The 144,179-nt window shown below is 39.1% G+C and overlaps 1 protein-coding gene and 1 pseudogene across 1 annotated transcript; both read right to left on the bottom strand.

The window, feature by feature from the left end:
• Positions 1 to 33,754: 33,754 nt before the first annotated feature.
• Positions 33,755 to 141,533, bottom strand: CD109 (CD109 molecule). Its single transcript, XM_054569631.1, has 34 exons — positions 141,460 to 141,533; positions 141,108 to 141,311; positions 139,766 to 139,938; positions 118,827 to 118,855; positions 114,141 to 114,371; positions 108,583 to 108,708; positions 89,592 to 89,631; positions 86,610 to 86,694; positions 79,553 to 79,649; positions 79,145 to 79,286; positions 78,377 to 78,486; positions 76,589 to 76,813; positions 75,653 to 75,754; positions 75,504 to 75,566; positions 73,638 to 73,814; positions 72,471 to 72,623; positions 68,528 to 68,602; positions 67,975 to 68,035; positions 64,106 to 64,247; positions 63,121 to 63,238; positions 61,198 to 61,311; positions 59,550 to 59,768; positions 58,628 to 58,772; positions 55,991 to 56,167; positions 48,994 to 49,075; positions 46,957 to 47,185; positions 45,797 to 45,962; positions 44,003 to 44,193; positions 43,395 to 43,550; positions 42,290 to 42,355; positions 39,799 to 39,941; positions 37,971 to 38,118; positions 36,183 to 36,285; positions 33,755 to 33,930 (listed from the first exon to the last, which is right to left on the bottom strand). Exons 2-34 carry the CDS (start codon positions 141,179 to 141,181, stop codon positions 33,755 to 33,757), a joined length of 4,338 nt encoding a protein of 1,445 aa, XP_054425606.1. The 5' UTR covers positions 141,182 to 141,311; positions 141,460 to 141,533.
• LOC129067560 (rRNA N6-adenosine-methyltransferase METTL5-like) lies at positions 120,947 to 139,617 on the bottom strand (annotated as a pseudogene).
• Positions 141,534 to 144,179: the final 2,646 nt, after the last annotated feature.

Raw genomic sequence — 144,179 nt, 5'->3', positions numbered from 1 at the left:
AAGAGAAAAGGAGAGAGTTACTTACAAACAAGTTCCCATAATACTATCAGGTGATTTCTTAAAAGAAACCTTATAGGCAAGAAGGGGCTGGAAAGAATTATTCAAAGTCATGAAAGGCAAGGACCTACAACCAAGATTACTCTATCCAGCAAAGCCAAATCATCATTTAGAATGGAAGGGCAGATAAAGTGCTCCCAAGATAAGGTCAAGTTAAAGGAGTTCATCAGCACCAAGCCCTTATTATATGAAATATTATAGGGACTTACCTAAGAAAAAGATTTTAAAAAATAGGAAGATTAAAATGACAACAAACTCAGAACTATCAACAACTGAACCTAAAAGACAGAAATAAAAACAAACTAAGCAAACAACTAGAACAAGAACAGAATCACAGAAATGGAGATGACATTAAGAGTTATCCATTGCGGGTGGGGAAGAGGGATGGGGGAAAAGGTACAGGGAATAAGAAGCATAATTGGTAGGTACAAGATAGATAGGGGGATGTTAAGAATAGTATAGGAAATGGAGAAGCCAAAGAACTTCTACATATGACCCATGGACATGAACTTAGGAGTTGGGGAACGCTGGAGGGAGGGAGGAATGCAGGGAAGAGGGGGATAAAGTGGAGGAAAATTGGGACAATTGTAATAGCATAATCAATAAAATATACTTGAAAATAAAAAAAATTGTATCAATATTTCCTAAAACATTTTTTTACAAAATAGAAAGCAAGGACTGAAAAAGATATTTATATACCCATGTTCATAGCAGCATCATTCACAATAGCCAAAATGCGAGAGTAATTCAAGTGTTTATCAATAAATAAATGAATAAACCAAGTGTGATCTACACATTCAGGGAAATATAATTGAGCCTTTAAAGTGAAAGGAATCCTGACATATGCTACAACATGGATAAATCTTGAAGACATTATACTAGGTGAAATAAGCAAGTCACAAAAGGACAAAGACTGTTGATTGCACTTATATGAGTTATCTTGAGTAGTCAAATTCATAGAAAAAGAGTAGTGGTTGCCAGAAGCCAGGGGGAAAGAAGAATGGGGAGCTATTGTTTAATGGGTAGAGTCCCTGCTTAGAAACATGAAAAAAGTTGGGGAAGTGGATGATGATGATGGCAACACTACAAGGTAGGTAAACTTAATGCCACTGAACTGTTCGCTTTAAAAAGGGTTAAAATGGTAAATTTTGTGTTATACATATTTACCACAATAAAAAGTGAGTAGTTAAAAATAAGAAGTTCAATAAATTAAGCAAAAAGGCAGAGGGATCTGAAACTACCAAGGGCAGAGTTACAAATGGTTCTAGAAAATGGATTAGAAAATGCAGTGACTGGTACAATGGAAAGAACTAAGAATCTCTATTTCTCATCTCTGCCGCTCTCTAGCATCTGCCTCATTCTTCTCTCTCAGTGAAGTCCTGGTTTATATCTCCTCAGTTTGGGAGAAGAGCCAACTGTCTAGAATCCAATGGTCTCAGAGATTTTAGAGGAACCTATTGGCCCATATTTGCCCAGTCGGCTGTAAAGGCAAAGACATGTTGTAGGAACTTGGCTGCTCCCACTGCAACTACTGGGAAGTGCAGAGCAAGGACAAGGGATGGAAGGTTACACAGGGGAAATACTGTGTGCTGGACAAGATGTTGACTGTAAGTCCAAACACATATTTAGCTTTTCCCACTTTTTCAAATTTCTATTTTTCTCTCCCTACCCTTTGCTCCTACTACCATCCTCTTTATTCAAAATTCTTATACCATCCAACTCACCAGCCCATTCATACATGCCTACAGTAAATGCTCTGTATTGGTGATGAATTCACCTGTCCTGAAAAACCTTTCACCAAGGTTTTTGCCCCACTCTCTACAACTTGAAGCAACTCATTTGGTAATACTGCACTCAAGTTAATATACGGTCCTCGTGGGATGACCCTATTTGCATTTTCAGAACACTGTCTGGATATAATACTTTACTTCTCTGTGCCATTAATGAGTACTTTAAGGCAGGCACTTTTCTACACCCTTCAAATCATGGTATGCAAGAAAAAGTAACATTGGCAAGTGAGTTTGGATCAGTTGTGTTTCACAAACAACTCATAAGGATAATTATGGAGCCAAAATTTTATAAATTTAAAATTATATATGCATATATACTTTTTAATAAAAAAATCATAGTGCTTATAAATTCCATTACCATAGTGAAAGAATAAGACTTAAAGTAGTAAAACATATATTATTAAATTAACTACAAAAAAATGGTTTCCATAGAAAAAGAAACTCAAACAATACAAATAGCATAGAGGAAAGAGTTTGAGCAAATCAAAGCCAGATGATAAAAGTTGAATACCAAGGAAATAAAGAATGGTACACAGATGGTTGAAGAACATAATAGAATCAGCAAAACAAAATTCAGGAACACAGAGACCAAATTTTTACAGCTCACAATTTTTCAGGAAACCAACTAATTAAAAAGATATCTGTCCTAAACTATAAAATGGCCAACTAGGATACTGATATATATAACTCAGTGGTTAAGGATGTGAACATTGGAGTCATAGCATTGGGTTCAAATAAACACTTACCCCATTTGGCTGCTTGGTGTACTGAGAGATTATACATATGAAACACTCCCATTCATTTAGTTAAGTACTATGTCAGCAAATAGTAGCTGCATATTCGAAAGTAATATTAATGAGTCAAATAGAGGGAATGACATCCTACATCACATTATTCTTGAGTTAATGCCAGAGTGATTTTACTGTCAAACTCCAGTTTTTACTCTGGATTGCCGTCCCCATACTAGAGTAACTCCCATGAATGTGATCACACTAGAACCTAATGAATTGTAGATAAAATCTGCAAGATTTAACCTAAGTCCATAGGATTCTATGGAAGTCAGGTCAATGTTAACAGGTGGTAGGATAGAGGAGTAATTAGGAGCACACACTTAGGAACCAGACTGCTAGGATTTGAGTCCAGACTCTCTACTAACCATTATGTAATATATATTCTTAACTTCATTTCATCAGCATATTCATCAGTAATATTACACCTATCTTATAGGCATTTGGAACAGTTACCCAGCATAAAAGATGTAAACAATTTGCAACAATGCTGGACACATAGGAGCCAACCAATCAACATTAACTGTTTCCACAAAAGATACATGCAGCCACAGAGAGAGGGCTGGATGGATTTTATGAAAGAGCCACTGGCGATGCAATACAATGATTTTCTTTTTATACAGAAACACATGGAGTCAATAACCTGTGATCATTAAGTAATTGTCATCAGCATCTTGGCATTCCTTTTCCACGAGATAAATTGCACTGAGGAGGAGAAAATGGAAAGACTGCTCAATGGCCCTTTGTTTGGAACTGAGATGGCTTGTTTCTTTCATATCTAACTAATAATAGAAAGGACTTTGCCCTTTGGTGTTCTGGCTAAGGGAAGAGGGTAATATCCTATGTTCCCTGGCCCACCATTTCCTTCCCCAAGAAGCAATAAAAGGAGTCTCTCTCTCTCTCTCTCTCTCTCTCTCACACACACACACACACACACTCCACTGAAGCACGCATCTTGTCACACCCGCAGGGCTTAGCTGTGGTGTGCAAGAGACACTTTTTGTGTCTACCCCTTTAACCAGTGAGCCACACATTTAAGGTCTCAGTGTCCTTGAAAGAATTTCCCCTTCAACACAGGCCTGAAGACTACACAATTAATACCTAATATTGTTTAGCACTGTCTTGGTGGAAAATAGGGAGAGCAAAAGTGAGGGGGAGGAGACTCTGTCCCGCAGAGCCACTTTGGGTCACCACAGATAAGGAAATAAAATAAGTCATTCCAGACACTTTTCAGTCTTCCAGGGAAAGGGGGGTGGCGATTCCCCCTAGTGGAGAATGCCCCAAGCCCCTGTGTCCAATGGCTTTTATTGGAAGGGTTATCAATGGGTGCTAGGTAGTAGAAATGTACAGGTAATCTCATTATATCAGTATATTAATGTTTACAGAGAATAGGTGATGACTGAGGAAGACAAAGGGCAGGAACACATCGATTTGCTTGGGTCTGAGACAAGTAAACATAAGAGCTCCAAATGGTTTTGGGTCAGGGTCTGTGAATAATGTAAATTTCCTTCCCAGCATGAGCTGGTTATCATAACTTTGAGGGAAAAACAAAACATGCTTCAAGGAAAGTAATTTACTTCTAGGCCTCATTTCCCCCAGGAACCACCTGATCCAGTTTAGGGCTGCCTCTAGTATTGTTTCAATCCTGAACCAAGCAGGTGGAGCAGAGCAGCCAAAAGTTAAGGAGATTTCTTTCAGATAGAATGAGGACTCCAGCCATATCAAAGTTGAGGGGTGAGAGTCTTTTGCCCCTCCTTCATGCCCCCCAAGTCCTTCCCATGATGCCTATGCGACTGTGCCTGTCTTAGGTTGCCCCTATCATTGAGGGGTCTTACCCATCATTGACTAACCAGCCATCCTCCAGGGCCAAGCAGGGTGATGTGAGGTCAGCAGGAGCTGCACCCCTGCCAGGGAGACAGGTTTTGTCTCCTCAGTGGCCTATTTTCCAAAGGCCTCCTTGCTTAGCTCCAGCCTTGGTGCCCTCTTGCCTGTCGGGGAGGCTGCGGTCCCTGAAACCAGGCAGGATGGTTCCCAACACAAAAGCTTATGTCCTGGCAGCACAGGTAAATATGGCTGATCTCCTTGCACAACCACATCAAAATTACAACTAAACTGTACAAAAACCATTGTTCAGGACAACCAGAAATTGAGCTAAATAGAAGTCCTACAACTACAGAATTAAAGGTGAAATCATACTGAGACTGGTAGGAGGAGCAGATTCATGGATCAGGCTGGTCCCACACTTGTGTGTAGTGGATAAAAATCAGGAGAGAGCTCTCAGGAGTGAGGGGTCCCAGTCCCACACTAGGCTTCCCAGCCCAGAGTTTCAGTGCAGGAAGATAAATTCCCATTACTTCTGGTTGTAAAAACCAGTGGGGATTGAGGCTGTGAAATACGGAAACTGCTGGAGTCTCAGACAGTTCTTCTTAAAGGGCCTATGCATAGACTTACTTGGACTCACTCCGTCTGAACTCCAGCCTGGGGGCAGCAGATTGAAAGGCATCAGAGACATGTGGAACAGAACTAAATTGTCTGGCAGCAAGGAAAGAGCTAGGGGGCAGCTTTCTCCCAGATAAAAGTGCTAGAAGAGGCCATTGTCCTCCCCCTAACAGAGCCATAGAGCCGGCAGGCAGGGACCACATCTGAGACTCAACTGACCTGGCTCACACTGTTTGTCCCAACCTGGTGATTCCTTGAAGCCCTGCCCAAGCTGACTTTTGGGCCCACCCAAGCTGTTTCCAGTGGCTTTTCCATATGAAAGGCTTGTCTTAGCCCATGCTTCGGATTCCTAAATTCTTTCAACAACGCAGCATCTGGCTTCAGAAAGCCCCATACTTGTCGCTAAGTGGCCTCAAGCCCAGCACTAGCAGCAGTCAGCCTTGGTTCACAGCTTGGCCTATCCTGGGCACCTCCAAGCCTAGCACAAGTGGTAGCTCTCTGCTGATTGCTTTGAAGTTTATGCTATGTGACCCCACGAGAACATAGTGGCTGACTTTGGGGTGCCAACAGCAATCAAGTCTCAACTACAACAGGGGGGTATACACATCCCACACAGGGATGCACATTGAGTACATGGCTTGGGTCATAAGGGAGGCTCTGCCACTGGATCCTACAGGATACCTACTACATTAGGCCACTATATCAAGCCTTGGAGACAGTAGCTCTACCTAATACATAGAAACAAACACAGGGAGGCTGCCAAAATAAGGATACAAAGACACATGGCCCAAATGAAATGACAGATCAAAAGTCCAGAAAAAGAACTAAACAAAAGAGAGATAAGCAATCTGTCAGATGCAGAGTTCAAACCTCTGGTTATTGTAGCCGGGGAGCTGTGAGTGGCATCCCCCGATCAAGGGACTGTAGTCTCTCACAAGCTGGGGCCTGGGAGAGGAACCATAAGACTTGGCCAGAACACTGGTAATGCAGTTGATACGCAGGACCCAATAATAACTCCGAGAGCCCCCAGGGGAAATCAGGCCTAGAAGCAAATTACAGTCCTTGAAGCATGCTTTGTTTCTCCCTCAGGCTCTGTTAATCTTATACCAGATAACCAGCTCAAGGCTGGGAAAGAAATTTACAAAATTCCTGGACCCCGACCTGAATCCCACCTGGCACCATAACATTTGCTCATCTCGGACCCAAGCAATTCTATGTGTTCCTGCCATTGTCTTCTTTAAACGTCACCTATTTTCTGTAAACTTAAGTTACTGATATAATTAGAGTACCTATACAGTCCTGCTATCTATCCCCTGCTTGTAACCCTCTCAATAAAAGCCATTGAGCACAGGGTCTTGGGCATTCTCCATGAGAGAGAATCACATTTCCCTTTCCTTGACAAGCAAACGGTGTCTGGAACGCCTCTTTCTTCCATCTGCAGCAAATCGGGGAACTTTGCGGGCCAGAGTCCCCCACAGGTTATAAGGGTGCTCAAGGAACTTAGTGAGGACCTCAACAGCATAGAAAAGATCCAGTCAGAAATGAAGAATACTATAATCAAAATAAAGAACAATTTCCAGGGAATCAACGGAGGAATGGATGAAGCTGAGAATCAAATCAGCAATTTGGAATATAAGGAAGCAAAAGACAACTAACCAGAACAGCAAGAAGAAAAAAAGAGTTCCAAAAAATGAGGACTAGGTAAGGATCCTCTGGGACAACTTCAAGCATACCAACATTTATATCATGGGGGTGCCAGAAGGAGAAGAGGAAGAGCAAGAAATTAGAAATCTATTTTTAAAAATGACAGAAAACTTCACTAATTTGGTGAATGAAATAGACATAGAAGTCCAGGAAGCACAGAGAGTTCAAAACAAGATGAACCCAAAGACCCTCACCCTAAGACATCATAATTAAAATAACAAACATTAAAGACAAAGAGAGAATCTTAAAAGCAGGAAGAGAAAAGCAGTGAGCTAATTACAAAGGAGGTCCCATAAGACTGTCAGCTGATTTCTCAAAGAAACTTTTCAGGCTAAAGGATTGGCAAGAAATACTCAAAGTGATGAAAAGAAAGGACCTACAACTAGGATTACTATACCCAGCAAAGATATCATTTAATACCAAAAGACAGATAAAAAGCTTCACAGATAAGAAAAAGCTAAAGAAGTTCATCACCACCAAACCAGTATTACATGAAATGTTAAAGGGTCCTCCTTAAGAAGAAGATCAAAAATATGAACAATAAAATGGTGATAAATACAAACCTATCAACAATTGATTCTAAAAAAACAAAATAAACAAACAAGCAGAACAGAGACTAAATCATAGATACAGAGAACATTGTGTTGTGGACAGAAGGGAGGGGGATTAGGGGAATGAGGAAAAATGGTGAAGTGATTAAGAAGTACAAATTGGCAGTTAAAGAATAGTCATGGGGGTGTGAAGTACAGCATAGGTCATAGAATATCCGAAGAACACATATGCATGACCCATGGAGATGGGCAAAGGTGTGGGGATTGCCTAAGGGAGTGGGGAGGACTGGGTAGAGGGAGGCAAATGGGGAAAAACTGGGACAACTGAAAAAGCATAAACAGTAAAACAGTTTTTAAAAAAGAAAAAGAAAATAAACAACTAGCAAAAACCTTTTTTCTCATTTTTAATTGAATTTATTGGGGTAACATTGGTTCATAAAATTATATAGGTTTCAGGTATACAATTCTGTAATACCTCATCTGTACGTTATATTGTATGTTCACCACTGCAAATCACGTCTTCTTCCAACACCATTTACCTACATCCTCCCTTTGCCCTCTTCCACATTCCTGCACCCTTTTTTCCCTCCAGTAATCACCATGCTATTGCCTGTGTCTATGAGCTGGGTTTGTTTGTTTGTTTGTGTTGTTTGTTTGCTTGTTTTTACTTAATCCTTTTAACTTTTTTACCCAGCCCCGCAGTCCTCTCCCCTCTAACAGCTGTCAGTCTGTTCTCTCTATGTATTTTGTTTGTTAGTTTATTTTGTTCACTAGATTTTACATACAAGTGAATTTATATGGTACTGATCTTTCTCTGACTGTCTTATTTCACTTAGCATAAAAATCTCCAGGTCCATCCATGCTGTCACAAAAGGTAAGATTTCCTTCCTTTTTGGCCAAGTACTATTCCATTGTGTGAATGTACCACAGCTTTTTTATCTGCATCAAACTAAAAAGTTTTTGCCCAGCAAAGAAATTAACAACAAAATGAAAAGACAACTCACTGAATGGGAGAACATAGTTGTCAATGATATTATCTGATAAGGAGTTAGTATCCAAAATTTATAAAGAACTTATACATCTCAATACCAAACAAACAATCCAATTAAAAATAGACAAAGGACTTGAATAGACACTTTTTCAAAGAGGACATACAGATGGCCAATAGACATATGAAAAGATGCTCAGTGTCACTAATCATCAGAGAAATGCAAATTAAAACCACAATGAGATATCACCTCAAACCTGTCAGCATGGCTGTCATCAATAAATCAACAAACAATGAGTGCTGGTGAGGATGTGGAGAAAGGGGAACTCTTTTGTACTGTTAGTGGCAATGCAGACTGGTGCACCCACTGTGGAAAGCAGTGTGGAGATATCTCAGAAAATTAAAAATGGATCTGTCTTTTGAGCCAGCGATCCCACTGCTGGGAATATATCTGAATGACCCAAAATATGTAATTTGAAAGAATATAAGCACCCCTAAGTTCATTGCAGCGTCAGTTACAGTCAAAGATATGGAAGCAGCCCAAGTGCCCATCAGTATATGAGTGGATAGGAATCCTTTTTTGACTGGCCTCTGTCTCTCGGTATCCAGAAACTCCTATCTTATTGCAGAGTAAGATCTTGATCAAGAGCATCACTATTTGAGGAAGTATCAAACAACCTGGACACAGGAAACCTGAGTTTTATAGCTTCTCATGCCAACTTTAACCCTGTGACTTTGGGAAAGTCATTTAAGCTCTCAGAACTAGTTTTTGGTTTCTGCAGTTGAAAACAGTTGGGTAAGGGAGTCAAGTCTATTGATAGTAAATATAGATAAGTCACTCATTTAATCCTCTCATCTTAGTAATGTATATATTTAAAAGGGCCTTGTCAAAGGAAAAGCTTAGAGGGCAGCCTCTGTAGCATTTTGTGGGGGAAGAAACCCCTACCCTGCCTCTTTCCACATGTCCTAGTCTGGGTGTCTGAGAGGGCTCCATCCCCCTTCAAGGCAGCAACGAAGGAGAGCTCTCATGGAAAGGGAGGGCAAGCCCTTGTGACTCTGACATTCAAATTCCTGCTTTCAATGTCCCCTCTACCAAAGCCACCACTTTCACACTGGCCTCACAGGGCAGCATGGTTCTCACCTAATAATTTCAACTCTTCTTGAAATTCCCTTCTGCAAAACTGAAAAGTACCAAAACACTTAGAAATCACTAACATCTAAGAGGTAAGAGAAAGAGAATAAGTGGGCAACTAGATGATCAATTGATGTGGTGCAATTCACTGATCTCAGGCTCCTCCCTCTCTCCCAGCCTTCCTCAGTAATGTCTAAATACCCCAGAGTCCAGACACACAAGAAACCAAGTAGAAAAAGAGAAGAGTTCCCTCTCCCACCTCCTGATTTCCATTTTCCTTTCTAAGTACCCACAATTTCCCCCAGATTATCCGCCCCCCCTTCCAGAATCACTGCTACCTTCAGTGAAATGCAACCCCCATCTGAGGATCTCCCTCACCAGCAAAGCTGTACCACAAACAGGCATTCACTTTAGGGAAGAGAAGAAGAGAGCAGGAGGGCCCCATGAGGGTCAGTTCCCTTTCGTAATGGTATCAAATGCAATACTGTATTTGTCCATTAGGAACTTTCTAGACAGTCCTTCCATATGAGGGGGGTCTCCTGCATTCTCAAAAAACATTTTTCATTCAAATGACCTAGTTCATGATAAAAAGAACAAGGGTGAGGCTGGTGTTGTGAAGACAGTGAAGACAGCCTCTGAGGAGCTCACCAGGCAACCAAAGCACTAACAAGTACATTTTGCTACCTTTTCAGTTATATTTGTTCTTTTCAAGCTGTAATTATAAATTAAAAAATAAAAGCATTAGGAGGAAAGAAAGTACTTCAAGCACAAAACAAATGTGGGGAGGGGGGAAGGTGGTAATAAATGCATGTTAGAGGATTTATGGAGACTCTTTGATTCCATTAGGAGATTAAAATTCCACAAATTCTAGGTCAAACTTCACTTGCCTTAACTTATTCCGTAACCAAAACTGGCTAGAGAATGTCAGTAGAACATGTAGCAGAATCACTTTACAAACTGTAAAAAGGCTAACAATCTCTTAGGTTTTGAAAATCAGGATTTACTTTTATAAAATTAAAAAGCAGCTCCCACTCTGGATATGTTTTCTACTCTAAAAATAACAAATCAATATACATAAATTACATGGTGAAGATAAAAGTGCATACTAAAGAGTGTATGGTAATAGGGGTAGGCAGAATATTGTAACAACCTTATTATCTGTTTTCACAGAAAGGAGAAAAAGCCCTCAGATCTGATTTCATTTTTAGTACACAACAAGATTTTTAAAATTAGGCAATAATTTATGGGAAGTTTTCTTTGCTCTAATCCTCTTCTGCCCCCTAGTGGCAGATAGTTTTATGTGATTTTTCCCGCAGATTTACTGAAGTATTGACAAATAAAAATTGCATATATTTAAGGTTTATAATGTTATAATTTGACATAGGTATATATTATGAAATGATTACCACAACCAAGTAAATATATCTATCACTTCACATAGTCACCTTTCTTTTTTGGAGATGGCGAGAACACAGGATTTACTCTTTTAGCAAATTTCAAGTACACAGCATTATCTATAGTCACCATGATGCCCAGAACTTACTTACCTTGTAACTGAAAGGTTGCACACTTTGATCAACATTTCCCCATTTCCCCCACCTCCAGTCCCTGATAATCCCCATCCTACTCTGGTTCTATGCATTTGACTTTTTTGCTATTAGGAATAGTTGGTTGTTTCATTTCCATCATAGTGTAACTATTATATTTTATGCCTACTATAAACCTTAAAATCAACTTAATAAACAATTGACTGTGTTATAAAATTTAACATTGTCTATTAATATACAATAGCTTTACCCAAAATGTTCTCCTTGGAAAACTCCCAGAGAGAAATATTCTGAGAAAAGAACATGAATGTATGAATGTGCTGGGCTAAGGATTTGTAAAGCAAAGAATATTATATTCTCTTAAAACTCAAAATATACATTACCATACTTAAGATAAATCCTCTAGCAGTGATACTTTTGGTTGTGATAGTGGTTATTCTAATCTCTGTGTTTCAGTCAATTTGAACTACTCTAACAAAACAACATAGATTGGGTGGCTTAGCAACAACAGACGTTTACTTTCCACAGTTCGGGAAGCTGGAAGGTCCGCACAGAGGTCTGGTGAGGGCCTGCTTCCTGGTTGGCAGGGCGGCATTGTTGCTCTGTGACTTCATATGGTGAAAGAGGAAGAGGGAGCTCTCTAGAGCCTCTTTGGTAAGAGCACTGATCCCATTCGTAAGGGTTTTGCCCTCATGATCTAATCACTTCCCAAAGACCCCAACTTTCTGACATCTTAGGGGTTAGGTTTTAACATGTGAATTGAGGTGGGGTGGGGCACATTCAGACTGTAGCACTGTGAGAAAATACCCTAGAAGTATACACAAAGACACCAAAAAAATGAATGCACGTAAAAAGATCATGAGAACGAAGTAAGGTCTGTAGTCTAGTGAATTGCATAGTACCGATCAAGGTCTTAGCTCCGGCAGTGCACTATAGTTATTTAAGATGTCCCCACTGAGGAAGCTGGTTGAAACCTCTGTTTGCTATTTTACTACTTATTATGAGTCTATAAATATTACAAAATAAAAAGTTTTTAAAAACCAAATCCTAAGGTCAACACCAATGATTTTTTTAATATAAATGCCTCTGGACTTTTCTAAATTCCTCTAGATTGTTAAATAAATGTATAGATAGATAGATAAATAAATAAATAAATAAATAAATAAATAAATATAGAGCATTGGATAGGAATAATTAGGTAATATATTTCTGGCATTAGCACATTACTCGAGGGTCGTAACTATATGCTGTTCTTCACAAGGAATGAAATGAGGTAAAATGACCCAAATGGAATCCCTATTAAACACACACACACACACAAACACACATTTCGTCTTTCTCCAGTCTTTCCTCTTCATCTCAATAAATGTCTCTCCCCCTTCACCTAGTTGCTAAGGCCAGACTTTTTGACTCTTCTTTTCCTCAGTTTCTACATCTGATCTATTTTGCAGTCTTCCTGATTAATACTTCCAAAGGACCCCAAGTCTGCATTTTAAACATATATGAAGGGAAATGAGAATTCAAAGGAGATTTGAGACAATACATCTGACAGATGGGCAAAGGAAAAAGAAGATTTAGGAAAGAGAAAAGTCAACAGTGTTAAAGGCTACTAAAATGTCAAGAAAGGAAGGAAGGAAACTGCCCTTGGGATGCAGAAGAAAAGAGAGCTGATCACTTTTCTTAGAGTATCTTTTATAAAGTAAGTTCAGGCGTCAGTGGTCTAAAGAATAGATGAGAAGTGAAAAGGTATGGATAATAAAGACAGAAAACCTTATCAAAACGTTTGGCTGTGAAAGGAGAAGAGGTAGCCATAACTGACAGGAAATCGGTTTTTAATATACGAAAAAGATTTTAAAAAGTCTCATATTAAGTAGCCATATTACTATTCTTTCATGATGTCACTTATTTTATAATTAATTTAATACTCCAAAAGCACATTCAGTAACCAAAAGTATATTTATTACCAAAATTAGTTAAAACTGAGAAAAATCAAAATCTTCTTTCTCCTGTAGACTTGGGCAAAGGCACCAAGAAATTAGAAAATGTGGTAACACAGACCACGGCGTTAACTTATAACTCTATGAATTAAGATTAATTTTTTATTTAGCTCTTAAAATACATGGCTTAAATATGTATAGTGTTTTCAAATCAGCTGAAATTCTCCAAATCCCCATAACTGAAATTTAATAAGTCACATAATAGTTATGCTTGGAACTACTCCATATTTCTTTATCTTCCACATTTTTTTTCTTTCCAACCTTTTCGCCCTTACTCTATTTCTAGTCATGTATTTTTAAATTTATTCATGTGGAAAAGTTCTTAACTGCAAGTACTTTAAAGTCTATTATTCAGTTAAGTATTTCTGAATATCTATAGTGTTAAAAGTACTGTTAGGTGCTGTGAATGATTAATCATGCGTGTGATATTATACTGTCCCTTGTAATTAATATTTGCAATATTGTCATTTATAAGAAAACATATATATTTGGTCATTCAGATAACCAAAATGTACTTCTTTTATACTTGGTCTTCATCTATGGTTCTGAGTTCACAGCCCCCAAAACCCTTGGTATTTCCTAAGTGATGAGAGCAATAAAGATGTCTTTTGTTATGCTGCTGAGGTGACATTTGGAAAGCACAGAAAGCAGGGAGGTGGAAGCTGGTTGCTAGTGGAGCCAACACTGTGATTATAGGGTTGGAAGTTAGAATCCCACTGAAAAGAGGGACTGGAGATGGCGTCCAACCGCCAGTAGTCAATGATTTAATCAGTCATGCCTATGTAATGAAGCCTCCATCAAAACCCAAAAAGAGAGGGTTCAGAGAGCTTCCGGGTTGGTGACTCCATGGAGGTGCAGAAATAGCTCACCTGGAGAGGGCATGAAAGCTCCACACATGTTCCGCATGTCTTGACCTATAACTCCCTTACATCTGACTGTTTCTGAGTTATTTCCTTTACTAATAGACCGGTAATCTTTAGTTTCCTGAGGTCTGTGAGCTGCTCTAGCAAACTGATCTAACCCAAGAAGGGGTCTTGGGAACCTTTGATGTATAGCCAGTCGGTCAGAAGTAATAGGTAACAGCCTGGGCTCCTGATTAGGGTCTGAAGTGGGATGGAAGTGGGGGCAAAGGGGCCGTCCTGTAGGACCGAACCTTTACCCTGTGGGATCTGACGCCATCTCCAGGTAGACTGTACCAAAACTGAATTGCGCTGTAGACATACAGCTGGTATTCGAGATTTGCTAAGTGGTAGAGAACCCCCAACACATTTTGAAATTGGTGAACAGAACATTTAGCATCTAAGTAAATTAAGTGAAGTTCTGAAGAGAACCCAGCAATTGGCCTAAAAAATAAATATTCCTTTCATTCCAAAAAAGATTTAATTTGGGGGGGCTCCAGGTCAAGGTGCGACTCGGACAACGGGGCTGCTATGCAACTGGCAGGCCTCAGCAAGCAGCGGGGTCATGAGGGCGAGCCCAGAACACGGCAGCCGAGACAGCCAGGAAGAGCTCCATCCCAGAAGATCCTGAGAGTGCGGGGCAGCAGCCAGGAAGCACAGGGGAGCCAGGCCCTCCCCCAAGGAGCATGTCCCAGGGATGACCTGGCCCATAGTGTGGCAGCACCTTCAGAATGTGAACTCTGAAACAGGTGAGAAGATGGAGGCATAGGTGAACACTCTTCGCTTCCTCACACAGCTATAGCAAAAATTACAATTAGACTACAAAATAAATATCACCCACATTCAGCAGAAAATCGAGATGTGTGGAAGTCCAACAACCAAGAATTTAAAGAAGCTACATTCATCCAAGTGGGTAGGAAGGGTGGAGAAGCAGAGAGGCACAGAGAGGCATGGAGACACGGAGTGGCATGGAGAGGCAGCGGAATAGGTGGTCTCACATTCATATGTGGTGGACAAAAATTGGGAGGGATACCATAGGAGCGAGAGATCCCAAGCCCAGGGTTCGAGTGCCAGGAAGATAAGTCCCCATAACTTCTGCTATAAAAACCAGTGGGAGTTGGAGTACCAGAAGAAACTGTAAGATTCTCAGGAGTCTCCTCTTAGAGGACCTGTCAAGGTCTCAGGCCTTACACAGACTCACTCCCTCTGGGATTCAGCACAAGGGCAACAACTGGTAGAGTACAAGTGGCATACAGAGAGAAAGTGAAGTGACTGGCAACAGGGCAAGTGGCCAGAACAGCTTCCTCCCGGGCAAATCTTCAGAGGCCAGGCGCCAACATTTTCCCATCTCCCACCTATCCCCCACACAGAGCCACAAAGCAGTAAAACATGTTGCCCTGCCCTGGACCTTACCTAAGGCTCTGCCCCACACAATTTACAGGTGCACTTTGCTACAATAGGCTATGCTACTAAGTCAGGGAGTCAAAGCAGCCCTACCTAATACACAGAAACAAACACAAGGAGGCTGCCAAATTGAGGAGGCAAAGAAATGTGGCCCAAATGAAAGAATAAGACAAAAACTCCAGGAAAAGAACTAAATGAAATGAAGATAAGCAACCTATCAGAGGCAGAGTTCAAAACACTGGTTATCAGGATGCTCAAAGAAATTATTGGGTACTGCAACAGCATGAAAAAGACCCAGGCATAAATGAAGTTTGCATTAAGTGAAATAAAGAAAAACCTATAGGGAAACAACAGTGGAGGAGATGAAGCAGAGAATCAAATCAATGATTTAGAACATAAGTAAGAAAAAAGCATTGTATCAGAACAGCAAGAAGAAAAAAGAATTTTAAAAAAATGAGTTTAGACTAAGGAGCCTCTGGGACATCTCCAAACAGACCATCATCCAAATCATAGGGATGCTAGAAGGAGAAGAGGAAGAGTAAGAAATTGAAAACTTATTTGAAAAAATAATGAAAGGAAACTTCCCTCATTTGGTGAAGGAAATAGACATACAAGTCCAAGAAGCACAGAGAGTCTCAAACAAGTTGGACCCAAAGAGGAACACACCAAGATACATCATAATTGAAATGCAAAAGGTTAAAGATAAAGAGAGAATCTTAAAAGCAGCAAGAGAAAAGTAGAGAGTTACCTGCAAAGGAATTCCCACAAGACTGTCTGTAGATTTCGCAAAAGAAACTTTGCAGGTTAGAAGGGATTGGCAAGAAGTATTCAAAGTGATGGAAAGCGACTGGAGAAAAAGATGGCGGAGGAGTGAAAGGGAGTCACGCTGACCTCCTCCCAAAACCAAACTGGAATCGCAACTAAATAATGGAGTAATCACCTGGAAAGCAGTGGAGCGATAGTGGGAAAGGAGCCTTGGTGCCGCGGACAGCGGATTCGACTCTCACACATCCCAACGGGTGAGAATTGCGGTGGAGGCTCGAGAGGGTGGGCTGGGTGCGCACGGGCACTGGCACCAGAGGGACATTGAAACGGCCAGTTAGCGTCACCCCGGGAAGAACGGGGTCTGAATCATAAACAGGAACCCCTAAACTACAGCCGCTAAAGCCGAGAAAATACAGACAAAACACAACCCCAAAAAGCTTAGGGGCACTCTCTGCCAGAGACAAGTGGCTGGGGATGCAAAAAGACATTTAAAGGGCAAACGCAAAAGTTGCAGCGGCAGCCACCCTCCTTGATCGCTGGGTACAGGCGGCAGCAGGGTGGGCTGGTGCCTGGGAAAAGACTGGTGAGGAAAACTTTGTGAAGAGAACTGACTCTGCGGCCGGTGGAGCCCGGGTGATAACGCACTTCCCACTCTGCAGCTACCATCTCGCTCAGGCATAAGGGAATCAATTAACCTGCCTTTTGTGCGCTCCTCACACAGCTTGTGCGCGTGTGACCTGCGGGGCTGAGTGCAGACTGTCTGGGAGAGCCTTGAGGAGAGACTGGAGACAGTGGCGTTGGGGAAAGAACGGGAGGAGGAACCGGGGAGTCCCGACTCCCTCCCCGTTCGGTAGTCTCCATTGTGGGCTGGAAAGGCGCGACCCCAAAGAGGCAGAAGCGGGGTGCGCATACCAGACTGCCTGCGATTGAAAGGCAGTCCGCACAGGGGTTGGATCCTCAGCCAAAGGGGTCACAGAACTGCCCAGAGGCCCCTGAGGGGAGACTAGAAACGGAGGCATTGGGGAAAGAACGGGAGGAGGAACCAGGGAGTCCTGACTCCTTCTCCTTGCCGAAGTCTCCATTGCTCGGGAAGAGGCCACACCCCCAAAGAGCCAAAAGCCGAAAAGCAAACATAGACACCCCCAAAACACCCAGAGCAGGCGCGCACACTTGCGCCGAGTGACTGGCGAGGGTTGGCGAGCGTGTGTGTGACCCACGCGGGCTGGCGAACGCTTGCACCTGCCGGCAAGGCCTCACACAGACTGGCACCCATACGGCCTGCGAGGGAGTGCACAGAGGGGCAAGGGCAGGCATAAATTGACCTACCCGCCGCGATTGCGGAGCAGCCCACAAAATAAGTAGAGCTGCCCAGAGTCCCTGGAGGAGAGACCAGAAACAGGATTAACCGGAGAGCTGATTTCCTCCCATTTCCGTAGTCCCCATTTGGCGAGGGCAAGCAACGCACCCAAAGAGCCAAAAGCGGGGAAAACACACAATAGAAGACTCTAAACTGACCAGTGCCGCGAAGCTCGCGTGCCAGGGAGGTCAGATGAGCACAGGAGGTCGCGAATAAGGCCCCTGGTCTGGGGCAAACACATGCGAGCCCAGGCAGGTGGGGGACCCTGCCCCGCTGGGAACGCGCTCAAGGAACTCTCGTGAGAGCGCAGAGAGATCCCAAAAAATAGCCCAGCCCTGACCGAAGGGGTCACAGAGCTGCTCCAAGCAGGAGTCAGACACAGGCATTAGACTCCTGAAAGGCTCAAACAAACAACCCAAGGCCCTATAGGGTCAACAACGGACATCATCAGAGGCAAGCCCAGAAAGAAAAGTAAAGGACAAAAATACTTAACAGACTCTCACAAAAATGGGAAGAAAAAGAAGTTCTCCCCAAATGAGTGGAAAAGGGGACTCCCCACAGAGAGAGCTCAATGAAATAGAGGCAAGGGAACTCTCAGATATGGAATTTAAAACAATGGTTCTAAGGAAGCTCAATGAGCTCAGCCAGCTCAAAGATAACTATGAGAAACTGCAGAGAAACTATCAGGATCTTACAGCAAACTATATCAGCCTGGAAAAGAACATAGAAACTATCAAGAAGACACAAGAGGATATGAAGAATACCATTTCTGAATTGAAGAACACAGTAGAAGGAATCCAAAGCAGGCTGGATGAAGCTGAGGATCGAATCAGTGAGATGGAGGACAAGGTAGAAAAAAGCTCCCAGAAAGAACAAGAAATGGAAAAACGGCTCAAAAAGAATGAAGAAGCATTTAGGGAAATGCAGGACAACCTGAAACGCAATAATATCCGTATAATAGGGATACCAGAAGGAGAAGAAGAGGAGCAAGGGATAGAGAACCTCCTCGAAAAAGTAATGATGGAAAATTTCCCTAATTTGAGGAGAGAAAGGCTCTCATGGATCCAGGAGGCACAGAGGACCCCACTCAAGAAGGACCCAAGGAGGTCCACTCCAAGACACATCATCATTAAAATGGCAAATGTCAAAGACAAAGAGAGAATCCTCAAGGCAGCAAGGGAGAAGGAGAAAGTAACATACAAGGGGGCCCCGATACGCCTAGCAGCTGACTTCTCAACAGAAACACTCCAAGCCAGAAGGGAATGGCAACAAATATTCCAAGCCATGAAAGGCAAGGGCCTACAGCCAAGGCTGCTCTACCCAGCTAGGCTCTCCATTAAAATAGAAGGAGAAATACGGAGTTTCCCAGACAAAAGAAAGCTAAAAGAATACATCTCTACCAAACCAGCACTCCAAGATATGCTAAGGGGACTGGTTTAAGCAGATGAAGGAAAAGAATGAGACAGAGAGGAACACAAGTACAAAGAGAAAAGATGAGTAAGTTTCTATCAGTAATATCTCTCAATGTGAATGGACTAAATGCCCCAATCAAAAGACACAGGGTAGCTGAATGGATAGAAAACATGACCCACACATATGCTGCCTACAAGAGATCCACCTCAGAGCAAAAGACCTACACAGATTGAAAGTAAAGGGATGGAAAACAATATTCCAAGCAAATGAAGATGAGAAAAAGGCTGACGTTGCCATACTTGTATCAGACAAAGTCGATTTCAAAGCAAAGGCCATAAAGAGAGACCCAGAGGGGCACTTTATCATACTTAAAGGAAGAATCTATCAAGAAGACATCAACATTGTAAACTTATATGCTCCCAATATAGGAGCCCCCAAGTTTATAAGGAAATTGTTGGATGACTTCAAAAAAGATATAGATAGCAACACACTGATAGTAGGGGATTTCAACACCCCACTGTCCAAAATGGACAGATCTTCCAAACAAAACATTAATAAACATATCGTGGCGCTGAATGAAACACTGAATCAAAGAGACTTAACTGACATATATAGAATCTTACATCCCAAAGAAGAAAAATACACATTCTTTTCAAATGCTCACGGCAGTTTTTCAAAGATAGACCACATGATAGGACACAAAGCAAGCCTCAGTAAATTCAGGAAAATTGAAATAATACCAAACTTTTTCTCAGACCACAAGGCCTTGAAACTCGAAATCAAACTCAAAGAGAAACTTCAAAAACTTGGAAACTCATGGAGACTGAACAGTACACTTTTAAACAATGAATGGGTCAATAATGAGATAAGAGAAGAAATAAAAAAATTTCTGGAAACAAATGAAAATGAACAGACAACTGTCCAAAACCTATGGGACACAGCAAAGGCGGTCCTGAGAGGGAAGTTCATAGCAATACAGGCTTACCTTAAAAAGATAGAAACATTTCAAATAAAAGACCTAACACTACAACTTGAAGAACTGGAGAAACAACAACAAATAAATCCCAGAGCAAGTAGAAGGAAGGAAATAGTCAAGATTAGAGCAGAACTGAATGACATAGAGACAAAAAGAACAATTCAGAGGATCAACCAATCCAGAAGCTGGTTCTTTGAAAAGATTCATGAAGTGGACAAACCTTTGAGCAGACTCATCAAGAAAAAAAGGGAGAGGACCCAAATTAATAATATCAGAAATGAAAGAGGAGAAATAACAACTGATACCACAGAAATACAAATGATCATCAGAAACTATTATGAACAATTATATGCCAAGAAATTTGAAAATCTGGATGAAATGGACAAATTTTTAGAAAAGTATAATCTTCCAACACTGAAGGAGGAAGAAACAGAAAGCTTGAACAGACCGATAACAGTTGGGGAAATTGAAGCAGTAATCAAGAAACTCCCAGCACACAAAAGTCCAGGGCCAGACGGTTTCCCAGGAGAATTTTACAAAACATTTAAGGAAGAGCTAACCCCTGTCCTTCTCAGACTATTCCAAAAAATCCAAGAGGAGGGAAGACTGCCAGACTCCTTCTATGAGGCCAGCATCACCCTGATCCCAAAGCCAGATAAAGACCCTACAAAGAAAGAAAACTACAGGCCAATTTCGCTGATGAACATAGATGCTAAAATCCTCAACAAAATATTGGCAAACCGCATCCAGCAATACATTCAAAAGATTATCCATCACGATCAAGTGGGATTCATCCCAGGGATGCAGGGATGGTTCAATATACGCAAATCAGTAAACGTGATACACCACATAAATCAAAGAAAAGACAAAAACCACATGATCATCTCGATAGATGCAGAAAAAGCATTTGACAAGGTACAGCACCCATTTATGATCAAAACACTCAGCAAAATGGGAATAAATGGAGCATTCCTCAACGTAATAAAGGCCATATATGAAAAACCTACAGCCAATATCATACTCAACGGGCAAAAACTGAAAGCTTTCCCACTAAGATCGGGAACACGACAAGGATGTCCGCTCTCACCGCTTCTTTTCAACATCGTATTGGAAGTCCTAGCCACAGCGGTCAGACAAGAGAAAGAGATAAAAGGCATCCAAATAGGAAAGGAGGAAGTAAAACTATCATTGTTTGCAGATGACATGATAGTGTACATAGAGAACCCTGTAGACTCTACCAAAAAACTCCTCAACCTAATAAGTGAATTTGGCAAAACAGCAGGATACAAAGTCAACATTCAGAAATCAAAGGCGTTTTTGTACACCAGCAATGCAATAGAAGAAGAAGAAATCAGGAAAAATATACCATTCGATATAGCACGAAAAAAGATAAAGTACCTAGGCATAAATTTAACCAAAGACACAAAAGACCTGTATGCAGAAAACTATACAACATTGAAAAAAGAAATTAAGGAAGACACAAATAAATGGAAGCATATACCGTGCACATGGATTGGAAGAATTAATATCCTTAAAGTGTCCATACTACCAAAAGCAATTTATAGATTCAACGCAATCCCTATTAAGATACCAATGACGTATTTCACAGAAATAGAACAGACATTTCAAAAATTTATATGGAACCATAAACGACCTCGAATAGCTGCAGCAATTTTGAGAAAGAAACACAAAGTAGGAGGGATCACAATACCGGACATCAAACTCTACTACAAAGCCACCATACTCAAAACAATCTGGTACTGGCACAAGAACAGACCCATAGACCAGTGGAACAGAATAGAAAGCCCAGAAATAAGCCCAGGTCTCTATGGACATCTAATATTTGACAAAGGGGGCAGAAGCATAAAATGGAGCAATAACAGCCTCTTCAACAAATGGTGTTGGGAGAGCTGGATGGCTACATGCAAAAAATTGAAATTGGATCATGAGCTGACACCATACACAAAAATAAACTCAAGATGGATAAAAGACTTAAATATAAGTCGCAACACCATCAAAGTCCTAGAGGAGAACATTGGCAGGAAACTCTCAGATATCCCACGCAGCAATTTTTTCACTGATATGTCTCCTAAAGCAAGGGACATAAAGGAAAGAATAAACAAGTGGGACCTCATCAAAATAAGAAGCTTCTGCACGGCTAAAGAAAACATCAGCAAAATGAAAAGGGAGCCAACCATTTGGGAAAATATATTTGCTAATGATACATCAGATAGAGGTTTGATCTCCAAGATATACAAAGAACTCACTCGACTTGACTCCAAGAAGACAAACGATCCAATCAAAAAATGGGCAAAGGACCTGGGCAGATGCTTTTCTAAGGAGGAGATACAGAGGGGCCAGAGGCATTTGAAAGGATGCTCTGCATCACTAGCCATTAGAGAAATGCAGATCAAAACCACCATGAGGTACCACCTCACACTGGTCAGAATGGCCATCATAAACAGATCCACAAACAACAGGTGCTGGTGAGGCTGTGGAGAAAAGGGAACTCTAGTCCACTGTTGGTGGGAATGCAGACTGGTGCAGCCACTATGGAAAGCAGTGTGGAATTTCCTCAGAAAGCTGAAAATGGAACTGCCTTTTGATCCAGCGATTCCCCTGCTGGGACTATACCCTGAGAACACCAAAACGCCAATACAAAAGAACCTATGCACCCCAATGTTCATAGCAGCACAATTTACAATAGCCAAGTCTTGGAAGCAACCTAAATGCCCATCAGTAGATGATTGGATCCAAAAGTAATGGTACATATACACAATGGAATACTACGCAGCAGAAAGAAAAAAAGAAGTACTAAACTTCGCAACAGCATGGATGGAACTGGAGAGCATCATGCTAAGCGAAATAAGCCAGGGGGCGAAAGACAAATACCATATGATCTCACCTATAAGCGGAACCTAACCAACAATGCAAAGAAGCAAGGCAAATATGACCAGCAACACTGAAAGGAAAAGAAATCAACAGAGACAAGAGGGAAGGGGGGGGGCAGGGAAAGGGAAGGGAAGGGGAAAGTCAAGGAACATATAGCAAGGACTCATGGACAAAACCAAAGGGGAAGAGCTGAGGGAGGGAAGGTGGGAGGGGGCAAGGGAAAGAGGGGGGGGAAGGCAGAGACAAATGTATTTAAAAAGTAAATAAATTAATTAAAAAAAAATAACATTACTGAACTTAGAAATGGCTAACAGGGAGGTGAAGGAAGTGAGAAGCACAGATTGGAAGTTACAAAGTAGTCATGAGTATGTAAAGTACAGCATAGGAAATGTAGTCAATAATATTGTAATAATTATGGTGCCCGCTGGGTACTGGAAATGCCAGGAGAACAGTTTGCAAAGTATATGATTGGTTAACCACTATGCTATACAACCAAAGCTAATACAAAATCATATCAGATGTAAATTGTAATTTTAAAATGTTTTAAAATAAAAATATTTTTTAAGAAAAAAAAAAAAAAAAGTGATGGAAAGCAAGGATCTACAACCTAGATTACTCTATCCAGCAAAGCTATTATTTAGAATGGAAGGGCAGATAAAGTGCTTCCCAGACAAAGTAAAACTAAAGTTAATCATCACCAAAGTATTATTATATGAAATGTTAAGTGGAACTATATAAGAAAAAGACGATCAAAACTATGAACATTAAAATGGCAAAAAATTCACAACTATCAACAACAAAGCAAACAAGCAGATCAGGAAGAGAATCATAGATCTGATGATCATTTGGAGTATTATCACCTGGGAGAAGGAAGGGGGAGAATGGGAGAAAAGGTGCAGGGATTCAGGAGTACAAACTAGTAGGTACAAAGTAGACAGGGGGTTGTTAAGAACAGTATAGGAAATGGAGTAGCCAAAGAACTCACATGCATGACCCATGGATGTGAACTAAGGATGGGGTTATTGCTGGATAGAATGAGGGTATCAGGTGGAGAGGGGCAATGGGGGAAAAATTGGGACAGCTATAACAGTATAATCAATAAAATATATATATTTAAAATTTTAATTTTTTCAAATCTACCAGATTGAGTATCTACTCTACGTCAAACTCTATAGATACTGAAAATGTAAAACTAAGGTATAGAATCTGCCCTTCAGGAACCTGCTCCTCATTGCTTCTGATAAACAGAGTAGAGAAAAAATAAAGGAAAGGCACAATATTAGAAGTGAGCATAGGACTCTCAGGAGCTAATGAGAAAAATGATGCAAATCTAGTCTGAATTTCCCAAGAATAGAGAAAATATCCTTTCCAACATGTTTCTTTAAAATGAAAGAGAAAAATAAAAACCTTCAAAACATGAGCTTTTACTTACCAATTTACCAAATTATCTTATATACCTTAATAATTTCTCCTGTTCCTTAGTATCTTTTAATCAGTTCCTAAGAAAACAAAATGTGTGGTTACTTACAGAGGAGGAAAGAAAAACCTGAAACTGGAAAATCAAACCCTTTAAGAAAAAAAGTTGTTTTCACTTGTTTGGACTGCCGGGACACTTAATGCACAAATTTATTGTTGTTATTATTATTATTATATTTCATTGTGTATAAGTATACAGTTCAGAGCCTACACAATACACTAGGTACATTAGTCAGAGAGCATTTATCATAAATGTGGAGATAGAGATAGATAAATAAATGATAAGGATAGATGACAGATAGACAAATATCAAATATAAAGAAAGAGAGCCTATGGTATAAGGCAGAAAATTTCATAACTGTAGGCTTGCAATATGGTAAGTGAATCAGGACCAACAACAATAAAAGCAATTAGTTCATAATGCAAGCTAATATAATAAAATACTAAATTGTGTATGGCAGACTCTAGGTCAGAAATGGCAAATTCCCAGCTTAAGTGTGACCACGTGGCCCTGCCTAACCCATGCAGATATTCAAAGCTGGTTCCAGCTTTGTTCCCACTGGGTTCAAAAAGTGGCCTCAAAATCTGTGGCAGAGTCCCTTTAGGCAGTCATTCATTGTCAGATGATCTCAAGAGGTATGCAAGAGGAACTCTATTTGCCATCACTGCCCTAACAGGGATTATTTTAAAACACACACACACTCACACACGCGTGCGCGTGCACGCACGCACTGAGTAAATTAGCCTGCGATGGATGGCAGTTCCAGTCCTCCCCGCTGGAGTGGAGTTCTGGAGGCAGGAGAGCTGAGAGTACAGGGGGAATGTTGGGCCCTAGCACTAGCACCAGGTCCACAGGACAGGAAGCAGGAGCTGGGAAAGCCATCAACATGCTAGGATTCAAACTCCAGGTAAAGCAGTGAATTTATCCATTCCACAATGTTTATTGTGTGCCTGCTACCCACCAGGCAGAAGTTTCAATTTTGCTCATAAGAAGTTGTGGAGGGTAAAAAACATTGTGCGAGGCACTTCATGTCTCTGGGTCTTGGCAACATTGGAGAGGTGCATTAGCTTCTTAAGACTGCCATAACAAAGTACCACAAACTGGGTAGCTTAAAACTACAGAAATTCCTTATCTCGCAGTTCTGAAGCCTACGAGTCTGAAATCAAGGTTTCATCGCTCACCTCTGAAACCTGCAGAAGACTCCTTCCTTCCTCTTTCCAGCTTCCAGTGGTTTGCTGGTGATCTTTGGCATTCCTTGGCTTGCAGCTGCCTAAATCCAGTCTCTACCTTTGTTGTCACATGGTACTCTCCCTATGCATCTCTGTCTTCACATGGACATTTTATAATCTTACAAGGAAGCCATTCTTACTGGATTAGCATCCCACCCTACTCTAGCATGGTCTCATTTAACTAATTACACCTGCAACAACCTTATTTCCAAATAGGGACTCATTCAGAGGTGTCGAGGGTTGGTAGGACTTCAACAATCAAATCTGTAACAGAAGGTAACGTAGAAAACATTTTACCTCTACCATTTGTAACATTCAGTACAAAAAAAAGTAATGGATAAGATACCAATTCAAAAAGTGTCAGCCCTTAGTGATCATCAGCCTCTGCTAAATAAGTCTTAAGGACCGACCATGTAGTCGTCAGCTTCTGAAATAGGAATGTTCTACTTGATCCCTCCTAATAGAGTACCCAAACGTCCCACTTTGTAATGATTCTGCAATGTGAGCTTGCAGGTGGTGGCCTTTTGGATATTTGAAGAAAAATGTTAAGAGTCCATTGATTCACCAGCTGAACATCCCCACCTCCTTTCATCCTTCATCCTAACACCAATGTGGCCTTGCTGCCTCAAAGGGACTCCAGTTGGTCTACCTTCTTAAATTGTGACATTAGTCACCAAGCATAGCACCCTGAAACATGCAGGCTCTGCTAGAACTAATCCTCCTCTGTTCAGGAACTAGGGGTATTTGCTCTTTTGTCACTGATTCATATTTTGTTAAACCATGAAGTTTTTTCATGTATTTTACCATTTAATGTCTCCCCATCCCGAACTCATGTGGTTTTCTGATCTTTTAGATTATTGGGATCATATAAAAAAGAATAAAGGCCAACTACCAGTCAGAGTGGAGAATCGTCCAAAGTTCTCTCATCATTCCTCCACTTTAGAGACGTGACCTACCAGCAGGACCAGCAGAGAGAAATAGCTTTGTGTCACAGCTCAAGACCAAGAGAAAACTGAAGGCAAAAAGGGAGAGTCGGTACCTGCTGATTTCTGAGAGGAAGTAAGTGATAGGAAAGGTGGTGATTGTAGAAATTTCAGAATGAAGAACAGAGATAAAAGATGGGGGAGACTGCCGAAAGAAAGAAAGCCGTGAGAATCCACCCACAAGTGTCTGTGCTACCACAGGCAAGGTCCTTATGGGGACACTGCAAAAGTTTGGGAGGTCATGCCTCATGCTCCTGTACAGCCTGATGGGACAGTGGGATTAGATCAAAGGGCACAATACCCCACATCTGAATCTCTATAGTCTGGGTTTATTGCTGGTAACCTTGAATAAATTGTTGCTTGAACCTTCTTCAAGGTCCTATTAGTGAGCCCCCTTAGCAGACATGATGACCCAAGCAGCAACAAGAAGGAAAAAGGAACCCATCAACCCCCAAGGCAAGCACCACCTCTGGTTCATTGGAAGCATTAGAAATAACGTTCAGAATGGACTCCGGGCATCAAAGGGACCCAACCAGAGAAAACAATTTAGCTGGAGAATAGGGGAGTTCTTTTCCCTCCTACCCAAAGTTATGCATGTAATGCTATGCATAAAGAACCTAGACTATATCCACTGGCATATACAAAGTCACAGCCATAATTTATCAGGCACTCAACATATGCTTGATAATTGCACACATTGTAAAACCTGCCCATGATCACAATCTTAGTAGAAGTGTTGGGGACTCTGAGGAAAGGCAATAAATAGTATCCTACAAGTCCATCCGATATACAAAAGTCAACAGATGAAGGAAACAAAGTATTCACTCTGTTGCTCATAAAGACTAAGTTGGAGGACACAGCCTGGTTTGAGAACCCAGTGGAACTGTCCCTAGAAGCCTAGACTTCCGCACCCATCCCAAGCAGCCCTGGGCCCTGGCAGACCTAGGTCAGCACAAGGGAACCAAGGAGAATATCGGCATGAGCCACAAGATGGGGAAGTGGGGAGACGCGTCTACTGTCACCAGTTCATTCTTCCTAACTTGACAATTCGAAAAAGGACTCTGTCTCCTTTGGGGTGGAGTGAGTTCAGGGAAAGAGAGAACCTAAGAACATTTAGGGAAAATTCCACCTCACATACACTAGAGGGGAAGAGGCTCTCCCCTCTGACAAGAGGTTGAGCCAAGATTCGAGCCCAGCCCACCTGGTACCAAAGCCCACACTCTTAACCACCATGGTGTCTGTACACGAATGTGACCAGGGAACTACTGCACAGTGGCTAGCAGGGGTCTGTTTCTCTTGAGGGCTTTGGAAAGTTAAGAGATAAGAGAGAGAGAGAAAGGGAGATTGATTGTGTATGTCAGGAAAAAATGTTTATTGGAAAGACAGTCTAGTATCTCTGTCCCCATAGCATGGGCCCAGTCTCCCAGACTTGGGTCCGAGCCAGAGAGAGACTGAGTGACACAGATAGAGAGGCAGACTGACTACAAGCAGGAATGGGAAGGATAGCTCCCATTAAACACTTTGAGCAGCGAGGCACAAGAAGCCCCATTCTATCCTAGGGATAACGTATAGCATGGAGTCAGGGAGAGAAAAACTCCCCACTTCAGTGTGGAAAGTGGTGTAGCTCCAGAGCAATGAGGACTGCAGAGGACGCCGCTCCTCCTTGGTATGTGACACAGTGGCAGCAGCCGTGGAAGCAAGCAGTGCTCACAAGGGCTAATGAGATGTCCACAGACCCCTTAGCTACAGAGAAGACAGCAATACCAGGTGTAATGCTTAGGAATAAATTAGCTACATATAACAGAATTAATTTGTTAAATTTGTGTATTAGTTTTCTCCTGTTGTGTAACAAATCACCACAAACTTAGTGGTTTAAAAGAAAACATGTTGATTAATTCACATTTTTTGTGGGTCAAGAGTCTAAGCATTTAACTAAAGTTTCTCAGCCTAAGCACTATTGATATCTTAGGCCAGATCATTCTTTGCTGTGGGGCTGTCCTGTAAATTGTAGGATTTTTAGCAGCATCCTTGGTTGGCCTCAATCCACCAGATGCCAGTAGCACCACCTCCAGTTGTGACAACAAAAACTATCTCCAGACATTGCCAAGTGTCACCTGGGGGTCAAAAATCATCCCCAATTGAGAACCATTACATTATCTTTAGCATTTTGCAGAAACCCAGAAAATTCATAGCAGAAAAAAAGTATTTAAAAAAAAATACTGGGTAGAAATCAAGAAAATGTACCTGAAGTATTGATATTACACTACAGATGCAGCAATCCATGTCTCCATTTTCCTGTGTACACAAACTGTGCATTCTTTATTCCTATATAATACGTTGGGTGAGCTCTCACCTCACATTTTTTATTTGTATATACCACTCTCCCACAGACCCCAATCCAATACCAAAAGCAAAGATGAGGAGCGAAGTGAAGGCAGTTTGTAATCAAGTTTCTCTCACCTCATTCATGTCAAACTCTTTTCACACAATAACGCCTACTCTAACCCACCTTCAGACAACCATTTCTCATAACTAAACAGTTTTAGGTAGAGATGTGCTATAAACATGATTTAAACTAAAATAAAAAGAACACTGATAAGAAAAAGATGGGAATTTTAATTTTTTTTATTGATAGACCATGATTCTTATTGAAAACATAATAGAGTGCAATTAACAACATATTTAAAATTTAAACTTTCAGAATCACCTTGATCAATATATAAAGCTTTAGTTTCTGAGAAAATAATGTTTCAACAATGTTTGTCTCATATGCAAAACAGCTTCTCAAAATAGGGGATTTATGGGCAATATTTTATAAACCTTTCTGTGTACAAAAGAAATGGACTCTACCACATCAACTGCACCCTACTAAAAATCCAAAACATAAAGGCTGGAAGGACCAGGATAGAGCCGTATTTTACTGAAGCTATCAAAGACAAATCTCAAAGATCTACAAATGGAACATGGTACTTTACCACTGATTCAATACATTGGGCAGAAAAGTGGTAAATTGTGGCCTCACGACATAGACAGAATTATCACAAGATAGAATTATTCTTAAATTTGTAGCTACACATAGCAATATCATCCCTATTACAGACACACACACCCGTCAGCAGCCTTTTACATGAGAAACTCAGAAATCATTTAAGAAATATCTATTTTCTTATGTTAAAATAATAGTTGAAGTCGAAATGGCAGCACTTTATGGAATGATGCAATGTGCCACTAGTGGCCTTTCGGTGTGGCACATGAAAACAACTCAGTGGCTAGAAGTAATTTTGAAACAACCCTACTCCCATGGATATATACTTAATTAAAAATGTATATTTACTACTCAGTTTCCTGAAGTAGGATAATGGACTTCTATTCAATGTAGTGATAAAAATAATTGTACCTCAAATTACTCCCAATATACCTTATTTAATGTTAGCATGAATATCATTTGAATAAAAGATAGGAAAATTTTAAGTTTTACAAGTGCTATGTTTTAATGGAATTTGAAAACAAAAAATAATGAGGAATATGCTCTTCTGTTTAATAGAAGCCTCTATTGAAAGTGTAAACATTCTAAAGCTTAACCAAGAGTGAGTTCACTTACTATAAGTGTCTCAGATTTACAGTGTGTGAGAAAAATGATGCACCCAAAAATAAATGCATAATGGCACCCGGACCTATTGGAGCCACTTGGCACACTAAAAATATGTATTGTCCCTATGTTAAGAAACCTTGTCAAGGAGATATTTACAACATAGTTTTAAACTATGTTTAAACTTCAATAAATCAAATTATAAAAAATTGGAGCTATGATTTTATTTGTAAGGCTGTTACAAATAATCCCAGATTATATGCCAACAGGCTAATAAGATGGCTTCTTTTAAAAGTGACAAAGAAAAATCATAGCTCCAATTTTTAAAAAATGTCATAGGAGAGCCAGAAAATGTTTAATGAAATAAATGAATTATATCAAAATAAAGATAATTGGTGTTATATTGCCAGACTATTTATAACTATATTTAACACAAACAGAAATTAAGGTTAAATATAACTTTAAATAATAACTATACCCAGGCTCAAAAGAATGGGAGGCAGGAGAATTATGCTATCTACAATTCTAAAAATTTCCACATGTAGGATATGGTATTGCATATATAAGTGACAAACTGTTAGGTAATAGTATAGCTGTATATCTGGATTTTATATTAGCACAATGCTCCTCAGATTTTACTGTAATCAAAATACTAAACCAAAGATATTATTGTTAGAACATATGGAAAACAATAAAGTATAATAGGGCAATAAAAGGAAACATTTCATTGACCTGGAATAATTTAATAAGCTTTAACTCTTTTTCAGAATTGTTTCTGAAAGTAGTAAGATGGTAAAACCAAATACAGAAGCGTTGTTCTGTTCTCGAATTGTTTAGCTTCTACTTTTCCCAACATTCAGTCTCTGGAACAGTTGTCCAGTCAAAATGAAGTGGTGTATGCTGGTGTCTTAATAAGGTCCCCAGTCAGTGGAGGGAAAAGGAGAGTCTTTAAATTAGTCCCTATCAATAAATGAAACTGATGGTATTCTAAATGGAAGCATTCCAGCATAAGCAAACTTACAGGTAAAATTAGTTTCTAAAGTTATTATTCATAGCATGGGAATAATCTATACCATCCATTTTTACTACTACATGCGCTCTTTTTCTCCTATTTTTGTGACTTCTTGGTCACTTTTCATCCCAACCCATGATGTGTAGCAGGCAAGTTCTCAAAGACATGAAGGAGGAAGAGGACAAGGCCTCTCTGTCCCAGCCCCATGCACCACGATGCAGAGCTGACTCATCCTTTCTCCTCTTTTTCCCCTTCCACCTTTTTAAATAAATTTATAGTGAAAAGAGAGGAGTTACAAGATGACTTTTTCACCTGAAAATCTGCAGTACTTCACAAAAAAGTGATGAGTCTTGGTTTCTAAATGAGAAAATACGGTCTAAAAAAGATTCCGTTCTACTATTTCCTAGTATACCACAGTAAAAGTTCAGTATGAATTACCAAAGGATATAAGGTACTGATGGTCAGCATGAGGTTCCCCAGGCAGGGCAGGTGAGGGGGCGCTTTGTGAACACCGCCCCCGCCCCCCCGCCAATACACGCACACACATATACCAGCTTCATTATTAGATACTTGCATTTCACAGAAAGTCCTGGAGTGTGAAGGCAGAGAACACCATACAGAAGGCTCAAACAGAACGAGTGCTTATTTTAGATCAGAGTGGTTTGAAGGTGTGACAGAACTTTTCTCCACTTGAAAAAACACACAAGAAAATTATCTTTCTCTCCATAGACCACTCTGTGAGAATCTTTTTTCCACACAGCAGTTTCAAGCTTTGAAATACTGAATGCTGGTGATTTCTACTTTGGTACCCAAAATATCCATAAGCAATACATGAACATCCACTCCACTATAATTTCTTAAAATCACTAAAAATAAAATTGTTTTTAAAAGGTATATTTGCCTACTTTTTGATAGATTTATTTTTAAAACAGTTGAAAATATTGTAATGTAGGCTCTTTGGAGCCCACAGCAATTATTTTTCCCATGTACATTTGAGAGAGATGCCATGGAGTAAAAGAGTAAAATTAAAGTATTCTTAGATTTAGTAAAAGATCTTTAATTTGTTTTTTATATTTCTAATATATTTTAATCTATTTAGAAGGGGAAGTAGTAGAAAGGAAGAAGGGAAGTAAGAGAGAGGGAAGAGAGAATAGAGGAAAGGGAAAAAAGGAAAAAGAAAGGAATTTTTCTTTAAAATTTTCATCCAGATAAATGAATATTATCCTTCAGAATACAGGGTAACCAATGATCCAGGTGCTCAAAATTCAGGGCCTTCTTCAAGATTCGCAGCAAGCATTAGATGTCACTGCACAGCTGACAGCCTGCCGCTCAGACACCCGAGCCCAGAAGAGCTTCTCGGGACCCTGGGGAATGCCCTACGGTGGGGCAGTCGGCCATCACATCAAGACTCTCTGGTCCCTGTCCAACTTCAGCTTCTTTCTCAGACCAGAGAGGTCAGTGTGCTGTGTCTTATACAGGATTTTGTCATCCACCTGGCTTATCGTCGCCATTACTAGCAAAGCTTTGTGCCTCCTGGTCTAGATCTTCTAGACTGAGTCACATAAAGCATGGACCACAAGCACTCCAACACTCCCCCTGGAACGGAGCCTGAGTGTGGGGCTGTGCAAGTGAGGGGAGCAGCGCGCCTGGCGTCCCTTCCAGCGGTTTTCTGTACATGCCTCAAGCTCCGACCCAACCCGCAAAGCACGGGAAAACACGTTCCCTCTCTCGTTCTTCTCTCCAGAAGAAAAATAGAGGAAAAATAAAGGTATGTGGTATGTGATTACATGTGAAATGGAACAACACCATTTTGCTTTTAAAAAAAACACCAAAAACAGAAAACTCACCACCCACATTCTAAAAAGAGGGATGTGACATCCTGGAAAGTAAGGTTAAGGTAGATGTGGGAGGGGAACGGAGCAAGCTCCTCCTTCTGGTTTCTTTCTCCCAGGTCCTAAGAAATCCACCTATAATACTTTAAAATGGAGTCTGAGCTGCCATCCCTAGAACTGCCTTGCAAGTGTGATGCCTCAAACCTTTGGAATGCTAAAACAAGGCAAAACAACCTTCAGACTGGGCCTAAAGCAACTCTGGGTCTGCAAGGGTAACAAGAAAGCAGCTCTTATGACTAGCAGACTAATGGCTACCGGACTGAAAATTAAAAACATTGTTTAGAACTAACATCACTCTGTTAGCTTATGGGCACCAATAGAAGTGCCTTTCTTCTAGTGACGTCATTGTTTTCCTTCCCTTTCTCATAAATATCCCTTGTCTCTGTCTCCTAATCCAAACACTATTTGGGCTTTTGCCTGAATTAGTGCTTCCCAAATAACTATTCTTTTTGATCTCAAATAAATGCTGATGCTCTTGCTCTGGCCTTTTATTTTTAGGTTACCAATACTAATGGAAGAATGATGTTTAATAATGCTTTGGAACCTCAGTTCTTCTGGAAAATGAAAAGAATAACAGATCTAAAGTAACACATTTATTCTGGAGAAAACAACACTTCCCAAAAAATCCTAAAATATTTTAAGAGGAAAAATAAAGATATACAATTGCAATAATTCTGAATTTTGTTCCACATAGAAGTCAGGGGAAGAAATCTATGCAGCTCTACATACTAGGACCTGTTGTACACCACCCCTTCAACCTCATAAAAAGAAAAAAAATTGTTTTTCAAAATAGAAGCAATACTTGATTACAGAAAAAAAGGCAATCACACATGACTTCTGGAAATGTGTTACAGAAAGTCCTTAAAAACTGAATCACAGCCAATGTTGCAAAGAGAACAGAAGCATGAAACAGAAAACAAAAATGACTGAAGAGTGACGAAGGGAGCCGGACGCTCTATTCTCGCAACGACTGCAGCCATGGGAGTCTCCACAGAGGTCACAAGAGGACAGCTGAGCTTCAGAGTTGTAACTTCTCACTGCTTGTCTCCCTGTTCAGAGATGGACATCAGTTTACATATCTCCCTTGTTTAGAAACATTTACTTTGCCAAAACTTAAAAGCATTTCAATACACTTTTCTGAGTTTTCCATTCTCCATATAATTTTATTTTTCTTTACAAGAAACAACTGAAACACTCCAGAGGGGCCCCAACTGCTAACCAAATCCAAGAGAGAAACAATGCTTTCAGTCCAATCTATCTACCACCAGCAGTTGGCCGGCACTGAAAGAGGGAAAATAGACTGCAGCTGCACGCTTCGATGGCAAGCGCAGCGAGAGTGTGGAACAGGACAGATTTTAAATTGAGGGTTGTTTCACCTCCTCAAAGGTTTGTTTTAGGGTGACATTTTCTATGCATTCAAGTAAACTTCTGATCATTAGAATTGCTGAAAAGAAATATGCTAACTGTAATTGAAAAATAAATTAATTTCTGTAAAAAAAGAAAAAAAGATATTTACCATGGCCTTTATTTAAAAATACAAAACTATAAAGAAAACTGTTTAGGCAATGCATTGTTTCAATGCTTTAAAATAGTGATTTTCAACTGTTGTGCCACAAGAATTTTTAAAGCATGCAATACCCGACTAGTCAGGGGCACTGACCACTTTTCTCTTAGATGGTCAAATTTAAAAAAAAATGACAACAGCCAACACAACACTATCCATCCAATGTGAATGAAATGAATTATCCCTATTTTTTTTTTGGTCAGATAGGCAAAAAAATATTTTTGGTGTGCTGCAGAATTTTAGTAATTAGTTTATATGTGCCATGAGATGAAAAAGGATGAAAATTGCTGCTTCAGAATATTGAGCATGTATTATTAACTATAAATAAATTTTACAGAATAAAAAAAATTGAGCATATAATTTCTAAAGACTATTTAGCTTTGGTAAATTGTATTGGATAAGCCAATATGAAAAAACTATATAAACTGCTTATAACACTGTAATAAACTCACTATAAAACAAGTGATTTTAATTTTTACAATTTTTAAAAAATTCTATATTCAAATTTCTTCATGATTTTTCAATGTTTTAATGTTATAAATATGTTTTCTAACTTTCAGGTTTTCAAAAATGGGTTGCTAGGTTTTTATTATTCTGATCTTCCTCAAATGTTCATTTTAAAATGTGCCTCTCATAAATAAGTTGTTTTCCACACAAAAATTTACATACACTGAACCTTTTTTGTTACTTAAACATTTAAAATGTTCTCCATATACCTAAGAAACATCAACTGGGGAATTTTGCAGCTAGGTTAAATAATAAAATTGAATAACTAGGTTCTCTCCTTGAGTCTCCACAGCACATCCCATCCTTACACCAGGAAAAAATATATATATATCATCAGTGTTTTCCCCGAAATGTTCCACAGGAACCAGGCTGAATGCTCTTCCAAATTCCAATAGGAGACAAAAGAGAAGAGAAACTGGCTTTTTGATTTAGAGGGAGAGGGAACTGCTGCTATACCTTAATTTTAAATGAATACTCGGTCAGAAACTACTAAAAATGTCAACATTCTATTTTAAAGTGTAATTGTCTACAACTACCTAACACACACAAGAAAGTTCATGATTCTCATGCATTCTGATGATTCTAAGCTACCAGGAATGTTTTGTCAGGACAAGTCTCATTACAAGTAGGAATATCAGCCTGGAGGTCACATAGCCAGAAAAAGTCACTGTGACTGAATGCAGATTCGTCCTCATTAATTAGGTGATCTCCAAACCAGATCTCTACTTTCACATCCTACACTTCTAACATTTCACAAAGCAAGAAGTTACCAGTAAATTTAGAGAAGATGATGTTCATGTTCTGTCCTGAAGAACTCTCGGTTTAAAACAAAACCCAGGCAGAGCGGGTGCTTGGAATAGGGCCAAAAACCTTGGAAACTAAACATACTGGACTCTCTATGTCAATTTTTCTTTGTAAATTTTGGAATTGTGTGTTAAAAACCTAAAACATTATGAGCAAAGGCATCACTCTTTAATACCCTATGCTAAATGCTATCATGCGACCTTTGTAAATGATCAGTTGTCTCCATTTAAATGGAAAGCTTACCTCCTGCTCCCCTTCCTCCTACACTTCCCCCAACAATAGACCCCCCAATGCGAAACCAATCCAGTTGGTCACCACTTTGAATAAATGAATGAATCAGTGAGTGAGTGAGTGAATGAATGAATGATGAATGGATGAATGCCTGGCTAAACTCCTAATGCAATAGAAACTTCAAAATACACTTACTTGGTTCATAGTAATCCACTATGGACACAGAAGCATCTTGTGTATTCAAAACTTTAAAGTTTCTCACAGCAGGAATATCAACACAAAACTGGGTTTCATTTACCTTGAAAAATACAAAAAACTTTTAAGGAAGTGGCAGACTATGTGTTCATGAAAAACTAAAAGATATTTCTTTTTCTTAACATTTTAGGAAAAATACAGAAACTAACACTTAGGTAGAGCTTCTACATGCCACCATCCTGTGGTAAGCATTTCATATAAATTATCTCATTTAACTCTTAAAACTACCCTTTAGGATAGGTATTGTTCGTACCTCATTTTACTGGAAGGGACAGATCCTGAGTGGTCAAGTAAGCAACAAGCCCACGGATGCATGCGCCTGGGCCTAGTGCCTCACCCAGATCCCCTGCCTTGGGCAGGGCACTCACCACCGTACAATAGCCCTCAGCTCACAGAAGCCGCTTCTCCCAGTAAGTGAGGGAACCCCAGGGTGGACAGGTGCACCCCACAAACAATAATTGACTGATATGAAGTACCAAAGGCCAGCCTCCTTGCCCCCAGGAGAAGCAGATTATGCCGATTTGGCAAACAAGGCTGCTTAAGGAACCTGAAATTGATAAATTCCTTCAAACATTCCATCATGCATCAACTAGCAGTAAACGAAAATTCAAATAAATCTGTCAAAAACAAAATGGATGCTCAGATTAAGATAACTGTTAACTAGAACATCACAGGTAAAGGACAAATTCCAAAACCAATTACATTACTAAATAAAAACCTTAAATTTGTTTTTCAAGTTCCAAATCAGGCCTGTGGCTCTCAAGTAGTATTTAATCTATGAAAACTACTTGACCAGCAAAAGAATTCAAGAGATCCTGAGTTAATTTTAACAGGTTTTTAACCAGAGTTAAAACCTTTAATTTTTGAAGACTTAAAACGCTGAGAACATTCAGAAACTAGCTTTCTATAAATACATATATTGCTAAAGCAATATTTCTGTTTCATACTTTGCAAAACTGGAACACAAAACATACATATTCCCCTCATGTAACATGAAATCCTAAGAACACTTAGAACTCAATTTCAATTCAACCTATTAATTTCATATAGATGTTAAAAGAAAAAAATAAACTTATAACCCAGCAGTTTTGAGGTAAAGTGAGTCTTGAATTCTTTACTTGCATTATTCTCACATATTTTATGCACCTTATTTTTGGGTCAGTAATTTTCATATAGCAACAGAAAGTATGTATGAAAATTACATAATAATTATGTATAAAGACCAAACCTCTGAGAATATTCTTCTCTGATTTAAGAAACTAACTCCAATGCAGGAATAGTGACCCCTTTGGGATTTATTAAAAGCTTCATAAAAGCATTTTTTAAAATGTAATTAAAGCCTTCATCATCAGCATCTAAACAAATATGTTGAGCAAGTCCCTGTGGCGGGGAGGGGCTCTCAAACTGAGAGCTGAACTTAATTTTTGAAATTCCAATATGGCAGTTTCTATATATTTTATATCTGGCATAAAATAATAATTTGGTTACCAAGACTTTCATTGGGGTCATCATTAATAGTTATTCTTTTTAAACTAATTTTAGAATGATGTCTTTTTCATGAGCACAAATATATGGTTGTCATGTTAAAGTCATTCAGGGACATAAAGAGCTGAAATAGCAACTTAAAGAAAACATGCGTAAAGTAACGTAAAGTAAGGGAGACTTTGAACACAATAAATGGTAGCTTTGTCAACGGCCACCTGCGTGAAGCTTCGGTTTACTACTTACAGAATCTAAGTACAGGCTGAGTTTCCCACGGTCATGCTCCACTTTCTTCACCGTCGTACCCAGGGGAATTGCATCCGAGGGCACAGTAAAGCCGCTGAGGAGGTTAACTTCCATGAGGGCCATGCCGCTTCTCTCTGGGCCCAAAAACCTAAATCAAAAGGACAGGATGGAAGCAAAACCGAAATCTGCTGGCAAATTATCTTCACAGAAAAATTACAACTGCCAAGTGTTATTCCAAACATTACCATTTCATTAAAATACGTAAAAAGTCTGTATAGAAAATTGTAAAACAGGTAATCCTTTCCTTCCAGGTGTGAAATTCCTACCACTCTCAAGAATATGAGGACTAATGATATTACAGTGTGTTCACCTTAAGGACAGTAAGCAATGCCTGCCATGGAGCGGGCTTGTGCCTGTGGGTTGTGACAAGTACAACCTAGGCACCCTTTCAGCAGGCAACTGTTTTCTTGTGGTGATTCCAAACTCAACTGCATTTTTCATTTTCTCAAAAGCTGACAGCCCCAAAGGTTCCAGCTGAAAGCCAGGAACTGAAACAGAGGCATCACTTGACCACTTAGCAGTAGACCACGGCCAAGTCTTTAGCAACCTTTTCTTCATCTGGCTTTAGAAAAAGAGGGAGAGTCCTTCCCTTTGTTCTCCCACATACTTGGAGCACATTTGGTGTTTTCTTTGGCCACCCTGAGACAATGACAAGGCTCGGAAAATTTTATCACACTGCATCGTTCTCTCACCCTGTTGTATACAATGTGAATATCAAAGCACCTGGGCACCAACAACATTTTGTCTCCTTTAAAATAAATATTTTTCTAAAATGAATAGCTGGCAAGAGCTTTCTGTTTGGAGCAGGAGGATCCCAGCGTGGTGATGGGAAGGAGTCTGACTTCAATGTGAAAGGATCATAGCACTGAGAAGTTAGTTCCCATGGTCCTTTCACACGGCAAACCAAGCAGGCAGGGCTGGTAGAAAATCCTGCTTTATAGAGCAGGGAACCCACACCTGCCGAACACGACCGATGGAAAAGCCATGCGGTACAACTGCTGACTGCGGCTGGCTCAGCAATCCCCATTGTACTGTCTCTCGATTCAAGAACTCTCTAAAGCAGTCACTTTCAAACTTGTGTCTGTGGTAGAATGACCAGGAAAGCTGAGGAAGACAGCTTCACAGACCCTGCATCTGTAAAGTCAGCAGGTTTGAGGTGGAACCCTTTTCCTTACGACTCAACAAGATCCTCAGAGGCTTTGGATACAAACCAAATTCACCTTACTGAGTACTCCCAGACGCTCCAAGTGCCTAAGTATCCAAGGTGAGAATCTTCTAAACTGGAATATTTTCATTATGTCTAAAAAAAAAAAGTATTCTCTTCCTTGAACTTGCCTGCTCTTATGAAGTTTTGAGTTAAAAGTATAACAGAAAGATGACTATCGACAAGAAATATCAATTTGGGTATATTCAACATGATTGGTTAATTTCCAGTTTTTATTAATTAGACCTGAGTTTTATTAAATTTTTCTATACAAATTTGTTATAAATACATAGAAAACTTGTAAGTAATTTTGGACACAATGAGAAATTTGTAAATACAATTAGCAGTTCATACATTTCTAGTCCATAATCTAAAATGTAGAGGGTATGAGATGACAAATAGTAATGGAAAACATACAATAAAAAAATAAAGTGTAATGCATAACTTAAACCTTTGTTAAATATAACTCTTTATATATTGATAAAGTTAGAGATATAAATAATTAAATCTTAAAATCTTTTTTTAAGGAAAAAGAAGGGGTGGGGGTACTAAACATATACCCACCTTGTACACACATTCAAACTCAAGTGATTGATATCATCTTTATTATCTTTTACAGCAACATCTAAATCAAAGGCCTCTTGATTTTGGATAGATCTTCGTCTCCTAGAAGACTCTGAATTTTTCACATTATAAATAACATTTAGCTGCAAAAATAACAAATTAGCATAAATAATAAATTAGCAATAAATTATTAGCAATAAATTGTTATCATTATGTATTCAACAAGATTCACATTCTCCAAACTAGAAAAATATTAGTTTTACTAGCGAACAAAGTATCATTACTAACAAACACTGTTACGAAAGTTTATAAAAAATGATTTTTAAAATTGAGAAAACTGTTAGGTAACATTACAAAACTGGTGTCAGAGACTATCATGAATGATATTCATGGGTATGGTTTTTTTTGAAGAACATAAAACATTCCCTATGGGGGAAAAGTGAACTACTGCCAACTTTCTTGAGAGTATCCACTAAATTTTAAGCTCTGCTGCCCATCTGAAGTAATTTTTCACACACTGGAAACAGAAACTCTAAGACAAGTCAAAACTAAAACATCTAAGAGCCTCAGCTGAACAGAAACCTGTACAACTGCTGAGGATTCTTTTTGATCATGCAACACTTTTGAGAGATGATAAAATAAATGATGGTTTTCAAGTTAACTGGGTCTTTTTCAGAATATACGTACGTTGTGCCAATGAACACCAGTGGGGTGTAAGCACAGTGTTTTTCTCAAAGGGATCCTAAGATCAGAAGCTTGGGAATATACTCAAAATTTTCTAGGCATACCTCATGTCCAGGAGAACTGGAATCTAAATTTTTTATCTCTGATGCTTTTATTGATGCCAAGGTTCCTGAGCCTTCCTATTGCTGTGTAATGTTGCCTTTTTTTTTAACTTATATTTAAATCATACATACACAGCTAAACCTCTAGTACCCATTGTGGATTTACTCACTTTTTAAAAAATTCTTTCTCGGCAGGCTGACAGTTTGGTGGTAGGGAGTGAACTTCGTGACAGCTTGCAGCTTATTTCCAAAAGCTTAGCATTTTATTACCCAAAAGATGTTAACATTTACTATAAACCTGAGAGTTTTCTTTGCCCTTCTTTTCCAGGGCACTTACAAAAATATCAACTAAGGGAAATCTCCATTCCTATTGCTGGGTGACCAACTCTTTGCAATGTTTTTTTTCCATCACAAGAAGTGCCTTTTGGTCCCTACCTTTTGTTTTCTGCATGTTGATACAGACATAGGACTGATGAACATTCTGACCAGTAGGTGCCATTCAAACCTCACGTAAAAATCATTTGGTTTCAGTAATGTATCTACATTTGGTTTATCAAGAATGAATTTCAACCAATTTGGTGACTTTAGTATATGGATATAATTTTTAGTATACATACACACTTTTTCAATTGTATCTAAAATATCCTGTGTATTTGCTTTTGGGTTTACTGTTTGCATTGAAATAGAGTTTAGGAATAAGACTTTTTACATGGCCTTTGTCAGTAAAGACCAATATAAATTAGTTACTCTTTTCTCTTTCAGTCTTTTTAACTGTGGTCATTTTTCCCCTGATTTAAAAAAAAAATTCACTTGTTCTAAGTATCAGAAAAAATAATCTTAAAATTATTTGGAAATTCCCAAATTATACCTGACCTTCTGCCCTACCTAATAAGTATACCTGTTCTCTTGTCCAGAACAGTTGTTCTGGTTTTTGAAAAAAGTACCCCTTCTCTACAATAGCTACTTTTTTATTTTCTCAGTAAACCTTTCAGGGTTTGTTTGGTTTCTTTTTTTCTAATCAAGTACATAATCATTTTTTGTCCTATCACATATTATGTTGGGTTTCTACTAAGATGATTTTCATATATTATTTTGTATAATAATTATTTCATTCAATATTTTTCACACTACTTCCATTTTATTCTAACTCCTATTGCACACAAAATAGGTTTCTTTGGATTTTCTTCTCGTACCAGAGCATTAAAAATATCATGCTCTAATTGTTTCACTTACTATTACAGTAGATTTTACATTAAAAGACACAATTCCTATATTTAGATCAATTACTTGTAATACTATGTTGACCTTTATATTGTTAGATGAATATTAAGTTGTAAGTAAAATGCATATTTGTTTATCCAGTCATAGCATTATAATTCTGAGCTGTATTTTCATAAAATAAAGTGGGAGTGCCCAACAATTCACATGGATAATATTGGAGGATTTTAATTCTCACTTCAAAAAGCATATAATAACCAAGAAATATTTTTCCAATAGATTATCCATCCACAGAGTCGCTGTCCACTCACTAGCTAATCACATTTCTAATACTTTTTATTTAAAAGAGTGATTTATCTTGCCTAAGTCATAGAAATAAATCATTAAGAACTTTACGCATTGTCTAAGTTAAAGATTTAGCACTTCCCCAGACCAAAGAATTGATATAACAAGTCCTATTTAGCTAAACAAAACTTATTATTACATACCTGACAAATAGCAAATCCGAAACCACTTGCAGAAATATTAACTTCAGTTGGCTCTGCTGCAGCAAGCTGAATAAAGGTGGGGGGAAAAGCAAATGAGGCTAATTTTCCATATGTAGGCCCACGCATTACAAGGGATGAGTGTTATCCCTCATCAGGAGTGTAAGTGATCTGTGGAAAGCTCTAAGAACTCTACACGGTCTTCCCTGCCAAAAGCTATGGGTCAACTACGTTAAAGGTGAAGGCAGAGCAAGTGCACAGTCTCCGCCCACCTTCACCTCTGCCTTTAGGAGGGCAAGTCAGTGCCTCAGACAGGTCTGCCCTTCCGTAGGGGCTAATGCACGAAAGACAAGAAAGTCGTCTCTGCTACCCTCCCTTAGTCAGTGCCTAATCCCCCCAGGCCTTACTGAGAACACAACGACACATCATCATTGCCTGTGACTACGTTTATTCCTTCCATTTCCTTTACCATAACTCCTCTTCCTCAGTTTCCAGCCTTGAAATTATCACTTTCATACATTACTCTCAGGCTCCCAAAGGTTATCCAGGGGGATAAAGTTAGGGTCTAGCATAGGCCTTTATTCCACTTCAAAGTAAGAATTCTACTACTGGTTTTATCAGTTCTCCAATGGGGACATGTAGTGCAGCTGAAAAGGACATGGTCTTTGAAACCATGGATTCAAATCATGGCTCTACTGTTATTAGTAACATGATATTGAGCAAGTTACTTAAACTCTCTCTCAGCTTGTTTTATCATGTGTCTAATAAGAATCAAAGTACTTATTCCTTAGTGCTAGGTTTGAGAAGTAAATGCAATAGCACACGTAAAGAAATTTAGCCCAGTGCCTACAAAGAAGAGTAACTCAACCAGTGTTCCTTCTCCTCCTAATATGGCAGTGCCCACATTTTCTCCTTTTACAAAGTTCCTGTCCCTTCCTCTCTTCCCCAGCTCAGCAAATTCAACCAAAGTCATGTGCTCCTTCCTCCCAGTCTCTCCACAGGGCTCTGGCAACAGGTCTTTGTTGCGACCAATAGAACAGAAATAAAGCAGTCTTCCAGCATGAGGAATCATCTACACGAATTTCAAATAAACTCCCCTTTCTCACACCTCTGCCGTCTGGAGGACAAAGCGGTTCTGTGTGTCGATCAGAAACTTTACAGGACTTGGTGAACCGGACCCTGTCACAGTTATTTGGATATTTGTCCTCTCTGTGTTCATTAGGGCTGCAAATTCAGACAGGGCCTTCAAGGCCACAACAGTGTCCTGTTGAGGAAAGAAAAACATTTGCACATGTCAGTGTGTATCAAGGTGTCCAAAGAGTAAATTTAGTAATGTTTAGGACACCTGCTATACATTCATCCCCCTTCCTTCAGAGTGGAACTCTCCTTTACTCATATTTGAATCTCTTTGACCTAGAGTACAGGGGGGCTCAGAAAATACCTGCTGGATGGAACCGACCATCTATAATATCAGTTACCACAGACGAAGAAATGGCTAACGTAGATGGGGAACTAATCCATTCCATATAAATATCAGACATGATGCTTATATCCATGTCAAGAAAAAAATTAAAACGAGTAACTTAAACTTTTGACTTAAGTTACTAAACTTTTAAACTGCCAAGTAATTTTATAAAGTCATGAAAAAAAAAGTGGCCACATACTTCTTAAAGCTACAGAGAAGTGGATAATAAATTTAAAACCATCATCACTCACCTGGGTAGATACAAAACCTCCCAAGCTGTTTCTTTGCCTGCTTAGCCACCTCATAATCCGGATGCCCTCAGCAAACTGCTGCTGCAGGAAATGAGAGAGCAATGCATAGGCTGCAACTTCGATATCCAGGGAACTTGGCTGCCAGGATTCAGAAAGTCTGGATACTGACGATACCCAGAATTGCATGCCTCCTGCAAGAGAAAAGTGATGACAGTCTGAGCAATTAAGGAAGAATTATGTTTTATACCATTAAACGTTCTTACACTGGTCCAAGTTTTACTTGAGTAACATAAAAATATATATATCTCTAATACATGTGTATATTTTTGCCAAGGAAAAAATATGTGTATTTCAACACACATATATAAACATGTACTTATATGTCACTTTTTAAACTATAAAACTTAAAAATGTTCATCCTTTTCCTATTGCTTATATGTGAAGATGTTTTGATGAAAATATTTTCCCAAAAGAAATCCCATATGTTTGGCTCAAGACTAAACAGCTATAAAGAAAAGAAAAAAAGACACTATATTCCAAAAGATAATGTACATAACTTTTCTGACCAGGCCATCCCCAAAATATTTTAGGGCACATTGGAATCTGGGAATCTGCCATTAACCAGCGCAAATGTTCTGGGAAACCTCTCTTTTGTCATTATCTGAAAGTTGATGTTACAAGTTCAAAATCCAAGTCCCCAAGAAAACAATGAGGGACCCTGGCCAACTCAACAATCTGCCCGGAGATATTCCCACTAGCCCCCGGAGGAACATCTTATTTGGTGCCTTCGCCCCCTCAAATATTACTATTTAGATGATGATTACACTTAGGTGGAATGTGTAATAACTACCACCTAGCCAAGTAGAGAAGAAGAAGAAATATCAAGAACTGCTTCAGCTTCAATGCAATAATTTTCTATTCCCTAGCACAGCAATAGGTAATAAGGATTCAATCTAACTTACTGCTAATAATAAAAATAATGCATTATTTTTTTTACAGCCTCAGAAGTCTACAGTTATCCTATCTTGAATTAACAGAGCTTTGAATCAGTGGACATTACCTAAAATTATTTCAGCCCACTCATCCCCATATCTATCTATCTGCCTATCTGTCTATCTATCTACACACTTGTAGGTGTGTGTGTGTGCTCACCCTGAATCTCTGACTATAGAGGTCATTTGGGAAGTGACAATACCTGTACATTTTGTCCTGCTGTAGCCCCGAAGCAGCAGGACAATCGAAAAATATAGATCATACACATTAATTCACTAACAGCATTTTTGGCATTTGCATTTCTATTAATTGGCATTTTAGTTCACATTTTTAAACATCCGCCATGCAGCAGGCACTGTGCATTATCTGATTTAATCCCCACAGCAACCCCAAAATTGGTGGCATTCCAGTGCTGCCGTTCAGGAAACTGAAGCTCATAAAGGAAAGTAACCAGAACCAGAATTTGAACCCCAGTCTCTCACAAACCACGTTCTGAACAACCACTCAAGACCACCACACCAGAAGTGGCGTCAGAGAACTCAAAAGATAACCAACATCTGGCAGAATAGATCTAAAACAAGAAAATAGTCGAGCCCCGAAATTCTCTAGAAAACTCTCGGGGAGAGGAGAAGTAGCATAGCCGTGTCATACCCATGTGATCCCATCTGTGCTTCCTTTTTCATCTATTTAGAAGATGTAAATGTCATCCACCTCCTAGCTGGCTTCCAAAGTTCCTCACATACTTTATATATCTCACAATGCATGACAGTCTCACAACCTCAGACGGGACCCATGCATTACCTTCTTGTTCTGCTCGCTCAGTCAGCATGTTCAGAGCTTCTTTGGCTTTGGGGCTCCCCACGAATGACAGCGCATAGGTTACAAGAGCGAGGGTGTAATTGTCTGAGATTCCTCTACTGAATTCAGATTCCAAAAAGTTGACAGACTCTTGCATCTCAAGATAAGGCTTAAAAGAAAAAAAATATTTACCTTTCAAAATAACCCCCCAAAAAAGCATTTTCAAGCATTTATTCAAAAAATTATTTCATCATCTATTGTGCACCTGACTTTGTCTTAGGCAATGGGAATCAACAGTGATCATTGACATTTATACATTTGCTGTGTGTTTTGAAAATAACACAGCTGTTTAGTTTTTTATAAGTAAAAAGGCACCATTCCTTATAGGGAATAAAAAGTAGAGTTTTTGTCAACGTTTCTCCCATTGAATATCACGAACTCAGGTGAAAGCATAAAATATAGCTTAAGAAAGATATTGCTCATATTCGATCTCAAGTGTTGATGCTCTAAATTCAGGGGGACGTTTATCTTCTCCATGCCTAGTACTGGGCTAGGAAAATAGTGGGAGTTTAATATAGACAACGGCTGGTCTGGATCATGGGAAATGCAGTCAGCACTAAGCAGTAAGGCATCAATCATGAGATAACTCGGAGCAAAATTAAGCTCATTAGCATAGCTTTCCATGTACATGCGTTCTCATCCAGACACCCATGCCCATTTAACACACTTTTTAGAGTGTGGGTGCACTTTGTACTAAATTAGCAGACACTGTAATTGCTCCATGATATTTTAGAAATTAAAAAAACCTACATTTGCTAGAATGCACTCCCAAATGCTGAAGAATTGTCTGTCCCCCAGGAAATGAACCTTTCCAATGACAAAATACACATTGACTTATCTTACCAACAGCAAGTACAGCAACACTTTTATTGGGAAGCATTTTTAGAATTCTCTTAGTGACTCTGAGAAAGTGAGTCGATATTTTTATTTTCAGATTTTGGAATGTGGCTACAAATGCAAAGCGAATGGATGCCCAAATTCAGACTTTGAAGGTGATGTAAAATTCCAAAACTCTTTAAGTTTCCAGACACATATTTGATCCATCAAGACCTAACTTTCTTGTGATTTCTCATCCCCCATTTAAGAAGTTAAAGATTAAATACCTGATACTTTTTATATCTCAGAAGAGAAGTTACAATATAAGCTGTAAGTGTTACAGGACTTTTATTGCCACCTTGAAGTTCAGTATGGATCACTCTTCCTGGCTCCCAAAATTCACCATTGGATTTTTGATGGTTTTTGAGCCATGTGTATGTTCTGTGTAACACATTCTGATCAATATCTATGTAAGGATCAGCTTCAATGAAACATCTTAAAACAAAGGCTGACAACCTTGGTAAAAAGAAAGGGGGGGTGGTGAGGGGAATTACATCAAATACAATTTATAAAGTCCTCCAAATAACACTGAGCAGGAAAAAGACCAACAATAACAACACTTCTTTCCCCATTAGAAGAGTCACCGAAGAGAGAATCACTGATGAAGAAACAGAGGGAAGAAAACAACAAAGGAGTGACATAAACAACTCTGTCTAGCTGATGGACCCAGTTTCCACTTGAGTGTGGCCAAGAAATTTTAGGTCAACTTACAAAATATCAGAATTAAGAAGAAATTTTAAAATAATCTAATACAACTTCATTATTTTATAAATTGAGAATCTGACATTCTAAGACAGTCAAATAAATTGTCCAAGATCATTCATCTTTGGACTGTTCTAAGTATTTACCAAGAATGAATTCATTACACACTTTGCTTAGCCCTTAAATTGTGGATAAAGTATATACAGATCACAAACTGTTGTGCTTGTAAGTAGAGGAAATGGACATTTTTCTTTCCTACAGGACAGGAGTCAGCAAATTATAGCCTGTGGGCCAAATCTGTTGGCCAGATCTGGTCCTTGGGCCAAATACAGCCCAGAGTCTGTTTTTTGTACACCTCCCTCTCCACCCTCCATCTAAAAATGGTCTTTAAAGAGAGAAATAGAGAAAAAGAGGGATGAGAAGAGAGGGAAGAATATGCAACATAGACGCCATGTGGTCTGTAATGCCTAACATATTTACTATCTGAATCTTTACAGAAAAAGTTGGCTGATCTCTGCTACAGAACATTAAATATTGAGGCAAAAAGAATGTCAAGCAATAAAACGCTGAAACCTTTCTATTTATGGATCTATATCCTGACTCATGCCAAAAGAAAATTTGAACCAGATCTCTTTCATCCTATAAAAGATTTAATGTGGTAAACATTACTAATATTTCAATAATATCCAGTTCTCTTTTATTTTGAGGATGCAGAGGAATTCACTTCCTCGCCTCCGTGAAGTTAAGCATGGCCATGTGACCAGCAGCGATAATGATAAAATGAAAAGAAATGTTACAGCCACGTTGAAGCATCCAATTGCCAGTGCTGCTTACTGCAGCCTTCTCCCAGGCAGTGGCAAGCCTGGAGTTTCCAGGAGAGGTGAGATGAGATGGTGGCAGCTGAAGCATAGACTGTAGAGCCCCCTGCTGGGCCACAGTTGAAATGTGGCATGTGTAAGAAAGAAAACTCTTGTCAATAAGCTACTGAAGTGGGTTATTTGTTACCACAGCATGCTCTGTCCAACCTGACTGATACAGTCTGCCTTTTTCTGAGTGAACTGAAGATAGTAAGGAGATAGCAAGGAGAGAGAGTAATCATCCAAAATCAGCCATGCAGAGATTCCATTCTTGAGGAGACTCTAAATATCCATTACTTAATTCCATCACTGTTTTGCACACATGGAAAAATAACCTTATAGAAACTACACTGACTGCATTAACACAAAATTCATGTTGGTCATGTCAGATTAAAGAAAAAGCTATGTCACAATCACCAGGTATTTCTAACTGATTCTCTTGTCAGCTTTACCATCACCATGTGTTATTTTTATTTCTGCTTTTTCCACTAAAAGAGGATATATGAGCTTTCTAAACAAAGATATTTGCTTTGTTAGTGTTTTAAAATCATATTTAAAAAGCAGAATCTCTTTAAAAGACAGAATAAGAGAAAAGCAGACCCAGAGCCATTTCAGATATAACACACCTATCAATTTCATGGCCATTGTGACCTAGTGAGGGTCCACTGCATGATGAAGACTCGTTCTGTTAGCAGAAACACTTACCAAGTGCTCCCAGATGGGTCATCATTCCCAAAAGCACTGAAAGAGCCATCTTCCCGTTGATAGAGAAGTTCTCTCTGGTAACCTAAAGGCACCGAGACAGATCATCAATGTAATCAACTTTCAATGAATGGAAGTTTCTAATCATGCATTCATACTGAGGGAACATCACGCGGAGAATGGGAAAGAAGAAGACATCAAATCAACAACTAATATTGAATACTTTCTATGTTAAGTGCTGTGGAAAATTTTAAATACCATAACATTTCAAGCAGAATGCATAAAAGTCACAACTGTCATATCCCCAAAGTAAATTTAGAGGAATACTATAACATAGACAACAATTCCAGCCTTTCAAAAGTAAGCAAATTAAAGGCAGAGTTTTATTTAGCTCTGTAGTTTTCACTCCAATGGTTTCAATACTTAGTCACCTAAAATTGTTTGCTACCTAAGAAAAAACCTAAAATATCAATATTACAGTTTAAAGCTAAAACAGAAAATAAAAATGCATTCTACTTTTAGCCAGCAATAGAGGGGGTTGGAGGAAGCAGGAATTGTTAAATAATTGAAGACAATGCCTCTAAAATTTTTTGGCCATGGCCAGCAGAGTTAAACCAAAGACCAATTGGTCTGCCCATCACATCAATTCCAAGTTCTCACTTAAAAAAACAAAACAAAAAAAAAAATCCTTGATGATAGTAATGAAGTCTCATTATAGAAGTAAATTGAGGAGGGGGTTAAGGTTCATGTATCTGCTTTAATAAAAGCAGATGTTTCATATTTGCAGATAAATGACGGCAAATAAGAGGCAGATGTTTCATAGTTGCGCAGTGATGCATGCAGGTCTTGAAGTCCAGTGACTTAGAAATCATAGGCTGAACACTCAAGATCCACCAAAGAACACACAACAAACTAACTTGCTAAAAATGAAATTAAAATAGCAATAATTTATCATTAAAAATCAAGTACAAGCAAGAGCCAAAAATATTTTGAGCTCCAGGTACTATCAATGATTCTCTGATAACCAAGAATTCTTCTTGAAAATTACAGGATTCCATGACAGGCAGGCAGGGCACACTCCACGAGCCTTCAGCACGGCCACATAAAGCCCAGCAACCATGAACGTTTGTAACATGTTGCACGTAATCCCTAGTAAATTCTAGCAATACAAATTTTTACTTTATGAATATCACATTTTAGAAGCATCTACAATTATAATTATGCATATTTGATTAATAAAACATGGGTATTAATATTTTAAAATCACAGTTAATCTGTTCTTGCCACAGCCCGAACTTTTCTCAGGGAGCCTCTCCACAAGAAGTCCCAGATCTGTCGAGCTGATTTAAGCTACAGTGAGACAAAACACTCAAGAAAAACAAGACACTGTTTCACGGTGATCTTCAAGGCCCATGGTAAAAAATATATATAACATTTAAATGATGACAGAATGTTGCTTAATTTGAAAAAGGGGATGTTAGGTTATAATCTTTAGTTTAAAACTAAAATATTATGGCACAGTAATTAAATAGCCAACCTTTATCCAAATACCGACTATGTGTCAGGAACTGTTCAAAGCCCTTTCAGGACCCAGGTCATTCTTGCAACAGTATGGTGTACACACCATTATTATCCCTTTTCAAAGAGGATAAAAGTGGAACTGAGACTACACCATGTGCAAGGTCACACAGCTAGTAGGTATTGAAACCAGGCCTTAGCCAAGGTCTATCTGTCTGCGAAACTGCTGTTTCCTATTAATTCAGGGATCTCTTTCAACGATTACTGTATGAAAAGTCCTTTGCACAGTACTTTTTACATGGCAAGCTCTCAATAAGCAATAGGTATCATTTCATAAAAAAAGGACAAGGAAAGGCTTCTCAACCAACACATTTTTTAAAAGTTGATAAATCTGGCTACAAAAAAATTTGTTTTAAACTTTTCATGGCAAAACACACTATTAGTAAAGTTAAAAGGTCATGAATTGGAAGAAAGAGTTTATAACATATAAAAGAAATAAATGGCTAATATCCCTAATATTAATTGATACATGTTATGTATGTGTTTATATATTATTACAATATATTTATATATATATATAAAGAAAATTTTCAAATTTAGAGAAAAAATGTGTAAACCTATAGGAAAGAATGGATAAAAGACAAGAGCAGCCATTTTATAAAAAACAAAGAAAGATGGACCTTAATATATGAAAAACGTTCATCTTCATAATAGGTGAAATGCAAATTAAAACTACATTGAGATGCCATTTTTCATCCATCACATTTGCAAAGATTCCAAAGCTTGACCATTCACTCCGCTGGAGGGGCTGTAAGGAGACCAGTACCTGTCGTTGCTGGAAAGAATTCAGAATGGTGCAACTTCTATGTAGAAAAATGTCCAGGGGTGTCCAACGCACAGCCTGCAGACTGCATGCAGCCCAGGATGGCTATGATGTGGCCCAACACGTCGTAAATTTACTTAAAACATTATGGGATTCATTTTCTGATTACATGCCACAATGTATTTAACATATAGCCCAAGACAACTCTTCTTCTTCCAATGTGGCCCACAGACACCAAAACGTTGGACACCCCTGGGCTCTTTTGACCCAATAATCCCACTTTTAAGAATCTATCCTGAAGATACACCTCTAACAATACCAACACATACATGCAAAAGATTATTCATCAATGTATTATTTGTCATTGCAAGCATACTGGAAATAACCTAAATGTCCCAAAATTAGACATTGGTTGAATAAACTTTAGTACACACAATGCAGTACCATGTAGCTGTGAAAAAAGAATGAAGATTATTTCTCTGGACTGACATGTAGTCATTTGCTGAAAATAGTATTAAGTGAAAAGGGCAAAGTTTAAAGTAGCATATGTAGTGTACTACCTTTTGTGTAAAGAAATAAACAAGAAAACGTGTGTATATGTTAATTTCTGCATACAGAGGGAGAGAGAAACCAGAAACTAAAAGAATAAGTTACCTACAAGGGTAGGGAGAAGGGATACAAGATGCACAGATACCCTTTTCATATATCTTTCAGAATAAGTGTGACTTTTAAGAGGATATTAATGATCTACATATTCAAAAAGTCAAGTAAGAATAAAAAGAATTAAACAATAGGCATTATTCACACTACCTTAGTTCACTTTAACATCTTTTAGTTCCTATATAATGTTGAAAAAAAAGAAAAATAAAATCTCTTCCTTTTTCAGAGCCAGTCAGAGATCACAGAGAAGCAGAATAATTTTCCAACATTCACAAAGGAAATTAGCAAAAGAGTCCAAGGCAATCTCCTTCAATTTCCAATTCAGGACTAAGTAGACCAGGTAGAGTTGAACTGTGAACCCAATCTGACAGAGAGGAGAGGGGAAGGGAGGAGAGAAGAAAGAAGAGGAAAAGAAGAGAAGGGGAAAGAAAAAAGCAAAGGCCCAGGACCCCCCATCACAACAGGAGGTGCTTCTGTGAAAGGAAGGACCAACATCGAGGAGAAGACCATGTGCCTCCAAGCCCCGAAATCACATCAACAACTGCAGTTCCAAGTATGAGTTATGTAAAACCGGTCAGAGAGATGAGCTCATGGAGATGAGATCAGTGCTTATGGAAATTACCCTCAGGTGGCTGACCTCCAACAGTCCCCATTAATATCAACAACTAGCACCATTCTTCCACCAGGGGCAGCCAGCCCAGAGGAGGGGAAGGACTCAGAGACACTCTCCCGCTGGGAGTGTATGGAGTGTATTTCTTGAGCTGGTTTAGATGAAACTGAGAATCTAAACCACTAGCCCTGCACCCATGGCAAAGTAAAGCAGAAAGTTAGAACCCAAAGAGAGGGGCTCATCTGACTCTCCTGGCGGAGTCTCCTGTGGGGCTCCCTTCCTCGTCTCCCACCAGCCTTGCATTGTTAGACAGCCCTCAGCTCCTTGTCCTCCACACCATCCACTCCATAAGCCGAAAAGCGCACTGTCGACTCGGTTGTAATGTTTCTTGTTAATACTACAATTCAATGTTCCAACGTAGTCACCTAAGTTGGAGACTTTTCATTACAATGGGTGAGAAGGGCAAAAACATGGTGTTTTCCAAGTGTTTATGAGGAAGTAAGAGTGTAGCCTTTAAGTTCATAGTTTTATGAATATCTCTTGAGTTAAAAAGTAATAGCTCCTGAATTAGAAAGTAATAGTAGTATAATCAGAATTAACAGATACCCTGAAAATCAAAATACAGAGGAAGCCCAGAGGCTGCTGGAAGCATGCCACATGAACTGTCATTTAGAAAGGGCCAGAAAAGATACAGACTTCCCGGGTCATGACTTTCCTCTGAAATAGCCACAAATGTAAAATATTTACAATTTATAATAAATATGAAAGCACTATTCACAAAAACACATAGAAAAGTAACATTCCAACCATAATTGGATGTGGTTTACTTCATGTCAAAATTGCATATGAACAAAAAAAGTAAAATCAGCTCCTTGTTACTATATCAATCACGTTCTCTGGTTTAAAAAAAAAAAAAAAGCTGATAAAAATATTACCTGTACTAAAAGATAAGTAATCATTATCAACTCCCTTACACTTTATGACATGAAATGGAAAATGAAAACTTTACCAGGTTTCCTTGTAACATCTTCACTAGTGCTTCCAGCCATTGCTGTGATAGCCACATGCAGCACCAGACTTCTGAAACCTATTTTTTTCCTGTTTTATTTCAACAGAGAAAATATAATGTGTTTTAAACTAAGCCTGGTCTGAGTCTCACTTGAAAAATTGAGCTGCAGGCACTATGATTTAAATATTTGAGGAAAACAAGTGTTTTAAATCTCTAATTAACAGATTCAGGATTTCCAGTGCTTATCAAAAACAGCTTTCATTTTACAGTTCTATTTTTCTTTTGACAGCAAAAGACACTTCATTCAATGATGTAGCTGTTGTTTTGACCGAAAAACAACGGGTTAGGTTACAGGGCTCCTGGGCCAAGCATGATTTAAGTAAAACAATGCGCTGTTCGTAAATGACATTTAAATAATAGAATCATGACTCATGCCAAAGCCACTTTAATTCCTTAAAAAAATAAAAACAACTACGGTATATTTAAAGGACTTTGGCAAAGGTGATGGCAAAAGAAAAAACAGAGTCTCTGAAATAAGACACTGATTTCATAATGAAAATCATTATACCAAGAAGTTTTTGTCCACTACTTTGAAATATGATTCAGTCCCACATGTGAAATGATGTGCTTAGGGGAGCTCCACTGGACTGACCTCCATCAACCACTCCACCAGCTCAAAAGGTAAAACACTGAAACCACTGGCCACATTTTCTAGCTGATAAGAACATGTAAGGGCCTAGTGTTTATAAATAATTACCGCATTGCGGAAGCATTTGAGAGATCTTCCTGGTCCAATCGCCCCATTAGGATGATGAACCTAAGGCCCAAAGAAGTTAACACTGACAGCAATGCGTTCATCCACTCTGTATTTATCGAGGTGCAAATATATCCACTCTCTGCATTCACTGAAATGTCAATATAGGGATACAATGGAGGAGATATTAAAGATGGTCCCCACTGCCAGGGAGCTTATCTTCTAGTGCAGGAGATAGATTGAAATTTTTAAAAAAAAAATAAGATAATTTGTGTTAGTGTGGTAAATAAAATAAAATGGAATAATATAAATGAGAGGTTACTAAATGGTCAGGAAAGGCCAGTCTGAGAAAAACACCACCTGAATGATGAGAAGGAGCCAGCCATGGAAAGATCTGGGGCAAGAGCCTCCCAGGAGAAGGAAGGACAAGTTTAAAGGTCCTGAAACTTCAGAGGTGGCCAGACAGGGAACCAAAAGACAGCAGCATCAGACAAGGTGGAAGGTGGAGGCCAGGCCAGTTCACTCAGGGCCTTGTAGGATGAGAAAGAATTTCCCATTTGTTTTTAGAGGTAGAATGGACAAGATTGACTTGCTGACTTTAGACCTTGTTAGATACAACTAACTAGTGCTAAAATATCTCATTTAATCTTTACAACAGTCTAGTTCCTATATACCATCCTTTTCAGTCAGCCAAATTAAATTTTGAATATAAATCAGAATCCTGCTTTCAAAAGGTACAGAGTTAAATTATGACAATTTCAAATATTTTTTACTCATCTCCTTAACTATAATCATGGTGGCAATGGGCAAAGACCTCATTTGTTTTTAGCATGGCACACACTATTATACCAAAGAGAGTAAGTACTTGGAGTTCAAAACCTAGCTATGCTGCTTACCTGTTGCATGACCCTGAGCAAGTTAGCTAACTTTTCTGTACCTCAGTTCCCTCATCTGTGAAAATAGAAGGATAATACTATACTAATGATGAGCATTAAATGAGACTTTAGACATAAAACACTGCTTGCCACATAGTAAAGCGCTCAACTAATGTTAACCATTGGCATTAGCAAGTTGCAGGCACAGACTCTCTGGGGTCCACAAACAGTATCAGCTTCTCAAGGAGTCACACGGTACAGTCACCATCATTCTGGCACTTTCTGGGGGGGCCAGCAGGGCCTCTCCATATAAATGTTTCTCTCCTAACCATCGGCTTGACATTTTACGTGCACTGAGGTCCCCACCATGGGACACCACATGCGCTTATGTACAGACTGTCTTCTCCCCTGAAGAGGGAATTCCTCTGTCTCCTCAGAGCTAGAAGGAACCCTGGAACTCAATGTTTAATGAATAAATGAACACTCATTCCTTTAGACTTTTAAGTAGATTTAAATTTCAGGTGCCTTATTAAAATACAAACCCCTCCTTAAACCAACACCTTAACAAACACCTTAGCAGCAATTAGTAAGCAATGAGTGCACACTCCAAGCACATTCCCACACAATCACACAGCAAAGTCCCACAATCACACAGCAAAGACAGAATCTGTCTGTTTTGTAAAATAGAGTGAACTCTGCCTAAAAAAAAAAAAAAAATTTACAAATAAAAGCATGTTTCTAAAATGCTTACCTTGTCTCATAAATGAAAGGGCTTTTTCCTTTAAATTCTCTGTCAGTTGTTTCTTTTTAGTCAGGTAATCCAAAACATAAATATTTGGAGCAAAATTTATCATGTTCTGTTCACCACAGCCATAAGGCATCCGAATCAATGAGGATAAGCCATTGATGGAAGAACCAAGAATATCTCCTGAAAGCACATGATATTTAACACATTCAGCAAACACTCAACACCTGTACCTGTTGCTGGAGAGGAGGCATCCACTGATAACAGAAGGTATCTGGCGCTTAGGACAGAGGAGAAACCGTACATCAAGTTTTTAGGATGATTGCTCTAATAAATGGTAATACAGTGACACTGAACTTGTAGATTACATGGCAAATTAGAACACTTCTTAGCTCAGCTAAAGATATAGGCATATACTAGGCAAAAAAATAAGTTTAAAAAATAAATCTTGAACAAAATTATCAGGAATTAACCATTAGCAAACCATTGTTCTTATATAGGAAAGAAATGGTTTTTAAATTAGTATTCTTTATATAAATAGAACTTCATTCTGATTTCTTACTAATATGCTACAAATACTTGAGAAATAATTTTTTAAAAAGATAGAAATTATAGTATTTTTAATGTGCTTTATTTAGCAACAAAAAAGTAGGCCTAACAAATGTAAGCATTTTAATGACTTTCAGAATCAAAAAGGATTAGAAATAGTCTTCAAAGTTGGTAACATAAAATTAAACAAAATATGCTTGAAAGATTTCTCTATCCACATTCTAACACCATAACTCAGGAAAATAAGTAAAATTCGGAAATATAATGGTTGAGTTCTAATTCTGACCCCACTGAGGTTGAGCTGTATGAAGCATGGTCTTCTGTGTAGTTTAGAAACTTATTCCATTCCAAGCCCAAATACCTAGTGAAAAATCTGACCTCCCCCCAGCAAAAAATGAGTCCAAAAAGAGAGGAAGAATTCTTTCATATAAGTAGGCTGCCGCCACACTACCATATGATATCAAACTTCCAATGTTAATACAAAGATATAAGGTAATATTATTACCACTGCATGTTATGTTTCTGATACTCAGAGTGAACATAAACTTAGACTATCAAAAGTCAGAGAAGCAAGCTAAATTCATACGTTCTGAGCTACCAGTCTTTTTAAAATAAATACCATATAAAAATAAAACTCGAAAGATTATTCTTTAGGTCAAGCTTAAAAAGTAAATCTCGGAGTACTTCAATGACCCGAGATAGATTCATTCCAGCGTAAGGAGGGTTGGATACATTTAAAATTCAAGCATTCTCCCCTCTGTGTTCAAGTGTGCTCAGGCATGCATGGGTGTGCACGTGGGCTGAACCCTCCCAGCATCCCAACACTGCAGGGGATGCCTAGGCAGAATTTTTATTCCCCTAAATAAGGAGCTTTTTAAAATCTTTTTTTTTCCATTTGTTTCAACTTTATTTTTTTTTAAATACATTTGTCTCTGCCTCCCCCCCACCACTTTCCCTTGCCCACTCCCTCCTTCCCTCCCTCATCTCTTCCCCTTTGGTTTTGTCCTTGAGTCCTTGCTGTATGTTCCTTGACTTTCCCCTTCCCTTCCCTTTCCCTGCCCCCCGCTCCTTCCCTCTTGTCTCTGTTGATTTCTTTTCCTTTCAATGTTGCTGGCCTTATTTTCCTTGCATCTTTGTATTGTTGGTTAGGTTCTGCTTATAGGTGAGATCCTATGGTATTTGTCTTTTGCCCCCTGGCTTATTTCGCTAAAGAGTCATATCTAAGGCTCCAAAGAAAGTCCTCTATAGAGGAACTGGTTATTTGGGGTTATAAGAAAAAGCATTACACCTGCAGATGAGATTGAGAAGAACCTCTGAGAAAGTGCTTAAGGTCCTAACACCTTGAAAACACAATTTAGATGTCATTAATCTAAACATTTCCTTCAATTTTTTTGTAAAGCACAACTATATAAACACACTTTGTGGGAGCCGTGTTTAATAGCTGATTCAAAAGCACTTTTAGGAAGCAGAGGGAGACGAGGAGAGGATGCCTAAAGTCAGTGCATACCTCCCGGCTGTCAAGGTGGCTTGGGTCCCGTATGAACAACTGCCTTCAGCACTAGCTCTCAGCTTTTGGTTATCAGAAGCACTTTTGGAACCTTTTCAAAATATAAATACCCTGGCCTTAGCCCCAGAAATTCTGATGGAGGAAGGCCGCAGAAGCCTGCGATACTTACCAGAACTGGAAAGCCACAGAAGCCAGTTCTGCTCTTAGAAAGAACCACCCCGTACAGCCACATTATAACCTCAGAGAGTGTTCTGCAGACCAGAAGCATCAGCACCACCTGGGAGCTTGTCAGAAATGCAGAACCCCAGGTGCCAGCCCAGGCCTGCCAAGCTAGAATCTGCCTTTAAACAAGACCCCAAGGCTGTTCGCATGCACACTGAACATGGAGAACTGGTTTAGGACAACATATCTTGCTAGCGTTTCTACTGTAATCTTACTAGCCTTTCTATTTGATGATACCAACCAAAAACTTTTTGCAATGTCTTCTCATTATGACTAAGAAAATATGGCACATCTACAAATAGATGAAAATATATATTATCATGCATAAATAAACCAGTAGTGATGGTGATATACTGTATTCTTACCAATTGCAGTGATCTGAACTCTTTCACTGCCACTCACTGTATTGGGAGGAAAGGAGAAACTCAAAGTTTTCCGCATAGTCTGTAGCTTGTTGTCAGTCAAGTCCAATAAGATGGATTGTGAATATAATTTTTCTATTCCTTCAGCCTGTTGAAACAAAAACAATACAATTAATGTGGTCTCCACTTATCTGTTTACAGAGGACTGTATGCAGACAATAAAACAAACATCTGGCCTGTCGTGTCTGCAGTGTGAGTACGGTTAGGTAAGCACCTACCATTTCTTGACTCTTCAAATCTGTGAATAAGTGTACGTGTTTACTTTCTAGTTAAATGAGACAAACCATTTCATGAAATGGCAATGGAAATGACAAAGGAGAAAATGAAAAGCTGATGAGAAAAACTCTCTGAGGTAGGTTCCATTAGATCCAAGAGAGAGATTAAATACCTTGTCCAAAGTCACACTTGACAGAGCTGGGATTCGAACCCAGGGCTGCCTCACCAGAGAACACAAGCGCTTAGGCACTATGCCGAGTTATCTTTTTGTGTACAATATGTTCTCTTAAAAAAAAAAAATTCTACAAAATGTCTTCTACCTGTGCTGAGGAATTCCAAAATTCAAAATCTACATGTCAACTTAACATAACTTAATAGGATCCCAATGTAATATGATTTGGAAATATAACTAACTGCAAAAGAGACTTGCTTTATAGCCATACTATAAATGTAAAGAGGAAATTGGCAGCTACTTCCAAAATGTAATATATTTTTACATATAGATGAGAAAACAATTAGGCATTACCAGAAGGATAGAAGAGATGACCCACTAGGTCTTGCCAACAAATCTAACCAAGAAAAGACCATCTTCTGTTCCATTTTCACTTCTAAGTTTCCATTTCATTTACTTGAGACTTCAAATGTTTACCTTGACTAAAATCCTTTGGGTGACAGCATCAGAGGCAGCCGGTGAAACAGCTGTGACTGTGATAGGAATTTCCCCCAGATGCGTTGGTCTGACTGGGAAAACAACAGTTGCACCATCCTCACTGGGAACAAGAACAGTCTGCTGATGCCCTGTGGCATTTATTTCATTTGAAGCCATTAGAATATCAAATTTATCACTTTTCTCAATGATCACCTTGACCTGGAAGAAAAATTATTATCGAAGGCTTTGTATAATAAATGCTCTGCGTAAAGTGTTCTTTATCACTACTTTGAGATGTTATAACCTGTGAGACCCAAGACTAGAAAAAGATGAGACAGATTCAGCCAAAGACAGGATAAAAGGGTATCAAGAAATGTTCATTTCTTTCCAGCGTTCATTTCTAAATTCAACTCCAACTAACATCAAATTCTCTTATTATCCAAAGCCTTTGAGTGGTAAGGAGTTGCCCAGAAAGGTTATTTCATATCATGGTATTGACACAAGCCTGATTTAACTGTCATTCTGAGACACTGGTCTTATTAGGAAACCCTAAGACAAACGGATTAAGTGTTATGACATTCACTGAGAGTCTCTGCTAAAATTATTCCAAGGAAGTATGACTCAGACATTAGTCCTGAAGCATACATTAGTTGTAAACTTTTGTAAAGTATGTCAAAGTTTCCAGTCTCATCAAGAATAGCATCTCTCTAGGCCTTACATCTTATGAATTGTTTTCCCATTTATTTTCTCATGTTTCTCCAATTATTTTCTGTAGAGGCAGTAATTATTATTCCCATTTACAAATGACAAAACTATAATTAAGTTACTTGCCAGTGAGTGGTAGAGAGGGAACTGAATCCTGGCCTTAGACTCCAGAGCTTTTGCTCTTCACACTGTACCATGTTGACTACATCAAAAACTAAAATTTTAAAATAAGAACCAATTTACTCTATGGACACAGTGCTTAAAGAGAGTACTGCATTTTCATGGAGTAATTAACCTAATAAGGTTATCCCTACTTACTCTGGGACAGGGAGATGGGAGGAGCGTTAACTCTAGTATGGACACAACACACATACTAAGCCTAACCCTGCCTTCCAGGGAGCTGACTAACTAAGGAGACACAAGCACATGACTCAAAAAACAAAGCCTTAAAAATAGAACGCACTGTATAAACATGGGGACATTAAACATAACAGACTGGGTGAGAAAAGGCATCTTGGTTTCAAGCAAGATCTTCAATGAAATAAACTTCTTGCCAACTACAGTGGGCAGAGAATGACAGTGATAAGTGGCAACACATTCTAGATGAGAGTAAGACTAGGAAAAAACTGCAGAAGCCAGCAAAGAGAAAGACCAGCCTCAGAGACAACACGGAAGTTATGTGGCTTAAGTGAAGGAACTGTGGAACTGTGCTGCAGAGGAAAGGCGGGGGTGGTGCGGGGAGAGAATGCTTAGACATGAGAATGATATCCTTAGACGTTAATAAGCAGAAGAAATCGTCGCCACAGTCTGTTTGTGTGCATTCTTCCAGAACGTATAAAAGGCTTAGATACCCAGAAGCCAAACACTAGCCAACCCAGTCCCTGCAAGTTTTCTCCATTTTTCTCTGAAATATAAGTGATTAGCAAAACCTTTAATTTATTACCTTAGTGGCATCTCTCAAATAATTGAATATGGTTACTTCCAAAGCAAATTCTTCACCTCTGATCACAGAGTAGGGAAGGTTCAAAAAAATGAAAAATGGCTGAAAGGCTTGTAGCTGAAAAGAACACAATGAATACATATTTTATTTGAATCAAAATGCTTCACATTTTATGCAATTAAAAGAAAATCTCACAAAAACCTATGAAAACTTCACACAGAAATGTCCACTTGCCTATCAACATACAGCAAATGGCAACCTATTGCAAATGATGATGGAAAATTGATTTGACTTATGTTAGTCAACACTACATTTTATTAAAGGCCTACTAGGAACCAGGTACCTTACACAAATTATTTCATTTAATCATTACAACCTTGAGGCAGGTGTTATGCTCATATTTTATAGAAATGAAATCTCGAAGTTCAGAGACCCTTGTAACTAGTTTGAGATAAAACTGCCAGTAACTGGAGGAGCCAGAACTGGATCCCAGCGTGTCTGACAACCATGCCAAGTTCCTCTTCTACTGTGCTATACTGACTCCACCGATCTGCTTCAAAAGCAGCTGGCCAAATGAAAGAGCCACTGTTTTACACTCATGTGCAGTCTAAATGATGTTTTGTTTACTGCCTTTCACATATGCAGACACAAGGACTTCCTCGTTGGTGACTCAACTCTGACACTGTTGACCAAGTCGTGCAGGGGAAGCTGAATCCCCTCCCCTGCCTCTGAGGATGAAGCTTGATTCCTGTACACCAGTGGTTCTCACTGGCCACAGACATCTCTTCTGGAGGTTTATTTGGACATTTGTGGAAGTGTCTTAAATTGCCACAGTGTCTGAAGGGTGCCACTGGCACTCAGCAAGTGAAAATCTGCAATGCTCAGGACAGTCCCAGACTATAGAGAAGTGTCTCATATCCCTCAAGAGTCTTAAATGTCTCTTCAGACATTGGTGTGCTATAGATAAAGTACCTGCTTATGATAACCTGAACTTACAACATAACTACAACATATATGTAAGTGCACAGCATTTTTCAATACACACTCCATTTTTCACAAATGACTATTTTGTAAATCAAAAGAAGACTGCACTTGTTTTATTTGTAACTTTACTAAAAGTTGTTCAGAAATTTACATCACTACATGTAAATGTTTCTGTAAATGTTTCAGAAATTTACATCACTACAGGCAGCACCACTCAAGGTTTTTGCATTGCTAAAACAATATATATGTCAAAGTACATTTCTGTGCATGGCGTAAATATTTAAATATATTACTCTGTCTTCTAGTGCAGTTAGTTATAGCTGGTCATTTGTATACTGAAATATATATTATTTTATATTTACTGTCCTTTTATTCCTGCTTAATACTTCACTTCAGGCATCATATTGATTTTTAATTGAAAATGTGGGTATATTTTATATTCTATAAATTTCATTTTGATTGGTAAAGGGATAAAACAAAATATATGTTATAAAAGGGAGGCTTCAGGCATGTCAGGTGAGAGCTACTGGTCTAAGACCAATGATAGTTACTATGTTTCTCTTGCCAGTGACTAGTTTAGGAAATGACAGGTGATGCAATTTGACCAGAGAGATATGAAGGAATGTCTGCTAGGGGGCATCTTAAGAAGTTCTGTTTGTCCTTGAAAAGGGACACAGAAATAGTTTCTATCTTCTGACCTTTGAAAGGGGTTGTATTTGGTCAATAATAAACTTTCTATCCAAATCTTAACATGGATCTAGCATATTTAGTTGCTTAGTACAGCTCATATTTTAAAATATAAAACAGAAAAAACAAAAAGAAAAAACCTAGGAATCTCGAAACCATGATCAACATCATAAGCAATCATAATCTATTGAGGAGTTGACACCTTCTTCACTTCATGAAACTGTAACATTTATAAGCAGCACTTTAATATACTACCTCCACTGGAGCAGTTGTTAGTCCAAGACCTAAATCCTCAGAGATCACAAAAGCAGTAGCTACCCAAGAAGTGATAGAATCGGGTACAGTAACTTCAAATTCTTCATAGATCTTGGAACTGAAATCAAGATAAACAAAAATCACAAAACCAAGAACTGATACATTTCAAAATAAGTCAACATAACCCAAACCATTTTTTGGAAGAATATTAATTTTACAAATCATTTACATATCTAAATTTTTTAATTTATGCATAAAACAGCACTGATCCATACTAAAATAAAAGCTTTATACAGTGTTTACATATTAAGAATGAACATTATTTTAATAGATTTTGTGTATATAATAAATATATTTTTCAAATAACTCTAATTTTGTCTCTCAATATACCTGAAAGTTTCCCTCTGTATCCAAACCAATGCTATTATTTGTTGGGTATTTTTTTTAGGTTTGACCTGCATCTTATTTCAAATTTCCATAAATGGCTGACTTTTTATAAAATATGTGCGCATTTCATGATTTCCTTCCTTAGTCATCAGGCAGGTAGCATAGAATGTGTCAACTAGGCTGACTTCCTTACACCTCCCACAGCCCTTTTCCCTGAGGCTCACAAGGATGGGCGTTTTAGGAGGAGCCACGAGGTAGAGGGAGTGACCATGAGCGCTCCCCACCCCAAGGCAACAAATGCACTCAGCAATTTGTCTCCCATGAGAACCAAGAAACTTCAAGGAAGTTAAAATCACCCTTCAATAGAAAAAAGCCTATCTGCTCCTTAATGATACCTTCACTGCCACAATTTGCACCTGGCTTTATTAAATACTATATTTAGATACAATAAAATCATTTTGAAATAAAAAAACCTCTTGGTCTATTTAGTTCTTAATCACACTATGTTTGTACTTAACCATTAGAAAGAGGACAGAACTTCTTTAAAATGAGCACTAAACAAAATATATATGGACAAACAACTTTTGTAAATTTTTACCCCATGTTGGTGTCTAGCCAAATCCAAGTCTCTGGAAAATTTTTTCTGACACGTGGATTGTCAACTGAAGAAAAGTCATACGAATTTACCAAGTGTCTGTCACTTTCCTCCAAGTAGTCCTCAGCAAACGCTACACTTTCATCTAAAAATAAACATTGACAACTGTTAGGGAAAAAGTCACCGGAGAGAATGATCGTAAACTTAGTCCACAGAATTGCAGTACCTCCCAGCTGAAAAGGACTTCAGAGTTCATCTTGTCCAATCCTCTCATTTTGCAGATGAGAAATATGAGAAATTAAATGACTTACCCAAGGCCACATGGCCAGTGACAGCTGAGAGAGCTTTAAAAAAGTTTCCTACCCATATGGCCAATACCTGAAAAACTACTTACAGTTCAGTTACTAAAAAATCAGTTAAATCACATTCTTAAAGCTACCTCCAATTTTGCTATTCTCCTCTTTTTTAGCTCTCTCTCTAATGTTGATTACCCCTGGCTACAGCAGCCATAGGTGCTACTAGCTTCCTTCTTATTAAAAAGCCATATTGCGATACAGATTCTGGATCACCAATCTCCATGTCTGCAACTCATCTATAAGTCTAAAATTATTTCAAAATAAAATGTAAAAAATAATACTATAGCAGATACCAAAGATACAAAGATGAATGCAATGAGCTCCACTCATAGTCTATGGAGGAGGCAGACAAATAGAAAACTGTAACAAACAAGGTAAGAGTAATAACAGACATATGTAAAATGTCTATTAAGCAGAGAATAGTTGATTTTACACAGAATCTGAATGACGCAAAGAGTATGGTTAGGGGGGAAAATTCCATTTTGCGTTGTTTTGGCCATTCCATTTTCCTTAAGTCTCCAGACTAAGAGTATCCCATACAGGGGGCGAGGGGCTGGGGGAGTAAACTAAGTACAAAGACACATGCAGAATATGACAATGAGTATTAGGTAAAAGTGGCATATGATGAGAGGAAAAAGAATGGTTGGGTCCAGATTTTAAAATATCAAATATCTCATGCTGAAGGGTTTGGATGTCATCCTTTATGATGACCTATTGGAGGTTTTTTAATAAATTAGAAACATGCTCTAATCCATGTTTTTTATACACTATCTCTGGCCTCAGACTGAACAATGGTTCAGAGCTAGGGGAAATGGAAGTAGGCAAAACTGTTAGTTAGGAAGCTACAGCAATGGTCAAGGAGACACTGATAAGGGCCTGAAACCAAGGAGAGGAGAGGAAGGATAGTCTCAAGAGATCATTCTGCTCTATCTTTTGGTTGGATGACCTCTATGTGTGCCCATGGCATACTGCACTTCCCCCGACAGCATACTCTTCTAACTGTGTTCTGCTTTGCTCCACGAGACCAAGTTAGAAGCTCCATTGCCTCAGACACGCAATTAATATCACCAGTATCTTTTGAGTAATGAATAGACAAACTGGATCTGAGGGAAAATATAATAAGTAATTGCAGGCTGTATGTGCCAAACACATGCTAAGCATTTACAGGCTTTTGAATTTAACCTCACAATACCCTGTAATACAGGTAATATTATTAGTCCTATATTTCATGAGGAAACTGAGGCTTAGAGAGGTTAATTGATTTTCTCAGTCATAAAGCCAGGATTCAAAGCCAGAAGTACTTGATGGCTAATTCGTTTTTTAACCACATTGGACAGAAAGAGAGGATAAGTAGCGAGTTTTTGATTTGGGCATCTGGGTAAATGATGATTTCATTAACAGAGATATGAAATCATATTAATTCCAGGAATCATATACCACTCAAAACATATTAAGGACAAGTGAAATTGTAAGAAGAGACAAGAAGACCATAAACTTTGCTTGTGACATATTGTATTTAAGGCATTTGTGGAGCATCAAGGTGCAGAAACAAAGGGGTAAGACAGACAGTCAAGTTGTTCAGAGTTGAGTTTAATGGGGAACATGTCATGGAAGGACAAGGGACCAAGGCAGAATTCTTCCAAACTGATTGGCCATGTGGTCCACACCAGGTATTGGAGGAAAATAAATGCAGAAGGAGCCAATGACCCAGAATAACAAGGAGTCAAGACCAAAGAACACATTTGATAGATTTTTAGGGGAGTGAGGGAATACACAAGGTAGAAGCATAGGCATTTGAAATGTCAGGAGCAGAGCAGTGTTCAGGTGATAACGTGCCCTTGCGTGACTACTGTTTCTACAGTGGTGATCACAGGACAACATATATTAGAGGGATCAACGACATGCACATTCAAATCCCCCAGGATGACAACAGAGCAGGGCTCTGAATAAATATATAGAGAGCATCAATATATAGAGAAGGAAAGGGAAAGTAGGTGACCTGAATTTTGATTAAAGAAGTTATAATTAAAACTTCTGAGCTTCAAATGATAAGAGGCTCTTAACTAAGGATTGTTGAACAATGGCCGTAACGTATTTAAAAAAAGTAGCCCCAGGATTGTTGAACAATGGTCTTAGAGTATTTAAGAAAAAGTAGTCCCAGAAATACCCTATGTGCCGACTGATCCTGATCCAGAGGCAGGGCAGATAAATCAATGTTCACTTGAGAAGGTTTCTGAGGATATGATACCCCAGTAAAAGTTATCAGGTTTCTTTTGTTATAGTAAAAAGATAGAAGAAAGTTCTCAAGAAAGGTAAAGGATGCAGTAAGTATTGCTAACACCAGACTGAGTATTTCAGTGAGCATCAGGAGTTAGTAAGTAATGATGAACAAAGATGGGTAACAGCTGAGACTTACAGAATGAAAAATGGTAGACTGCTCAGTAGGATGTCTAGGATAACTGCATGAAGAAAGGTAAATGTACCACATGTCTTTAACGCACTGAGATCACAATAAATCCATAAAATCTTTAAGGCTATAAAATTAGCCCTGGCCAGGTGACTCGGTTGGAGCATCATCCTGTGCACCAAGCAGTTGTGAGTTCCAACTCCAATCGGGGCATATACGGGAGGCATCAGTCTGATGTCTCTCTCTCACATGTCTATTTGTCTGTCTGTCTGTCTCTCCCCTCCCCCTATCCCCTCTCTCTCTCAAATCAGTAAACGTGTCCTTGGGTGAGGATTAAAAAATAAAAGACTGTAAAATTATCCTTTTAGTTTCAGGACAGAGGCTCAGGTATGCGGCAAAAACCAACCCAATGCCAAAGAACTTGATGTGGAGAAATTGAGGCAGTTCTGACACCTTTCAAGATGACATTAGTGTAATTTTACCTGAAAGAAACAACGAACAGCTTCTAGAATCACCTATTCTCATTTATACATTTCCTCAGTCAAAACATTTTATGACTTCTTCCTAAAAGTACAGTTCTTATCGTTAGCTGAGTGGCCAACTGTATTTAGCAACCCAGGGAACTAGGATGTATAGAAGCGACCCTGTCAGGAAGAACTCAGGATGATGTGACAAGTGTGTGTGTGTGTATCTGTGCACATCAACATATTTTACAACATCTGGGCTCTATTCTAGAGAACAAAAATGTTTCAAAAACATGTTGCTCCTTTTATCTAATTCCAAAACAACATGACAGTTTGCAATACAAATTGGAAGCATAGGATCCTCCAGTATGTCCAAAAATGTAACCACCTCAAAGAATTACAGAGAACAAATGGAAAGCATTCATTTCAAAGGTCTAGACAGAAGCCCAGTTGAACATTCCGTGTCATGGCCCAGGTATAATTCCAAGTACATCAAACTCCACACATTTTAAGCTAAGAGAACAGAAAATAACTATCATAATGTCCGTGTTCAACCAGAAAGTATTCATACCTATGTAAGTAATTTTAAATGCCTGAGATGAAAGACTTAAAGACTCTAAGAGCACGCTGCCAGGCTTTACTTACAAACACCATCAACGTAGTCCTCCATAAGGCTTGCATCTGTCAGGACCCAGAGGCCACATTCCTAGAAGGAATAATTTAAATTTTCTCTTAAAAGCTTAATGCTTTCTAAGTTGTCACAGCAGTCTCCCATCCTCCTAACTCACTCTTGCTCATTTGTGTGCACAATATTGGAGTCCTTTTTTTCACTCTTGCTCATTTTTGAGTGTCTAGGTATGTACATGAGTATACATTCTCTCTTTCCCTCTCTCTCTCTCTCCCTCTCAAGACACAGATACACACACACGTGTGTAACAAGCCAAGGAAAGTGATATAAAGGCAATGAATTATTTGACAATTCCACTAATTTCTCTAATAGTGAATTTTTCCATTTGCTTTTAAAACTAGAAGGATGATTATCTTTCCATTTTAAATTACACTTATATAGCACTCTGCACTTCAGCAATGCACTTAATAAAAGGCTTACATTTCATAATTCATATAATTAATTCTAAAAGTGTTTGCAACAGTAAAAAATATTAATATCTTTTCAAATTACATAGAAAACTAAACATACCTGAAAGACTGCAAAAGAATTCATGAACATGCCTAAGTAATATCCTGTGTTATAAAGTTCCAACTCATGGACCACCTAAGCAGAAGATAAAACATATGAAATGGATAGATTCATATCAACCTTTTCTTCCCTCTGCAACATTTCTTAGATGTAACTCAGATAATACACAGCCCACATACTTATCAAATTTGAAAATAGAAAAAATAGAGAAATGATATGTGATTGCCTTGTTCATGATTCAATAAGCCAAAATTATATTTCTTATTTAAACTTACTTTTAGTCTGTTTAGCAGCCGAGAGTTCCTAAGAAGTATGGGCTTGAGTTTTGCCCAGGAGGAATTTAAATGTCACTGGTTGACAAAACCAACACATGAAGGTCAACATTAAAAATGACCAATACTTTTAGCAGAGACAAGCAAGCTAAATTCAATGATTAAAGTAAGTTCTGCAAAATATCAGTTAATTTTTTTAAATAACACAAAGAGAAAATCCACAAAAGATGAAATGTAAGTTATTAATAAGCAGAAAAAATATTCAACCTCATTGATAATCAAAGCAGTGCAAATTAAAACATGCATGAGATTTTTTTTCAGCAAGATATTTGCATGTATCACATTTGCAATGTTATTTTCTAAAAGAAATAGTCATTGCTAGCAAGAGTGAGTAAAATTGGCAGTTCCTAAAAAAAGTTAATGGTAGAAGGAGAATAAGGCCCAGCAATTCCACTCCTACACAACAAAGACTGAAAGAGATACTTGTATGCCAATGTTCATTGCAGCATTAGTCACAGCAGCCAAAACGTAGAAACAGCATAAGCATCCATCAGTAGAAGAGTGGATGAACAAGATATGATATATACATACAACAGAATATTAATCAACCATAAAAAAATAGTTTTGATACAAGCTACAGTATAGGGAACCCTGAAAACATTATGCTAAGTGAAATACAGTAGACACAAAAGGACAAATATTAAATGATTCCACTTATATGAAATAACTAGAATAGGCAAATTCATAAAGAAAGAAGTATGATGTGATTAGAGGTCACCAAGGGCTGAAGGAAGGGAGGAATGAGGAGTTAATACTTAATGGTTACAGAGTTTCTGTTTGAAGTGATGAAAAAGTTTTAGAAAGATACTGGTGATGGCTGTACAACATTATGAATGCAGTTGTTGCCACTGAACTGTGCTTTTAAAAAATTGTACTTTTATGATATATATTTTTTTACTACAATAAAAAAAGTTGCCCTGGCTGGTGTGGCTCAGTGACTGAGTGCCGGCCTGCAAACCAAAGAGTCACTGGTTCAATTCCCAGTCACGACACATGCCTCGGTTGCAGGCCAGATCCCCAGTAGGGGGCACGTGAGGGGCAACCACACATTGATGTTTCTCTCCCTCCTTTCCAATCTCTCTAAAAATAAATAAGTAAAATCTAAAAGGAAGGTTATTATAGTCCTTTAGTAACTATTTTAACACATCTCCCATATTTACATTAGCATTAACCAAATTAACAGAGGTATTATAAAAATCATAAAAGATTATAAGAATTTTTTAAAAATCAAACAAAGTTTAAAATTAAACATCCACAACCATTGTTTCTGCTATGCTAACAACCACCATTACATCCATGGTAAGCAGACATGGTGCTAGAGCAGGCACCAAGAAGACAACACCAAATGAGAAAACAAAATTTCATACTATCTCAATAAGCTGGCAAATATAGTTATTTGCCCAAGTACAGACAATGGAGACAGAGCCAGAAATAATAAAGAGAAAAAGGTTCCAGCTCCATGACTCAAACTCTGCCACAAAACACAAATACATGCAAGATCGCCTTCTGCTGACACCCATGAACTGATGAAATTACCTAAGAAGAAGCATCTATCTCATAAAGCGATCCTTTTTTTCTCACTGACTCAATAACAAGGCACTGCCAAAGCTGCAGCACAGGCTAACGAAGGAAAAGCTGGTATCTGAAAAGTATTCCTGGAAGATCTAGCATACTTAACTTACTCTGAGCATCCAATGGTCTCTCGGCAGCACCTATAAATTTAGCAAGAATGAAAGAAGCCAAAATAGCCAACTATCACAGTCTATTGACTCCCCCATCCAGAGTTAACTCAGGAGAAACAATAGAAGCAAGCAGGAAACTGGGTGTGTGGGGCAGAAAACCCTGGGAAGAGTGAAAGAGACCTTCAACGGTTGTGTTAGGAGGAAGTGAATGGCTGAAAGGTACCTGAGGCAGCAGTCAGGTAACAGGCTGGAGGAAAGGTTTTTAGGTTCTGCTCTTGTTTCTCCCAGGTTATAGCCCCAGGAAGATCACTCCTTGCAATTTTACTGCCAAAATATCAGTGGCGGCGGCAGCCCACACTACCTGTGCGGGTGTCAGGAAGATAATACCAGATCAGCCCCTCTGCCTTTCTGGTGTGAGAGAGTGAGGAAAACATGAGGACAGATCCCCTGGCCCTCAAGCATTCACTCTTCCTCCCCTTCTCCTTCAAACACCTTCAAGACTGGTGAATCATAATGTCAAGAGACTGCCTCTTCCTGGTCCTGCTTTTCCCTAAAAGCTTAAGAAAGAAAATCTGTATAGAATCAGGCAGCACACAGGGAGGATCAAGAGTAGCTCTCTAGTCCCTGCAGATCCACCCCTTCCCTCACTTACACAGATTGGAACAGGGTGTTCAGCCTCCCCCAACAGACATTATCAGAGTAGCTGCCAAAGCAGCTAGACATTCAAAGAGTATAACTTCCATAAAAGACATCCAACAAGACAAGATAGCATGTGAAGCAGAATATTGAAAAAGTCAGCTCAACATTTAAAATGTACTTTGTAAATATATATAAGGAGGTAGGGAAAATATCAGCAATATAATACAAGAACAAAAGATAACCACAGGAAAATAATAGATACTATAAATGTAACAGCTGACCTTAAGAACCCAATATAAGAGATCAAAGTAGGATAGAATACAGCTGACAAATGGTCAGTGAGCTGAAAGAGTCAAACAAGAAGCTCTCCCAAAGAAATATAAAAAAGACGGAGATAGAAAAACATAAAACAAAAACATAAGCAATACAAAGGAAGCAGAAGTGCCAATCTCTAAATAACAGGAGTCTCAGAAAAAGAGAAAAATTAAAAGGCAGAAGAGGAAATATATGAAGAAATAATGGATGTAAATTTCCAGGACCAAAAAATAATTAAGGGAAAACAGATTTAAAAAGCAGTCAGTCAAGACACAGAACTATAATTCTATACAATATCAACATGATCTGGTTGGAAATGGGAAAAAGGTGGGGACAGAGGCAGAGACAAAAATTCCTGACATGTTGTTAATCACTGTACTTAATCAATTAATGGGTATAAATTATATAATCTAGATTTCAACTGATGATGGTCCACAAGGATTTATCAAACTTACAATGAAAAATGAAAGTACTAATAAATAGGGGATTAGTTTGTGTAACACTAGATGTTCATATACTTTTACTTTGCAAATTTTCTGCAGGTTCACATGATTTCACTCCCTCAATGCACTGCAAATTCCTGATTCAACGGGGACTGTACTTTATAACCATTACGTAGCCAAATAGAAGTTTCTTCAAAAGTATTAAAAGCTTTCTTCTCCAATGTCACCTAGCACTGGACAAGTCAATTTCCCAGTATTGTCTCAAGAGTCTTAATTTAAAATATGGTATGCGAATGAGTGAAAATTCCAGTCGGCATTTCTCACATTAAGACAGCAGAGACACTGGATCGCATCAGCCTCTTTCCAGAAAAAAGGACTGAAATGCAGATCCTTTTTATTTGGAAGCTTTACTGGTTATTGGCTTATATTTGGAAAGGAACTACTGAAATTTCCTTTAGATATATGAATTAACACAATTGTTTCTCTTTTCTCTTTAACGTGTATTTTTGTAATGAAAAAGAGATAAACTCACATTTTCCATCGTAATGTCATTGGAGGCGTTCATCAGGGTCACGCTTTTGTCAACAGCTACAATCCCGACTACGGAGTGCGGCTGTGTCACAGAGACCCTAAGAGAGACTTTCTCAGCTGGTTCAGCACTAGCTCTACCCCAAAAGAGGTTTACCTAAGAAAGGGAGAAAACAAGATTGATTTCTTTCACTAGTTACAGCATTATGTACATGTATTGCCGATAACAGATCAAGGACTCAAAATCTAGCAAAAAAAATTCTACGTTTGCCACTGCTCAGGGATCATTCTAAAACCATACATAAGCCTTCTCCAGGAAGAGAAATTTTTTAAAAAATACTCTCACAGTGTTTACAAGTGATGGAATTTCTCACAGCGGCATAAATCTGAATTACCCTTTACTTCTCTACCTTTCCTCTTCCCTTTCTCCATCCCTCACAATGCAGCTCCCAGCAAGTGCTGAAAAGACAACAGCAGTATCTGGTATTCTTGGGGAAAGCAGCAGCTTTTAGTGAGAGCAATGGCTCATTTTAGTATGCATAAAATGATTCAATACCACTTGGCACTCTTGAAACCGGGTTACTTTTCTGTGGGGAGTTCAAGGGGGTTTCCTATGCAACTTACACAGCTTAGGCTATAATAATCACTGCTGTATTTGGAGGCCAGACTCCACACAGAGATCTCCACATACAAGGTAGCCAAGCTTTTTGTAAATTTGCCCTGGCTTAGTTTCCAGGCTGATGAAATAGATAAACCGAAGCCTGGCTCTGCTTTCACATATCATTGCAGACAGCCTCCCTCCCTCCAACACCCTCCAGTTCACTATCACACCAACGTCAAGCCCACGTTAATTCAATATTGCTGCTGGAATTCCATGCCAGAGCAATACTCACTCCACCATTTGAGAAATCCTACAATAGCTTCATGGATTTGAGTGAAAGTCTTAAAGCCAAGAATCATAACTTCCAAATAAGACCCACAGAGCCCAATAACTCCACATTCAAAAATACTTATGTAATAACTAAATATGAAGAGGTTTAACTATAGTTCTAGAAATGAATATAAACTTATAACCAGTTTAGTTTAATGATACTTTCCTAAAAAAATACTACATTTCTCAGACTTCACTAATACAAAGTTTTCTTTTAAACATCATTATCGTAAGTCTTACCTTATTTTTAAAAACAAGCTCAACAGGAATTTTTAGAACATCGTTTATAATTTCTCCATCATCTTCAACATAATACACAATTATACAAGCTGTTGGAGCCCAAGAATTTTCTGGTGTTAAAGAGAAGGTTGTTGCATTTTTTTTGCCTACAGCCACCAACTGTCCCCTGGATACTACCTGAAAAAAATAGTAGTCAAGTTTCATTTTATGCTAAAGCTAGTGAGAATTTAAACTGCAGTTACATTTATCATTATAACTATCCACACAAATCTTTTACTTAAACCAACTTCGAAGTCATTTTGAGTGCCAGAAAGCATCCCTGACCAACACAGAGAGTACAGGCTAGGAAATAGAAAAGTATAAAGTAAAGCAACACTGGCCGAAGCAATATTAGTGGCTTCACAGTCAAGAATCTATTTTTTTGCATTGTTTACAATAACCAAGATTTGGAAGCAACCTACGTGTCTATCAATAGACAAATGAATAAAGAGGATGTAGTGCATACAAACAATGGAATATTACTAAGCCATAAAAAGAATGAAATCTTGCCACCTGCAACAACATACATGGACCTACATGGCATTATGCTAAATAAGTAAGTCAGAGAAAGACAAATACTGCATATCATGCATAGGTGGAATTAAAGAGCAAAACAAATGAACAAACAAAACAAAACAGATACTCATAGATACAAAGAACAAATTGATGGTTGCCAGATGGGAGGAAGGTAGAAGGATGGGCAAAAGATGAAGGGTGTTAAGTATTACAAATTGTCAGTTATAAAAATAATCACAAGGATATGAAGTACAGAATAGAAAATATAGTCAATAGTATTACAATAACTATGTATAGTGCCAGATAGGTACTAGACTTAACATGATGATGACTTCATAAGGTATATAAATGTCTAATCACTATGCTGCACACCTGAAACTATGTAATATTATATGCCAACTGTAACTTAAAAGAAATAAACATTTTTTTAATTTTAAAAAAATCTATTTTTTAATTTTTTTCTTTTATCAATTCTAGAGAGAGGGGAAGGGACAAAGAAAGAGAAGGAGAGAAACATCAATGTGAGAGAGAAACATCAATGGGTTGCCTATTGCATGCACCCACTCTTGCACCAAACCTGCAACCCAGGTATGTACCCTAACTGAAGATCGAGCCAGCAGCCTTTCAGTTTGCGGGACGATGCCCAACCAACTGAGGCAAACCAGCCAGGGTTAAAAAAAAATCTATTTTTGAGTGGGAGGAATACAGAACATCATTGGGAGACCTAGATTATCAAAACTACAAAGCTGAATGTAGCAATTTTACTCTCTTTTTTTGCTTTTATTTTATTTTATAATTTCCTACAATGAAGATATTTGGCATAGCTAATAAAATTTAAATTTTAAAAGTTAAATTTTAAATATAATGTAACATTTAATTATCCCTCTTAAATTGGAAATGCAAATATAAGCAAAGAAAGACACGATATTGTGGTTACAATATAAACAGGGCAGGCTAAAAAGGTAAGAGGCTGAATTTTAAAAATTCATAAGTTTAGCCCTGACCAGTGTGGTTCAGTTGGTTAGGCATCATCCCACAAAGCAAAAGGTTGCCTGTTGGATTCCCTGTCAGGGCACATGCCTGGGTTGCAGGCTGGTCCCTGGCTGAGGCACATGTGAACGGCAACCAATTAATGTTTCTCTCACACATCGATATTTCTCTCCCTTTCCTTCTTCCTCCCTTCCCTTCTCTCTATAAATAAATAAATAAATCTTTTTGTAAAATCTTATAAAAATTAATCTAGACATACGGTAGACACCATTTAATATGATTCCATAATAGATCATAAATTTAGATTCTATAGCAGATTACCATGTAGCTTAACTCCTTCAATTGCTTGTTGCCTCTAACCACCAACTCAAAAGGTGATCCCACCTAGAAAACAATCTGAATTAATATATAGATATTAATGGCATAAAAGTATAATTATATTGTAATTATCAAGTGATTGTAAGCATTACCTTTATATTTTCATTTCTTGTTTTTAGCTGGATGTATGTTTTACTAGGAGAATTAAAAACACCATGAACCGTCATGCTGCCCACACTATTAAGAAAAAAGGCCTGTAACAAAAGAAAAGGAAGCTATAAATTTTCTCTTTAACAACACCTTGAGAAAAGATGTACCTGCTGACCAATCACTAAAAAGCAAATGCACTTTTACTTTTTTTACAGGCAGGAAAAATACATGCCCTAGACATTGGATCTTCCATGTTGCATAGCTTATACTATAAACAAAGTGACAGCTATAAAACACAGAAGAGGGTTTCATCATCATGATCTAGGAAAAATAAAAGTAGTCCTAACTTATTTCAGAAACAAAGGTATATTATCAGGAAACCTGTGAGAAGAGAATATGATTCCATTCCTTCTCTCCATAACACAGAGCTCATTTACAAACAAGAAATCATATTAGCCCACTTGATCCACCAACAGCCAGAGTGAAACTCAAAGAGGCCACACCTGCAGCAGGGTCCAGTCACCCAAAGAAAGGTAACAAGAATGGTCCGGGAGCCTCAGAGGAGCCACTGCGGGGAAAGAGCTCAACAAAGGAGTACAAGTGTAAAAAGTATATATTCCTCTTTCATATTAGATCCTGCCAAAATACAATTTCAAATGATTGAAAATCAATCTAGACTGGAAGTTTGGGAGCTTCTCAATCTTATCTTCAGATTGCTAAATTTTACTGCATTTTTCAAAATGAATGTACAAGAAAGGATTCAGTCTAACCCTCAGCTACCGTCATTAAATTACTTTTAACACCTGCCCCCCATTTTAAGATACACAAACACGTCCCCTTCCTGTGTACACTGACCTCCAACAGATTGAGTGCCTACCATAAGATTACAATTTTTATGATATTACTGCAGTAACATAATGATGGAAAACAGATGGTACCTTCAATTGTAGCTGAGTGGCACTGTCCAAGATTGGGAATTCAGTCTTAAAGATTCCATTTTGGGGAACAGTATAATTTATGATCTGGACAGCTTCTACTTCCTGGTTTCTACTGTTCCATCTGCTCTCATACTCGGTAGAGTTTCTCTGTGTCACCATTATGACTACATTATTTATTCTTTCTTCAAGAGTCAGTTGCTTGCCATCAGAACGAGTTACCTTCACCTAATTGTCCAAACACAACATTATAAAAACAGATAATGAGAGAAGCAAAGGATTTAATTTCAGTTGAATCCAGTTTCCATCTGTGCTATTCCTATAAGATCAAACTCTCAAAAATTATTAGTGATACCCTAACTTCCAGATTAGGTGGTCTCTCTTGAAGACATCCGATACCATTGACCACTCCCTTCTTGATAAAATGGCTTCTCTTGCCTTCAGTGGCTCCAGTAACAGCCTCCTTCACTTCATACCCCTCTTTCTGCATCCTCTCAGTTTCTATCTTGGTTCCTTTTCCCTCCCCCTACATGTGGGGATTTATCAAGGCCAAATTATCAATTATGTGTTCTTCTGTCTTCCTGCTGACATTCATACCTCACTCTTGAGCTCATACTCATCACTTCCAGTATCATGGAGGATATTTCTACCTGCATATCCCTGTCATCTCAAATTCAGTACATCTAAAACTGAGTAACCATCTCACCATTCCTATTTTTCCTAACACCACAATTCTGCCAGATTTAACATCTCTGAATTTTCCCTCACTCTACCTGCCTCCCAAATCTAATGTATTCTGAACTCTCATTGTTTCACTCTACTCATTTGGAAGTTACGTTGTTTTTTGGTTTTTGGTTTTTGGTTTTATTTACTTACCTTTCCAAACTCTCTAAATTATAAGATCACTGCAATCAGAAATTATCTTAATTTCTCTAGTCATTCAACAGCAAGTGACACCTCCTTTCTTCAAACTAACGTTCAAAAAACTATGACAGGTAAGGAAACGAATTCCAATCTCTTTGTAAACAAAGTTTTAATGGAACATAGCCACCCTTACATGGCTACAAAGTGGCAGTGGCTGCTTTCACACTACAATGACAGAGTTGAGTAGTAGTGACAGAGACCACATAGCCCACAGTGCTGAAAATATTTACCATTTGGCCTTTTGCATAAAAAAGATGCCAACCCCCATTTTAAATCCCTATAGAAATTTATCCATGACCCTGATCTTAGCCTGCCTTGAGTTTTAGTTGTGTGTATATTTTCTTGTCACCATCACAAAGACTGTGAACCCAGGTTAGGGACCGCATCTTTCTCAGCTCTCAAATCCAAGACATCACCAAGCCTTGCACACTGTCAAAATTCACTCAGATAATGTGTTAGTTCAGTATTCTTTCAAAAAAACTCAAGCAGATTTGTTGATAATTTTTAATACTGCCTCTTTGCTTGAACTAAAATTAGTCACTATAAAAATCAAATAAAATTGAATAATTTTGACTAGCATCTAATTCCTTAAATTACTTTATAGAAGCTTCAATGTGGCAATCCAAATATAACTTAAATTGCTTATTAAATAAGCTTTGAGGAAGGTATTTTTGTTGGTAACTACCTTTTCAGAAAAATTAGGCAAAGATCATTTGAAACAATTTTATATACCTCATATATCTAAACAGGAAAAATATCTACTTTTGGCTTAAATTTTTTGAAAAGCACTGAAAATATTATTTTGCATTTTTGTTTCCTCACATTGAAGTTAATGCTTTGAGATAAGTGATAAATGTGTCAACTTACCGAGGCTGTGAAGTTGAGAGATGGCTTCAAGACAGTAGCATAATCAAAAAAGTCAATGATGTAATCAAATTGTTTGAAAAATACATTGGCACTTGCATTTCTTGAGATGCCTGTTTTGGAAATTGCATCATTTAGAAAGTTATAGTTCACCAACGTCTTCTGTCCACCAAATATCCCCATCTGAGCTAATTCCTCAAGGGGTTAAGATATCAAGGCACAAGAGCCTCATTCCCACATCGGCTTCTGTAGCTACTGTGTCCTCTATGGATCCTTCTAATAAGCACCCTTATTGCCATCCCCATGACTGACATGTGTGTGCACCAGCAGATTAAGGCCACTGACAGAGTAGGCTTTTGCTCTTTTTAGGATTGATGAAAACTGTTGAAATAGCAACAAAAAGATCCAAGGAAGTAACTTTTATTTTATTATTAAGAGTGAAAACTGTCTAGGAACAGGTATGATTTCATATGTTAAGTGATTTAAAAAAAAAACAAAAGATGAAAGGCTAAGCCTTTCCATGTAGTTTTCAGGCTGAAAATAAATAACAGGAATGAAAAAAATTCCAAATAGTTATCATATGTGGCTGAAGTACAGACTTTCATAGAAAATAAGTTTCCCTTCCTGATGAAAACATTCTGCAAGCTAGACTACTGAACTGTCATGACAAGTTCGGCAGTGATGTTCCCAAATAAACATGCTAGTTATAATAAGAAAGATGACAGAGCTCACCACATAAATAGCTTTACCTTCACTTCAAAGTCCACAAACCTGTAAGTGATTCTGTCACTGTGGCTAAAATTTCTACCGGCCCAGGGGAAGATGGAGACATGTGGTCAGAAAGCCGTTCCGAAAAATCCATTACCTTTTTCATCTCTTCATCATTAAAAGAGAAGTTTGCAGATCCATTTATCTGTTTTGTTAAAAATTTACAATTTTATTCTTCACTTTAGCAATTTAAATTTTAGAAATAAAATTAAAACTAAATCACGTCAAGTACTATGATGGCTCTGGTTCTATTTTAACCACTATAAAAGGGTAAATTCTCAGTTGTCCAATTCCAGACAGCTCTTTTTTTATTACATCCAATTCTTTTTAATGCAGTACAAATTTTATTTCTAGAGAAAGTACACATATAGTTTTCCCCATTACAAGTTATAAGATATCAGTAAAAGTTACCTTAAATTTTTTTGTAATATTTTTCTTCATGCCCCAAAAAGATAAAGGTAAAAATGTAAGTGTTACGTCTCCTCTCACTGGTTTCCCATATGTATACCTGAAAAATAATAAAATTTTTATTACATTTTCAACTTGATATTATCAAACTAACACAATTAATATATTACTTTCAATAGCATATATATTGGTAACCCAAATTAAAAGAATTATAGTAAAACATGCTCTTACTACAAATTTTCAAAACTAAACATAGCTAGGTATTTCCTTTAAAAAAATGGTGATCCTTGAAATTACATGCCCAAAATGGGAAGTTCCTAGAAAACACTTTACCCAGACTCTGACAATTTCAGAGATCCCAGAGAAAATCTGATCGTAAGTGCAAGTGACAGCTTTCTGCGCAAAGATTTTTTTTTTTAGTTTCATTTAATTTTGGGGGGTGGCACTGGTTAACAAAATTACACAGGTTTCAGGTGCACAATTCTACATCACATCATCTGTGCACTGTATTATGAGTTCACCACGCCAAGCCAAGACCCCTTCCGTCACCATTTATGCCCCCGATACCGTCCTCCACCGCCCCACCCAGCCTCCCTCGGCAATTGCCACACTGTTGTCTGCGTTCAAAGGTGTTTAAAAGGTTATGAAAATATTTTATTCCAAAATTCTGGACTGGCCTGTTAACTTAATGCATGCCTAGGAGACTTCATAGTTTTTGAACCTTTTTAAGTGTTAGTTGAAATTGCAATCACCATGGCTGGTTGCTTCATGTTTAAATACGTTCTAAGAGGACTTATTAGACCAAACATGCTAGGGCACCAAATGGGCTCATGGCTCTCAAAAATTATTATTTTTCAGGAAAGATTAAAATAAGAGTACAGTATTTTTTTAATCCATCAAAACTATCTTCTGAAGTTAACTCTCATCTTTGCTGCTTTGCATTCTATGTATTAATTTTATCCCCTCTCATGGTAAGACAGTCTCTTCATGTGAAGGAGAGGCAATCTTTGGTAAACCATTTTACTGCCAGGAAGCCTTTTATAAATGCGTTGCCTGGGCTCCTTCCATGTCTATTGGGAAACACTGAGCCAAACGTGGAAGTCAGTTTTGCTCAGCACTCTATAAATCAAACAGCAGTTCTGCTTCCTGAATCCATTAGTTGGACACAGAAACTGCCTGGATCAACTCAACTCAAAAGTCAATGTTAAAATATATCTCAGAGTTAAGAATAAAATAAATCAATCTTGAAATGTGCCCCCCTTCCAAATGAAAACTGTAGAGCTAGTGGAAACCCTGGTTAGCAACTTCAGTATCAAATTCATCCATTCAAGAGTCCTCAAAAATTTAACATTGCTGTATCTTGTTATAATTTAAATAAATGCACAACTAACATACGAGATCATTATATTTTAAAAGAGTTATATCACATGACATACTACAGGAAGCCTGAAAATCCAGACATAATTTAAAGTATTCTCAGACATAAATATTTTTAATTTTGATTTAAATGTGAAGCAGATTTAGCTTCCCAAGCTCCAAGCTGATTATAATAATTGCAAAAACAAGGATACTGACAGATATTGTCCTAAACAGAATCTGGAAGCATTTGGGATACATTAATTTTTCAGAAAGCTGTAGTCTGACAACATTTAAAAAAACAAATTGAAGATATTCTGGGATAATATTATTAACAAAACAAGGGTTTTTATTTTATTTTTCTTTTTTCTTTTTGAAAACAGCCACTGCAGAAAAGGTTTATAAAATGATACCTGAAAATTTGAAATTTTTAATATAATTCATGTTTCTCCCCACCTTTTTCCATGTCATTTCCAAGATAAAAATGTCTCAATTCTTCAAAAAATAAATACATTTTAATAAATCTTCAGTTAAAAAAATATTTTTAAATTTCTATTGTCTACAGGAATCACGGAAGTAACCAGATGTATGCTATGTGACTTCCTTTATAATTCTCCAGAACCCACTGTGGTTGGTGGGAAAGAATCTACTACTTATTTTAACAAGGAGGGAATAGTGAACAGACGTTCACATCAAAGCTAATAAACAAATACAGATTTTTATTCATCTCAGTTGAAGATTTCAAAACTAAAAAGAGACAGTTAACCTTCTTCTTTGGATAATTTCCAGCAATGTTTTGTACATTAACTATGCCTAGTGGTTACTAGCCACTGATGGCTATTAGCAAAATAGTAACCTAAACTGTTTATCATTTATTCATAGAGATGGCTATAATAGTTATTATGAAACATTTTAAACGATCTAAATAGTAAGACAACAGAACTCCTCTTTCAAAATATGGCCAAGGAACAATGGGTTTCAAGCCCAATTCTCTATCCCCTTATTCTGTGACATGACCAAACCCATTGCCCATACGACTCAATTTGGTTCAATCCAAACAGCAGGCTTTTGATTTGGTAAGAAGGCCTTTTTCATGCTACATACAGCTCAGAACTGAAACCCTATGGATATTGTTTATCCATTTGTTCTTTCAATATGTATTTATTGGAGGCCTACTCCATGACTAGCACTGCATTAGGCACCAAGATGTAGGAGTAAACAAGAAACAGACACACCTTCAAAAAGGTAGACTAGCAAACAGCAGCACTGTGTGACTCAAGCTATGAGAATCATAAAGATAGAGAGTTAGGGGCAAGTAGCCAGACTTGAAATAGCCTATGTAAAGGCCTATTGGTCAGAAAAAGCATTTTGCATTCTTGGAAACACAAGTAACATTTGAGAATAGTGTTTGGGAAGTTAGAGAAGGGACTAGGTAGAATGTTCCAAAAGACATGAAACCAGAAAAGAACTCTCTAAGATACCCTAAAAAATTTGAACTTCATCCTCAAGGCAATGGTCTGAAAATTTTCATGAAAAGGCATCATAAAATTGATTTGTCTTTAATGTCTCCCTGCCCAAAAAAGGGAACAAGTGGAGGAAAAGGAGAGGGAAGTGAAGGGGAAGAAGAGGACAACAGCAAGAATTCTGAATGCAGTGTGGAAAAAAGACTGGAAAGGATAAAATTCAAGTCAGGAAAAACTTTTAAGAAACTACAACAGTAATTGAGGAGAGAAAGATGATGTTGGCCTGAATCAAAAAAGTGGCGACGGAGCGAGGTTTGAAAGAAATTAAGGAGATGAAACCAATAGCATTGTATGTTGATTAGATGTGGGGACTGAAGGACTGGGAAGAGTGCAGTTGACTTGGGCAACTAAATAGATGGTGGTGCAGTCTACCAAGACAGGGACACAGAAAAGAATTAGATTTAGGGGAAGATGACATGTTTAATTTAAACTATCTTGGGAAAAGGTAGAACCACAGGGGCAGAAAGTAGATTAGTGGTTGCTAGGAGTCAAGGGAATGGGGAAAGAGGAGTGACGGCAAATGGGTACTGAGTTTCTTCTGGGAGTGATGAAAATGTTCTAATATTGACTGTGGTGATGGTTGCATAACTCCAAATATACTAAAATCCATTTAATTATACATTTCAAGTGGGTAAATTGCATTGCATGGGAATAATACTCTCAATAAAGCTGTTATAAAAGTAAATATATTAATAAAGTATCTGTGGGATACCCAATGGGAAAAGAACTGAGGACCTGAATCTCAGCATGTAAATGTGGGCTAGAGAGAGCGGTTTAGGTGTCATCAACTGATAAAGAATAGCAGGAGCCTTGGCCATGAAGAAGAAAATTCAGATGTGTAAAGAAAGAGAGCCAAAAGTGGAACTCTGAGAAACAAGAATTTTTATAAGATGAACAGAAGGGAGTTGCCTGCAAAGAGTGTCAAAGGAGTAGCCAAAAGGAAAAGAACAAAAAAACAAACAGAAAAGAAATGGGAGAGGAACAATAATGCCAAATGCTGCAAAGGGGGGAAGAGGTAAAACGGGTTTTGATGGCACAGGGCAAAAGACAGGTTGTAGGGGGCTGAAGAATGAATGGAATGTAAAGAAGTGAAAAATGCAACTCTAAATGGGCTGTGAATAGGTGAAGATAAGACAATAGCTGGAAGGAGACAGGAAGTTCAAGGGAAGGTTTGTTTCTTTTAATGATAGATATGTTTAAACACATAGTGAAGATGCCACGGAAGAACACAATGGAAGAAATCAAACCACAGGTGAGAGAGGAAGTGGAATTGGGGGCCTGCTGACAGGAGGCAGCATCCACGTCCTCTGTGGAGAGATTTGCCTCTGAAGGGATGATAGATGTTGCTTTCATTATGACAGACACAAGATCATCATCTTCATCATCATTTCCATCTTTTCTGGGACACAGTGTTTATAGAATAGGTCTATGCCAGTTTTTGAAGACTTACAGAAGACCCTACCAGTCAAAATATTTCATTAATCTTTTACAAAGTTGTAAATTATATCCTCAGTCTGAATGAAAGCAGACCCCTGGATACTGCACTGACAGACCGAGAACTCACAACAGCTGGGGTGGAGGAGATGCTCATTCCTCTGGGGAAAGGGGTCTAGGCCTCATGGGCGGTACCACAGAACACCGCACTGCCCTGGGACAGGACTACCTTCTTTTGCCACAACCACAGATATCATCCCTAAACAACTGAAGCTTGAGGGAAGGAGACTTGGAATGGACTGTCGTTAGAACTAGCCAGATCTGAGAACTGTAGACAGCAAGAAGAGGCTCACTACAACAGAAAAAGCAAATGTACGGAGGTCTTTCTGATGTGTAAACTTCACTCGGTTAAAGTTCACAGTCTCTCAAACACTAACCTAGGTGTTAAGGTGGAGGTATTTTATAGCTGTATTTAAAGCTGGGTTTATGGGGAAGAGAAGGGAAAGGGTCAAGTCAAGGAACATGTATAAAAGACCCATGAACTAAGCCAAAGTGGGGAAGGATCGAGGGTGGGAGGTGGAGGTGGGTGGGGCAGGGGAGAGTGGTGGAGGGAAAATGGAGACAACTGTACTTGAACATTAAAAAAATAATTTAAAAAAATAAATAAAATAAAATTTTAAAAACTGTCTTTAAGTAAAGGAGATTGTCCCAGATAATCTGGGCAGGCCTGATTCAATCAGTTGAAAACCCTTAGGAGCAGAGCTGAGGCTTCCCTAAAGGGGAGGAAATTCTGCCTGTGGACAGCAACTGCAGCCCACCCCAGAGACTCCAGCCTGCCCTTCCTGAGGGCTGCTCTACAGATTTAGGATGTGTCTACCCAGCACCGCTCCCACACATAAGCTAATTCCTTGCATCAAATCTTATTATGTATCTCCTGCTTATTTTACCTCTGTGATAGAACCTTGACTGCTACACATACTGAGGAAAATGATGAGAATACAATGTGGTGAACACTAAAGAAATGCCAGAGGGCCAGCACAATTCCTGTTTCCAAAGCTCAACAAGTGAGAGTCAGGATGAAACTACAAGGGTTATTACTTAGCTAGGGGAGGAGGGTGTCAGTAGTGTGGCTTTAGGGGACTCAAACTCCCTAAAATTGTATATAAAATTTTCTGAAAGTTACCAGAATTTAAGAGCCACTGTTTTAACTAATTGTATTAAATCCCTGGCAAAGCCCTGAAAACCAACAACAAAAGCAAAGACGATTTATTTCCACACTCAACCCATGCAAACATTGATGGTCTGTGGGGATTTGTACTCACTGAGTTTTATAAGCATTAATCAAAGAACTCAAAATAAAACCCAGGCAGAAGGCTTAACCTTCAGTTAAGATCAACGGCAAGATAATAATTATGTAAAATGCAGATACTGATATGTTTTTTAAACCATAAATCCATCCACCGTACCCAAATTCACTCTGGAAGCTACCTCTTAGCTGAGCATGGGCTGCAAAGTAACTTGGTACACAAATCACAGACATGTTTTTGCCTTTCTGCTGCATGGGTTTCACATGATTTTTTGACCAGACAGAATCTAAAGCAGGAGTCCCCAGAATGTTGTGGTCTGTAGACTGCTTCCACCCTGAAACTCATGGCCCATAGCCGCCACTGCCACGAAACCTCCCCAGGAGAGGAACATAGGACTGAGACAGCGGCGACAGGAGGTCCAGTTCTCATGAGCTATTACAAATAAATTCTGAAACTAAAGAAATTTCAGAAGCCAAAGCACAGATATTGATATACCAAAAATAAAAGCTACAAGAGATCAGTCCTGGAATTACTTGAGGGCAACTCCAGCCTGCACTTTTGAGAACGTCTAATCTGAGCCTATACTTTTTTTTAATGTTAAGTCTAGATGTTTCAGGTTCTTTTTTTCTTTTTCCCCTTTTTTTGTTGAACTTATTGGGGTGACATTGATTAATAAAATTACATAGGTTTCAAGTGTACAATTCTATGATACATCATCTGTACATTGCATTGTGCACCCACCACCCCAAGTCAAGTCCCCTTCGGTCACCATACACTCAACCCCCCTCTACCCTTCACTACTGACCCCTCTCCACCACCACTTTTCCTCTGGTAACCACCATACTGCCGTCTGTGTCAGTGAGTTTGAGAACTGTTAGTCTGGACCTCTGAGGATGCTTTTGTGTCTCAGCAAAACCAAATGCTACGCTGTTCGAGCCAGTAGATCAAAATCATGAGAGCCATTCTACATCTCTGTGTACACATGCTGAAATGGATGATGAATGTGAATTATTTACTCATATGCTAATTGCAATAGGACAACCAAATCCCTCTCCCTAAAGTCAACCTTCATCATTAACAAAGAAAAACAATTAGGATTTAAGAAGAGGTAAATTGTCTTAATCCATGCCAACTGAATGAGGAATAAAGGCACATTTTTAAAGATTCTGGCATAATCTATAATGTAAATCCCTCAATTAATCTTGGAAAAACACTGGTATGCAGAAAATATTTTAGGACTGGATCAACTTGGACACAGAGAGATATATGTAAAGACCTATGCAGACATGTTCCATGTTTAATTGTTTATTATAGATACTTGTTTTCTGCCCATTAGTGTATCTTAATAAGCAGAACATTGTGCTAACATTCTGTAATATATAATGAGTTCTTTGTCATACAGTTTTACAACAGTTTTTAGTCATAAAAAGTTATACTTACTTTGCTGTGACAGTACCATTTAAACTCTTAGAATTCAAAGAACAATATAATGGTGTCTGCAAAGCAACTTCAAATTTTGGTAATACTGGAAAAAAAAGAGTAAGTATTTTAAAGAATCTATTTTACTATAATTTACTTATAGCTTGACAAAATAACAAATAGAATTGTTTTAAAGGAGTTGATAATTGGTACTATTTGAAATTTGATCCATTATGATCCAAATACACATTAAGGCATAGATGAAACGCACTTCCTTTCATCCAGAATTAGAAACCCCTATGAAGCGCGTGACTAGACAGTGATAGCAGGGGCCAGTTGCTGTGGACACTGGGGTCAGTGGAAATTTCCCATTGGTAGAACCGAAACTGTATCCAGAACCCGAGGCGTAAACACATCTGAATGCTAAAGGACAGGGTTTTCATTCAACTGTCACCCTCTAGTGTGGCCTTACTACTTTCTAAGACACTTCCATATCACTTGGCAAACAGCTGCTTCTAGAGCAGCCCCTTCCCTAGGACCTTTCACCAATTTGGTTACTAAAAGAACACCCTGGGGCCCCTTCTCCAGGCACGGCGCCACATAGGCAGTCATAGATCATTCCTGTTCTTTGAGGCAAAAGCAAATCTGGTGACAGTCTAATGTAATGGATTGCTATAAGGAGAAAGCTGTGTAGTAGAATTCCTAGTTAATAACTAAAATATGGCTACAAAATAATGATTTTTTTTTCTTGTGTGGCAGTTACTGATAGGTAATTCCAAAATTAAGAAACCCTACTTTGGTCAGCTTTATGTAATTAAGATGTAAAATATTTTATCAATATTAATACTATTTCATATAAAGAACTCATCCAGAATATAAATTTTTTTATTTCCTGTCAGTCTACAGAAATGTTTTTTTCTCTGACTTCACTGACCAAAAAAATAGATCAGTCTCATAAAAAGGCACCTCACCATTCGATTAACACAAGACAAGTATCAAGAAGGTCAATGAGTCAACAACATAGGGCAGACAGCCAGCTGCAAACCAGGCTAAAGACCCTGGTATGCCAAGAAGACACTCTTGGACTTACTCCATACCAGGCTATGACTGGAGAGGCAAAAAAGCCATATGGGTCAACTGAGACCTTCCTCGAAGTCTCTCCATCAACACAGAAATTAGGGACACTCAGAGGTAGAATTTCCTTAGAACAAGGAAATTCAAATGTCCCCTCCTCAAACACCCTAGGTTGGTAATCAATTCCCCACCTCCACTATACCTCATTCAGCAACATACGACCACCAAGCACCATCTATCTCTATGTGGAATAAATATAGTCTATAAAAACCTTGGCGACCTTTCATTTATTCTTCTAGATCAAGGCAGTCAAAAAGAAATAAAATGTGAGCCACGTGGTGTACTTTTAAATTTCTAGTGACCACATTTAAAAAGTTAAAAAAAAAGGCAAAATTAATTTTTTGTAGTATTTTTCTTAACCCTACATACATTCGAAATATTATCATTGCAACATATAATCAATATAAAAATATTATTAGTGAGCTATTTTTCTTTCTTATTTGTGTACTATGTCTTCAAAATCTTGTACTTTACACACTTAGTGCATATCTCCATTTGGACAAGCCACATTTCAAATGCTCAGCAGCCACACGTGGTGAGTGATCCCAAACTGGACAACAGGGTCCCAGATCAGGGGTCAGTTAATGAAGACCAGCAGGAACTAAGAGTGGTTTTTGCATTTTAGTTGTTTGAAAAAAATCAAAAGAAGAATATTTCATGACATGTAAAAACTGCTGAAATTCACATTTCTGTGTCCATAAACAAAATGTTATTGGATCACAGCCACATTCATCCTACATAGGGTCCGTGGCTGCCTCGTGTTACAGTGGCAAAGTTGAGCAGTTATGACAGAGACATATGGCCCACAGAGCCTAAAATATTACTATCTTGCCCTTTGTAAGAAAGCCTTGCTGATCCCTGTTCGAGTTGATCATGAGACTTAGATGTGACAATGCGGTAAGAGCCATGTGGAGGCTGAACCACAGACGTGTAAGCGAACTACTTTCCAGAATTTCTAAACCTAAATGAAACACAATCTCAAAAAGTGACACAAATCAAATGAAAAAGCGTAATCAAATTATGCTTTTGAAAAGTACGCAAATGAAAAAGCGTAACCCCATGTGTAATCAAATTAAAACTAATACCAGATCCTACACTCTCACTCTCATCTTTCCTTCTTCTCCATCCAACAAAATAATTAGGTCACACTGTTTTTAACTGTGTGTGCCTAACTGCGGTATTATAAATGCGGCACCCGCAAGAAGAGAATTTGCTTGAGTGAGACTGTCTTCACCGGTGCCTACGAAATGAAAACTACGGGATAGTTAATGTTATGTTTAAAAAACACACCACACAAAATTTTAAATATGTATGTTATGATCACCACAAGATAGAAAAACAGAATAATTGTGCATAAAAAATAGATTAACATAATGGAAGTATAAGTGATCTTTTTCCTCCTTTATTCTTTTTTAAAATTTACTTTTATTATATTCTTTCCATTACCATTCGTCCCCCTGACACCCCCTGTCCCCGCAGTCACCACACTGTTGTCCATGAGCGCTTTTTCCTTTTTGTTCGATCCCTTCACCCCTTAACGCCCCCATCCCCAGAGCTGCCGCCCTGCTCTCCATCTATGAGTCTGTCTCTGTTTTGCTTATTAGTTCAGTTTGTTCATTACATTCCACATATGAGTGAAATCCTATGGTATTTGTCTTTTTCTGACTGGCTTCCTCATTTATTCTTTACAATGACCTTTTATAACTTTCACTTTTATAAAGGAAAAAAATGTTTAGACCTATAATAAACATTAAGATTTTACATCCACTGGGATTTTTACTTTAAATAATACATCTTTTGGAAATTTCTCCTATCTCTGTGGAAAGTAATAAATGTGTTTTCCTTCAAAATAAGTTGAAGAACTCTTACCATATTCTGAAACCTGAAATAATTGATAATGTGTCTGGTCCTATTGGGAGGAAGAAAAAAAACAAGAAAATATATAAGTTCTTAATTAATTATTCTGCTCACTTACTTACCTCACAAAATGATTTAGGAATAAAATTTAATTACACTTACACTGATTTAATGAAGAAAAGTCATTGTCATTTGTAGTTTATTTTTAGTCATCTACCGCATGAAGTCTGTGAGATTTTATGAGTTTTTCTTGCCAAAGCACTAACATAAAAAGGTGACCTGACTCTATAATTCACTGTAGGTCATTTATACAAACTGCTTCATCTGTCTTCCATCATTTGTGAAATAAGAGTTAGATTAAATTAGATAATTCAGGAATTTATGAGACAAGGATAACACACATCAAACTAACATGAAAGGACTTCAAATTTGTATTGAAAATCACTATCTTGATTTTTATAAATAATCAAGAATACAAAATCATCATGGACCAACATCCTCTGCCTTCACAATTCCTAGAATTATTTTCTAGTGTAACCCTTAAATCAACACATTCTACCTTATTTTAAGAGATATTGTAAATTATTTCCTTTTCCAAATCAACAAAAAAATCTGGCCTTTTTCCTAACTCCTCATATTTCTATCTGTCCACTGTACATCATAGGTAACACATTACATAGAACCACTTCAAAATAACTAAGTAATTCCACTAATAAAATTGGCATTCTAATTCTGATTCCCTAAGTTTATCAAATAAAATATCCAGATGCAGCTATAAAATATTAACTTTTAAAAACATCATCCTTGGTTAATCTAAAGCTACTGTACAAGTTATTTTTTTAATCCTAAAAGAAGGATATAGTTCATTTCAAAATGTAAAACAAATGTAACTACTTATACACTAACAAAATAGTTGTCTAAAACTTGGCTTCAAAGTTGTCATTTAAAGCAGATCCCAAAAAAATTGTGTTGATCAAAGTCTTTAGAATCTCCACATTTGTTATTTATATCTTAAATTATATGTCACATATATGATGCTATCACTTACATGTGGAGGGGGGGCGGGGACAAGGAAGGGAAGGGGAAAGTCAAGTAACATATAGCAAAGACTCATGGACAAAACCAAAGGGGAAGAGCTGAGGGAGGGAAGGAGGGAGGGGGCAAGGGAAAGTGGTGGGGGGTTGGCAGAGACAAATGTATTTGAAAAAATAAATTAAAATAAAATTTTAAAAAAAAACAAATACGAAAAAAAACAAACAAAAAAATAAATAAATAAATTCTAATCTGTCATCCTCAAAAAATCAAATTACAAAGGTAATCTATCTGTATTACTCATTTTACTGGTAAACATAAGAATTCTAGTCTTTTTTTTAGAACAACAGAACTTTATAATAGTATATTTCTACTCATACATTTTTTATCATTATTTAAAAATGTAATACTATATATTTTATAAGCCCCACAATACAGTGCTATTATTTTTTTATTGTTGTTCTATTACAGTTGTCCCAATTTTCTTCATTGCTCTCCCCTGCCCTGACCCCCACCCCCGTTCCCTCAGTCAATTCCCACCCTGTTGTCCATGTCCAAGGGTCATTTATATATGCTTTTTGACTACCCTTCCCCTTCTTTCCCTGCTTCTTTCCCCCTTTCTCCCCCTCCCTGCCCCACTGGTCACTGTCAGTCTGTTCATTGTTTCCATGCCTCTGCTTCTATTTTGCTCCTTTGTTCATTTTGTTCATTAGGTTCTCCTTATTGGTGAGATCATACGGTATTTGCCTTTCACTGCCTGGCTTACTTCACTTAGCATAATATTCTCCAGTTCCATCCATGCTGTCACGAAAGGTAGGAGTTCCTTCTTTCTTTCTGCTGCATAGTATTCCATTGTGTAAAAGTATCACAGTTTCTTGATCCACTCATTTACTGGTGGTCACTTTGGCTGTTTCCAGCACTTGGTTATTATAATAACGCTGTTATGAATATAACAGTGCATAGGTCCTTTTGAATTGGTATTTCAGAATTCTTAGGATATAATCCCAGCAGTGGAATCTCTGGATAAAAAGGCAGTTCCACTTTTAGTTTTTTTTTGAGGAAGTTCCAAACTGTTTTCCACAGTGGCTGCACTAGTCTGCATTCCCACAAACAGTGTACTAGGGTTCCCTTTTCTCTGCATCCTCGCCAGCACTTGTTGTTAGTTGATTTGTTAATGATGGCTGCTCTGACTGGTGTGAGGTGGTATCTCATTGTAGTTTTAATTTGCATCTCTCTGATGGCTAGTGATGCCAAGCATCCTTTCATATGCCTCTGGACCCACTGTATGTCCTCCTTGGAAAAGTGTCTGTTCGGGTCCTTTGTCCATTTTTTAATTGGATTGTTTGTCTTCCTGGTGTTGAGTCATATGAGTTCTTTATATATTTTGGATCTCAAACCCTTGTCTGAGGTATCATTTGCAAATATGTTTTTCCATACAGTTGATTCCTTTTTCACTCTGATGATGTTTTCTTTAGCCATGCAGAAGTTTTTAGTTTCATATAGTCCCATTTGTTTATTCTTTCCTTTTTTTTTCCCTTGCCCTACAAGATATATTGCTGAAAATATTGCTGCATGGGATATCTGAACTTTTCCTGCCTATGTTTTCCTCTAGGAGTTTTATGGTGTCACAGCTTATATTTAAGTCTTTTATCCATCTTGAGTTTATTCTGGTGTATGGTATGAGTTGGTGGTCTAGAAAACTATAAGCCAATGTTGCTGATGAACATAGATGCTAAAATTGTCAACAAAATCATGGAAATCTGGATCTAGCAATACATTAAAATGATCAAGTGGGATTCATCCAAGGGATGCAAGGATGGTATAATATATGCAAATCAATAAATGTAATGCATCATATAACTAAAAAGACAAAAATCACATGATCATATCAATAGATGCTGAAAAAGCATTTAATAAAGTACAGCACCCATTTATGACAAACACTCAGCAAAGTGGAACTAGATGGATCATACCTCAACATAATAAAGGCCATATACAAGAAACCTACAGCCAACATCATACTCAACAGGTAAAAACTAAATGCTTTCCCCTAAGATCAGGAACCAGATTAAGAGTGTCCACTTTCATCACTTTTATTCAATATAGTATTGGAAGTTCTAGCTACAACAATCAGAGAAGAAAAAGAAATAAAAAGCATCCAAATTGGAAAGAAGGAAATAAAAGTCATTATTTGCAAATGTCATGATAGTGTACATAGAAAACCCTATAGGCTCCACCAAAAAATTACTCTACCTAATAAAAGAATTTGGAAAAACAGCTGGATACAAAGTCAATATTCAGAAATCAAAGGCATTTTTGTACAACAACAATGAAATATCAAAAACAGAAACTAGGGGAAAATCTCATTTATTATACCAACAAGAAAAATAAAATACTTAGGAATAAACTTAACCAAGGAGGTAAAAGACCTGTACTCAGAAAACTACAGAACACTGAAGACAGAAATTAAGGAAGATACAAATAAATGGAAGCATATATATACCATGTTCATGGATTGAATGAATTAATATCATTTAAATGTCCATACAACCCAAAGCAATCTATAGATTCAATGAAATCCCTATTAAAATACCAATGACATATTTCACAGATATAGAACAAATAGTTTAAAAATGACCCCAAATAGCCTCAGCAATCTTGAGAAAGGAGAACAAAGTAGGGGGATCACAATACCTAGTATCAAACTATACTACAAGGCCACAGTAATCAAAGCAGTCTTGTACTGGCATAAGAACAGACACCTAAATCAATGGAACAGAATAGAAAACCCAGAAAGAAACCCAGGTCTCTATGGTCAATCAGTACTTGACAAAGAAAGCAGAAGCATAAAAGGGAGTAAAAACAGGCTCTTCAATAAATGGTGTTGGGAGATCTGGACAGCTCCATGCAAAAAAATAATTCTAGTCTTTAAATTCTTTACTACTATGGCCCACACAGGAAAGGCTGTGGAATAAGTAATTCAATAATGATGTCTGTTTGTCAAGTTAGATTCATATAACAAACACTGAGTGAGCACTATATGCAAAACATTATATGAGGCTCTGTAAAGGTTAAGTTACAGACCTCAGCATCAGAGGGTCAGCCTAGAGATGGAGAGAGCATAGTCAAGAGATACGATATGAGACTGACAGTGCCCCAGAGTCTCATGACTGTGCTTTGCTCTGACTCTCCTCTATGATTGACTTATACATACTTCCATCTCCACCCATCTTCTAAGACTTAGCTCAAATATTACTGCTTCCTCAAATCCCCAATCTAAAATTAATCTCTCTTCCTCCATCACTTTAGTCCTTTTTTTTTTTTTTTTTTTTTTTGGTCACTTTTTACCCTGTGACATAAATATTTAGGTATATGGTTTACATTGCTGCAAGCTCTTTGAGGACCAGGTCCATGAGGGGCCATTTTTTATCTCATAGTTTATCCCTTGCAATGCCAACCTAACAGAGTGTCTGATACCAAAAAAGTATTCAATGAATATGTGTTAGATTATATAAAAATTACTAGCTTTGACAAATGTAGGAAATGAACTTTGTCTGGGCTTACTTTAAACAGCCTGGAAACCAAGTTTTAAGTAATTATGTGTTTATCACTTAAGTAGATACATTAGATTATATTTGAAATGAATTCTCCCTTTCGGCCTCCTACATTACCAATCGTCCCTCATAACTCCTGGATTTCCCATCTCTCTGTCCACTGTCTCCTTCCCTTCATTCGGCCTATAAACATTTTCAAGACCTCTTCCTTGTTTCTTTAATGGTCCTCTCATTCTGACCCTGAAATGTTAGCTCTTCCCATCCTGAACCAAATGTTCTTCCCACTCTCCTGACCCTTAATGAGCTCATCAACTCCCATGATTTGAATTGCCATCTCCATACGACCCTTAACTAATTAGCTCTAGCCCATACCGCGACCCAGAGATTCTGACTCAAATCCACTTTCTTGACATCCCCACCGGAATGCCCTACAGAGTATGCAGGCCGCCTTTGTTGGATTTAGCCTTCACCAATACCCTTCCTTGATTGAAACTCCCCGTATTATTAGATGCACCTTCTCTCCCACAAGATCCTGGGTAAAGTTTTACTTAGCACAATGTATTGTAATTATCTGCTTTGTGTCTATCTCCTATAACAGAAAACAAAAACATTAAAGGCACAGCACCTAATTCAGCATGCCTTCAATGTCTGTTGAATGAATGTACGTACAAATGAATGAACAAATTGATTCCTGTCCCCAGGCTGGTTCTTACAGGGTTCATCAGATTAGCCTCAGTTATCATACAGTATCCTCTGTAAGAAATTAAAATAGCGTTCTCATGAGCAGAATCAGACTACCCTGAAGAGGCATGGCCATCTGTCAAATGACCCATAGAATGACCTTGACTCTCTGCCCTGCATTTGGAAGTAATAAGAATGCCAAGGAGTGCAGGAAGCTAGTCATCATGAAAAACTGAAGAAAATCAGAAGGAAAGTGCTTCTTTTCAATGTCATATTAAATTCTTCCAATAAATCAAAAAATCATTTTGTAATTGAGTGCTGACAGTGCGCTTCGTACCAAAGTTTTCCCAGGCTGTTTATAAGCGGTGAAATGCACTTCAAGAAATAAATTATTTTACTGTCCAAGGGGCTTGAAAAACAGAAATGGACTTTGTAACTTTCAACATATTGTCCATTAGGCCATCAGGCCATACCAATTTTCACAATGAGTTTAATTATTTTTATAAGATATTTTTATAGCCCTGCCTGGGTGGCTACGTTGGTTGGAGCATCGTCCCATACACCAGAAAGCTTCAGGTTTGATTCCTGTTCAGGGCATATACCTGGATTGTAGGTTTAGTCCCCAAGAGGGGCACATGCAGAAGGCAATGGATCACTGTTTCCCTCACACATCAATGTTTCTGTCTCTCTCTCTCCCTGCCCAACTCCCCCTCCCTCTCTCTCAAAATCAGTAATAAAAAAATATCCTCAGGTGAGGATTAAAAAAACAATTTTAAAAAAGTTAAAAATGTTTTTTACAAGTAAGAATGGTAGAAGTTACTAAATAATATTTCAGAGAATTAGTAGCAATTTATGCCATATATTACCCCAAAACCCCTGATACTAAGCACTTTCTTTAGTCCAGAACAGATATTTGCAAACTTTCTCTATAAAGGGCCAGGCAGTAAATATTTTAGGCTTTGCAAGTGAAGGAGTTCAGAACAGGCATCCTCAAGTTGTGCCACTTTGGCATGGGAATTACTTTGAGCTGGAGGCAATTAAGACCATGCAGGCCCACGAGAAACTTGTACTTCTCCCTTAAAGAATTTAAATGTGGGGCCTACCCACAGTAAGAGTTATTACCAGAAATGACTTTTTATGACCTATCTATAGGGCAATGTAAATGTCTCATTACTGAACATTGGCTCTTCTTGTGACCTGCAAATGACCTTCCCTCCCCTCTGTAGCTCCAAGGTGCTTTACCTCTTAGCTCAGAATGTCACAGATACCGCACTTTAACTTTCTGTCTCTGAATATCTCATGTGTGTGGGGTTCACGTAGGTGCATGTGTAATTAAATTTGGCTATTTTCTCTTGTTAATCCGTCTAATGTCAATTTTATTATTAGACCAACCGGAAGAACATAGAAGGGTAGAAGAATGTTTCTTCCTCCCCACATAAGCTATATGGTTGCTGTCGCAACTCTTCAAACTCTGCCATTGGAGTGCAAAAGCAGCCAGAGACAATATGTAAACAAATGAGACTGACTATATTCCAATAAAATGTTCTTTGCAAAAACAGGCACTAGGCTGGATTTGGCCTGTAGGCCAAGGTCAGCAAATCCTGGTCTAAAAAGGAAAATTTATTTCCAAGTTATTCTATGTTAATCCTAGCTGAGCTAAATTAAATTTGACTAAATGTAACTAAAAACATGCAGCAAAGTCAAACCAACGCCTTGTGTAGGAAGTATGAGTTTCATTTACTGAACAATTTTCCTTCAAAGAAACAATCTGCTTCAAAATGAGTTTTGTGTTTATTCTAAGTCATCAAATACAGCTTGTGCTCATTCACTCTGCCAACAACTGGAGAAAGAGCTGACCTGAAGGCGTAAATACTTGGGCAGCATGTTTTCTGAGCAAACACCTTTCCAGGAAAGAGACCACGTAACTCATCAATGTCTCCTGAGTTCTTTCCCCAATATGGTCACTGTTCCATGGGGAAAGCACTCCCTTAGCACACCAGCTCTTCGAGCAGACTGAAGGTTGCCAGGTGGGAGGGAGTTGGGGCTGGGTGAAAAAAGTGAAGGAATTAAGTATAGCTTGGTAGTTACACAATAGTCACAGGGATGTAAAGTACAGCATAGGAAATATAGTCAATGATATTGTAGTAATTATGTATGGTGCCAGGTGGGTACTAGAATTATCCGGGGGATCGCTTGTAAAGTATATAAATGTCTACCATTGTGCTGTGGTAAGACTCTTTCACTCTTGCTTCTGGAGTGGGGAAAAAAATGTCAGAAACAGAACTGAGGTGCAGGGTGGATTTTTTTTGTTTACACATTTAGAACATTTCAATTTCCCAAAAATCAGCTTCAGCATCGATCTCCACTGTCTGGATTAAATTTGTATTTAAAGATGAAAAAAGGGACTGAAGTTTTTATATCCACATGTAACAGAATGTTAAAGTAAAACTATTTCAGACTCAGGGTTGGCTTTGTCCCCCAAGACAACAGATGGCAACTAGACCCACATTCCAAAGTGAGATGTAAGACTAGCATGCAGGGCTTCTAAAGGATGTTTCCAAACACTGCTTTTGCAACTCTCAACCAAGAGCATCAAGATGAAAATAAACTAAAAAGGAATTTGAGGAGAAAGGGTTGATGGGGTAAGAGTCACACACACCCCGTCCCAAGAGATCAGGTGGACATTGCTTGCCCCTCACTTCAAGCATAGGAAAGGGGCTTTGACAGGACAATCCAGACAGCTGGATGTGCGTCCCCGGGAGCATCCCCAAGTTGTCAGTGGGCAGGCGATGACACGCCTGAACAACATAAAGAGCAAATACTACCACTGACCAGCTGCAGGGACAGCTGGGCCAAGGGAGTGTGCTGAGTGGGGTGGTCCGCACCTGCTGAATTTTCAAGAGCAAAGAAAGCATGAGCATTTTCCCTCAGCTACATAGGCAAAAAGAGAGAGCCAGCAGGGGACTGCCTTAGTTCATGATCAAAACCAGGCTCTCGAAGGGTAAGGCAAGATAGGAGTGGAAGCCAGAGGTGAAGTGTAGATGCCCAGGAGCTGAAGACGGAGCTATGAGCTGCCAATTGGAGGAGGCCGATTCAAAAGCTTCCAAGACACTTTGAACGAGAGACCTCCCAGCAATGGTAGGGATGCTCCGAAGCATCCACAGAGTTCTAAGAAGGAAAGGTGTTCGTTTTAAATGCCTGCAGGCTTTGAGAGTTCTGAGACCAGGTGACAACAGCATTATGCTTTTGCCATTTCTGTAGGACAGATATTGGCAAATTCACATGATTCGTTCTTATACATCAAGTAAGAATTTTTATCCCTCACCTGCCTTCCCTCCATGATTGAATCCTGAGGTTGTCAAACGCAGCCCAGTGAGTTGGGAACAAGCAGCCAGACCAGAGAAGGTCCAAACTGAGAGAAAAGGGCACTTAATTTGATTGACTGGACGTATTAGTTCCGAAATGTAGACTTGGACATGACTGACAGAATCTTTTGAGAACCAGGAAAATGGTGGGATTTGCCCTACATTTCATTCAAAGAATAGAGTAGAATTGATTCCAAAAAACAGGATTAAATAGCAGAAGAACAATGTAGCTTTTTTTTTTACCTGTCGAGTAATATATATTACACCTCACACAAAAATAACTGGCCACACTAAACTGGGAAACCACTCATGATAAAGAAGACTAGACATGCAGAGGGTATCCACATTTCTGACTTGTAAGACATTTTCCTGCTGAAATAGTTATGGCTTAGTGTTCTAGACTGATCCACAAAAGTTTATGTAATCCATAATATGAATGAAATTATATGGTATATTTTACTGCTGTCCCCGCCAGATACAGTATTAATTCTCTCCTTCTTAGGGACAAAAGTTTAAAATGATCCGTGTATGCACCTTATTGCCCCTACAATCTGGATTCTGCCTCCACCATCTTACAGGCTCGGACGGGGGCTCAGTAAGTGACAGCCACCTGCCTCTGGTAATTGCCTATCACACTCTCAGGCCTTGTTCTCCTGGAGTGACGCCTGGCCTCCCTCTCTAAACCCCTTCCCCTCTGCTCCATGCCTGCACTCTCTTGGTTCTCTCTTTCCAAGCCTGCCCGTTCTTTCTCTGTTGCTTTGTGGGGCTCCTCTTCTTAGCTCCTGAAAGTAGTGACGGATCAGTCCAAGCCTCACTTACTTAGCGCTCTACCCCAAACTATGCTTCCAGTTCGGACTTCCTTATAATTTATAATGGGTGATTCTTCCAAAGACCAAAGATTTGAAATTCCAGAGTCACCTTTGTTAAAAGATAAACTGAAACATATTAAAAATTTTACAAGCTGACTCGAGCAAAAAACAGTTGGAATCAGGCAGTGTCAAACCAGAAGCGGTTAGGAGCACTCACCCAACAACAGCTCAGGGAGAGATTTTAATAGAGGAAATATAGAAGCAAAGCAAGGGAATTATTGATTGGCTATAGAGCTTAAAGCCTAGTTAGCTGTTTGTAATCGGTTGTCCCTTGCACTTTGATATCTTAACCTTGAGGCATTCACAGGCTTAGGCGTGGGTTTGCTGACTTGGGCCGCCACAGCATTAGAGCCACCTCCGTCTGATGGCCTCCTTGTTTAGTTAATTTAACACCTTTTACTCCTCTTTCTCCTTTGCTCCAATCACAATCCAATCTGTCACTAAACCTGATGATTCTTCCTTTAAAGTGTCGCTTGAATTCATCCACTCCTCTTTAGTTTCTGCTGCTCCCTGAAAGCAGCCCCCTATAACCCTCAGACTGGACTATTAAAACCCAACATACAAGGTAGTCATTCATTCGTTAAACAATGATACTAACCTCCTGGTAGTTCCCTGGCCTCAGTTCCTCTCCCGCAGGCTATAATATTCCTAAAATACTACTTTAGTCATGTCATAATATTGCCTCAAAGTCCCTACAAAAATCAACCAGACAACAAATACTGGTCATTTCTTTTGCTTGGGGGTTTATCATAAGTGTGTCATTCTTCCTACTGAATAATGTTTGGGTGCTTTTACACTGAGCATGCATTACTTTTATAATCAGAGGAAAATAATAACAGTAAAATTTTTCAATCTTTTATAATTCAAGAGGCTCATGCACGCAGGTTTTTGCTTTTTTTGTCCTCAAAAGTCTTATATGAAATTTATATCACTGAAATTCAAAGCACAATAAAAGTTTTTAGAGTCCCCTCCACTGACTACAAAATGAAATCTAATACTTTGGCCTGATAAACCTACAGATCATATGATGATATACCCATTATATAATTCTCTATTTGTTCCCTCTTTTATTTTTGCCGTAAGATTATCAAAGAACTTTAAAATTAACAAGAAATCACCCAGTAAAAGTATCAGTAGATATACACTGACCAACTTAGAGAAAGGATAGATGCGTAAAATGACTGAAAATATTTATTAATATTTACATTGTCCTTTCCTTTCCTGTTTGGAATCTAAACATCTGTGGCTTAAATTGCAGTTGCAACATAATTCTCTAGGGGTTTTCAACCCAAACGAACACTAGGACCAACTGTGGTAGGCTCAATAGACAGGGATGCCCAGTTCCCACACCAGAGCTACTGAATCAGAAGTAACAGGGCTGCAACCCAAAGGTAACAAATGCATTCGTTCATCCATTCCTTCTACAAAAAATTATTGCACCAAAGTGCACAGTATTATGCTAGGTGATGGAGATACACTTTCCTGTCATGGAGATTTTGACCTAGTAAAAAGAAAGATATTTATCAAATAATCACACACATAAATACATAATTACAAAAAAAAGTAATGAAATGACTTAAAGTGAATTAAGCTCACAGGGGATTATGAAACCTAAAGAGGAGGCTGGAAAAGTGGAGCCAGATAAGACAGGGCCACGCGCAGGCCCTAGTAAAACATCTGATTTTTTTCCTGAGGGCAATGGAAAGCCTTTGGAGAGTTTTCAGCTAAGGAATAATGTGACCCAAATTTAATGTTTAGATTAATTTTGCTGCTGTGTAAAGAAATAATTGCAAAGGAAAAGAGTAAATTTAAGGAGCTCTATGAAGAGATACTGCAAATATCTAGGAAAATATGATGGTCGCTTACAAAGAAGATAGAGGTAGAAATAAAGAGAATTAAGTGGATTTGAAATATACTTATGGGTAAAATCTATGGGTATTGGTGAAGCCCTAAATATGGGATGTGAAAGGAGGTAAGAAATCAAGGAAAACTCCACATTTACCAGCTTACACACCTGGATGGGTGGTGGAATAATTCAATAAAAATAGAAAATTCTGGAGAAATGTGGTGGAGGAAGACTGTAAGAATGCTACTGAACATGAGGAACTTGGGATAGCTTTAAAACATCCAAGCAGAAAAGATGGAGGCACAGGTAAACACAGCTCTCCTCCCCACACAACACACACAGCAAAAATTACAACTATACTACAAAAGAGCTGTCAGCCAGAATCATCAGAAAATCGAGGTGGACAGAAGTCCGGCAACTAAGGAATTAAGGAAGTCACATTCACTCAGACAAGTAGGAGGAGTGGAGACTCAGAGACACGGAAACTTGGAATGGATGGTCCCACACCCACGTGCAGTAGGTAAAAATCAGGAGGGACATCTTGGGAGCGAGGAATCCCAGCCCCACACCAGACCACACCACCCAGGATTCAAGTGCCAGGAGGTTAAGTTCCCTGAACTTCTGGTTATAAAAACAGTGGGGGTTGGGACGGTGGAAGAAACTGTGGGATTCTCAGGAGTCTCCTCTTAAAAGGTCCACAACGGACTTAAGACTTATGCAGACTCACTCCCTCTGGGATCCAGCACGAGGGCAGCAGCTTTATGGGGAGATACTGAAGTGTCTGGCATCAGGGTGAATGATGGGAGACAGCTTCTTCCCAGACAAAACTCCAGAGGCTAAGCAATGGCAATTGTCCCTTTTCTGAACCCTCCCCCAGGCAGAGCCACAGAGCAGGCAGCACCATATCTGAGACTCCACCAACCTGGTTCACACAGTTTGCCCTGCCCAGAGACTTAGGAGTCTCTGCCCCGTTCAACATACTGGTGCACTTTTTTTCTACATTAGGCCATGCTACTAAGACAGGGAGTCAAAGCAGCTCTACCTAATACACACCTAATAAAAACAAACACAGGGAGGTTGCCAAAATGAGGAAATAAAGAAATATGGTCCAAAGGAAAGAATAGAACAAAAATCCAGAAAAAAAGAACTAAACAAAAGGGAGATAAGCAATCTATCAGATGCAGAGTTCAAAACACTGGTTATAAGGATGCTCAAGGAACTTAGTGAGAACCTCAGTAGCATAAAACAGATCCAGTCAGAAATGAAAGATAAACTAATTGAAATAAAGAACAATTTACAGGGAAACAACAGTAGAGTGAATGAAGCTAAGAATCAAATCAATGATTTGGAACATAAGGAAGCAAAAACAACGAACCAAAACAATGTGAAGACAAAAGAACACACACAAAAAAAGAAGAAGATAGCACAAGCAGCCTCTGGGACAACCTCAAGAGGTCCAAGATGTACTTGATGCTACTGAACTACACTCTTAAGAAAGGTTACAGTGGCAAGTTCCATGTTATGTGTATCTTACCACAGTAAAAAAAAAAAAAAAAGGAAAAAACGCTACAGTGGTCAATAAGTGCTATAGTCAAGGTGTGCGTAAGGGCCCATGGAAGAACGGCGAATGAAGTGCTGACTTCTGCCCATTGACACTCTAAAAAATAAAACTCTAAAACCAATTCCTCCCTCCCTTTCTCACTGCACATGGAAGTAAGAACCTGAAGTTTTCCCAAGAAGAGTAGTCTTTCTGGCAGAGGCTAACGAAAGTATTCTGAAGCCACATCCACATTCCAGAGAGGATGCCACTGGTTTCAGACCTGTCACAACTTGCTCCATGCTTTCTGTTAGGCTGTCATCACGAGCCAGCGGGGTTGACCAGATGCTGCTTGTGGAGTGCTTCAAGGACGAGCACTATCCAAACCAAGATGTGGTCTTCTGCAAAGGACAAAGGGCCCCAGACAAACCTGACAGCAAAAGCAAACTGACCCAGGCCACAGCTGAGCCACAAAGCCAGAAAGATAAGGAACATCGAAAAGGCTAAAAAAAGGCTAAAAAAAGGCTTGACTGCTGGCAGCCCTTACCTAAACTTTCCACAACTCACGCAAGTAGACAAAATTGTTATAAACAATGGAACAATTAAAATGAGACTGCTTCTGTATTACATAATGACGTGACACCCACTGTGTATTATGCAAAGCTCCAAAAGAGGGAGTTCAAGCCTAGGAGCTATTTAGTTTTCTATGTTCTATTTCTGGTCTCCAAGGCCAGCACTGGCTTCAGAGTGAGATAAGGGCTGAGAAACTGCAGTCCATTACAGCAAGAAGTGACCATAAGGTTATCTACAGTGTTTAATGATTCCCGAGCTGGCTATGTATCCAAATCAGCAAAGAAGCTGTTGGAAAAATACAGATTATCCCAAAAAAAAACTGATTCAGTGAGTCCAGGGTGTCAGTGGCTTTATGTGACTCCTCCCCTGGAAAGGTCCAACACCTTACAGTCTCTCCACTAGGGAGTTCAAGGGCTAAATCAGGACCTGCCCCAGTTCTGTGCCTTTTCCACCACCCAACACTGCCTCTCAGTGGAACAGATGGAAACTGAGTCGCCTGACTGTGGGAACACACTCAGGACTCGTCAAAATGGGGTCCAGAAAACAAACGGAATCTCCTAGAGTGCGTATTTAAAATGCAGATTCCTAGGTCTCAGGCCAGGAACGCTCCCTTGTGAGCTGTGGGTGAGGCCCAGACTGCACATTTCAACCAAGCTCCCCAGTCGGTGGGCTTCTAGGTACAGAAACCCTGTGATGTTTGAGAACTACTGGTACGTACCAGCAGCTGGAGCCTCCAGGGGCGAACTCGGCGACATGAGCCACTCTAAAGGGAGATAGGCTTCCATCTGCCCCTGAGAAAAGAGGGCACGGGGCTGCAACTATCCAGTGAGCAGGACTCTGAGTGACAAGGGCTCCCCACTCAGGTTCTCAGGGGAACATGAACAACGCCTGGGTCCCCCAGAGGCAGGGCACTCTGGGCCGTGGGCCACCCACAGGGGAGGGCTGGTGTGGCCAGATCCCTCCTGGCTGCCCACAACATTAGCCTTTTAAAATAAAATAAAATAAAATAAACCTCTAAAGTTGCCTTCTAATAACCTGGAATGCACTTTAAAGCACAGATGCAAGGACATTTGCAACTAAATCTGGTATATGCCTATATTAGGGAATATTACTCAGCCTTAAAAAGGAAGGAAATTCTTACATTTGCTACAACATGGAGGAACCTTGGTGATATCAGGCTGAGTGAAATGAGCCAGTCACAAAAAGACAGACACTGCATGATTTCACTGCAGGAGGCACCGGGGTAGTCAAAACCAGACGGACAGAAAGTAGAATGGCAGTGGCCAAGGCTGGGGGCGGCAGACATGGGCAGTTACTGTTTAGTGGGAGCAGGGTTTCAGTTTTGCAAGATGAAAAGAGCTTTGGAGCTGGATGGTGGTGATGGTTGCCCCACGGTGTGAATGTATTTAACACCCCTGAACTGTACGCTTAAAAATAATTAAGAGAATAAGTTTATGTGTATTTTACCATAATAAAAAAAAATTGGGGGGTGGGGGGAAATGTACAACTATTTGGGATTCCAACGACACAAGTCAAGAGACAGGCACCTAGAGATAAGGCCCCTAAAGAAGTACTACAAAGAAATGAAAACACAAGCGAGTGCCTCACTTTCAAAACAAGTTCTCCTCCCAAAGTGTATCTGCAAGATAGTTATCAAATCAAAGTGCATTTCCCAACCTGTCCCATAATGTACCTGAAGTGTAACAGCTCTGTAAAACACAGCCTTTGGAGAGGTGTAAAATAAACCTCTTCCCTGTGGGAGCAGAGCTTGGTGGTCCAGAGAGTTAAGGAGCAAAAGGTGGGAAGAGCTGGAAGAGGCAGGAGAAAAAGTACAATCCCCAAAGTTGCAAAGAACTATTCACATTCAATGAAGGTATGCAAATTAAGTATATGCATAAGGAGTATCCAAAAAAAAGTCAGTGTTCTCACTAAATTTTACTCATTTTAAGAGAGCTTAAAAATAATAATCAAGAGTTGCTTTGCAATTTAATTAAACTAGCATTGTTTTTTAAAAAAATACATGTCTATAAAGATAGAGGGAACTTACTATGCTCCACCATCAGAACCTACACAATAAAGGAGATACAAAAAATAAGAACAAAAACCTAGAAATTTTACTAGATGAAAATAATTATTCACCATTAAAAATCCTGAAGGTAAAAAGGAATACTTGAGGGTCAAAAGCAATTTAAGCAATCCAGAAAGGTTAACAGTTAAATAAATGACTCACTCACACTCAACTGTGTAAAGGCACATGTTACTTTGTAGAAATGCCAAAGAGCCCACCGACATCAAAAGGGTATTTAAAAATGCCCCTCCAATTACCTGCACAGTCACTACAAATCAAAGCTCTGATAACTCCTGTGTTTTTTAATACATTGTCCTTCACTAGTAATAATAGGACCATTCCATAGTCTCTGTAGAAACAAAATGGGATTTCAAAACACTCTCCTAAGAATAAATCTTTCCTTCTCTCTGAGATTAATACTGAGGATGGCCACTGCCTTAGGAAAACAAAAATAAAGGTTATAATGGTGTACTATTTCAATTATAAATATATTTTCACTATAGTTATTATTAACTGCTAAAAAAAAGAATTTCAATAATAAGCAATATACAGTGCATGGATGCTGTGTAGGAGCCAAGGAAAGATAAAAACCAGAGACCAAAGCTGTCATTTCTTTGATTATACTGACCCCTGGTGGCCTTTGAAGGGCATTTTATTTTTTAATAAAAGGCTGATTTTTCCTTCTGGTGCGGACTAGCACCTCCTGGGGGGAAAATCCTTTCACAATGTATACAAATCACATTGTACATTTTAAATATCCTACAATTTTATTTGTTAATTATACCTCAATAAAACTGGAGGTGGAGGGATATTACATCGCCAAAAACAAGTACTTAAATCAACATGCTTGTCTTCAAAAGGATAAGGATGCTTTATAGAATGTGGAAAAGGGAAAATTACATTTAGTTTAAGACAAATGAGTACTCTATAGCTTTAATACATTCATTTAATAAATAGTTCTATGTGCAAAGCACTAGGTCCCAGAGGTCAAGTACCACCAACTCAAAGTGGCACGAATGAAACAAGAGAAGCAGAGAGTGCTAGGGGAATGTCTGGCGGGGTTAATCCATTTTAGACGATGACTGGAGAGCAAAATCAAGTCACTTGAATAACAGTAGAAAAATAGTGTTCCAGCGAACAGCCCAGGAAGGCTCTGGAATAAGACAGACGGTGGGTTTAAGTAACTTGAGGGATATATGTCTAAAGCACGGAGTTCAAGGGTAAGGGTGGCGCTTAACTGAAGATGAAGGCTGAAGAGGTGGGCAAAAGTCAAATTTTGCAAAAAGTCAAATTTTGCAAAAAGTTTTAATTTTTTTAGTACCTAAATTTCCTTATTTTTTTCCTATCAAAGTCATATGATAGGTGAAGTCCACAAACCACTACATGAGACATCCTGTAAATCTTCCCACCTACAATCTCGCATCTTCCACAAGTTTTCCCCACTATCTTATCCTCTCTCCTCTGGTTCTTACTCTCTTCATCATTCATTAAACAAATTAATATCTCTGGGGCATCTACCCACCTGAGACTTCCCCGCCCGGTCATTATGCAGGGTGGTTTCTGAATGGACCAAGGGTGGACACGTGACCCAGGGGAATCCCATGACCCATGAAGATTCTAGCTTGTAGGGCTTTAAGAACAATGGTTATTTAGCTGAGCCAATGTGACCAGTCCAGATTTGAACCACAGAACACCTTAAAGGTTGGCAGACGTATGAGAAGAAAATAGGGCAGACCACAAGAGACAGAGGGAGTAGTTGGTCCCAAAAATATCGGCGCTCATGCTTACAATAAACCCTCCTTACCCCAAGGTGGTCCCAGTGAGACTATCCTTGGAGGCATCTGATGGACCTCGCTGACTCAGCACCTTACCATTCCATGTCTTCTGTTTTTCTGTCACCATTGTGTCGTTTAAATTTTATCATATTATTCATCTCACTGTAACAATGGTCTTTGAAGACAAAGATCACATGCTTAGCTTCCTGTGTTGTTCACAGCACTATAAGCCCTCAACACATATTAGATGAAGGATAGAGGAATGGGTGGATGGATGGATGGATGGATGGATGGATGGATGGATGGATAATTCCTGAAGATTACAGTAAAATCAAAAAGCAGGAACTGAAAATAAAACCTAACTCTTTAAAACTCACAATATGCTTCCTAAATCCTCAAACCCCATTTTTGTCCATGCGCTCCAAACTTCTCCTAAATCCCAGACAAGAGAGGCTCCCTGCCCCGATGCAAATCCTTCTTTCTCCTAAGTCTCACAAACACCTACTCTTTTCTCCTTCCCTACAGGCTCAGTCTTCTGCTTCCCCCAGGGTCCATCCCCCTGCTCTAGGGCCCCGCAGCTCCTGGACAGGCCTCCTCACGCTCTCATTTCCCATGTTCCCCCTCGTGGGGCACAGCCTCTCCACAGCCCCAGCGCGCTATTCATCTTTATGCAGACACTCAGAAAAACAGCTGCTAAGGTGGACTAGTTCTGTTTTTAGGATGTGGCTCCAGAAAATGTCAATCAAAGGGGGAAAATTTTTTTCATTTTTTATTAAGTACTTGATGCTTTTATCTTACCTCAGGTCTAATGCTAATGAGTGATTTTTCCTTCTAACACAGTGGTTCTCAATGGAGCAGGGGGAGGGTATTTTCCCCCCAGGAGACATTTGGCAAAGTCTGGAGATATTTTTGATTGTCATAACTTGGAGGAAAGGGAGAGCCACCTCAGGCATCTAGTGGGTAGAGGCCAGCGAGCCTGTTAGCTGTCTTCCAATGCATAGCACAGCACCCACAACAAAGAATTTTTTTCCAAAATGTTGATAGTAAGAAGCCCTGTTCTAATAGATTTTTTAAAGCTCTTAATCACACATTTATTTTAATAAATTCCAAAGGGAAAAATGGGAAAATATCCAATGAATCTTCCAACATCACACGGTGAGACACAGAAGAAAAGCCAAGGCGGAGACATGAAGGCGGTTTAAATGCCCCTGCCCTGTTAGCTCTCAGAGCTGCATGAGTTTGCAGCAAATAAAGGAAGCACATGGAAGAGTTGGGGAGAAAGAAGGACTGGGGAACAGAAGATTGATGTGGCTGTTCAAAGTCACTGTGTTTTTTAAAACAGAGACATTGTGAGACATAACATTTGCCAAATAGCTACGTATTCATTACTTAGTTTTCAAATACTCGGTGCATGAAATAAATATCACTTAATCAGTTTTATACTAAAATGTGAAATGTTTTAATCTTGCAACATTATAGAAAAAGACAACAATGGCTAAAATTCTAATGTATTATGTGTTACAATGTGTTTCAATGGGCTGACCCATTGAAAAACACAGTAAGTTAAAAATAAACCACCTAAATTGTCTAGATGTTCAGATTAATGTTTTTTCTGTTCTTTGAATAGATGACTTTGGATATATTTCCCCACCTGACCTGTTTAAACATTTTAACATTCACCTTAAAAATATATTTATACTCACGTTCACTTGAACTTGAATGGACCAGTCACCAAGTATTGGATGGGAAGATAACTGAAAAGTTTTGGAAACAACTCCAAGATCACTTTTTTCTGACAACCACTGTTGAATCAAATTTGACCTGGGGTCCTACAATGGAAACCATACATGTTAACTATATGAAAGCTGCCTGTGTACATATGTATCCTACCTAGTTATAAAGTGATCCTATCAGCACCCCCAGGCAGGCACAAAATATGGCATTTTTTTTAATGCCAGTTCTAAAATAAATAAATAAATAGTATACTACTAAAGAAGACAAATCAAAATTTCCTCTTTGCTCATATTTTCCTGAGAATATTTTGATTCTGCTCCACATTTAATTCCTGGCACCACATTTCCTTCCACATGAAACACTACAACATGCACATGACCAAACCCGTGTTGTTATTACTACTATTGTTGTTAAAAGACAATTCCATTGTAGAGATAACAGGCTTCATGTATTAAAGACCCACTATGTGTCAGGTACTCTGCCTTATCATTACAATTCATCTACCATTCAAGCATTAAAATTCTCCTTCTGGGTAGGATTATCCAACAGTGTAGTTGAGAAAACGATGCCTGGAGAGGTTAGGTAATCACTCAACTATCAGCAATTGGCATGGTCCAATGTTACAGCACCAATACACAGTGGAATTGAGGATTCAAACCCATGTGTCTTTTAATTCAAGAATAGTGTATCACAGAGATGTTTAACCAAGGGGATGCGTGAAAAACACTTGTGCCTTCCTATACTCTCCCAGACAACAATCCTTTCATGCGATGTCCATCCCAGCCAAACCAGCAGTCATCCCACATTCCTCTCACATTCCCAGCCCTGTCATCTCTGTCCCTTTACTCTCTCCATAATTTGTCCGCTTTCCATCCTCCCATATAGCCACCAGGTCCTGTTTTTGAACTATTGCAAATAATCTCCCTCCTCCAGTCCTGCCCCTCCAATACATCTTCTCCACTACTAACAGTGTTATCCTGAAACATAAATCTGGGACTGAGGCAAAGTGGTTGAAATGGTTGGCACAGTTCCTGGCGTATAAATAACAAGCAGTGGATAAACACTGGCTATGATCATTCTACTAGACCACTAGATAACTATGCCTTTTTGTTACCTACAGAATGAGGCGTATAGTCCTTGGCAGAGCTTACACGTCTTGGTAATCTGACCCCCTTTACATTTCTGGACTCATCTTCCTCCAAACATACATATTCATTTGCCTTTTACCCCCAAAGACCACGCATCTAGGCCTCTACAATTGCTGCATGGAATGTCCTCCCATCCCTGTCCACCTGGTGAAATAAGCTCATGTCTTGTCTCTGTCTATGCCTCCAACAAGCAGAAATGACCACTTTCTCAAGAGCCCCTAGGGCATCTGGAGTCCATCCTTCTTGAATACATATTACTGTTTAAAGTGTTCACTAGTTATCTGGGGAGGGGTTGGTATTTTGTTTGTTTCCAAGTCAACTGTGAACTCCTGAGAGCAGGAATTAAATATTTTCCGTATTATTATTATTTTTTAATCCTTTGACTAGAAGTACTGGGTTGATCCAGTAATTAGGAGCCAGAAGAAATCTCCCTCCCCAAGTCGGGGAGAATGTGAAAGTCAGTAGTAAGCCCAATGCTGAGAATTGAGTAGCCAGAAACTAATTGTTAAAACCAAAGGAATAAGCAGGTGTCCATCCGTGGCAGGCGCCTGAGATAGGCACAGTAGTCAGCAGTTGGCTCTGCAGTGCCTGCCACAGCATGGCGCATGGGAGGCCTACAGAGTTTAAAGGCTTGAAAATAAAGGAAGAAATACAAATGCCTAATAAATATATGCTGTCTAACAATTAAAAGAATGCAAATGAAAACAATGAAATACCATTTTTCTTCTGTCAGACACAGATAAAAATCAATAACAATAACTCCCAGTGTTATTCAAAGCGTAGGAAAAGGGGTGTTCAGCATATGCTGTTGTATTTATGTTTTGATGAGGGTGCACATTTCTTCCAAGTGATGTCACGGCCCCATGAACAAAAGAAGTCCAAACTGAAGTTTTGAAGACTTTACACCTGGACGATCCGGAGTGTTGGGAGTGAATGAGATTACCCCTGTATTTTCCCAAGCCTGTCCTCAGTGTAGGCCTGTCACCAACAGGAAGGCAGGGCAAATGAGGAAACACTAGAAGCCTCTACAGAGCACATCAGAATTTGAACAGGCCATTCATGGTGGCAGCACAGCAGAACCCGTCATTTGCAAGTGGTAACCACCTGGTGGGGTGCACACCAAAGAGCCACATAAAATATGCACGGTGCCTCTGTCACAGCCAAAACAGCTGCATGAGGAGATGCTGGAAAAGCAGCCCCTTGGGCCCTTTGAGTTATCTCTGGATGGCTCTGGATCACCATCAGCTGCTTCAGTACAGCACAGTGCCAGCTGCTTGTGCCAGTCTATCCTGAGCAGTGAACATCATGGCTGAAAAAGGTGTCTGCAAGGAGTGTTTCTGCCACTCCTTGGAGTCCTGGATTATGCACACAGTATCTGTCCAGCAGGCAGAATTAGAGAAGTTGAATCACTTAAACAAAGTGGCGCCCTCAACTGGCCAGGGATGAGGTTTTGGTTTAACCACTGTGGCTCCAGGCCAGTGTCAGAGCACAAACAGGACATATCCACCTGCCAGCACCTGTTCCCACATAAGGTCATTCACCTGTATTAAGAGTAACAACCTCTTCAAGAACAGAGATCAAAGTGGAAGCCAGCTGTGCCAGCTGCCATCACTGTGTTGGAGGCACTTATTTTCATAATGTTAGGCCCAATTAGCTGGAAGAGGCCAAAATTAGGGCAGAACTGTACATGGTTTTCCCACTGCTGATAGGCCTCTGAAGCCCCTTTCCCTTCTGAGAAGATCAGTTACTGGGGCAGGAAAAATGAATAAGATCCAATGACGAAAGGAAGGAAGGGAGGGAGGGAGGGAGAGAGGAAGGGTGGAAGGAAGAAAAACCACTTAACTCCCCTGAATATGCTGTGACATTCAATATAGCTACATCCTATGTGGGCTGGGCAAGATGTGCCCCAAAAGGTCAACCTCATAGCCTTCAGACGCACTTCCCTATGTTAGCCTGCAGATGGTGCTGCATTAGGGAACTATAATTTTGTCCAAGCCAAGGCGCTCTTGTTAAACTAAGGCCCACTTTCATCTGGAAAATTTTCCCAAGAAGACAACAATTTCACATTAAAGGCATAGAAAACATTACTACCTGGTGAAGCCTGCCCCAAATGACTGTTTTCAGAGGAAGAGCACAGCAGTGTGGGCATTCGCATCAACGCTATGGCCTGGCCTCTGACCGTTACAGGAAGGAAGCAGTAGACATGCGTGCATATCCCAGCCTCACTACCCAGATGCAGAGAGCAGAGTACAGCCACCCCCAGTCACTGTTCCCAAATACTTTGCATTCCAGGTGAAATTTTAGTCTAAATTCCACTCCCCTGGCCAAGAGGGCCACATGCAGGCCAAGCTGGGACGATCCCTCACAACCAGCGATAGCAAGAGGAAGGTCTCTCTGCGTGTTTCTGGGAAAGCTGGACGTGGCAAGCTAAGGTCAAAATTGGAGAGAAGAGTGCAAAGAACCCGCTAATCAAAGGTTTTACAGGCAGATGCTAGAGCAGAATAGAGAGGCAAAATCATAAAAATGCACAGAGCAGCTGTCCAGAATCAGCAGGGTTAGTTCTGGGTTAATGCCACAAACAGGCATTTTATTCAGGCCTGACTTTTACTGACCTAAGGTAGAAGGAGGTAAATTGAATATAAACAGCCAAAGATAAGCAGACATTTATTTCTAAATCCTCCATTTTGCCCATAGTTTCTGGCATAAATTCTCAGTATATTGGATAAATGATAAAGGATGGTATGGAGTCCATAAAGCCCTGCTCAGAGTAACATGAATTTAGAAATGCTCTTCTCCGTGTCAACCCACGTTAGACACTCCAATATATAGCAGAGGCAGAAACTCACGAAGCTGCCAACTCTGCAGTCATCCCAGTTTACTCCAATAAATAGGCACTGAGCACCATGCCAACCAGTGTGGTATTTGCTACAAACACACCATGGCTTAAAGCCACATGTACATATTTGTCTGATTGATTTTTGTTTGTTTGTTTAATTAATAACAAAGAAACTAAAAACAGGAAGATGCTAAAAGAAAAGCCTGAATTTACCTCCCACTCTATGTTATTCATCAGAACACTACGGGTAACTGACATCCCGACTAAAGGGCTCCCGAAACCAGGGACTTTCAGTTTTAATACCAACAGAGGCCCAGACAAACTGGGATGAGCTGGTTGCCTTATTTCCATGTTAGACGTTAATGTCTAGCATGCTCCTCAGCTTAAATGTAGAAACCACGTCCAGCTGGATCTCAATTGTTTTCAACTTGGTTCTCTCAGGAAAGCACTCAGTCTGCTAACCATGCTGCCTCCAGATCATCACGGTGTAAGCAGCAGAGGCCAAATGACTCCCGAAGGAGCTTCCTATAATAACAATAGCTAGTGTTCAGTGAGCATGTACTGTGGTGCCAGGCACAGTTCTAAATGCTTTACTTGAGTCCTCACAAAAAGTTTCTGAGATATTATCTCACATTTTACAGTTAAGGAAACTGAGGCTCAGAGAGGTTAATTAATTTCTTCAAGGTCACACAGCTAGATCTATTCTTAGCGCAGTGATTCTTTTGAGATGTTATATCAGATCGCAGCATGCGTCTCCTCAGAATTCTCTAGTGAATTCTCATTTCACTTGGAATAAAATCCAAAGTCCATATAATTGCCAGCAAGACCCTGTATGACCCCTCCTCCAACCCACCTACCTTTATCTCCTAAAATGTGTCCCCTCACTCCCTGGGCTCCAGCACACTGTCAGCTTGTGGTTGTCCCAATGCACCTAACAAGCTCCCAATTCAGTGCCTTTGTATGTGCTGTTCCCTCCGCGTATATGAGCTCATTATTTCCTTTAGGTCTCTGCTCAAATAGGATTTCCCTAATAACGCTAAAGGAAATGGCAATCTCTCTTCTCCACCTCTCTCTCTCACACACATACACAAATACACACACAAATATAAACATATCTATCCATCTATATGTATATGTGTGTGTGTGTTTGTTTATTGTCTGTCTCCCCACTGAAATATAAGTTCAATGTGAACAGGGACCTAATCTGCTGTGTTCACTACCCTAACCCAGTGCCTGAAACAGAAGTTCAGTAAGTGGTTAACAAATGAATAAATCAATGAAGAAGTCAGGACTGGAATGCAGGCAGGCCAACTTTAGAGACTGAACTTTGGGTTTTGTTTTGTTGGGGGTTTTTTGTTTTGTTTTGTTTTTGTTTTGAGCCTGAACTCTTCATTCGATGTTCTCCCAGCTCCTTTCCTAGAGAGAATCTCATGTTGGGAGGGAAGGTGCCCATGATGAATTCCAAGATAACATGCGCAAAACTTAAAAGAGAGCTTCAGTAAGATGGCTTAAACTCTTTGCTTCAAATCTCTCTGGCACTTACCTTAATTAGAATGTTTAAAGAGGTTTTGTAAGGTTTAAAATCTGAGAAGAGTGTAACGATACGAAACTTCACTTCTTCCTTTGGCTTGTACAGGGGTTTGTCTGTTTGAATGAAGACAGTTAGACTCTTGGTTTCAAATGATAAGGTTGTACTATTAGAGAATAAAATTTCGTCCTGTGCACGTCCAGTTACACGTAGCTCATAAATCTCATTTGCACTGTTCAGAGGTAACTAGGAAAAAAAGAGATCAGACATATCAAGGTCTCATTATTTTACTTCAAAAATGTTTTTAATTATAAGGAGAATAGAAAATGTAAATACATAGCATAATTAAAAGTAATTGCAATGTTGAAAATTTGCCCCTCCTAGGCACCGAAGTTAAACAATTTGCTCTCCTTTTTTTAACATCTTGTAGTTTGCTCTCCAACTAAATCACAGGGTTTCTGGAATGTGAGACACACCTCCCACAGCCCGCTCTCAGCTGCAGTCACCTTGTCATTTCCTATTCCAAGTGCAAAGTCTTCTTCACTTACAGTCATTGTGGGTCAGAATACCTAATATCCTTCAATGTTCTTTTTCATGCCACACCCTAAGGCAGTCAGTTGGTGAAAGCACATTTGCACAAGATTGGTTTTTGCTCTATGCTCTCAAGCTCTTCTACAAGGCATTCTCTTCCTGTACTTTGTGCAGTACATGCCATAGTCCTGGTAAGGAGGGTGGGCTGACACTTCTACTATTTCTATTAACAGAAATCCCACCTACCAACATGAAAAGACCATAAGCTATACTCAGCAGTTTGCATGTGCTGTGTCATTTTACTTCACAACAATCCTTCTGATACAATTTCACAAACAAGGAAACTGAGGTTTGGAGGAGTTAAGGAAGTTGTTCCAGGTCACCAGCTGAGATCCACACCCAAGAGGAGCTATGCTACTCTTAAGATCCTTCGTGCAGTGGTTTTAAAATAGGTCCAGAAATTCTCTGACCCTCCTCCATTGAAAAGACAGAACCTAACTCCCTAGATGTAGGGGCTTGCTTCTCTAGAATAAAATGAGTCTGCACCACAAAAAGGCAGTTTCCGCCTGGTTCTCCTTCCCTTTGATTTGTCGCTCTGGCAGAAGTCAGACACCATATGCTGAGGACACTCAACAAGACTGTAGAGAAGCCCACGTCGGGGGGGCGGGGGGGACTGAAGCCTCCCACCAACACCCACCACCAACTTGCCAGGTGTGTGAACTACCTGAGAGAAGATCCAGCCCTAGTGAAGCCATCAGACGACTGCAGCTCTGGTTGACATCTAGACTGCATCCTGATGAGACCCCAAATCAGAACTGCCCGACAATGTGGTTCCCAAATTCCTGACCCACAGAAACTGTGAGTAATAAAAGTTTATTGTTGTATTAACCCAAAGCTTTGGGATATTAAGTTACACAGCAATAGATAAGTAGCACACCTGACTTGTAGTTCATTTGCAAATTAATAAACCTGAGGTTCTGAAACTACATTCTGACCCCCTTTTGCAAATAAGTTTTATCCACAGAAAGCTCGGAGGAGATTTTCCAGTAAGAGCAGCTACCATAAAGGTAGGATTATGGGTAGGAATAAGAAGGAAATGTAACAAACCACCAATAAAATGGTCAGCAGGAAATATTGAGGGAGAAAAGCACTGATGTCTGTAATTTACTTGGAAATGCATTTTAAAAATAAGACGGGCCCTGGCCAGACAGCCCAGTTGGTAGAGCATCATCCTGACACGCCAAGGTGGAGGGTTTGAAGTCTGGTCCGGCCGTACACAAGAATCAACCCATGAATGCAAAAATAAGAGGGACGGCAAATCAATGTTTCTCTCTCAAAGATCAGTTGTCTTATGGAAACTAAGAAAACATGACAGTATTTCTCCTACTTTACTACATCAGTAACAGCAGTTTCTAAAAGCAATGAAAATTTCAAATAATTTTCAAAATAAAATTGAGAAAGTTAAGATAGTTGCTATTAAAAATATTAAAATAAAAATAAAATACGTAAAATTACTTAACATAAACATTAAAAACATTTCTAATTTTAAAAATCGCTCCCTTATTTCAAGTTAAATGTATTTACCAAGAAAATAAAAGAAATTTTTCTCTAGCACATTTGTACAAAAAAAAAAATCTTTGTATTAAGCAGCAATTATGTTTTTATTTACTCCTTATTTAAGGTTCATGTAGTATATCAAAAGTAGAAACAATGAGTAATCAGATGTTTAAAACACATTTTTTATTAATTCAAATATTCATATTTTACAGCAAAAAATTCATGAAGGCCTTAGAAAATAATTTAAAATACTATATTTAGCCCTGGCCAGTAGGGCTCGGTGGATTCAGTGCCGCCCTGCAAACCAAAGGGTACCCGCTGGGATCCCCAGTCAGGGCTCACGCCTGGGTTGCAGGCCGGGTCCCCAGCTGGGGGCTTGCAAGAGGCAGCTGATCGATGTTTCTCTCCCTCTTTTCTCCCTCCCTTCTCCTCTCTCTAAAAATAAATAAATAAAATCTTTTAAAAAACAAAATAAAATACTACATTTACAAGCATCAGAATGCAAGTGTGCTTTGAAAGTTGGGTCTATTTTAACTGAAAACTTACAAAAAATGCAGAACCTTCTACTTTTGCCAGAGTTATCGATTTTTCACACTTTATGACTAAGTCTTTAAAACTGTTTTACTAAAAAGGGATAAGTCCTACATATAATCTCTAGTAAAGCTTTTAGTAAATAATTTCTATAGCTACAAATGATAAAAATAGCATAACATTAAAGACACATATAGGATGTTGGAGTTAGTATTTCATATAGTTAAGACTCAACAGAGTAATAGTAGCCAAATTTCCAGCTAATCATAGTTCGGATAGTTTACTCTAGCATTATTGGAATAAGCCCAAGTGCCCTTATTTCATCTATATGCCTTCTCTTTTCAGCCTTCTGCACTTCCGGCCTGTGCAACTGCAACTTCTTTGAGGAAAACCAGATAGTTATTTTGCTTTAAGCTCCAATTCCTGAACTTGAATCCCACCCCTTTCTGCTGCAGGACAATTATATTACACAAAATTTATTTCAATCTTCTCCCTGGGATGCTCTTTCAACAGTGTCTCATACACCAGTGTTCTATAGGCACTGGTGGCCAGCATCTAATGTTACAGGTTACATCAGTGCAATCTAACGTTTTATTGTCACCAAGATAGGTTCCCGCCCCCACTTTTGCCTGCTATGCCCTTCCTCCACACCCCCACCACCACTTTATTTAATAATAGAGAAGCAGAATATTTCTTAGTAAGGAAAGCATAACCATAGTAACTAAGAAACATAACAGCTATGGAATATAAGTAACTTTTATAAGGTATTGTTTGGGAGCACTATGTTCTCTAGGAACCCCCGAAAATGAACATGGCCTCTGAATGTGCTTGACAAGTAATCTTCAATAGGTAACAAGGGAACCCAGCTCCTCAAGTGTTGCTGGCCCTGCATAAGTATGGGATGTGTCAGGGTCAAAGTCATGAGTCATCCACTCTTAGAAAAGTGCACAAAATTGCACCTCTTGCTGCATGCTGTGGACTACTCTATTGGACCTTAAGAAGCTCTAAAGCGAAATACAGTAATAAAAGCACAAACTTCCAAATCAAAGCTATGGGAAGTGGGATTAGTTCACAAGCAACACTTAATAATCAGGTTCTATTATTTAGTACTCTCTCAACAAAATAACCCCTCTTTGCACTTCTGTATCAAATTTCACAGCATTCGGACATCCCACGCTCCCCCCAGGGCAGCGGTTATGGAACGGAGCCAGTGGCCCGTCCCCTTTGCTAGGGCTGGGACTAGGGCAAGGAGAGTGAGGCGCCGGCCTCCAAGGCAAAATTTAAGGGAGTGCCAAGAAAATTCACAAACTAAATAACATTATTTTTAGTTTAAAATGTCAAAAATAATGCAAATAATTAAATCATGAACAAAAAATTAAACTTTTAAACAAAGACAGGATCAGTATTATTGATGTATCTTTTTGTCTCAAGCTCCAATATGGTTCAGCATGACTCTGCCCTCTTGCAGGACAAGAAAACTAACATATTTTGTCGTGCACAATGTGCACTTTTTCCCCCAAATTTTTGAGGGAAAAATAAGAATGTGCATTATACATGGGTAGTGCCTGAAATACCTCGTATCTGTTCTTGTGTTTTGTAATTATTTGTTACATAAAATTTCTTGTACCACGATATGTTCAAAAATAAATGCTAAAATTCCTTTGTAATACAAAAATATATATCTAAATATTAATTAATTAATTAATTAAAACAGCAGATTTTTTTTCCTGAAAGTTTGGGCCAAAAACATGGTGTGCATTATCCACAGCAAAGGATGGGGTGTTAATTACATACCCAAGACTGTAGGGCTCACTAAGACCGAAGCAGGATCAATCCGGCCCAGGTCCCCGCACTATTAGTGTAGGCCAGTTTCCCTCAGTTCAGTTCTCTATTTTTCATAAGGGGAAAATCTCTGCTATGAATTTGAAGGAATATTATTCTTAAATAGTCTGAAGGTGGAACTAAACTCGAGCCAAACTCACAAAAAATTTAAATTGATAATAAAACCAATAAAACATTAATGTATTTAGTTCACTGATGCAATGTATATTTCCAAAACCAAAATGTTTAATGGATACTTACTGATGGAAGAATAAGTGTCTTGAAAGAGCCTAAAAGGAAAATGAGGGGAAAAAAGAGTCATAATTTGAATCTGATGATACTAGCAGGACTCCCCTAAGACTCTTGAATATGGAGGGAACTGTAAACTTATGGAATCGTAAACGTATGTGGTCAAACCAAAACAATTTTATTAATGCTCAGAACACCTGAAATTTTTATTTCACTATTACATATTCTTATGCCAAAAAATTAAGGAAAACTGAACCATATTTAAAGAGCTATCAGTGGATAAATACCCCCCAAAATTAGTTAAGCTCTACTTCTCTTTTTCCATTATCATTTTTGTTGTCATGGTTGCTCTACTCTTGTTGCTGTTTTAAGATTATGCACATTTGAGCAACACTTCAGACAGTGCATGGAAGTTATCTTAGGTTCATTACTTATGTTCTCATACGCTCGTGATAATGGAAGAAAAGGAAGGCATTAGTCATGTCAGTGGTGAGCTGGGACTCATAACTGACTCATTAGTGTTAGAGGGATACAGACTTTTTTTTCATGTAAAGTTCCTAAACATAAGCCTGGTAATTCAACTCATGCCAGTTTCTCATCAGATCCATTTATTTCGAGGGAAAAAGTGTTTCATGTTAAAAATAAAAGAGTACTTATCCAAAGTTCCCATTTAAGTGACATGAATTCAGAGATGGTGGCAGACCCTCAGTTCCTTCATTCATTTAAGAAGTATTTATCAAGGGTACTACAATGAACAAGACAACATGGTCCCTCTCCTCCTGGAGGCCACCTGTCTATCTCACAGGACCAGACAGGCGGCACACCACCCTGTGCAGAGCAAGGGTTAAGCAAGTGGCCCTGGAATCAGACCACATCAGTTTTATCCTGAATCAGGTACATACTACCCTCTTCCCTGACCAAGTTTTCTGATTATCCAGAGTCAGTTTTTTCATCCATAAAATGAAGAAGCTAACAATCATACCAATGTCATAAGGCAGCTGTAAGAAATAACTATGCTGATACCTGTAAAGTATATAGAAAAATGCCTGGCACACAGGAAACGCTTGATAAATGTAAGCCATTATAGCGCCAAAAGCTTGAAGAGCTTATGCACTGGGAACGTTAGTGTGCCCCTATACAAGTGGTCTTCAAATGTTTGTGATGGAGCATTCAATCAATAAAATATTTAGCATTGTATACGTGCCAATGTCAACTTGGCTTTATAAAGATATACATGCACTTTCTCAAACAAAATCTTAAATATTAAAAAGGTTTAATTTCTTCGCTTTGCTCAGTAGAATTATAGAAATAAAAGTTAGTAACTGTTCTACCTGCATCCTTATAAATGGGCTTAGGTACTCCCAGACGTGCGCACACCCACTCTGAAGACCACGGCCCCATGAGGCCTCAGTGAAATACAAGCAAGTTTTCAGGACCAGATAACCAATTCACCACAATCATTTATCTCACTTAGCACAGATCAGTTTATCCAATAACTGTCACTATAGAAAGCAAAGAGAAGGAGTCTCAAGCAACAGGTCATTCTACAAAAAAATGTCTTTGAAAAGGTGAAGGAAGAACATTAAACACGGGCTATAATTGAGGTAGGGCAGGGAGCACAAAGGAGATCAAAGGAAAGTGCCTAGAGAAAATGATGCCGGAGTCTTGGGTTGAAGGATAAGGAGAAATTAGCCAGATGAGGAAGGAGAGGATGAGTTTCCAGGAAGAGTGGCAGGAAATGCAAAGGAGTAGAAGTCATCATGAGTCTCCCAAAATGAAGATCTGGGTGAGACAAGATCATAGGTAGGAAGAGGGTAGCAGAGGCGAGGAGCAGACCATGAGAGGCCTTTTATACATGCGTAGCCCTCTCTAGGATTGTCCAGGCCACACTGGTATCCTAACACCCTTACTGAGCATTTTTGCTGCATCTTTTTTTTTTTTAGCAAAATATTTATATGAGATAGGTTTAATTTGCACAAGATTTAACTTTGAAATTTTGTAATCATGCTTTATAAATATGTCAGCTTAAGGGAAGAAACTTCTACTCATTAGTTCTATTTTTTTTTTTTTAAGTAAACAAATTTTGTATTCATTTTCATTAGGTTTTCAGCTGCTTCTGTCTTTGGAGGCTTTTAAAAATAAAACTGAATTAGGTCCACTTCAATGTCCACTGACTTCTTTTTATGAAATTTGTATGATGCTGGCAGGTCGTATCTCTCAGCTCTGCAATAATGCCAGTCTTGATTTTCCATGCTGCAGCTTTCTTTTGACTGTGTTCTCTAGTTGAGGATTTGTGTAAAGAATATACTGCTGTTCTTGCCATTCCCAAAGCAGTCTTCAGAAGTGCCATATCTGACCCTTTATTATTTTTGGTCCCAAAGGGAGGATTAATAATTACTGTATAAAATGACTTGGACATTCTATTAGATAACGAGCACACAACACATTGAACTCTCACCATTTGTTAACTCAAATTCTTCCACATTCTTATTAAACATTTCCAATGCATCTCCATCTATGTCAAATCCAGCACACAACCTGCGATATGATGCCTGGTGGGATACTGTTCTAGACGTAGCTGGGGCTTTCTGAATCCATCCACTTGTTGCAGGACTCTCCTGTTTGTTACGCCTTAATTCCTTCATTTTTAAAAAAGTGTGGGCTCGCAGGGTTTACAGGCACTGGATCGGCAAGGAAACCTGTTTAACCTGAATTTCCTGTACCCCTAACCACCGCCCATTTTTCAGCCCCTCTGGCTAAAGGGCCCGCAGAGGATGAAGGACCAGAGGAACACGGGGGCCCAGGCATCTTCTGCTCTCCTCCTTGAGCTGTTTGGCGGAGGGAGTCTTCCGCCAGCCTCTGACTGCCCTGCCTCCAGGGTATTCCCCACCGATCCGGATTCTGGGAGATCATCCGCGGCTCCAACCTGGATTTCAGGCACAGCTTCAGGACAGTTCAAGATGCTGCTCGAGCAGCCACAGCGGAAGCCTAGTTCTTATTTTTAATGATATATTAGGTTGGCCCAAAAGCCCACGTAGTTTTTTTCTGCAAAATAAAAGACACATTTTTGCACTTTCACAAATAACTTTATTGATTTGGATATTTTGAGTATGTTGGCTATCTCCCACGTGATATAACATTAATTGTTCTCAGTTAATGTCTCAATTTGATCACCATCAACTTCAGCTGGTCTACCCGACCGTGGAGCATCTCCAGCAAGAAATCTGCAGCACAAAATTTCACAAAGCACTTTTGACATGTTTGATTGCTCACAGCACCCTCTCCATACACTACACAAATCTTTTTCTAGTTGCATTTTTACCTTTCTTGAAATAATAATATGCTGAAAATGTTGTATATTTTCTTCCATCTTCATTATTAAAATGGCTACACAAAAATTCACCACTTTGATGCTTATTCAATCCGAGGTGATATAACAGCTGTCACGATACAATCTAACAAAATTGTTTTGAATGAAGTTAAAGAAAATTAAGTGCTACTAGAGCCATCTTAAGGAAAAAAAACAAATGAACTTGTTGGCCAGTCCAATAGCAACATTCTATACTGAACTGAAGTAAAATTGAAAAGCCCTATGACCTCAGCAACTGAACGTGGTGAAACATTCAAAAGAACCACAAATAGACAATTTCCTTGACAAGTTCTGTCTTATAAAAATATTTATCAAAAAGAGACATGGTACTCTGCAGGCAAAGAGATAGAATATGTGGAATATTTGGGCTGAAACACTTAAACATTTCAGTATGGAAATAATTTGAGAATATCTGCCATAGAGCAGAATTTCCTGATCTTACCAGGTACCACAAAGTATGTGGAGAGAGTGTTTTCTGAATTAAAAATAGTATGGTCACTATAGACCAACGGTGAACAAGTGGAACTTGAAATTTAAAAAAAAAAAAAATTGTCCTGGCTGGTGTGGCTCAGTGGATTGAGCATCAGCTTGCAAAGCCAAAGGGTCGCCAGTTTGACTCCCAGTCAGGGCACATGCCTGGGTTGCAGGCCAGGTCCCCAGTGGGGGGCGTGTGGAAGGCAACCACACATCGATGTTTCTCTCCTCTCGCTCCCTCCCTTCCCCTCTGTCTAAAAACAAATAAATAAAATCTTTTTTAAAAATAGAAACAAAAAAATGAAATAGGTATAAATCTAACAAAATATGTATGAGATCTATATAAGGACTACTACAAAATTCTGATAAACAAAATCGTAAAGGAACTAAATAAATGAAGATATATTCCAGTTTCACTGATAGAAAAATTCAATATTGTCAAGTTGTCAGTTCTTCCCAAGTTTATCTCTACATTCAATACAATCACAATCAAAATCCTAACGAGTTAATTTATGGACATTGACAAACTATTCTGAAGTTTCTATGGAGAGAAAAAGACCCAGCATAGCTAACTCAATAGCGGAGGAAAAAACAAATTTGGAAGAATGACACTATTTGATATAAAGACTAACTATAGAGCTACAGTAATAAAGAGAGTGTTGTATTGGGGGGGGGGGGGAATAGACAAATAGATCAGTGGAGGAGAACAGAAAGACCAAGAGTAGACCGCCCTAAATACAGTCAGCTCATCTTTAACGAAGCAGCAAAGGCCATAAAATGGAGCAAAGATAGTCTCTTCAACAAATGGTAGTGGAATAACTGGACATCCACATACAACAAAGAGGAGTCTAGACACAGATCTTAAACCCTTTACAAAATTTAACTCAAAATGGATCACAGACTTAAAGGTAAAATGTCATTAAAAGAAAAGGAGGAAACTTAAATGCATATTACTAAGTGAAAAAAGACAATCTGAAAAGGCTACATCCTGTATAATTTCAGCTATTTGAAATTGTGGAAAAGGCACAATGATGAAGACAATAAAAAGACGAATAGGCAGAGCACAGAGGATTTTTAGGGCAGTGAAAATACCTTGTATGATATTATAATGATAGATGCATTATTATATGTTTGTCCAAATCCATACAATTTACAACACCAAGAGTGCAACCTAAAGCAAACTATGGATTTTGGGTGATTATGATGTTATAATGTGTCAATCTGGTTCATCCTTGGTTTAAAAAAAAACAAAACATTCTAGTGAATGATGTTGATAATGGGGGAAGCTAGACATGTGTGGGGTGAGGGGTAACATGGGAAATCTGCAAAAACATTAAATCATCTATATATGACTATATCTATATATGACTATCTGTATAGATATATAATGGTCAGATATATAATGGTAAAGATATACAACTTGAGCATTCAAACAAATGGATTATAACCTACTGAAAAAACAAGAGTCCGTGAGTTTGTACTGCTATATAATTAAGTAGATGACTAACTGGGGAAAAGAACAAGTTCTTCTTTACCATAGAATTGCAACTAATAAATGTAGTAGGAACCATGGAATTAGAAAACGTCATAACTATCATGGCAATAAATGATTCAGCCAATAATAATCCATCCTGTATGCACGAACTGGGTGAGTGAGACTCGTGAGAAATAATAAACCACTGCTGTTTTAAGCCACTAAGTTTTGGAGTTAGTTCATTCACAGTAACAGATAACTGGAACACAGGATTTTTTTTTTTAAAGGTTAACTAGCAAATCTCTAAAGCGGCACAGTCCATTCTAGTAACCTCTAGCCACATGTGGCTCTTGAGAGCAACGGAAATACATTGCTAGTGTAAAATACACCCCATATTCCTAAGGCCTAAAAACAGCAAAAAAAGAATGTACACTAGTTCATTAACTTTTGTAGTCATTACATGTTAAATTGATAATATTAATAAATTATTGGGTTCAATAAAATATATAATGAAAAACAATTTCATCTTTTTACTTTTTTAATGTGGTTACTAAAAAATGTTACATTACATAGGTGGTATCATTATACTTTTATTGGACAGTGCTGGTCTAGAGAATGGAAGACTTAATGTTTTGCTCAGAAGTAATAAAACAACCAACAGCTCTGTGTATAAAAGTTTTTAATTTTGTGAGTGCTATAACAACATAGATAATATTTACAGTGTTCTACAACCATTACATGTATTGACTGGTTTAATCCTCATCATGATCCTATTAAGTATTATTATCCTTAATTTACAAATGAGAACCCTGTCACAGAGACATTAAGTGACTTGCCCAGGATCACATAGAAAAGAAAAGAGCCCAAAATCTAACCCATGCAGCCTGGGTCTTGGGTCCCATCTCTACACCACTACCCTGTGCTGTCTCTCAGTATGAAAACAGCCGTGATACTTTTGTTCTTTTATTCTTACCTTTGATTACTGTAAAAGTTCCACAGCCTGGAGAGCCTGCTGGTATATGCTGATATCACCACTCAGTCATAGGGGCTCAAAATCATCTCAGATTCCTTTCTCCCCTCAATTTTCTGTCGGTCATCACCAGAACCTAACGTTTCTTCTTCCCTAATGTTTCTCCCTACCCTTAGTTATACTATAAGCTATAGTATAAGCTATACTATATGAAAACTAGAAAAGCTCCCAACTCATACCAGGTCTTCACACCACACAGTTATGATACATTTGAAGTTGATTTCAAGATCTGAAAACCCCCCCTTTAAAGCAAAGTAAAGAAATAAAGACATCTGTCCAAGGCTGCGTTCCAACTCTGAGGTGGTGATTAAAGAACAAAAGGTTTTGTAGGGGATGTCTTGGGATGGGCACCTGAAGAAGGAAAGGGAAGGAGACAGGGCTAGGGAGAGGGGTGGGGAGAGAAAGAACTGCAGGCTCGAGAGATGTCCACGAGAGGCGCTCCAAAAACAACTATGACCCTTGGGAGTTGTCCTGAGTTGGCTGAACAGCCACCCAAGGAGGAGCTGATCCCCACCAAAGAGGGGTGCCCCTCAGGCAAGGCAACTCTCTTCAGCCGATGTAATCCCCAGAGGGTGCTGGCTCTGAGAGCAAACTCTCAGAGGCTGAGGCACCAAGTCCTTCATCCCTCAAGGACTGCACCTGGGTGATACAGCAAGGCATACACCACAATGTCCCACGCTGGAATAAAACCAAAAAAATTTAGGTGCAGCAAGATGAACCCCAACAAACCTGCACCCTCGATTACTGGGAGTTACTTATTTTTCATCACTTTAGGATAAATCATCGGGGTTGACTCTTTTGCCAGCCTGGTCACTAAGGAAACAATATGCTTCCTTTCTATCATGGCCTGACACATGGCCTACCTCCCACCACTGGCAAATTTACAAAGACTAAAAAGGAGAGTTGAGAGGGGGACGTCTAATTTATGTTTATTTACGTGACGCCAAGCAAGGAGAAAGTAAAAAACAGCTGTGAATCTACAATCCAAATAAAGTAGTTTGATTAATTAGAGGACAAGTGTTTTAGCAACCCAAAACCAGCTACCCAGATTTGAAGTGCAGAAGATCCCACTCATAGAACTTTATTTTTAAGGTAGCTCTTTTTTTATTTACAGAGGAAGAATTTTTTATCTTTTTAAAATTATATTTAATTGATTCTACTATTACAGTTGTCCTAATTTTTCCCCCTTTGCCCCCTTCCACCCAGCATTCCCCACTCCCTCAGACAATCCCCACACCACTGTTCATGTCCATGGGTCAAGCATATAAGTCCTTTGGCTACTCCATTTCCTGTACTATACTTTACACCCCCACAGCTATTCTATAACTACCTATTTGTACTTCTTAATCCCCTCACCTCTTTACCCTTTCCTCCACGCCACCCATCCATCTGGCAACCATCAAAACCCCCTCCATATGCATGACTGTGTCTCTGTTCTTCTTGTTTGCTTAGCTTGTTTTTTAGATTCAATTGTTGATAGATCTGTTTTTGCCATTTTATTGTTCATAGCTTTGATCTTCTTCTTCTCAAATAAGTCCCTTTGATATTTCGTACAATAATGGTTTGGTGATGATGAACTCCTTCAGTTTTTTCTTGTCTGGGAAGCTCTTTATCTGCCCTTCAATTCAAAATGATAGCTTTGCTGGGTGAGCAATCTTATCTGTAGGTCCCTGCTTTTCATGACTTTGAATATTTCCTGCCAACCCCTTCTAGCCTGCAAAGTTTCTTCTAAGAAATCCATTGACAGTCTTATGGAAAGTGCCCTGTCGGTAACTCCCTTCTTTTCTCTTGCTGCTTTTAAGATTCTCTCTTTATCTTTAATCTTTGGCATTTTAATTATGATGTGTCTTGGAGTGGCCTCTTGGCATCCAGCTTGTCTGGGATTCTCTGTGCGTCCTGGACTTGCATGTCTATTTCCTTTCACCAAATTAGGGAAGTTTTCTTTCACTATTTTTTCAAATAGATTTCTAATTTCTTGCTTTTTCTATTCTCCTTTTGACACCCCTAGAATGCTGGACCTCTTGAAGTTGTCCCAGACGCTGCTTCACTATCTTAGTTTTTTTGGATGTTTTTCTTCTTGTTGTTCTGTTGGTTGTTTTTTTTGGGGGGGGCGGGGGGGGTTGCTTCCTTATCATTGAATAAAACCAAATCATTGATTTCATTTTCATTTCATCCACTCTACTATTGTTTCCCTATAAATTGCTATTTATTTCAATTAGTTTATCTTTCATTTCTGACTGGATAATTTTTTATACTGTTGAGGTCTTCATTAAGTTCCTTGAGCATCCTTATAACGAGTGTTTTGAACTCTGCATCTGATAGATTGATTATCTCCCTTTTGTTTAGTTCTTTTTATGGAGTTTTGATCTGTTCTTTCATTTGGGCCATGTTTATTTGTCTCCTCATTTTGGCAGCCTACCTGTGTTTCCTTCTATGTATTAGGCAGAGCTGCTATGACTCCCTGTCTTGGTAGCATGGCCTAATGTAGCAGGTGTCCTGTAGGGTCCAATGGCACAGCCTCCCATATCATCCAAACTGGGTACTTGAGGTGCACCCTTCATATGGGCTGTTGTAGTTGAGCCTCGATTGCTGTTGGCAGGTCAATGAGAGGGATTTACCCAGGCCAGTCAGCTGAAAGAACTGGCTGTGGTCATTGACCACCAACCTCTGCCCTCTGGGACAGATCAGCTGTGCAGGGGCAGGGTGGTAGTGCTCCAACATGATCCATAGCTGCTCACTGGGTGTGCAGGCTCTGGGGTTTCCCAGGAGGTACAGAGCAAGGTCAGCCCCCACGTGTGTCCTTTCTGGGGCCACCCTGCCTGAGCTATAAAGCAATCTGATATGCTTCCTACTCATGATGGGCTTACAGATTCCCACGTGAAGCCAAGCTGCGAATCTAGGGTGGCTGCTGCTAGTGCCAGACTTGGGGCCACTTAGCAAGAGGGATGGAAGCTGGGGGCTCACTGAGGCTGGCTGTTGCTTGTCTGAGAGGATTTAGGAAGTTGTGAAGCATGAGCCAAGACCTGCCATTTGTATGAAAAAGTCAAGGTTAACAATTCGGATGGGCCCTAAGTTGGGTGGGACCTACCCTTAGGAGATCTCCAGGGCAAGGCGAACCCTGTACGCCAGGCTGATGGAGTCTCAGACATGGCACTTGTCTGCTGGCTCTGTGGTTCGTGGGGGGAGGGCTCAGCAAAAGGACAGTGGCCCCTGCCCGCCTTTCTGTCTGGGAGAAAGCTGTCCCCCAGCTCCTACCTTGATACCAGACACTTCAGTTCCTCCCTGTAGCCACTGGTGCCTTTCCAGCTGCTTTCCCGGTGCTGGAGCTCAGAGGGAGTGAGTCTGAGTAAGTCTATGTGTAGGTTCCTTAAGGGGAACTGCTTGGGGCTCCAGAATTTCTTCCACTGACTCAATCCTCGCTGGTTTTTGCAACCAGAAGTTATGGGGACTTATCTTCCTGGCACTGGAACCCTGGGCTGGGGAGCCTGGTATGGGGCTGGGACTCCTCACTCCCAAGATATCTCTCCAGAATTTTTATCTGTCACACATGGATGTGGGACCAGCCTGTTCCACGTCTCTGCCCCTCCTTTAATAGAGCTCTAACCGGAGTCAAACCTTGACAAGTTTTTGTCATTATCAAGAAATCAGAACGGGGTTGACACATGCCTAGATCCCACTGCTCTGACACGTGACCATACCCTTTCGCAGACCCAGGAAAGACACGGCCAGAAACGGAAGCTGCCCCTAAAAGCTGATTATTGCTCAACTCGGAGAGTGACTCAAGGATGGACAATCTGATTTAAGGCCCACACACTGGTCTCATGTGTCCTTATTCAAAGGTCAACTCTGAGTACTTGACATTTTTTTCTACTCTCTTTCCTCTAAATTTACAAATGCAGCTTGGAATCTCCTAGGCACTTACTAGGTTTTATTTGAAAGTCCTAGCATTCTAGCAATAATTTACACCACCAAAACATAAAATTAGGGGTGGTGTAGTGACAGTGTAGATGAGGCATAGTAGTGTCTTTCTCTCCTGTTGCTAGGCTGAGGATGAAATACGTAGTATTTACAAGTTGCTGTCAACTTTCTTCTCTTTTGGCAAGGTTCCAGTCAGACATGGGAAATAGTCAGCACCTCATGAAACCCTGCATGGCACCCTTTTAAATCACTGAGTAAAGATACATTCTGTTATGTAGAGTCCTTTTTGATCTTACTGTAGGTAACTTTGTAAAACTCAGATCATTTTTGTGTATAACCAGAGAAAGTCAATCTTAACACCCTTCAGATGCTTTCTCCTTCCCAACGCCGCTAAACCACTCAAAAGAAACCTTGTGTTCAGGCTTCACGCTTGGCACAAGCCTGAGAGCTGGCCTTTTGATTTACAAATAGAGTCAATGCTATTTTTAAATTGTGTAATAAGCATACACAAAAACTAACCTTTCCTTAACTTTTTAAACACACTCTTGTAACACCATATGCTGCCTCTTCTGACATCTGCACTCACAAAATAGCTCTGTAGAGAATCACTGAAAGGAAGGCATACTGTGTAACTAGAAATCCACTAGGTCCAGAAATAACCTCTATGGAAAAAAAAATATATATTTTCTATATAATATATGTCTGCCTTAGTACTTCCTGCTTAATTATTTCTGGCAGTTCTCTGCTATTCAGTAATATACTGTTGTGGATGAAAAAAGGGTCACATACTAACTGTGACAAGCTCAAGGGAGGCCTGCATGGCAACCTGACAAACTCAGAGACCTAAAGTAACCACATAGTGATAGGGGAACTCAAGTGTTACAAAATTAAGCCTTAGATGATACGTTTAAGTGATTAATGCATGTGGAAAGTTGTTATTCCAGGAACTGGTATGCATGACCTACGTGACAATTCAACCTTTGTGCCCCTGGGGATCTGCAAGTGATGGAGATGGTATCTGAGCCACTACGTTCAGGGGAGGGAAGACTCCTGAAGCAGAGAAAGAATTGTTGATCTACAGATAGAGAAGTACTAGGAAAATCACTGCCAACCTGCAACTCTCATCCAATTAACATCTTCCCCAAACCCCTTACCAACCCTTTCTTCTCCTTATAAAAAGGTAGGCTTGAAATGAGCTACAATTTTTTCCGGTACAGAACCATCCATCCTACCTAAAAGCAAACCATGGCAGACAGTCCTGTCATAGGCTGGTATATTCTTTGACATTCTTACCTTAACTGAGCCTATCTATTGTCTTTTTGCATCTAAAATGGCATGCGTCTGGCATGTCTATTTTAGGTCATGGGTTTGATTGATTCCCAGGCAGGGTGCATGTCTGGGTTACAGATCAAGGAGCCTGTTGAGAGGCAACCAATTGATCTTTCTCTCTCACAAAAACTAACCTTTCCTTTCACATCAATGTTTCTCTCTTCCCTTTCCTTTTTTTTTAAAGATTTAATTTATTTATTTTCAGAGAGAGGGGAAGGGAGGGAAAAAAGAGAGGGAAAGAAACATCAATGTGAGAGAGAAACATTGATCGATCGGTTGCCTCTCACATGAGCCCTGACCAGGACTGAACCAACAGGCGTGTGCCCTGACCAGGAATCGAACCGGTGGCCTTTCACTTTGTGGCACGACGCCCAAACAACTGAGCCACACCAGTCAGGGCTCTAAAAAAAGCAGTGAAAAAAATGTCCTTGAGTGAAGGTAAAAGAAATCAAGTGGTAGAACTGCCATTTTCCAGCGCATTTCCTCAATCCATTGAGGTTTTACTTCCCAGCAATGGACATCAGTTGGGCTCAAATAAACTCATAAAAATTCTCTATAGGTTTGAACATTTCTTACATTGACAACAGGTGGAAAAAATAAAAAGAACAATAATATTCCATGGCATCTGGAAATTATATGTACTCCGAATTCAAGTTCCATAAATAAAGATATGATGGTACACGAGCACACTCATGTGTTGTGCACTGTGTATAGCTACATTCACCACAAAGGCAAAGCTGACCAGCTGCCCCAAAACCATAAGGCCACCCAAACCTACAGTGTTTACCATTAGGCCCTTTACACACTTAGAGTGTGGTCGTCTTTTCAGAGAGACTTCTTCTTTCCTCCAGGGATACAGAATAAGGTTGAAGGCCCACTGAAGTCAGAATCAAACAGCCATCAACAGAGAGACCCGGCCACATGCCACGGGTTTGAGGGAGGCATCAGTGCTAATATCTAATACTGACAAATGTGAAATACGATGGAGCTGATCCTCCTGAGTGTTTACCATGTGCCAGGCACTATGATAATCGTCACAAGGCAGTACGCCCAAAAAAAAAGGAAAAAAGAAATGGGTGAAATTATTTTTAATAACATTTTACTTAACCCAATAAATCCAAAATCTAACCATTAAACAGGTAACCGAAATAAAAATTACTGAGTTTTGTTGCATTTTTGATATTAAGTATTCAAAATCCAGTGTGCATTTTATACATGCAGGCCGTCTCAACGTGTGTGAGCCGCCTTTCAAGTGCTCAAAAACCAAATCCATGTGGCTAGTGGCTACCGTCCTGGGCAGTGCTTAAAGCATGGTCTCATTTACTTCTCACAACAATGTTCACAGGTGAGTACTATGATTATTACCAGTATAGAAATTTTTTTAAAAAACTGAAACTAAATAAGATGAAGTGACTTGCCCCAAGACCACATAGGTAGTAACGGGTAGTGCTAACGATTCAGTTCCAATGTGCCTACAGAGCCCCCATTCTGATCCACTGTGTATCCCAAACTGTACAGGACAGACCTAGCTATTTCTTCCAAAATATTAGTCTAAACGAAAGCTCACACGCCCTCCCGGCCCCTCCTCTCTAGCTTAGGGCACTCTGGTGTCAGTATCTGAACACAGCCACTCGTCCATCTGTTCTCTCTGACCCATGTTATTGTTTCCCCCAGCCCCCGTGTAGCCCTGTAGGCAATCGTCCTTCTGTTAAGCTGTCTCGCATCAGTTTGAGTATTAGTACAGCCAGAAGAACTTAGAAAGGCAGGAAGGAAAATTACTTTTCCTGCCCCACACTGCCACCATAAACAACCCCCTTCCCTTCCCCGTTATGTGCTCCTTCCCCGCCATACCAGCCCTGGTATCAGCCTTTGCGTTCCAATGTCCCACAGTCCAGCGGGGACCCAGTTAGGGGACCACCAGGGAACATCTCCAATCTGTGCTTCTCTTTCTAACTGGCCACAACTTTTAACGTTTATTCCTGCTTCCCATTAAGAGGTGGCCAATCTGTACAATTTAGAGTCAGATAGATTCATTATGGCGAAGTTTTCCTAAAACCATATTTCAATGTTATTCTCTTCATCTCAAGTTCATACCTCACAATATTTCTTTCCTTACTCATTCTCTTCTATTTCTTTCTTACATGAAAGAAAAAGCACACTTTTTTTAAGGACAATCTACTCAGCCGAGCTCCTGGTCCTGATCCCACCACCTCTTACCCACAAATCATCCACCTCTCACTTTTGCATCAACAACTTTATTTCTCTACTGTGCCTTTTAACAGACCTCTCTCATTTCAATTGACAAATTTCTGCAGAGAGATCTACACTTTCTGATTATATTTTCACACCGCCCACTTATCACTTAAAACTTTTCCTCTCGACTTAAAAACTCACTTGAGGATCACCATTGTCCTTCTCTTTCTCCTCGCCTTCTCTTCTCTGACCTTCTGGGACACTTGGCACTACTAAAACCACTGTAACTCCCTTAGTTTCTGAGACACTTCACCATCTTCAATTTATCCTGTCCCTGGCTGCTCATTGTCTATCCATTTCATACAGTTATTTTCCTCCTCCCAAGCTCTGTCATTAGTCTCGTTTCCTTCATAAGCACTGTCACTCTTGTGCCTCCCATGCTTTCCCACCAAGACTTCAAATATTGTCTGCCTCTTTGAAAACAATGCCTTAAACCCTCTCCCTCATTACAATCTCAAAACTGTCTGCTGAACATCTCCACCTGGGTCTCCTCAAACTTATATCTCAAGTAGAATGTAACATCTTTTCAGAAAACACACACACAAACCTCTAGCTCCTTCTCATGACCTCACTCTTAGCCACTGGCTCTTTCCTCCGGCACACCCTTCCCTTCTCTAGTATGGGAAGTAACCGCTCCCACTAAATGCCAATATGTCAGCAGAGGTGGAACGTTTATGAATGGATATTTGTATAGCTCTGGATGTAAGAGGTAAAACAGTACCATGCACAGGGTTACACATAGGAAGTACTATTTACAAACCACATTGAATTTTTTATATAAACAAAAATAAAAACTCTCCAGTCTTCTGCACTTTTATTATACGTTATCCTTCCAAAACCTCTAAAATTCTCCTAATTCCTTCCCTCCTCTTATTCCCCCCTCATTTATTCACATTTCACATAGAGCAAATAATAAATTAATAGGCAGAAGTGTCATTGGGGAAACAAATAGTTTCAGCATTGCAAAGCCCTCTTAAAAACATAAAGCAGCAATTTTCAACCGGTGCGCTGCAAGAATTTTTAAAACACGCAATACCTGACTATTTAGTCAGGGGCACTGACCTCTTTTCCCTTAGATTGTCAAACAAAAAAATGACAACAGCCAACACAACTAAACCCATCCAGTGTGAATGAATCAAAATTATACCTATTTTTTGGTCAGATCGACAAAAAATATATTTTTTAGTGTGCTGCAGAATTTTAGTTATTACTTTATGTGTGCAGGAGATGAAAAAGGCTGAAAATCACTCATATAAAGGATTGAACAGTCACTCAGCCCAAATTCTTAGGATCTGATTTCTATTTCCACCACAACCCTCAGTGAGTCACTGGAACAGTGACTCATTACGTGTTAGAAGAGGAGCTGCAAAAACTTTACTGCAAACATTTAACTTGGACTTTAAAGAATCAGTATGTTCACTTTCAAATTCACTCAATCACTGATTCATAATCAAACCCAAGTTTCTCCTCGGCTTAAAATTAACACCAGTGCTTAGGGTTGGGGGCTGCTCGAAAGGCAAATACAGAAGTCTGGGAGGGGCCTTCTCTCAGCTGCCATGAAGTCATCATCAACTTGCAAAGACATGCCTCTCACTCAGGCTTTCTGGTATTGGAGCAAGAACAATTCTTTGGATACTAAAAAGCACTTGTTCTCAGTATATGGTGTCTAAGAATCACCTGTGGTGAGTGCTTAAAATAAAGTTTAGATTCCTAGACCTTACCACAAGGTCCCACACCTTGTGGATAAGTACTTATTTTTAATAAGTACTACTTGGACTTTGAGAAACACAGCCACAGAAATTAATTTTGGAAAGATCTATGCGGCTCCTAGCCCCACCCCTACCCCCACCCCAGTGCAGAGCTATTAGTCCATAACGAGCAACTCCACCTTGAGCTGAAATAAGAAACTTGCACAAAAAAATGCAGGTAAGCATTTTAAAACTCCTTAGTTAGCCTTATTTCCTTCCGTATCAAAAAAAAAAAAATCATCATTTGCAAATATATCCTCAGTCTTTCTTACACATAGTTCTCCATATATTAGGAAAGTGTCCTAGTGTATAATGGAAATGGCATTGGACTGCAAATTTGGAGACCTGCAATCTGTTTCCCCCAATAAGTGATTTCACCTTGGGCAAGTCACCTAACATCGCACCTCAGCCTCCTCAACCATAAATTAGGTGATTGAGTCAGTTTATCTCTGAGATCCTGTCCAGCTCCAAAACTCTATGAAGCTCAAAGTAAATCAGGAGAGCTAGCATTGCATCTTGAGATTCTTCAGATCCAGATTGTTTCATTAGATCCAGGACTAAACTCCTACCAGCAAACATGAAAATAAATTTTTAATTTTTTTTATATATTTTCTAAAGTTTTTTTTTAATTTATTTTTAGAGAGAAGAGAAAGGAGGGAGAGAAACATTAATGCGTGAGAGAAACATTGATCAGTTGCCTCTCTCATGTCCCCAACCAGGGACCTGGCCTGCAACCCAGGCATGTGCCCTGACTGGGAATCAAACCAGCAACCTTTTAATTCACACACTGGCATTCAGTCCACGGAGCCACAACAGCCAGGGCTGAAAGTGCTTGTGGAAGAAGATGACTGGTACCACTTTGCATTGATATTCCAAAGTAAAGCAAACAAAAACTATTTCATGCTTTTCCAGACAGTAGAAAACCTTCAAATTCAGAAACAGCAGAACCCCTTCAAATTCGGGCTTCATCATTTACTACTGTGTTAAGTCTGGAAAATTAATGGTTTCCTCTTAGCCTCAGTGTAGTGCCTTTTTTATGGGGTTATTCAAGTTGAATATTGTGCAGAAAGCCCCTGGCACTATGGGAAACTCAATATTTAACACATCAAATCCCTTCCCATTCTCTCCTAGTGATGTGTCTTTTTATAGAGTTTGAGATCATCCCAATAAGGGATTAACAATTGCCTCTGACATGATTGTTGCAATTCTCTTCTAACAGCAGCTCCCATTTTCTTGAATAACTCCCATGTGTTAAGTGCATTAAACATGTTAGCTCACTTAATTCTTACAATAGCTATATAATCGTAACAGGCAGAAACCACCATTCTTCAGATAATAACACTGAAGCCTGTTGAGATCATGATGGCCCACAGCCACACCACCACTAATGAAGGACACTCAGGTAGAAGGGCTTCCGAGCCCACGTACATCATGGTTACGCTATGGTCCTTTATCCTCAGGCACCACCTACCTATTTATACATGTCACACACAATAGCAAAGACATGTGAATGAAGAGCCCGCACCCTTTAAAACAATTCTCACATAACTACAAGTTCAGACTGAGCTCTGCTAGCAAAGCTGCCTGTGAAAACCTGCCCTGGGAGATCTGCCCATACGCTATACTCATTAATCTACTTTCAGAAAAACCATGGGACTGATTTTGAGCTAGGAATTATGAAACATATGATCAGGAGCTTTGTTTCCACCAGAACTGAAGGAATTTTTTTGAAGTTTTCCGCTAATATCTCAATTTAAGAACTATTGATTTCCCACCTTTACTCGGTCTAAATGGAAAATAACATACCCCCTAGTCAATGTGGAAAAGACAGAAAACAATAAAGAACAAAGAAGAATTTTTAATTCTTAAAAAATAGAAGGTAGCCCTGGCAGGTGTGGCTCAGTGGACTCAGTGCTGGCCTGTGAACCAAAGGGTTGCAGGTTCAATTCTTATTCAGGGCACATGCCTTGGTTATGGGCCTGGTCCCCAGTAGGGGTCGCACGAGAGGCAACCACACATTGATGTTTCTCTCTGTCCCTTCTCCTCTCTAAAAATAAATAAATAAGTCTTTTTAAAAAAAGCTAAACCAATAAAAAATATATAAGGTAAACACCCCATTAACTCCCCAAGATTTTAGCACAAAAAGAAAAAGCAAGTTATTAAAGGATATAGACACACTCAGAGAGTACATCTCACCCTGATGGAAGTAGTCTTGGCACTATAAATAAATGGTGTCTCCAGGCCAGCTGGCACTCACCAGGAGACATCCTAATCTTTAATACAATGGAATATAAGATTAACCTAGTTCTGTTCACCAAAGAGATGATGGTGAGATCAAAAATGATGGCAATGACGATGGTGGTGGTGGTAATGACCAGTACACTTGAATGTCCAAACCTCACCACTAAAAAGACATTAATATATCTTTAGACAACTGCATAGAGTTTAGTAGAAACACTTGTTCTAATGGGCTATTTTTCAAAAAAAAAAAAATCAATGATCCTTAATTAATGTAGAATACATTAAAAATGAATAAATGAACTACAATGTAATCAGTGCTACTGGCCTCAAGGATATAAATGCCAACAGAATGTTCCCCATGTCTTCAAACAAATGAACTCTTCCTTGGAGATAAGCCATACTTTTTTTTGCATTCGTTAAGGTATATTCTACAATTCAAATCCTTTAGCTATTACTATTTCTGACAAAAATTAAGCTAGAAATGCATTCAGGTTATGGTGAACATAGCCCTGCCCCAGGAATTTCTAAGAAGACTAGGACTGCTAGAAACAGCCACTCAGAAACAGTCCCCATCCTTAATCAGCTGTGCTAGAAGATGAAGCTTTACTAAAATCAACCTTTCCTTGGAGGGCTCCATAAGAAAATGATGAAATAATCAGACCTAAAATGTATTTACTTGTTTGTGTTTATGTAGCTAAAAATAAAAATGAACTCCGGCGGGGAAGTTCAGTTGGTTAGAGCATCGTTCCCATATGCCAAGGTTCTGGGTTCCATCCTTGGTCAGAACACAAACAAGAATCAACCAATGAATGCCTAAATAAATGGAACAACCAATCTCTCTCTCTCTCTCAATCTCTCTCTCTCTCTCTCTCTTTCTCTCTCTCTCTCATCAATAAGTAAAAAATTTAAAAGAATAAACATGAATACTAGGAAGATGCAGGCCCCATTGATTTAGAAATCCTCTTTTATCTACACAGAGTTACAACTGGAGAAGTCAGATAAAGCAAAGGATGTGAAAACAAGGAGGGAGAAATGTCTTAATCCTTAAGTCTTCACATTCCAGGAAGCATCTGCTTTGAGAACAATGACTCACAGCCTCTGGTAACAGAATAACATTCTCCTTTCAAAACGGAATAATGCTCCCAGCAATGGTATTTTCAATGAAACTGTGTATCAACAGTGTCAAAAACAGCCCCTGAAAGAAACACATTTTCATTCTTTCTTTTTCAAAGATGCATTCTGCTTCAGGTTTGTGTTGTCTGAACCAGCCTCGAGCTCTTTAGCCTTCCAGGAAGCATGCAACGGACTCTCCTCCCAAAAGAAAAATCTAAGAATAAAGGTAAAAACCATGCCACAATAACACGCACCCCCAATGTTGCTACTATGTGCCGAAAAAAGGAAAAAAGACAGATAAAGGAAATTGCAGAAAGGACAGTGTAGTGAAAATTCTAGAATAAGAGCATGCAGATGTCCAAGCAAAGCCCCAATACTTGCCAAAATCATCCAAATCTGCCTTACAGTAGAACTGCCACATTGTATAGCCAAAATAACAATTCTTAATAAATAATGAATGTGTAACTACCTTAACTATTGTCTGCTATGATCCAGTATTTCAATATTTTCTTTAGCCATTACCATAAGACCAGGATTCATTCATTTTTAGAAATAATGGTTCAATAATGAAAGTAGATGTCTGCTTCCATGTACAAAGGTAATGATGCTTCCTATATCTTCTTCTTCAGGATTATTACATGATACATTATCTATCATATTAACAGCTGTTGTTTATTGGGTGTCTAATAGGTGCTAGATACTGATTTTAACTTGGTGACTGATCTGAGAATTAAATTTCATTATCCCCACGTTACAGATGAGAAAAACTGAGGCTCAGAGCAGTTAAGCAATCTTCCCAAGATCACACAACTAGTGCTAAGACTCAATCTCACATCTAAAGCAACAATTGACATTTTCTCTTCCAGAGACACGAGGTTTACCTGTTTCCTGACAAAATACCCTGGCCCGTGCATGCATTCCGTCTTCCTGACTCCTGTCCCAAACTTATCCGCCCAGTTAATCAACTTCCAGTGAGGAAAGAACAATAAATATCAGCCAACTTTTATTTTATCTCATTTCATTACTGTGTTAATTACTCTGTGCTAGTAGAGTATAAATATTATACTACAATGAACTGTTGTGGAATCCCATAATCCCATCCATACAAAATTATGTGCCCTACATCATTTTTTTTAACATAACTCTTAACATTATAGGAATTTGTGCCTCAATTTCCAGCTTCTGACTAAACAGCTAAACATTCTTCTGTTAATCGTGTTTATAGGTGGGTGACAGGATTATGAGTGATTTTCGTTTATTCCTTTGCTTCCAGTGTATATCAGGTTGTAAGCTCTGAGCATATATTACTCTTTCAATTAGAAAAAATATATAATAAATGTGATTTTGATGAAAAAAAGTTCATCTCCCTCCCAACCAAATAAAATTATTTTCCCCTTAGTATTGGAAAAGAAGACATTCCCTGACCCAGTTTAATCCTGGGCCAGGTTATAACACAAACTTGAAACAAGAGATGTAGGTTATTGTATAAATGGCTCCCACTTCTACATTAACTTTTTTGTTACTTTGAAAATTAAGAAATATTTCATAAAACTGGATTTTAACTATTGTGTTGCTCTTCTTTTTTTCCCCATAGGTCTTTTTAGTAAAGTACTCTACACCCAAAAATAGAGTTTTATGTCACACTGTTAACTACACCCATTTCCATTTCAGGACACACATTTGCCTACATTTCCCAGACTCCTTTGCAGCTAAATGAGCCACCTCTAGGTCTAGCCCACAGAAACCTCCCATTTGAGAAATTCCATGATCTTCCCCTGCATGATGATGGACCCACGAAATGGAAGAACCTGAGTCTCTGCACCGCCACTTGGAAGAAGATCCAGGAACACCATTTGGGACTTTACAGGAGTAAGAATTAAAAGGATATTACGTAAGCCATTCCAAATTCGGGGTTTCTCTGTTACCCGACCTAACACATGACTTTATTACATATCCCAATTATTAGAGTAGAAGGGTAAAACTTTATGCTCTTTATCTTACCTTTTTCAAAGACTCCTTCTGCTTCCAGGACAGAGGTGGTGAGGTTTGCGGCCACCTTGACCAGCTCTGCCTTCACGGTGACCTGTGAGGGGCTGTGTTCCAGGAGCTGCACCCCAATAGTCACATTTCCTCCAGGCCTGATGATCCCTGGGGCTGTCACCAGAAACCTGGGCCTGAGAGTTCCCAACAAAAGGGAAAATCACATTTTTTATCCTCACATCTCCATTCTTTTGTGATCCTCAAATTTCATAGACAGTGAGGTAAGACTCCCTATACTGTGCCAATTGCAACTGTTCCATTTAATACTGTCCTGCTCTATTTCATAGCAAGTGCACTGAAATGCCGTTGAAACAATAATTCCCATAAATCAGTTTTAATACAGAAATTCATGTACCACTAGAGTAGGGTCTGTGTTATTACTTCCATTTTATAAACCGCAAACAGCACAGTGATGAGCCTCATTGTAAATGGCTTACATGGAGCATGCAGAAGTTACTGGCAATGTGCAAGCCTCTAGAGCTCTCTTTTACAGAGGACCTCATCCCAGAATGAATTTTTTTCTTGACTTTAGCGCAAGCGCGTGCTCGCTCTCTCTCTCTCTCTCTCTCACTCACACACACACACACACACACACACACACACACACACACTTTCCCAGTTTCTTACTCAAACCTTTGTTTGGGCATTTGCCTAAGAAAAGATCTAACCAATACCCACTGATTGCAATATACCATCAGACATTCAACTATCAGTGGCTAAATTTCCAGGTGTAGCAGAGCATAAAAGTCGCTAAAATAACAACTTCTCCGCCCAAGCTAGGGGTTAGGGCTCAATTGCAAAAAACCTTTAGGAGTGGGGCACTTTCCATTATTTGGATGCCTCGGTAGTAAACCTTTCTACAACGTCTGCACCTGAACCACACTTGAGTCACCTAAGCTACATTTTGCCAATGCCGAAGTTGAAACACCTTGTTTAGAAAAACTAGTATCATATGTCTTTGAGAGAAGAAAACAGGCACATTGCTTGGGAGCAGTTTAGAAAAATGCAGAGGCACCGTGAACTAAAAATAAAATGTCTCTCTTTAGAACGTAGTTATGGCTAGAGAGACAAACAGCTTCATGGGTGAAGAAAATACCGGTAACTGCCTCATGGAGAACCAGGGCGACGCGACACATGATCCAACCTCCGGGCCAGTGGCGGGGTGGAGGCATCCGCAGCGGGGCCGGTTCCCACCCGCTGCTGCACAGCTGCAGGCGCCACCCGCAGCCCGGGCCCAGGCAGGCAGAACGGCCGGCCCGCCCGCCCTCCCGCCCTGCGCGCCCCGCGCGCCCCGCGCTCCTACCCGGGGGCTGCGGCAAGCACGGCGGTCCACACGCAGACCAGGTGGGCGGCGGTCAGGAGCCGTGGACCCCGCATCTCGGCAGCGTCTGCCTGGGCGACCGTCGGTTCCTGGGGAAATTCGCGGGCACTGCGGGGTGTGTCTTTCCACTTCTTCCCTGATTTTTTCCCCCGGACTCTGGAGTTCAGCAGTCTGAAAAGGGCGCGCCTAAAAGCAGAGTGAGAGATCTAAATTGAGACAGGACTCGGTGGCTCCACCCCTCCCACCCGTACCAAATGGCGTTTCTCGCTGCTCTGGCAAACATCGCAAATCCAGGGGGGGTCAGAAAGTCGTCTCTAACTGCGGTCAGACCAACCTGGTCCCCCCATCTCCGCTCCCCGCGCAGCACACAGGGCACCCACTTCCCAGCCCACGGGTTTCTCCGACTGTTTACAGTAGCGCTCCACTAACGATGCCGAGAGTGAGTAAACAGGCTCATCCTTGTGAGGAGAAATTCATAGCAGCTATGTGAAGTGGAAAAAAATTCATCATTGTCCTCCAGACTGTGAGTCAGAATTTTAGAGAAAGGGCGCGGGCGCGCGCGCACACACAAACACACACACACTCGCGCGCGCGCAGGCCAAACGAGTGTATTTACTAGGTAGATGTTTAATGTATGAATGTGCACGAGAGAAAACTTTTCATTTATTACCTTAAAACAAAAATTGAGGTCTACTTTTTACCTCACCAGGAAAATGTTGTTTCTCAGCCTAAAAAATAATTCTGGCACATTTAAGAGTTAAGTGTTGCTACTTGGAACTCTGAGAAACAATTGGGGAGATGCTTTATACTTTCGGCTGTGTCTAAGCACACTTGCAACGGACAAGTATTCATTAGAACTGTAAAGTGTGGAGTAATTTGTATAAACACAGCTAGGGCTCGGGTAGCTCTCCTACGAGAAGAAGGTCAGTGGCCCTGGGGCCCAAGGTTACTGATCTCCAGCTCCTCGCTGCCCTGGCTCTCAGAAGCTACTTCTCCAGCCAGTTTTTTGGCACTGACACCATCTTCAGATGACTCAGGTTTCGCCATGACTACACCATAAAGGCAAGCAACTGCCAGAAACTGTAGAAAAACAGGCGCATTCAGTCCCTGACAACTTAAAGTTCCTAATTCATGGAGAAAAGTTTTAGATGGTGACTTTTTAATGAGGGCAAAATGTAAAAGGTAAAGAGGTCTGCGAAGGAATGTCTCATGACAAAGTTATGTGCTAAAAAGGGGGAAAGTAGCACCTAGACAAACTGTGGTTTTTGAAATCCAGGAACTTACTTTCCTCCCTTTCCTGTTCCACCCTTTTTCACTGAGCTGAACAACTTCTGGAGGTCTCCCACATCCTTCTGTCTCCTACAGGCAGCCTGTCTTTAGTGGCGGACTTCCTGCCCAGGCAGGGCTTGGGTATGGGGTAAAGTATATAAGTGGATCCAAAGGTACAGATCCTGTCTCTGACACAACTGTTACTGCTAGTCTGGTCTCCTCATCTCTGTTGTTCAGAACAGAGGACTAGGCTCAAGTGTGAGCCAAGTATCAAATCTTAATTGGTGCTTCCCAAACTCTACGGTGTATGACAATTACATTAAAATGCAGATACTGATTCAGCAGGTTTGAGATGGGGATTGAGATTCTGCTCTACTTCAGCTTCCAGTGGACCACAGAGTATCTGCAGGTAGCAGCAATTTGCGGGCACTTTGGTAAGAAAAGGAAGTTGGGGAAAATTCTTTTCAAGCTTCACTTTATAAGATGGATCAATAAATTCAGGTTCATTCTAGAGGCAAGCAAATGGGAGAGGGACTCCAGAAGACTGATTGGTAATGTTGCATTCCCAGAAGACTTCTAGAAACACTTGGAACCACCTGGTTGTTTTATAAAATTAAATCCGTGCAGATTTTATTTTTTTGTGTGCAGGTTTTAAATTGATGCAACCTCCCTGTTTATGCCTTCCTTTTCACAAAACACACTTATTGAAAAGTTTAACATGAAAAATTTAGCAATGTGAATTTGCACAGAGATGAAGCTATTACATGTCTGGCACAGAGTAGCTACTCAATAAAAATTTGTTAAAAGGATTAATGAACTCAGACAAGAAAAAGTTAAAGAAGTTTATCAGAAGCAACCAGTATGACAAGAAATGTTAGAGAGACTTGAAAAAGGCAAAGGAAGAGGAGATGAAGAAACCAAAATATGAATAATAAAGTGACAATAACTACATACCTATCAATAATTACTTTAAATGTAAATGGATTAAATGCTCCAGTTGGTTAGAGCATCATCCTGAAACACCAAGGTTGTGGGTTCAATTCCCAGTCAGGACACATACAATAAGCAACCAAGGAATGCATAAATATGTGGAACAATATCTCTCTCTCTCACTTTCTCCCTTCCTCTCTCTCTAAAAAAAAAAATCAATAAAATTTTTTTTAATGTTTAAAAAAAGACATAGGGTGGCTGACTGGATAAGAAAACAAAATCCATATATGTGGTACCTACAAGAGACTCACCTCAGATCAAAAGACACACACAGACTGAAAGTAAAGGAACGGAGAAAGAGATTTCATGCAAATGGGGGTGGGAAAAAAAGCTGGGGTAGAAATACGTCAGACAAAATAGACTTGAAAACAAAGGATATATAACAAGACAAAAAAAGACCCAGCAATTCCACTTCTGAGTATTTTTCCAAAGAAACCCAAAACACTAATTCAAAAGACATATGCATCCATATGTTTACTGCAGCATTATTTACAATAACCAAAGTATGGGAGCAACGTAAGTGTTCATCAACAGGGAAATAGATAAAGAAGATGTGGTACATATATACAATTAAATATTACTCAGCCATAAAAAGAGTGAAATCTAGCCCTGACAGGTGTGGCTCAGTTGGTTGAGTGTGGTCCCTTGAAGCAAACGGTCAGCAGTCTGACACCCCATCAGAGCACATGCCTGCATTGCAGGTTTCGTCCCTGGTTGGGGCGCATTGGAGAGGCAACTGACTGATGTTTCTCTCCCTCTCTTTCTCTCTCCCTTATCCTCTCTCTAAAAATAAAT

The sequence above is a fragment of the Pteronotus mesoamericanus genome, unplaced genomic scaffold, assembly GCF_021234165.1.
Source record: "Pteronotus mesoamericanus isolate MK-2021 breed Mesoamerican mustached bat unplaced genomic scaffold, CSHL_Meso_final contig_20, whole genome shotgun sequence".
In the NCBI taxonomy this organism is placed as follows: domain Eukaryota; kingdom Metazoa; phylum Chordata; class Mammalia; order Chiroptera; family Mormoopidae; genus Pteronotus; species Pteronotus mesoamericanus.
The sequence above is the reverse complement of the archived record's forward strand: the minus strand, read 5'-3'. Positions and strand labels throughout refer to the sequence as shown.

Excerpts from the sequence above, each read along its gene's own strand:
- CD109 (XM_054569631.1), bottom strand. The coding sequence starts at position 141,181 with ATGCGGGGTCCACGGCTCCTGACCGCCGCCCACCTGGTCTGCGTGTGG. Across the intron at positions 75,567-75,652 it reads CAAGAAATGAAAATATAAAG|GTGGGATCACCTTTTGAGTT; the intron begins GTAATGCTTACA and ends ATTGTTTTCTAG. Across the intron at positions 73,815-75,503 it reads TGAAGGAGTTAAGCTACATG|GTAGTATCCAGGGGACAGTT; the intron begins GTAATCTGCTAT and ends TATTTTTTTCAG.